A 144,179-nucleotide genomic window follows, 5' to 3' on the forward strand; every position below is an offset into this window, starting at 1 on the left:
TGAAATTTTTTAGAAATGCTGTTTAGTTAACGATTCCTCTACCAATTTCGAATTGCCGAATGCTTTTGGATTTTCGAAATTCGAAAAAATGAAGGAGTTACAGCGTTTTCGACCTTGAAAATTATGTTAACTCAGATAAATTTTATTTTGGATTTTTTGGATAACAATTATGCGATTTTGAGCTTGTTTTTAAAGAAAAAAACGCAGGAATTGCGGCAGTCGCAATTTTTGGGCATAAACTTCATTACTGTATACTCAACTCAAAAATTTTTTTCGCATCAAAAATTGAAAATTTCAGAAGGTTACCTACCCCCTTTGCTCGAAAAATGCAAAAAAATCAAAAGTGAAATTTTTTAGAAATGCTGTTTAGTTAACGATTCCTCTACCAATTTCGAATTGCCGAATGCTTTTGGATTTTCGAAATTCGAAAAAATGAAAGAGTTACAGCGTTTTCGACCTTGAAAATTACGTTGACTCAGATAAATTTTATTTTGGATTTTTTGGATAACAATTGTGCGATTTTGAGCTTGTTTTTAAAGAAACAAACGCAGGAATTGCGGCAGTCGCAATTTTTGGGCATAAACGTCATTACTGTATACTCAACTGAAAAATTTTTTTCGCATCAAAAATTGAATATTTCATAAGGTTACCCCCTTTGCTCGAAAAATGCAAAAAAATCAAAAGTGAAATTTTTTAGAAATGCTGTTTAGTTAACGATTCCTCTACCAATTTCGAATTGCCGAATGCTTTTGGATTTTCGAAATTCGAAAAAATGAAGGAGTTACAGCGTTTTCGACCTTGAAAATTATGTTAACTCAGATAAATTTTATTTTGGATTTTTTGGATAACAATTATGCGATTTTGAGCTTGTTTTTAAAGAAAAAAAAAACGCAGGAATTGCGGCAGTCGCAATTTTTGGGCATAAACTTCATTACTGTATACTCAACTCAAAAATTTTTTCGCATCAAAAATTGAAAATTTCATAAGGTTACCCCCTTTGCTCGAAAAATGCAAAAAAATCAAAAGTGAAATTTTTTAGAAATGCTGTTTAGTTAACGATTCCTCTACCAATTTCGAATTGCCGAATGCTTTTGGATTTTCGAAATTCGAAAAAATGAAGGAGTTACAGCGTTTTCGACCTTGAATATTATGTTAACTCAGATAAATTTTATTTTGGATTTTTTGGATAACAATTATGCGATTTTGAGCTTGTTTTTAAAGAAACAAACGCAGGAATTGCGGCAGTCGCAATTTTTGGGCATAAACTTCATTACTGTATACTCAACTCAAAAATTTTTTCGCATCAAAAATTGAAAATTTCATAAGGTTACCCCCTTTGCTCGAAAAATGCAAAAAAATCAAAAGTGAAATTTTTTAGAAATGCTGTTTAGTTAACGATTCCTCTACCAATTTCGAATTGCCGAATGCTTTTGGATTTTCGAAATTCGAAAAAATGAAGGAGTTACAGCGTTTTCGACCTTGAATATTATGTTAACTCAGATAAATTTTATTTTGGATTTTTTGGATAACAATTATGCGATTTTGAGCTTGTTTTTAAAGAAACAAACGCAGGAATTGCGGCAGTCGCAATTTTTGGGCATAAACTTCATTACTGTATACTCAACTCAAAAATTTTTTCGCATCAAAAATTGAAAATTTCATAAGGTTACCCCCTTTGCTCGAAAAATGCAAAAAAATCAAAAGTGAACTTTTTTAGAAATGCTGTTTAGTTAACGATTCCTCTACCAATTTCGAATTGCCGAATGCTTTTGGATTTTCGAAATTCGAAAAAATGAAGGAGTTACAGCGTTTTCGACCTTGAAAATTATGTTAACTCAGATAAATTTTATTTTGGATTTTTTGGATAACAATTATGCGATTTTGAGCTTGTTTTTAAAGAAAAAAACGCAGGAATTGCGGCAGTCGCAATTTTTGGGCATAAACTTCATTACTGTATACTCAACTCAAAAATTTTTTTCGCATCAAAAATTGAAAATTTCAGAAGGTTACCTACCCCCTTTGCTCGAAAAATGCAAAAAAATCAAAAGTGAAATTTTTTAGAAATGCTGTTTAGTTAACGATTCCTCTACCAATTTCGAATTGCCGAATGCTTTTGGATTTTCGAAATTCGAAAAAATGAAGGAGTTACAGCGTTTTCGACCTTGAAAATTATGTTAACTCAGATAAATTTTATTTTGAATTTTTTGGATACCAATTGTGCGATTTTGAGCTTGTTTTTAAAGAAAAAAACGCAGGAATTGCGGCAGTCGCAATTTTTGGGCATAAACTTCATTACTGTATACTCAACTCAAAAATTTTTTTCGCATCAAAAATTGAAAATTTCATAAGGTTACCACATTTGCTCGAAAAATGCAAAAAAATCAAAAGTGAAATTTTTTAGAAATGCTGTTTAGTTAACGATTCCTCTACCAATTTCGAATTGCCGAATGCTTTTGGATTTTCGAAATTCGAAAAAATGAAGGAGTTACAGCGTTTTCGACCTTGAAAATTATGTTAACTCAGATAAATTTTATTTTGGATTTTTTGGATAACAATTATGCGATTTTGAGCATGTTTTTAAAGAAACGAACGCAGGAATTGCGGCAGTCGCAATTTTTGGGCATAAACTTCATTACTGTATACTCAACTGAAAAATTTTTTTCGCATCAAAAATTGAAAATTTCATAAGGTTACCCCCTTTGCTCGAAAAATGCAAAAAAATCAAAAGTGAAATTTTTTAGAAATGCTGTTTAGTTAACGATTCCTCTACCAATTTCGAATTGCCGAATGCTTTTGGATTTTCGAAATTCGAAAAAATGAAGGAGTTACAGCGTTTTCGACCTTGAAAATTACGTTGACTCAGATAAATTTTATTTTGGATTTTTTGGATAACAATTGTGCGATTTTGAGCTTGTTTTTAAAGAAACAAACGCAGGAATTGCGGCAGTCGCAATTTTTGGGCATAAACGTCATTACTGTATACTCAACTGAAAAATTTTTTTCGCATCAAAAATTGAAAATTTCATAAGGTTACCCCCTTTGCTCGAAAAATGCAAAAAAATCAAAAGTGAAATTTTTTAGAAATGCTGTTTAGTTAACGATTCCTCTACCAATTTCGAATTGCCGAATGCTTTTGGATTTTCGAAATTCGAAAAAATGAAGGAGTTACAGCGTTTTCGACCTTGAAAATTATGTTAACTCAGATAAATTTTATTTTGGATTTTTTGGATAACAATTATGCGATTTTGAGCTTGTTTTTAAAGAAAAAAAAAACGCAGGAATTGCGGCAGTCGCAATTTTTGGGCATAAACTTCATTACTGTATACTCAACTCAAAAATTTTTTCGCATCAAAAATTGAAAATTTCATAAGGTTACCCCCTTTGCTCGAAAAATGCAAAAAAATCAAAAGTGAAATTTTTTAGAAATGCTGTTTAGTTAACGATTCCTCTACCAATTTCGAATTGCCGAATGCTTTTGGATTTTCGAAATTCGAAAAAATGAAGGAGTTACAGCGTTTTCGACCTTGAATATTATGTTAACTCAGATAAATTTTATTTTGGATTTTTTGGATAACAATTATGCGATTTTGAGCTTGTTTTTAAAGAAACAAACGCAGGAATTGCGGCAGTCGCAATTTTTGGGCATAAACTTCATTACTGTATACTCAACTCAAAAATTTTTTCGCATCAAAAATTGAAAATTTCATAAGGTTACCCCCTTTGCTCGAAAAATGCAAAAAAATCAAAAGTGAAATTTTTTAGAAATGCTGTTTAGTTAACGATTCCTCTACCAATTTCGAATTGCCGAATGCCTTTGGATTTTCGAAATTCGAAAAAATGAAGGAGTTACAGCGTTTTCGACCTTGAAAATTATGTTAACTCAGATAAATTTTATTTTGGATTTTTTGGATAACAATTATGCGATTTTGAGCATGTTTTTAAAGAAACAAACGCAGGAATTGCGGCAGTCGCAATTTTTGGGCATAAACTTCATTACTGTATACTCAACTCAAAAATTTTTTTTCGCATCAAAAATTGAAAATTTCATAAGGTTACCCCCTTTGCTCGAAAAATGTAAAAAAATCAAAAGTGAAATTTTTTATTAATGTTGTTTAGTTAACGATTCCTCTACCAATTTCGAATTGCCGAATGCTTTTGGATTTTCGAAATTCGAAAAAATGAAGGAGTTACAGCGTTTTCGACCTTGAAAATTACGTTGACTCAGATAAATTTTATTTTGGATTTTTTGGATAACAATTGTGCGATTTTGAGCTTGTTTTTAAAGAAACAAACGCAGGAATTGCGGCAGTCGCAATTTTTGGGCATAAACGTCATTACTGTATACTCAACTGAAAAATTTTTTTCGCATCAAAAATTGAAAATTTCATAAGGTTACCCCCTTTGCTCGAAAAATGCAAAAAAATCAAAAGTGAAATTTTTTAGAAATGCTGTTTAGTTAACGATTCCTCTACCAATTTCGAATTGCCGAATGCTTTTGGATTTTCGAAATTCGAAAAAATGAAGGAGTTACAGCGTTTTCGACCTTGAAAATTATGTTAACTCAGATAAATTTTATTTTGGATTTTTTGGATAACAATTATGCGATTTTGAGCTTGTTTTTAAAGAAAAAAAAAACGCAGGAATTGCGGCAGTCGCAATTTTTGGGCATAAACTTCATTACTGTATACTCAACTCAAAAATTTTTTCGCATCAAAAATTGAAAATTTCATAAGGTTACCCCCTTTGCTCGAAAAATGCAAAAAAATCAAAAGTGAAATTTTTTAGAAATGCTGTTTAGTTAACGATTCCTCTACCAATTTCGAATTGCCGAATGCTTTTGGATTTTCGAAATTCGAAAAAATGAAGGAGTTACAGCGTTTTCGACCTTGAATATTATGTTAACTCAGATAAATTTTATTTTGGATTTTTTGGATAACAATTATGCGATTTTGAGCTTGTTTTTAAAGAAACAAACGCAGGAATTGCGGCAGTCGCAATTTTTGGGCATAAACTTCATTACTGTATACTCAACTGAAAAATTTTTTCGCATCAAAAATTGAAAATTTCATAAGGTTACCCCCTTTGCTCGAAAAATGCAAAAAAATCAAAAGTGAAATTTTTTAGAAATGCTGTTTAGTTAACGATTCCTCTACCAATTTCGAATTGCCGAATGCCTTTGGATTTTCGAAATTCGAAAAAATGAAGGAGTTACAGCGTTTTCGACCTTGAAAATTATGTTAACTCAGATAAATTTTATTTTGGATTTTTTGGATAACAATTATGCGATTTTGAGCATGTTTTTAAAGAAACAAACGCAGGAATTGCGGCAGTCGCAATTTTTGGGCATAAACTTCATTACTGTATACTCAACTCAAAAATTTTTTTTCGCATCAAAAATTGAAAATTTCATAAGGTTACCCCCTTTGCTCGAAAAATGTAAAAAAATCAAAAGTGAAATTTTTTATTAATGTTGTTTAGTTAACGATTCCTCTACCAATTTCGAATTGCCGAATGCTTTTGGATTTTCGAAATTCGAAAAAATGAAGGAGTTACAGCGTTTTCGACCTTGAAAATTACGTTGACTCAGATAAATTTTATTTTGGATTTTTTGGATAACAATTGTGCGATTTTGAGCTTGTTTTTAAAGAAACAAACGCAGGAATTGCGGCAGTCGCAATTTTTGGGCATAAACGTCATTACTGTATACTCAACTGAAAAATTTTTTTCGCATCAAAAATTGAAAATTTCATATGGTTACCCCCTTTGCTCGAAAAATGCAAAAAAATCAAAAGTGAAATTTTTTAGAAATGCTGTTTAGTTAACGATTCCTCTACCAATTTCGAATTGCCGAATGCTTTTGGATTTTCGAAATTCGAAAAAATAAAGGAGTTACAGCGTTTTCGACCTTGAAAATTATGTTAACTCAGATAAATTTTATTTTGGATTTTTTGGATAACAATTATGAGATTTTGAGCTTGTTTTTAAAGAAAAAAAAAACGCAGGAATTGCGGCAGTCGCAATTTTTGGGCATAAACTTCATTACTGTATACTCAACTCAAAAATTTTTTCGCATCAAAAATTGAAAATTTCATGAGGTTACCCCCTTTGCTCGAAAAATGCAAAAAAATCAAAAGTGAAATTTTTTAGAAATGCTGTTTAGTTAACGATTCCTCTACCAATTTCGAATTGCCGAATGCTTTTGGATTTTCGAAATTCGAAAAAATGAAGGAGTTACAGCGTTTTCGACCTTGAAAATTACGTTGACTCAGATAAATTTTATTTTGGATTTTTTGGATAACAATTATGCGATTTTGAGCTTGTTTTTAAAGAAACAAACGCAGGAATTGCGGCAGTCGCAATTTTTGGGCATAAACGTCATTACTGTATACTCAACTGAAAAATTTTTTCGCATCAAAAATTGAAAATTTCATAAGGTTACCCCCTTTGCTCGAAAAATTTAAAAAAATCAAAAGTGAAATTTTTTACAAATGTTGTTTAGTTAACGATTCCTCTACCAATTTCGAATTGCCGAATGCTTTTGGATTTTCGAAATTCGAAAAAATGAAGGAGTTACAGCGTTTTCGACCTTGAAAATTACGTTGACTCAGATAAATTTTATTTTGGATTTTTTGGATAACAATTGTGCGATTTTGAGCTTGTTTTTAAAGAAACAAACGCAGGAATTGCGGCAGTCGCAATTTTTGGGCATAAACTTCATTACTGTATACTCAACTCAAAAATTTTTTCGCATCAAAAATTGAAAATTTCATAAGGTTACCCCCTTTGCTCGAAAAATGCAAAAAAATCAAAAGTGAAATTTTTTAGAAATGCTGTTTAGTTAACGATTCCTCTACCAATTTCGAATTGCCGAATGCTTTTGGATTTTCGAAATTCGAAAAAATGAGGGAGTTACAGCGTTTTCGACCTTGAAAATTATGTTAACTCAGATAAATTTTATTTTGGATTTTTTGGATACCAATTGTGCGATTTTGAGCTTGTTTTTAAAGAAAAAAACGCAGGAATTGCGGCAGTCGCAATTTTTGGGCATAAACTTCATTACTGTATACTCAACTCAAAAATTTTTTTCCCATCAAAAATTGAAAATTTCATAAGGTTACCCCCTTTGCTCGAAAAATGCAAAAAAATCAAAAGTGAAATTTTTTAGAAATGCTGTTTAGTTAACGATTCCTTTACCAATTTCGAATTGCCGAATGCTTTTGGATTTTCGAAAAAATTGCGACTGCCGCAATTCCTACGTTTTTTTCTTTAAAAACAAGCTCAAAATCGCATAATTGTTATCCAAAAAATCCAAAATAAAATTTATCTCAGTTAACATAATTTTCAAGGTCGAAAACGCTGTAACTCCTTCATTTTTTCGAATTTCGAAAATCCAAAAGCATTCGGCAATTCGAAATTGGTAGAAGAATCGTTAACTAAACAGCATTTCTAAAAAATTTCACTTTTGATTTTTTTGCATTTTTCGAGCAAAGGGGGTAACCTTATGAAATTTTCAATTTTTGATGCGAAAAAAATTTTTGAGTTGAGTATACAGTAATGAAGTTTATGCCCAAAAATTGCGACTGCCGCAATTCCTGCGTTTTTTTCTTTAAAAACAAGCTCAAAATCGCACAATTGTTATCCAAAAAATCCAAAATAAAATTTATCTGAGTTAACATAATTTTCAAGGTCGAAAACGCTGTAACTCCTTTATTTTTTCGAATTTCGAAAATCCAAAAGCATTCGGCAATTCGAAATTGGTAGAAGAATCGTTAACTAAACAGCATTTCTAAAAAATTTCACTTTTGATTTTTTTGCATTTTTCGAGCAAAGGGGGTAACCTTATGAAATTTTCAATTTTTGATGGGAAAAAAATTTTTGAGTTGAGTATACAGTAATGAAGTTTATGCCCAAAAATTGCGACTGCCGCAATTCCTGCGTTTTTTTCTTTAAAAACAAGCTCAAAATCGCATAATTGTTATCCAAAAAATCCAAAATAAAATTTATCTGAGTTAACATAATTTTCAAGGTCGAAAACGCTGTAACTCCTTTATTTTTTCGAATTTCGAAAATCCAAAAGCATTCGGCAATTCGAAATTGGTAGAGGAATCGTTACCTAAACAGCATTTCTAAAAAATTTCACTTTTGATTTTTTTGCATTTTTCGAGCAAAGGGGGTTTATGAAATTTTCAATTTTTGATGCGAAAAAAATTTTTGAGTTGAGTATACAGTAATGAAGTTTATGCCCAAAAATTGCGACTGCCGCAATTCCTGCGTTTTTTTCTTTAAAAACAAGCTCAAAATCGCACAATTGTTATCCAAAAATCCAAAATAAAATTTATCTGAGTTAACATAATTTTCAAGGTCGAAAACGCTGTAACTCCTTTATTTTTTCGAATTTCGAAAATCCAAAAGCATTCGGCAATTCGAAATTGGTAGAGGAATCGTTAACTAAACAGCATTTCTAAAAAATTTCACTTTTGATTTTTTTGCATTTTTCGAGCAAAGGGGGTAACCTTATGAAATTTTCAATATTTGATGCGAAAAAAATTTTTGAGTTGAGTATACAGTAATGAAGTTTATGCCCAAAAATTGCGACTGCCGCAATTCCTGCGTTTTTTTCTTTAAAAACAAGCTCAAAATCGCATAATTGTTATCCAAAAAATCCAAAATAAAATATATCTGAGTTAACATAATTTTCAAGGTCGAAAACGCTGTAACTCCTTTATTTTTTCGAATTTCGAAAATCCAAAAGCATTCGGCAATTCGAAATTGGTAGAGGAATCGTTAACTAAACAGCATTTCTAAAAAATTTCACTTTTGATTTTTTTGCATTTTTCGAGCAAAGGGGGTAACCTTATGAAATTTTCAATTTTTGATGCGAAAAAAATTTTTGAGTTGAGTATACAGTAATGAAGTTTATGCCCAAAAATTGCGACTGCCGCAATTCCTGCGTTTTTTTCTTTAAAAACAAGCTCAAAATCGCACAATTGTTATCCAAAAAATCCAAAATAAAATATATCTGAGTTAACATAATTTTCAAGGTCGAAAACGCTGTAACTCCTTTATTTTTTCGAATTTCGAAAATCCAAAAGCATTCGGCAATTCGAAATTGGTAGAGGAATCGTTAACTAAACAGCATTTCTAAAAAATTTCACTTTTGATTTTTTTGCATTTTTCGAGCAAAGGGGGTAACCTTATGAAATTTTCAATTTTTGATGCAAAAAAAATTTTTGAGTTGAGTATACAGTAATGAAGTTTATGCCCAAAAATTGCGACTGCCGCAATTCCTGCGTTTTTTCTTTAAAAACAAGCTCAAAATCGCATAATTGTTATCCAAAAAATCCAAAATAAAATTTATCTGAGTTAACATAATTTTCAAGGTCGAAAACGCTGTAACTCCTTTATTTTTTCGAATTTCGAAAATCCAAAAGCATTCGGCAATTCGAAATTGGTAGAGGAATCGTTAACTAAACAGCATTTCTAAAAAATTTCACTTTTGATTTTTTTGCATTTTTCGAGCAAAGGGGGTAACCTTATGAAATTTTCAATTTTTGATGCAAAAAAAATTTTTGAGTTGAGTATACAGTAATGAAGTTTATGCCCAAAAATTGCGACTGCCGCAACTCCTGCGTTTTTTTTCTTTAAAAACAAGCTCAAAATCGCATAATTGTTATCCAAAAAATCCAAAATAAAATTTATCTGAGTTAACATAATTTTCAAGGTCGAAAACGCTGTAACTCCTTTATTTTTTCGAATTTCGAAAATCCAAAAGCATTCGGCAATTCGAAATTGGTAGAGGAATCGTTAACTAAACAGCATTTCTAAAAAATTTCACTTTTGATTTTTTTGCATTTTTCGAGCAAAGGGGGTAACCTTATGAAATTTTCAATTTTTGATGCAAAAAAAATTTTTGAGTTGAGTATACAGTAATGAAGTTTATGCCCAAAAATTGCGACTGCCGCAATTCCTGCGTTTTTTCTTTAAAAACAAGCTCAAAATCGCATAATTGTTATCCAAAAAATCCAAAATAAAATTTATCTGAGTTAACATAATTTTCAAGGTCGAAAACGCTGTAACTCCTTTATTTTTTCGAATTTCGAAAATCCAAAAGCATTCGGCAATTCGAAATTGGTAGAGGAATCGTTAACTAAACAGCATTTCTAAAAAATTTCACTTTTGATTTTTTTGCATTTTTCGAGCAAAGGGGGTAACCTTATGAAATTTTCAATTTTTGATGCAAAAAAAATTTTTGAGTTGAGTATACAGTAATGAAGTTTATGCCCAAAAATTGCGACTGCCGCAACTCCTGCGTTTTTTTTCTTTAAAAACAAGCTCAAAATCGCATAATTGTTATCCAAAAAATCCAAAATAAAATTTATCTGAGTTAACATAATTTTCAAGGTCGAAAACGCTGTAACTCCTTTATTTTTTCGAATTTCGAAAATCCAAAAGCATTCGGCAATTCGAAATTGGTAGAGGAATCGTTAACTAAACAGCATTTCTAAAAAATTTCACTTTTGATTTTTTTGCATTTTTCGAGCAAAGGGGGTAACCTTATGAAATTTTCAATTTTTGATGCAAAAAAAATTTTTGAGTTGAGTATACAGTAATGAAGTTTATGCCCAAAAATTGCGACTGCCGCAATTCCTGCGTTTTTTCTTTAAAAACAAGCTCAAAATCGCATAATTGTTATCCAAAAAATCCAAAATAAAATTTATCTGAGTTAACATAATTTTCAAGGTCGAAAACGCTGTAACTCCTTTATTTTTTCGAATTTCGAAAATCCAAAAGCATTCGGCAATTCGAAATTGGTAGAGGAATCGTTAACTAAACAGCATTTCTAAAAAATTTCACTTTTGATTTTTTTGCATTTTTCGAGCAAAGGGGGTAACCTTATGAAATTTTCAATATTTGATGCGAAAAAAATTTTTGAGTTGAGTATACAGTAATGAAGTTTATGCCCAAAAATTGCGACTGCCGCAATTCCTGCGTTTTTTTCTTTAAAAACAAGCTCAAAATCGCATAATTGTTATCCAAAAAATCCAAAATAAAATTTATCTGAGTTAACATAATTTTCAAGGTCGAAAACGCTGTAACTCCTTCATTTTTTCGAATTTCGAAAATCCAAAAGCATTCGGCAATTCGAAATTGGTAGAGGAATCGTTAACTAAACAGCATTTCTAAAAATTTCACTTTTGATTTTTTTGCTTTTTTCGAGCAAAGGGGGTAACCTTATGAAATTTTCAATTTTTGATGCGAAAAAAATTTTTGAGTTGAGTATACAGTAATGAAGTTTATGCTCAAAAATTGCGACTGCCGCAATTCCTGCGTTTTTTTCTTTAAAAACAAGCTCAAAATCGCATAATTGTTATCCAAAATAAAATTTATCTGAGTTAACATAATTTTCAAGGTCGAAAACGCTGTAACTCCTTCATTTTTTCGAATTTCGAAAATCCAAAAGCATTCGGCAATTCGAAATTGGTAGAGGAATCGTTAACTAAACAGCATTTCTAAAAAATTTCACTTTTGATTTTTTTGCATTTTTCGAGCAAAGGGGGTAACCTTATGAAATTTTCAATTTTTGATGCGAAAAAAATTTTTGAGTTTTTTTGCATTTTTCGAGCAAAGGGGGTAACCTTATGAAATTTTCAATTTTTGATGGGAAAAAAATTTTTGAGTTGAGTATACAGTAATGAAGTTTATGCCCAAAAATTGCGACTGCCGCAATTCCTGCGTTTTTTTCTTTAAAAACAAGCTCAAAATCGCATAATTGTTATCCAAAAAATCCAAAATAAAATTTATCTGAGTTAACATAATTTTCAAGGTCGAAAACGCTGTAACTCCTTTATTTTTTCGAATTTCGAAAATCCAAAAGCATTCGGCAATTCGAAATTGGTAGAGGAATCGTTAACTAAACAGCATTTCTAAAAAATTTCACTTTTGATTTTTTTGCATTTTTCGAGCAAAGGGGGTAACCTTATGAAATTTAAAATTTTTGATGCGAAAAAAATTTTTGAGTTGAGTATACAGTAATGAAGTTTATGCCCAAAAATTGCGACTGCCGCAATTCCTGCGTTTTTTCTTTAAAAACAAGCTCAAAATCGCATAATTGTTATCCAAAAAATCCAAAATAAAATTTATCTGAGTTAACATAATTTTCAAGGTCGAAAACGCTGTAACTCCTTCATTTTTTCGAATTTCGAAAATCCAAAAGCATTCGGCAATTCGCAATTGGTAGAGGAATCGTTAACTAAACAGCATTTCTAAAAAATTTCACTTTTGATTTTTTTGCATTTTTCGAGCAAAGGGGGTAACCTTATGAAATTTTCAATTTTTGATGCGAAAAAAATTTTTGAGTTGAGTATACAGTAATGAAGTTTATGCCCAAAAATTGCGACTGCCGCAATTCCTGCGTTTTTTCTTTCAAAACAAGCTCAAAATCGCATAATTGTTATCCAAAAAATCCAAAATAAAATTTATCTGAGTTAACATAATTTTCAAGGTCGAAAACGCTGTAACTCCTTCATTTTTTCGAATTTCGAAAATCCAAAAGCATTCGGCAATTCGAAATTGGTAGAGGAATCGTTAACTAAACAGCATTTCAAAAAAATTTCACTTTTGATTTTTTTGCATTTTTCGAGCAAAGGGGTAACCTTAGGAAATTTTCAATTTTTGATGCAAAAAAAATTTTTGAGTTGAGTATACAGTAATGAAGTTTATGCCCAAAAATTGCGACTGCCGCAATTCCTGCGTTTTTTCTTTAAAAACAAGCTCAAAATCGCATAATTGTTATCCAAAAAATCCAAAATAAAATTTATCTGAGTTAACATAATTTTCAAGGTCGAAAACGCTGTAACTCCTTCATTTTTTCGAATTTCGAAAATCCAAAAGCATTCGGCAAGTCGAAATTGGTAGAGGAATCGTTAACTAAACAGCATTTCAAAAAAATTTCACTTTTGATTTTTTTGCATTTTTCTAGCAAAGGGGGTAACCTTATGAAATTTTCAATTTTTGATGCGAAAAAAAATTTTTGAGTTGAGTATACAGTAATGAAGTTTATGCCCAAAAATTGCGACTGCCGCAATTCATGCGTTTTTTTCTTTAAAAACAAGCTCAAAATCGCATAATTGTTATCCAAAATAAAATTTATCTGAGTTAACATAATTTTCAAGGTCGAAAACGCTGTAACTCCTTCATTTTTTCGAATTTCGAAAATCCAAAAGCATTCGGCAATTCGAAATTGGTAGAGGAATCGTTAACTAAACAGCATTTCTAAAAAATTTCACTTTTGATTTTTTTTGCATTTTTCTAGCAAAGGGGGTAACCTTATGAAATTTTAAATTTTTGATGCGAAAAAAATTTTTGAGTTGAGTATACAGTAATGAAGTTTATGCCCAAAAATTGCGACTGCCGCAATTCCTGCGTTTTTTTCTTTAAAAACAAGCTGAAAATCGCATAATTGTTATCCAAAAAATCCAAAATAAAATTTATCTGAGTTAACATAATTTTCAAGGTCGAAAACGCTGTAACTCCTTCATTTTTTCGAATTTCGAAAATCCAAAAGCATTCGGCAATTCGAAATTGGTAGAGGAATCGTTAACTAAACAGCATTTCTAAAAAATTTCACTTTTGATTTTTTTGCATTTTTCGAGCAAAGGGAGTAGTAACCTTATGAAATTTTCAATTTTTGATGGGAAAAAAATTTTTGAGTTGAGTATACAGTAATGAAGTTTATGCCCAAAAATTGCGACTGCCGCAATTCCTGCGTTTTTTTCTTTAAAAACAAGCTCAAAATCGCACAATTGTTATCCAAAAAATCCAAAATAAAATTTATCTGAGTCAACGTAATTTTCAAGGTCGAAAACGCTGTAACTCCTTCATTTTTTCGAATTTCGAAAATCCAAAAGCATTCGGCAATTCGAAATTGGTAGAGGAATCGTTAACTAAACAGCATTTTTAAAAAATTTCACTTTTGATTTTTTTTGCATTTTTCGAGCAAAGGGGGTAATGAAGGAGTTACAGCGTTTTTGACCTTGAAAATTATATTGACTCAGATAAATTTTATTTTAGATTTTTTGGATAACAATTGTGCGATTTTGAGCTTGTTTTTAAAGAAAAAAACGCAAGAATTGCGGCAGTCGCAATTTTTGGGCATAAACTTCACTACTGTATACTGAACTCAAAAATTTTTTTCGCATAGAAAATTGAAAATTTCATAAGGTTACCCCCTTTGCTCGAAAAATGCACAAAAAATCAAAGGTGAAATTTAAATGCTGTATAGTTAACGAATCCTCTACGAATTTGGAATTGCCGAGTGCTTTTGGATTTTCGAAATTCAAAAAATGAAGGAGTTACAGCGTTTTCGACCTTGAAAATTAGGTTGACTCAGATAGATTTTATTTTGCATTTTTTGGATAAGAATTATGTGATTTTAAGCTTGTTTTTAAAGAAAAAATCAGGAATTGCGGCAGTCGTAATTTTTGGGCATAAACTTCACCACTGTATACTCAACTCAAAAATTTTTTTCGCATCAAAAATTGAAAATTTCATAAGGTTACCCCCTTTGCTAGAAAAATGAAAAAAAAATCAAAACTGAAATTTTTTAGAAATGCTGTTTAGTTAACGATTCCTCTATGAATTTCGAATTGCCGAATTCTTTTGAATTTTCGAAATTTGAAAAAAAAGGAGTTAAGCGTTTTTGACCTTGAAAATTTCGTTGACTCAGATAGATTTTATTTTGGATTTTTTCGATACCAATTATGCGATTTTAAGCTTGTTTTTATAGAAAAAACGCAGTCGAAATTTTTGGGGATAAACTTCATTACTGAACATTTTAAAATTACCCAAAGCTTTACAAAGAAATGAACCATTTTTTTATTTTATTTTGAAACATATAAGTATAGTTTTATTGCAATTAATTATAATTTATAGTATTTCTTTCGTTTATTTTTGTTTAACTACTACGAATATGTATTAAGAATGTTATTTTTTTCATTTTCCTGTTTTTGGGATATTTTGTTTTTGCTTTAAGTCTGTTTCCTACTACGTTACAGTATGTGCTTAAATTAAAAAAGTTTTACATTTCATTGTTACATTTGTATGTGTGTGTGGTTTTTATAATAATACAAATTAAAAATTATGTATTTATATATGGTAATATATATGTATACATACATTTGAGGGTTACATTTGTTATTATATTAAATCAAGGGTTAGTTTCCGAAATACATAAAAATAGGAATTTTCTATGGATTCTTAAAAATATTTTTGTTATTTTTTGTTTTCTAAGTTTACTTGTGGTGGTGTTTGTATAATGTTTTACATAAAGTCAAATGAACGTTTCTTATACATATATTAAATGTTTATATTGATTGTTTGTTATTTTAATTTCTTAAAGAAAAATTTGCAAAAATACTGCGAGTAGTAAGGAAAATATAGAAAAAATTTACATAGGCCGTGGTTAATCAAAAAGTTCGTTTAATCATAACTAACTAGAAAAAATATACATTATTTATATGTTTAAACAAACATAAATAAAATAACATAGCATAAGTTAAAATTTTGGTAAATTAAAAAATTGTATTTCATACGTTTATATATATTTTTGTTTTTATATTCATAATCAAAATTGGAGATTTTTCTCCAACACAATAGTATATCAAGTTAAAGAATTTTTTAATTTTTTAAATGTTTTGTCATTATTTAAAAAAAAAAAACTACAAATGAATTTAATTAGAAAGATATTGGGTATAAAAGTTTGCTTATGGGTTTGTAATGATTCTGTTTATTGAAATAGGTCTAAAATTGCTTTTAGTCCCTTTTCTCTAGTTAAAGAAATTTCCAGAAAAAGTTTTAAAATATTCAAAATTTTTATTTCATATTTTTTTGAATTAGGCTTTTATTTATTTCCTCATAAACTAAAATATTTCGCTTGAAATAATAATTGAATACAAAGGCCTACGAATCTTACAGCCCTAACGTGGGAGAAGAGTTTTGTTTTAATAGATATTATTTAACGGAATGCGGAAGGCGCATATCTTATAAGAAATCAGTAAGCTAGTATAGACAACCAACTTGTTTGGGTGTACGCTTTCTATGATAACCGCGCGAATGAAATATGAGCGGGTGCTGTGGGTTGCAGGCTGGCGACGTGCAAAACTGGTAAAACAGGACATTGCTTATCCTAGAGCTGAGTAAGCCTGATTTTGGACTGCTGGCTGGACATTGTACCATTAGGTTACACAGATATCTGCAGAATGTTCGATGAAAAGGAGGAGTTGGAGACAGTCCAGCAGCTTTTGTATCGCTATCCCACAATTGCGAGAAAATAATAATTGGTGAGTAAACTTTTCCGTGCTAAGAGTCTCTCAAGACACTTAGTCCTTTTGTCATATTGTAGAGGCTTGGTTTTGCTGTCTGGACCATATGCTCATCGGGAGAATTGTTCTCCGGCCTGCTTGGTTGCGTACTTTTTATATTATTCGTTGGTTTTCTCCTTTTCTGTCGTTTCTGTTACTTCTGCCTCCTTTAGAGCGAGCACAGTCGACCTAAGTTCTCCGATTGTAGTGGCTAGCCCCTCCATCTAACCATTCACTCCAACATAACATAGGATAGACAATAGGGACCGCCCATTGTGTTAACTTCAGCTTAAGTGTAAATCGATGCCCTATATTTCTCCAAGCAGAAGAAAAGCAAACAAAAGCCTTCTTCCAAGGCGAACACAACGTTCCTATGGTCCTTGAATGAAGCGGCTAGCAACACCACCTAACCGTGCATTCTATGCCCTATATATCTCCGGTCAGAAGAAAAGCAAACAAAAGCCTTCTTCCAAGGCATTGGTGCATTGTGTTAACTCAGTCGTATTTTTTTTTGTAGATATAGACCCAAGCTTAAACGAAAATGGAGTCTACAATACCGCATTACCAACTCACCTAAAGGAATGAACTAGTAAACACACACGTTAGGCTGGACAGAAGTGTCTTGGCTTTCCTTTGATATATATCTCATCGCAGAAGAAAATTTTTCTCCTTACGTTATGTTAATTTATACTGGCATTACTCTGGGGTTCAGTGAACCCACCCCTGTGCACGCTCCTTGGTAAGATAGATGCTTTCTATAATAACTTTATAACTTGTGGGCTGAGGAAGCACGACCTCGGATTACAACTAAGGGTCTTGACTGCAGTGTTTGTAGGGATAAGGAGGAGTTAAAGACGGTTGTTTTTATTGGATTCCTTTCCGACTCATAGTTCTCTAGTCATTTTGTTCTGTATGATCCCTATCCGGTCTGCTTGGCTCCCTTTCTTTACTGTTGCACTTTGATTGGATTGTTGTTTTTTTGATTGGATTCTTTTCCGACAAATGATTCTCTAGTCATTATATTCTGTAGAGCATGAAATGACCCCTATCCGGTCTGCTTGGCTCCCATTCTTTATTGCTGTACTAGCCACGCAATGTATGTGGCAGGAGTTAAGGATTCCTGACCAGCCTCTGGCAAGACTGGATTCCTCTGGTACAAAAAGACAATCGCAGCGTAACACATTCTTCATTCTCATGGACGCTGATATCTTTGCCTTATCATTTTCATTTTACTGTCTGTGCTTTACTATTTTCCAGGGCGAATGCAATAGACCTAAAGTGTTCGAGAGAAGCGTCTGGCAGAAGGTTGTTAAACGAGCACCCCTTTTAGTCTAACCTAAGACCATAAATAATAAAAAGAGGGGATCCAATAGCAGCCTTAATTCAAAATCATCTTATATAAGGGCCATTTTCTCAGAGTTCGGTTATAATTGATTCTATCGATAAACTGTCAACGGTTGTCATGCACGGTTTTTTTTGTTAAATTTAGAGAAAAAATCACCCGTTTTGACAAAAAAAATCGGCAATATCGGCACTCTGATTTTAAAAAATCGGAACATTTTTTAAACAATAGAACGCCTAGTTTTAAGAGAAAAAAAAAATAAAACGCCTTAATTAAAGCCGAACTTTAGATACACTCCACCATGAAAATTGTTAGAATATGGGTAAAAAATACTCCTTAAATGAGCTCAAGATATCTCATCGCGAGGTCGTCTTTATGGCAACTATGCTTAAATACGGTCACGATTTGACCCTATTTAGCGTGGACTCTAAACTAAAAGGTTAGTTTTATCCAGACATAATCTAACGTAACCTGTCTATTGTAAAAACACTATCTGCTTCAAATTTTGAACTTAATACATTACATTTTAAGGACTGCAGTATGATTGAGGCTAGCATGTCCGCCTTCAACGCTGAACGCCTGGGTTCAAATCCCGGCGTGAGCATCAACAAAATTTTCAGCGGTGGTTATCCCCTTAATAAAGCTGGCTACATTTGTAAGGTATCCTGTCATGTTCAAATTTCTCTACCAAGTGGTTTCGCTATGCGGCCGTTCGGACTCGCTATAAAAAAGCTTTAATCGGACTGCACTCATATATAGAAGTATCCCCTGTTCCTTAATGGAATGTTCTTGGGAAATTTAGTAGTAGTTAGTTAGTATGATTGACACATAGACATGGCACGGACAGATATTCTTTGAGTTTTACGACGATCAAGAATAAACATACAGAGGTAGACAAACAGAATATGTTCTTTGTTACGGTTTGGTTTAGTATTTGATTAAAAAAAATTAAATTTTAAAACAATTTAAATAATCGTTATTTAATTGGCACTCTGTTATTTTTGAAGCAAAAAATCGGCAAATATGGCAGCCCTATTGTAGTGGTACATTACTTAGAACATGTGTGGAATACTGAATAAACATTGGGTAATCACATCTAATTGTAATTGTAAGGAATAAGGCATGACATAATTACCAGGTAGTGTACCGTACAGCTGAGTACAATTATTTCTCGCATGTGCACCATCTGTCAACGAGTTTTGGTTGAGTGTATTTGTATTATAGTTAATAGCATACACAAGCAATGAAAAATGGGACGAGGTAGTAACATACACAAAATCAGAGTTGCACTAAGCACTGATTTTGACAGATAGTGCACTCAATATTTTGTTGTTGGACAACTGCCACTTCCTGGAAATGAATATATCTTGAAATAAGGGGAGCAAACTGTCTGCCAACTTCTAAAGCCTCTTTATTGATATCGAAAAAGGAACCCAGCTAGTGGAAGACTGTCCCTCTGATTCTGATTCATCTACCTTGACGGTTTTTGGTGGTAAGCCCTTTTTCATTGACGAATCCATGTATATACATACTGAAATATTTTATTTTCCACTAGAATTGCCGTTCAAGCAAACTCTTGAGTTGCACAAAAGTTTTGTTTAGTATTTTACACATTTTCTAAAATAAAATCCATTGGAAATCTGAGAATTAGATAATTGAAACTACTCTATAACCCTTGGCTTGTGCGAAACAACCAAAAAAGATTTTGCGATAGGCTTTTAAAAGAGCGAACTATCAAATTAATCATAAATTAACTTTTATAAATTTGTTATACATTTTTTGGCAATAAATCATGCTTCGCATATCATGATGGATGGCATTGATTTTCATTCTACACCCATTTTCCAAAAACGTTACATATTTTTTTACAAAGTCCCATTGATACGCTGCCATGACATGACCCATTTCGTTATTATGAAGTTATCAAATGTTTCTAGTGCGTTAAGTTTTTGTTTCCTTTTTTTTTTGGTTTTTGTTTGTGTTTCTAATTATAATGGAAGCATTTTCACAATAATTTTACAAAGTGTCCTAATAGTTCAATGCCTTAAGATTGGATTTGCCAATAACAAATAACCTACAATTTTATTTCGATTTTTTTTATAAATTCTGTTGACTCTAGAAAATATGTGAATATATAGCATATGTGTGTGGGCCTTATTTATGGCATTTTATAAGAGATCTATCCAAAAATAATATCTACATATATTTCTCATAAATGAATACAAACAAGGCCTATAATGGGGCTTATTACGTTACAAGATTATTTGTAAAATTTTTCAAAAATCACAATCCATCAAAATTACTTAAATAATGTACAAATAATCTTTAAGTGTAAACACCCAATTGATTTTTTCCATTTCCAATTAGGATTTGCGACTAAAAATGATTTTGATCAGTGTTGTTTTACTTATCAAATGTGATATTTGAATTTTGCTTTGTAATATATGCTGTGTTTTATTTCAGTACTTTATAGTGCAAATCAAGATTATTCAGTTTTTATTTTTTGTTATTGCATAATATTGATACCTTAGGGTTGATATTCTATTATGCTTTCGGAATAGCCGCTGAAATTCAGCAATACAATGTTTTTGATTCCATAATAAAACACGTTTCTTTATCTTCACTTATTGTGTTCTCTATTTTATATACTTTTTCTCACATAAATAAAGAAAAACGAACCACTAAAACCAATAAAACAAACAAAAATGATGCCGACAATAGTTTTAAGTGTTGCCACTATAGTAGTTTTTTTTGCCATTTTCCGCGCTATAAGCAGAGTACTACTTTTCCGCCAATTTTTAGCCAACGTTTCGCCTACGTTTTTTTATATGAAGTTTGACAGCATTGCGTCTGAAAAGCTGAACAGAATACTCAGCTTTAAAAGGGAATTTTGCACTGAAATTCTATCCAGAACATCTAACTTGCACTGGGTAGGGCTAAAATAAAACACAGCAATAATAATTTCAAAGTATTTGGGCTTTTCTTTCTGCAACCCATTATTCTTAGCCAGGATTTTGCGATCTCAGTATAGTAGCTTCTCATTAATCTCTTTATTTAGAAATAATTAAAATTCTCCTACTAAATATTTCCTGAAATACATTTGCTTACATTAGACATTCATCAATGAATCATTTCTTTATGTTGTTATTTCAAAGTGGCATACTTTTTGTATTGACATTGACATCACTTGAACTTGTTGAGATAACGGTGTTGCCAAACTGGTATTGTGTACAAATTTGTCAAAACATAACGTTTTCTCGTTTTTCTCATATCAGTGCTATTTCAATATCTACGTCTTTATTCAATATTTAAATAATGAATCAAATTAATTGTTAACGAAACTTTGTTATTTTTTTTTAGATAAAGAAGACATTATGTAAGAGTATCTAGTATACCAAAAAAGAAGAAACAATTTGTAACGGCACATTGTTGAGGGGGATTTTACACAACTTACAGTGATGCCAAAGGATTCAAAATGTTGATAATTTTGTAAGTAAAAAGTTGTTTATCTCGGTAGCTTGCTTCTCAGTTAGTTTTTTCATGTTGTATTTCAATGGCTTATGCGTCTGCGTCCGTGATGTCAGATCGACCACCTTCTTGGTTTTAAATGTTATTGTTTTACATCTTGTTTCTTGGTAATGGAGAGCATTATAGCTGCTTCTTACTTTTTTAGTTTTTGCAAAAAAACTATCTAAACAAGATTTTGATTACAGTGAGGTATATATTTTTCCCTGTTAACAAAGTCCTTGTATGCTTGATGTTTTTACACCTTATAGTTTTGCAATGTCATATACGATTTGTAACACACTATGGATGGAGTAATAGAGGTGTATGTGGGTGCATGAGTAGAAACAGTTTTAGCAGTTGTAGCAGAGACATAAGAAAAACCATAACTTTGCCTGTTGTCTATTATAAAAAATAAATAAAAATTAACACAAAACAAGTAATCCTCATTCGTTTTGCTTCAAGAGAGTAGAGCGAGAGAGAGATCATCAAGTTCATCCTTGTTTTTTTTTTTTTTGTTTTGTTAAAAATTATATGTAAGGTTTTATTTTTCAAAATCTTAAGTTTTAAAAATTATGCTTAAGTCTTAATTATAATATTAAAAAAATCTGGGGTTATTAATGATTTCATTATTGGTTTTCAGTTGTTTTGTTTTTTTTATCACATTGGCATGATTTCACTCTTAAGTTGGTTTACTTTAAACAGTGGTTTTATGTGGGGAGGAGGGCCGAAGAGGAGGGTATTTCCATTTGTATGCACTGCGGTCATCTGTAGGTTGTTATAAGCTCAGCTTATGTAGAGACATATACGCTATGGGAGGGGGGCCTTATAACCTTTTGACATTCTCTCTTGTGGGTTTGTTGTGGCAGGGGTTGTGCTTTATTCAACAAAATGACAGAAAATCAATGATTTGTCAATTCATTTCTTTTCCAAAGAAACAAAAACCATTTCTAAGGTTTTTTTCGAAAGGAAATCATTTTTTAGCTTGTACTTTTTATTTTATTGGTTTTGAACTTTTCATGAGAAAGTTTTTTGTGGTGTGGTTTGGGTGTGTGTGTGTTTGTTTAGTTGTAGTAGTAGTACTTTGATTCCTGTTTCCTTGTTTCTTTTATCTTTGTTGTCTTACATAAAGCTTTCGTTTAATACCTCTTTGAGATGTGTTGGTTCATTCCTAACACATAACTTCCTCGTTTAGAATTTCGTTTAGTAAACGATTCAAACTGTCTAGCCCAGTGAGGAAACCATTGTCGGGTCCATGGTGTATGGTTGTTGGTGGTGTGGGGAACAGAGCCGAACCATTGCGTGGCACAAATGCAGTGTGGGCAAAATCTATGAGTCGAACATCCACTACACAATGCATATCATCGCAGGCTGTGTTTGTGTCGATGTCTAGGGACTTTGAAATGTGCTGCATGAATTTTCGGTGCATTGATTTCTTGGGTAGTTGTTGTTTTGTTGCGGACTCCTTTTGCTGTGGTGCCGGCAGCACGGGTGGTAGTTTTGGCCCCGTTGTTGTTGTTGTGGGTGTTGTTGCTGGTGTCATGGAAGCATCTGATGCTGATGCTGTTGGCGTTGTGTCCGCAGACACCGAACTTGTGTCCACACGATGCAAAGCATTTAGTAGAAATTGTTTAATTTGTGCACTTTCCTTTGCCATAGAGGCAGGTGGTGGTGGCGTTGGTATTTGTTGTTGGCTCTTTGATGGTGAATTCATAATGGACACGGGTGTCGATGATGACAGTGAAGTGGATGTTTTAGTGGACTTTTTAGCCTGTGACGAGTTGTTGTGAGCTTCCTTTCTTTCGTGACCTTCAGAGCGATTGATGGCATCATCTTCATCGTCATCCTTGCAACGCAAACGTTTGACAGCACCTTTGACAGATTTAAGCGATGATGTTGTAGAGGATGCTGGCGATGCATTTACGGTAGAGGATGAATTTAGCGAGGAATTCTTGTGTTTCTTGCGACTCAAAGGTTTGGGTGTGGGAGGAGGTGTGGCCGTCGCTGCTGCAGCGGCCTCAAATGCATCCTGTTGCGATTTGTAGCGTTTCAGCATCACTTCCGTTTGGCTTATAATGCTGCTGTCATAGTCCGAAGAAGCTTCGTCTGAACTATTATTGCCAGTCTGGCGGCCGCTTGTCACAGCTTTGATTTGCTCGGATAGACCGGAGAAGTCATCGCTGCTGTTGCTGCTGTAGTTCATCCAGGAATCGCCGGAGTGTGGCGAAGATGTGGCTATACTGGGCATGGGTGGTTCAGGATCTAAGAATACTGTTTCTTCGGAAATGGGAATGAATGGTGCAGGTGTGGTGGAGGGGGTCGATGAGGCTGATGGCCGTGTTAACTCTGAGGATTTGCTGAGGCCCACATTAGAACCGGCTAATGGAGGTGGTGGTGGCATAGATCTACTATCACTTTCAGTCATCACAACATTGTTGGCATCCTCTTCTGCCTCCGCTTCCGACGACGAGGACAAATTGTGTTTGTCAAAGCCAGGATTTGTAGCATCCAAGGCAGATGCTGCCACCGTTGAGACTGAGGACAACACTGCCGCCGATGTGCCGCGTGTAGTATTATGCAAATGTCTAATGCGGGTTCTGAGATTCATATCGTTGGTAGAATCGTTCGAAGCATCTGCATCATAGCAGCACTGCTCGCCACCGGTGCTGCTGTTAGTGGCAGAGGCATTTCCACTATCTGCCGCCACCAAATGTAAGTCTTCGTCGGTATCATGTAGTTCTAATTCGTCGCCACCTTCATTGCCCTCCTCCTCTTCATCATGGTCGACTTCATCCTCAATGTCATCGTCATCGTCAATACTATTATCTGGATGATAGTCAAAGGTGCTTGATTTCTTAGTGGACTTCTTAGGTGTGGAGGGTGTGACCCAATCATCAAAGTCCATAGGTTGTACCATGGGATTGTCCTCAAAACCTTCGTAAACTATTAAAAGTGAGCTGGGGATGAAAAAAAAAAAAATAAAATTATAATTAAAAGAAAAAAACCTAGTTTTAACCACAGTCTTTACTTACCAGGAGTAAAATCTATAACTGGATTGTTTCTCAATCACTCGGCGCAATTGTAGCAAACGCTGTACAATTTTGCGTATGACACGTGTGCGCAAACGATATCCGTTATAGAAGAAATCATGCAGTGCCTGCTTGAAGCCCATCTCATTCAACTCACGGCCCCAATATTTATCACGCTTGGCGTACTGATCCAGATGTACTTGGTATGTTTGCATGCCACACAGGCGCACTCCCAACGATGCCGATGTGCTGGCAGCACACTTGGCCATTTGCTTAGAACGTTTCTCCGCCGATGCATCGTCTCCATGTTGGCGTGTGCCCATCTTTAAATCCAATATACAGGGATTACGAAACTGAGATGTGATATTTTCCAACATAAGGAAATCTGCAAAATAGAAAAAAATATAAAATTTTCATATAGGAATATCGCAGAGCAAAGCTATCGCTTTCTTACATTGCTTGTTGGAATTGTCCAATTGTGAGATACTCTTGATGACATCAGCCGCATTGCCGTTCTTGTGTACTTTCATTCTGTAAAGGTTTAGGGGAGAAAAAGAAGATTCTTAGTCAACTCATTCTTGGGGGGTGCTAATCTGATTGGCATAAAAACCCGTCGTCAAGTGGTTCTCCAAAAACTCTATGGTTTGGAAATTATTTTCATATATATACGTGGGTCTGTCACATGGTAGTGTGGTAGTATATTTTGCGATTTGTTTGGCCATTTTTAGTTTATGAACCAGCAATTGTTGGTACGGCCTAACGGAGCCTAAAATAAGTAGCAGAGTAATTTTGTTTTGCATGAAACACCCGCCCTACATCCATGTTTGCCAAAAATTACAAGTTTTGTTTAGGAGTATTCAAATTGACTTGTTCGAAGATTGACTTTCTTTAACTCCTATTTTAAAAAGCGTTGAAAATTTTAAATTAAAAATAATAATACTCCGCAATAAATTCTTATTTTAAAAATGTTTAACCAAAATAAAATTGCGCAGAAAATCCTATAAGAAACAGGGGATACCTTCCTTATATAAAAGCGTCCCATTCGAAATGTCGTGCCGTAGTATAACTCTTTTTGATAAATTATACGGTACGGTATTTATGTTCACAAATGTGTACAACATTAGCGAGGTCATAAACACCCGACCTTGAAGATGTGTCCTCCCTGATTTCACCATAGCCATTGAAGCGGCTCAGTGAATATTGCTGAAACAACATATAAATTTGTTTTCGCACGGAACCAGTCGCAGTTCGTTTAGCACCGTGATACTATTCCATTGCTTGGTGCACGACTGGCCAGTCTACAATGGCGCTGCATGATTATATTTTCTTTAACTGTGTTCGTGTACTCAAAGATTTGTTGCTGGAAGTCATTAGAGAGCAGCAAAAGAGAGGGGAGAGAGTGCGTGAGATCGAGATAAATGTTGAGAGTTTGGTAATATTTTTCCAGCAGAAATATGCAGCATCGAACAGCTGTTTTACGAAAACCAGCTGCTTCTTACTGTCCTGCAAGTTTTTACTGAAAAAGAACGCGAACAATTTGAGGAACTCTCTTTCTACTCCTGACTTTGTCTTAAATTGCAACAGCATGCACGGAGAACTTGTATTTTGGGATATTTGGTGGTCAGAATACTTGTATTTTGGGATATTTGGTGGTCAGAATAGTTACACCATTGAAATTTATAGCATGTATGTCGATGTCGAACGATTGCTTTGCGTTCGTCTAGTTTTTCAAACTAAAAGTCGAAATGTCGAACTGCCAGCGGTTTCTTCAAATTGTATGAAATTTGATAAGAAACGAAATATAACCGTTTCGGGCAGAAAATGAATAATGATCATTCACAATTGTAGGTCGAGAATATTAGCTTAGTATTTCCGGCAATTCACAATAGGAGGGCGAGAATATTAACTTCGTATTTCCTGCATGTTTCTTATTAAAGATTTTAAATGACGTACCGAGAATTTTTTTTTTAATTCTATGAAATTTTTGGACCCTATTACATTTCTTGCCATATTTAACTCAAACTTGGAGATAATGAAGAGCTTATATGACCATGAGAATATTATTAGTATAAACATAATAGCACGATTCTGATTTGATCCAAATCTTTCTCAGTACTATTGTTTCTGTCTGTTTCTTGATACATCTTCTATAATTTCCACAAAAACTACTTATAAATTTTAAAAGTGATCTGTTTTGTTTTAAAAAATTGTTTAATATTATTTTTATAATATTAATCTTTTGAGCAACTTTTCAATAATCAAATCTTCCTTCCTAATATAATTATCATTGTCATTAGCTCGACTCACTCCACTTTGGAAAAAAATAACTTAAATACATGACCGGATGTAATAAGCAAATTTTTTAATTAATATTTAAAGAAATACTAAAATAAAGAATTCTTAAAATCTCAAAGAGTTGCAAATTAAAGCTTTTAAATATTATTTTCAAGTTTTTTTTCGGATGTAGGGCGTGCGTTTTCTCGAATATATGTAATATTTAAACCACATATATATGTATGTACAAATCAATTAAATATACAAAATATTATTATTATTATTATTTGGTTTCATACCCATCATTAATATTTTTTCAATTACTCTCTCACAAACACAACCACAAAATATCTAAAAAATTGAAAATATTTTAATGATCCTCACAAAAAGATCGAAATATATATTGTATGTATATGGAAAGTAAAGAGATATATAAAATATTTTGATTTGATATAAACACCTACCTCAAGATCTCATCCCGTTTTCGTTTGGAGGCACTCATCTTGCGTTGGGGCTCTTCGCGGAAGCTGGGCGAATAACGTTTCTCTAGTTTACAACCTCCCATTGTAGTGGCTTGCATAACACCTGCAAGTAAATTGCGAATCATGCAACATATTAGTAAAGAGAGTGACATTTTGCAACGCGTTTCTTTTCTTGTTTTATTTAGAATGTATATGAATTCATAAAGATCTTTCTTTTTTCGGATCGATGGCACTAAATCACACATTGTGAGATGAGTGAAATAGAAGCAAAGTGATCTAACGAATTATTTAAATGAGAATTGTAAAGGACGATTTGGCGCTGTTATGCACTGAGTTACATCACAGTGAATTGAATGAAGGACAAATTCAAAAATATGCACGATCTGTTATCTGCACACAAATATTGAATTTACATACAAATGAATATGGTGAGATCAAAAAAACAAAATCAGGTAAAAAGAACTCGAGCGAATTAGTCTTATGAAAATAGCACTGTCGTTAATAAATAAATATTAGTGTTATGCTATTAAATTGCTATTCAAAAGTTTTGTAGGCCAATTTTCAAAAGAAGTGACAATTGTGTATTCAACTGAACATACATAGCGATGATAATTGAAAAGAAATTTATAGTTATTTTGATATTTGAATTATAATTTATAGCTGGCGGGAGTGAAGTAATTAGGCTTTTCGAAGCGATCTGGATGGTTCAACGGTAGGAACTAGAAGGCATCTTCCTTCTTCTGTTCCTGTGGTATCACAATGGACGAAAACGTCTAAGTGAGTCTAATGGCAGACTGCCACTTTAACCTAACCTAACCTATAGTTTCAATCATGGTAGAATCAAATAAAAGGTGGTGTCAAACAACAAAAAATTGTGATACAACTCTGTTCCACTAACTTTAAACTAACAGTGATATTAACAAAACTTAATGTATATTTTAAATATGTTTATTTGGCCGATTTCCTTTATAGAACTGTCAAATAAACCTCTTAAAAGGCTTCATTAAGTTTAGTGAATAATGCTGTAAATGTATATGTGGATGATATGCGTCCGTGTATCACAGTCTGTGTTTTAAATATAGCTAGAGTTTATATCATAAACAATTTTATATCATAAAATACTTGGTGGTGGATATACTAGAATAGCGAACTTGGTATTTCATAAAAAGAGTTTAATTAAGTTATTCATGAATATTTATTTTCTCTGGGAGGGACAGCGGGTTGCCCCAATCAACTTGGTCATTGCGAAACTCTTTAATAGAAAAAAAATAAAGGTTTGATTAAGAAATCTGTGTTTTCAATTAAAAAATTTGCTGAAAACGGTCCTATAAAGAAATTTGTATTACTAATAAACGACTTTGCAATTTTAATTTATGACAATCTGAATAATTCAATAACAGCGGCTATCTACTCAATAAACCAATTAATTTGAAAATATTTTATTTCCTCAAAATATATTTAACTGACTTAATTCAAGTAAATAATAATAATTTTACATAAATTAAATTTTTTTCATTTTTAACTTTTTTTGCCTGTTAAGGTGAAGATCATTAAATTTAAAAATTTTTCAATCATATTAATTGTAATCGTATCATAGAGGCGTTTTCGCAATTAATACGATTCAAATAGAACATACCAACGTACGGCCATTGAAGCCATCACACCTAATATGGTTGAAAAGTCTTCTAACCAAAGACGAAACGCGTCCCATAGTGGTTGGTGTGTGTTGCTATCTCTGGCTTCCCTTTTCCATTTGCAAAGAAAATCTCCGATCATTGAGCTAGTCTCGAAAGAGCAACAAACAAAAAAATTGCAGAAACGCATGTCCCACTGTGAATCAAAAATCCTCTAGGGAGAATCGGATCGTTACAAAACAAGAGAGTGTAAAAGTTAAGGAACAAAGATTTCAGCACAACTATGGGACACATAGCACTACGGGCACACTAATACAAAATAGGTGCTGCAAGTGACAGCGAAAGTGAAGAAGGCGTAAGATGCTGAAGCATTTCCTATACAAACGACGGGCTTTCGTGGAAATGCACCAACTTAGAGCCAGCTAGGTCAGCCTGTCTTATCTAAATTAAAAACAAATGGTACCACAATATTTTTTTTTTTAATTCTTCAAATGTCTTCAATTTTAATTTTAAATTTAAAGTTACGGTTTGTCATTAAGATGTCATTTATTTGAAACGACTACGACAATTCAGTAAAACGATGCAATTGCTTAGATCAGCTGGGCTAGTGACGCTACCATGTATTTAAGTCAACCATGATTTCAATATTACTGAAAAATTTAGCATTCGGGTTTAATAAAATGGACACTCCTGTTTAATTTGTTTTTCTTTTGTCGTATACCCTCCACACTTGGTCTGGGGAATGTCCATTTCTTCGTTTTTTTTTCGAACACCTTGAAATAGTGTTCAAGGCCCTTTAAGTATAAACCAATGTATGTTATTGATTCGTATTACATTTTTAGTTGATCGAACGAATAAAGTCAGCCGCTTAAATTATTGCATACTTCTTATTGATGGAGCTCGCTTGGGATTGTAAATGGATGAAATCGGCCCAAGCTTAGATATACCTCTCCTATATACCGATCTTCCGAAGTGATGTGATTGTGACCTTCAACTTTCATACCAAATATTGTCCGAATCGATTCTAACGTCTTGACATTTTAAATCGATCTAGCCATGTCCCTCTGTCAGAATTACGATAGCGGTCGAACGAATAAAGATAATTGCTTAATGATGAATTTGCACAGAAACATTTTATTGATGGGCCACATCGATTGATGTAGTTCCCATAAAAAGTGGTTCTTTGATTTGACTTCTTGGGCCTCTGGAAGCCTCAACTTTCAGCCTTATATATGATTTTAAACAACTAGGCTGAAATTTTATATATGATGTACGTTTATATCTTCCAACATACACACTATTGCGGACTTATGCTCTCTAACCACCAAGTAAATATCGCCCTCGTAAAACTCAATCACACAATATGATGTCTTGAGAACCTAGAAAATTCTGTCATTACCCGATTTGATATCTTCAAACTAATCCACATATAAACTAATGAGTCGACTATGGTTTGCAACTCGACTACAGTTGCGTTGCCAGGAGACAAAACCACGAAGCAAAAAATAGTAGAAAGTTGAAAATTTTTTCCAATTTCATTCAATATCAGTGTTTTTAAAGTTCAGCTAAGAAATTTGTAAAAAGTACGAATTCAATATAAAAATTAAAAATTTTGGAACAAAATTGGCCGTTGGCAATGCAGCTGAAGTTGGGTTGCCATCCATAATCGAGCCATAATTTAATACGTGTAAATTTTTTCCAGAGTCCATTGTGGTGAGTACCCAAGATCAGTCTGGCCGAAATTCACACATTTTACTTGTTTATTGTTTAATACAATATTTAATTTTTTTTTTAAATTAATATTTAAAATGGTTTATGTTAAAAACTTTAAATAAAAATTAATTTTTATTAGTTTTATATGTGTTTTTTTTTGATCGTCTTATTATAAAATTTAGTTATTTATTTTGATTTATCATGGTTGATTAAAAAAAAACAAACCCTATGAATGTTCAGTTGGAAGTACGACTATGTCTTTAACAATTTGAACAAAAATTAATTAAAGTTCCCATAATTTCTGTAAATTCCGAAACAAATCTGACCTGATAAAACTGTTCGATGTTTTTCGTATAAATATAATTTTTTATAATTAAAATATTAATAAAAAAATTAATAAATATAAAGGTATTTAGATATATATAATAAATATGAAAGTAATTTTGTTGATTAATGGATATAAATAAACAATTTTAGTAAATTCAAATATTATACAAACCCGTTGTACTCGTTTAACGTTTTAGGTTATTTTTTCTCGGTTTCACTCATTTAGCGGATGAGCAGGAGAGCATTGTGAGTTTTGGTTATGGTTCGTGACGGGGCTGTAGAGTAGTAGTAGTAGTAGTAGTGGTAGTAAGAGGTCCCTAAGAGGCACGGACACGACACACTCACTCACTCACACCACACACTCGCAAACACAAAACTTTTTTAAAGAGTCCTCGCAGAACAGTTTTGTGTACGAACGAACGAACGCTTACAAGCAAGGAAGACTACACACGAATGAGTTCTTGACGGACGATGGATGTGCATTCTTCTGTTTTGTGAATACAACGAGACAATAATAGATACATAGAGGTTTGTGTAGCGTTTAACAAAAAAAATAGTAGATAGTAGTGCTTTTTTTTAAATAACAAATTACTCTTTTATGGAGCTTCGAGAGTCTTCAATGTAAAAGCCTCCGCGTGCTAGATAGACACAGACATTAGGGTCCGCCGCGTTCCTTCGCGTGTTTTGGGCTTCTCCTCCTCATTCAATGACTTAAGAGAGAGAGTCTTATACAGAGCACGCTTCGTTTTCTCAATGTTCTCTCAGCACCGAGTAAGTTTGTGGATGGAGCCGTCTTTTTTCCGGCAATTTGGCTGTTTCGGAATAGTACGATTATTTAAATGTACATAAAGAACTACATGGTATATATGTATGTAATAGTCCTGGCTTAAGGGGTTCTAAATAAGATTCGTCTTTTTGTTCTGTTCTGTTCAGTTTTTGTGGTTTGATTGAGTTTGGTTGTTGCATTAACGTTTATGACACTTACCCCAATATCATTAAGGCGTTTTGGCAAAGAAGATTTTAAGTTTAGGAGGCACACTTTGTTTGGAACACACTTTATCAGCTTTTGTTTTTTTTTCGTTTTTTGCATTTCTCAACAACAACTTTTACATACAGTTCAATTAAAACAAGCTGTAAAATCAAAGAAATTCCATTTTAATTGCCTCGCATTATTTCAAACATTTGAAAGCAACTCAAATAGATATTTGCTATTAATTAGAAATCACAGTTTATTTTAATTGCCTTGAACAAGCGCAACGTAATTGAGATACTAAAAGGGTGGAGTGTACACAGTTATAACTAATAAAAGTCTGCAAGCAAATTAAAGAGAATTATGTCTTTTTTATACTGTCTTCCGCGGGAATTACTTCTGCCTGCCTTCACAATCCCTGCACACGTTAGTCTATATGATAAGACTTCTGTTCTAGCCAACGACGACAAAGCCATATGCCAATCATGTTTAAATTCGGCCATATAATCTTGAAGGATTAGCTTGCATATAGCTGGAGGCATACCCACAGATTCCAGTTCCCAAGGTATGTGTATATATATAGTTTCTAGCTTGTTTGCTTTGCAACAGAGACATAGCTGCTTTTAAAAACGATCCTCCGATTTGGCTTTTTGCGTCCCGCGTGATCCGTGAAATAGTCTTATGTCCAAACTGATAAAACCAAAATAAAACCATTCATAGACCGATTTTCTTTCGGTAAAATAAGCAATATTAGCAGAGGCTTTGGTATTGGGTACTCAAAGTTCGGCTCAGTCAAACCTTGTAAATTTGCCCACGAACATTCCATTAAGGATAATTCTGTCATATAAATGGGTGCTATCCTATAAAAGTTTAAGCTCAATGATAAGGAACCTACTTTTTATTGCCGAGTGAAAAAGGCTTTCCGCACAGTTGATATTTACTTATTTATTTTATTTGCAGTATAGTACAAGTTTTACAACTTATATGTGTGGTACTACCTAAGGCAAATACCTCACAAATGTCGCCAGTATAACGAGGGCCCGTTCTTACCGGATTTTGAACCCAGGCGTTCAGTGTCAAAGGCTGACAGAGCTAAGGTGGCCTTAAAATGTCGGCCAAACTTAGAACGCTTCTTATTGTTTTCTTCTTGGTCACACTTGAGGGGATATTGTGATTGTGATTAGCATTTGTAACTGTGATTGAATAAAAATTACAGCTGTGGAGTTCCCTCGTGTACTTGTACAGAATAGTTAAATTATGTATAGATAAAGAATTTGAACTTCGCACTTAGACTGGTTGGTGGCGTTTGTGAATATAGATACGAGTACATGAGAATCATCTAGGAACATGCCGCAAGCAGAATTCTGCTCTCAATGGCATGCAGTTTGCATCTTTTGCATTTTTTAATGCACGTATATATGGTTTGGGCAGTCGTAGCTTTCAATGTGTGTAGAATGAAAGCATTCTTTTATTTCTTTTCGCTGATTGATTTAGATTTTTTTAATTTTTTTGGCAGAGCTGCCGATCATTTTACAATGAAAGAGTATAGAAGTTGAATGAAAATGACTGCTAGAGGGAACTACCTCTAGTACTTGTACAGCAAATTTTATGATTGCCATCCGGAGAAATTTTAAAAAACAACATCTTATTGTGAATGGTGGCGTTAATAATGGGGAATAAACGGATGTTTAGATGAATTATTTTGCAATTGCCTGCAAAAATAGAAGTCATTGTTAATATAGGAAAACACATGGCAGGATATTCTCGTTTGCGACAAGAATGCCATTCAACAAAAGGCATTTTCGGGACCAACCAGTTTTTTTGCTGACAAAAAATATAACTGGCTCTTCTTATATGGGAATTTAATTTTGAAATATACATTGGTTCACAAAAAATTCGTTCATCATTGGCTACACAATAAATTTGGTACGATTTTGCAATTCACATCCAGAGATATTACCAATCGAAATGCTCAAATGCTATATAAAATATTAAATGCTGTGTACACTCCCCCTGCTTTTCACTTAAACCGTCAGAGATTAGTAGCAGTTTTCGCTGTATAATAATAATCGCAAAGCAATGATTTGACTCGAAGTGTTAAGATGCTGTTTGGTGGCTTTTTTTTGATTTAGATTTTATTTGTCTAAAGATATATTTGAAATAATTTATGAATAATTATTTAGGGTAAATTATAAAAATTGTATGTATCTTTCATTTTTTTTAAACTATCTAAATCTTGATTTTTTCAATTTCATTTTTTTTTCTATTTTATTCAAAAATATCACAGTTTTACTTAATGTATATAATTTTTGGTATTGTATAAATTTTAATGCATTCGTGTTTGTATCTAAGAAGTTATACTAAATTGTTTGGCTAAAAGTAAATGAAAGAAAGAATAAAAAAATATACATATAAGATATACACTTGGTTTTTTTTTGGTATCAAGATTTGTCTGATTTTTTTCTCAAAAGAGGCGTTGAAATGTTGTTTTCTTTTATCACAGTTTTATTTTTATTTTTCGTTTTTCTTTTCGTTTTCGTTTTGTTTTGGCAATTCTTTACAATTTTTTTAAACGTTCTATCTTTTGTTTGCTTAAGAGGAATGATGTGTTTTTTCTACTTCAAATACATTTTACATAAAATGTAATGGGTTTTTTGGAAACAATAATGGTTGGTTGTTTGATTGAAATGTTTTACTACAAGTGTGAAAAGTGTTAACAATAGTGTTGAAATATTTAAAAAAAAAATTTTTTTTTTGCTTTATATATTCTTCTTGAATTTGTTTGGGCTTTTTTATTTACAAATGAATTAGTTTGAGACAAAAACATAAGACAAGGCATCAACATCAGCAGATAGATGATATACAAGTATACATCATACTATATATAATTAAAAATTATGTAAAATTTTTTGTTATATTTTTTTTAAGTTTTAAGCTGTTGTTTTTTTTTCATTCAATTAATGCATGAATGTTGATGAAACGAAGAAACGAGATGGGTTTTGTACGGAAACGTAAGACGGTGAAAATTTTTTAAACTCTTACCTTTATATTTGGGAACAAACTTCTGTATATCCTGCGGAATGTTTTGATAAAAATCCAATTCACGCAAATTAAGCGGCTTTATAACAGTCGATTGATTAAGCAACAATAGGCGGGTGTGTCCTCCGACCTGGAATATACGAGAGGGATAGTTGAGTACAAAACAACAATAACAAAAAATAATAGCAATTAACAATCCAATGAAACAAAAAAAAATTGCAATAAAGAAAGCGTTTATAATATCGATGGCTTAATATAAAAAGGGCCTAACTAGATTTATTTTCAAAATAACGTTTTTTGTGTGTTTATTTTGAAAGACAAATGTCAGAGGCAAGCCACCTTAAAAATAAGTGTGCATGGTAGACTCAGACCTTTTACCAGCAATCGTTGTTGATGGTTACGACTCTCAACATAATTAATTCGTTGAGCTATTGTAAGTGTTTTTGGTGATGAGCATAAAATTATTGCTGGCCGTATTTTACATTTTGAGCAATACTCAAGAGGGTCCACATTGACCATAACTGAATAAAAGACACACAGACAACTACCGTTCAAAGTTATGAGAGCTGAAATTAATTTGCGCGATTTGTAATGGCTAGGGTAAAGAAAAAAATTAAAGTAAGTCTGTCACTTTTGAACAGACGGAGACAGAAAGCACGTGCGTCACTGATAAAAGCAATTCTGATCCAAAAATAAAAAAGCAAGTGAAAAAAAACACACTCAACAAAACTTGATCTCATATTCCTTTGCTTGCTTTGGCTTTAAATGGCACTCATCTAAATGGTGCTCATTTGCCAACAACACACGATGTCCGTCGACCAAATTGAAAGTCAAAGCCACTGCACGATTACTAAAACATTCTAACATCTTTATTGTTTTCGTGCGTGTGTTTCTAGCTAATTTTGATTTTATGTTGCATGGGATACAGACTATTGATTTGGCCAAAGTGGCTATTGAGTGCCAAATTTTAGGTCTTATGCAGTTCTCTCATCGTTTTCAGCTAATTATCGGTAAGCATATCGGTTGTAGACCATGGACGTAACAACCAGACTGGGCACAAAGCACGTGTAAACCAAGAACGGCTAATCATGTTCGGCGCTTTATTTCGTCCACACAGTTGCTGCCTAATTCGCCGGATTTGAATCTGATGAATCTATTTTGTTAATTTTTAGGGCAAAGTAGGGACATAAAATTTGCGCTGTAAAAAGCCATAGTGGGGGAACGGGCCAAAATAACAGCAGATTACTATCGTGCAGCTTGAAACTAGTGTTTTGACCGACTTCGAACAATTATCAAAATAATAAGTGGCCACATCGAACAAAAGTGAATGATTTCTGAAATTAAGATTATTTCAGCACACTTTTCTCATTTTAAGAAATTAAAATTATTTTCATACAAAAAATGCGGTCTTTCTTTCTTGATTCGGCTGCATATGCTATTGCTAAAGAGCATACATTTGCCACATAATTTTCAACTTTAATAAAATATCTATCAAATTTTTCACCTAGTCATAACTTTTTTTAGGACTGCCACTTATTTTGGCTATATTATGATTAATTCGATAGGTTAGGAAATTAATCCGCCCTATGACACTATGGGCATACACCTTTCTTTGTTTTTTTTTTTATTTTTCCAAACTTTTCTTCTTTTTTTATAACTTTATTTTGGACAGAACGTGTTTCTCAATACTTGTTAAGTTATAATAACACATTTTTGTGTAAACGGTAATCGTTAGACATCAAAAAAATCAAATGATTTTAATTCTTCAGTCATGACTGATGGTTATGTGTACATGTGACGCATACACCCTATTTTCACCAATCCTATTACAATGACCATGCATCATGATGTGCCATGTAAAGTCCCTTTACGAGCCATGCTAAATGGCAAATGACCTTTTGGGTTTGCTTTTCCACGTTTGTAGGTTGGTAGAGCATTGTTCTCATATACCAGGGCTAGATTCAGCTTATAATGCAATTACCGGTTGACAATAAAATCTGATATTTCACTAAAAAAAAAAGTGGTGACTAATCATTTTGCCCATTTAAGGAGCCTTAACACCCTTGGATTCATTTGTTAGCCGTTGAGATAATTTTTTAGCTTTTTTTTAAATATTTTTACCTAGTAAGATAATGTATATTTACCTGGTTAGATAAAGGCTGTAATGCAACTTCATCTTCACTTTCCAAATGATCCTTGCTCAACTGGGTCTGAAAGTGTTGTTTTAGTGTTTGCTGTTGTTGTGTAGCTAAAACACCCAAATGATTTGTTGTTGCTGCTGTTGCTGATGCTGCTACATTGAGATTAAAATTGCCACTACCACTAGTTTTGCCCACATTGTTGGTTGATGAGGATTCAGAAACTGCATGTTTGCCTCGAACAAAGTCAATAGCACCGGTGTTTGTCGCCAAGCCTGCACACGATTCTGAACGTTGACGCTGATGTCCTAAATACTGATGTAGGGCAGAAGCGGCATTGGCTAAGGGATGGGCTTGCGGTGGTTGTTGCTGCTGCTGCTGATTGTTGTTGGACTGCTGCTGCAGTGGATGCAAAACTGAATTGTTGGCAACAGTTGAGCTAGCCAACGATTTCAAATTATTGCTGCTTACAGACAATTGCTGCAAATTGGCAGTGACCAAAGTGCTTGTGGCAACATGTTGGGGCTGTTGGGTGGTGGCGGCGACGGCGGCGGCAAAGTCGACAACTGCGGCGTTGCTTAAAGCTGTTGCTGCCAATGACGGTGTGGCCGATGATGATGACGACGAAGTTGCACTATGACTGCCAAATTGTAGTGGCGACAATTGGTTTAGATTAGGAGCAACTTGGCCAACATGTTGCTGATGCTGTTGTTGCAGCTGTTGCTCATGCTGATGATGATGGAATTGTTGGTTTTGGTGATGTTGTTGTATAGTATTTGGAACATGTTGATGATATGACGCACAGTCAGAATCTCCCATGCCCCAGTCCCCCAGAAAATATACCATACCCTTCCACGTAAAACAGTTTAAACAATTGTCCGACGTCTCGGTTTAAATAAATTGCAATGGTTTTCCTTAGAATCCACTCAAGCAAAACCACCAAGGGGAATTATTTTTGAGTTTCAGTTGAGTTGAGTTCAATAGGATTCCTAAAACTACCTTCTGGGTATAGAATTTAATTTAGATAGTGGTATTCTTCACCACTGAAATAGAAAAAATCTGCAAAGAAAGTAAAAACGAGGAAAAAAATTAATAACTTAATAATTTGACTTTTATCGTACATATGGAATAGAATTCAACTAGGAGTGTGTTGGTCTCATCATGACCTTGTAAAGACAGTTGTTTGCATTTAGAACAGGTGTGTATTTTAATATTTGTTTTGTAATAAATTTTCCGCAAACATTCTATAACAAAAACTGGGTCAAATATGTGGCGTGTTGCTTTTGATCATCACAGGCGCAGCCACAGTGTAGGATGGGTGATGGTGATGTGGTTGTGGTGGTGGTGGTTAACTTCAATTTAGGTCAAAACCATATTAAAATTTACTATTATGTTATGATTGTTAACATGCCCAACAGCGGTAAAAATGTACGTTGTACTACAAAATGGGGTTGGAGGTTACGAGGACAATAACGATGGTTGTTATTGTTATCGCTGAAATTGTTTCATTAGCTTATTAATAGACGATAGACATATCACATCTACTATAGACGACAAATATAAAATTCAATTTGTGTTTGTTTGTATGTTTGTTCCGTATAGACTCAAAAACGATTGAACCGATTACATTGAAATTTTCACAGATTGCGTAGTTTGGTCTGGAAGGAAACATAGGCTATATAATTTTTTGATATCGGGAGGGGGCGACCCTCCCCCTTACCCCAAAAGTACTATCCAAAAATAAAAGTAGACCGATCGGGACAGTATAGAATTCAAATGAAAGGTATTTAAGAGTAAAGTACGAGTTTCATATTAAAAGTTGGGTGTAAATACCTGGGGGGCCGCCCCAGCCCCAAAATCCCTTAAAATAGGTTTATTTGGCGATCATGACAATATGGGACTCAAATGGAAGGTATTCGGGAGTAGATTACGAATATGACCAAACGGTTCATATTTACCGGCCATGGCAATATGGGGTTCAACTTAAAGGGATTTGGAAGTGCAGCACGAATTTGATATTCATATTTGAGTCGAAATGTCTGAGGTGCCATCCCTCCCCTAATGAGAACATTACCGTAAGGAAGAACATTACCACCAGGAACCGAGAAGGGGCAAATTCTCACACATCAATGAGTGCTTTCCGATTCAAGTTTTAGCTCAATGATACGGGATCTTTTTTATAGCCGAGTCCGAACTGCGTCCCACAGTGCGACACCTCTTTGGGGAACATTTTTTAAATGATCATGCATGGCATTGTACAATATCTCGCAAATGTCGTCAACATTAAGAGTGAATAAACACCGCTTTGTGCGATGTTTTCGCCAGAATTCGAATGCGTTCAGCGTCATAGGCTACAATGGCACGAATTCGATATTCGCATTCAGGACGAAGTGTCCCCACCCTAAAAAGATATTAGAGAGTTAAAGAAGGCGCAGCGGAGCGGGCCCGGTTCGGCTAGTATGTTATATTTATCAAAGAAAATAAATGGTCATAAAAATGTTTAAGTAAAGAAGGTTATGTGTTTAAACGTTAAAACCAAACAGTGAAAAATAGAGAATAAACCATAACCATTGCGTAAAATACAAACTTTGTCAATAGTTGATTTTTATAAAAAAAATTATTATTATTTTTTTTTTATTTCGTCGAAGTTTAACTTAAAGAAAATTTAAAAGAAATAAGATTTTCATATTGTATTGTAGAAATTTTGTTTCAATTTTTACATTTTTTTTTTGTAAACAAAACCTATGCGCTAATTAGAAGCCATGATTACTTGCGTGTGTCGAGGCGAAGTAATGCCAAGCACTTGGTATTACCGGTAATTGATTTCTATTAATTTCTTTCGATACAATTGTCTACAGAAAATACTCGATTTTCCAAATCAATCAACAAAGGTTGCGTGTTCTGATGAATTCAATATTTATAACATTTCACTACAATCTATGACTCGTAGTCATTTCAATAATTCCATTTAACAACGTTTTCGCGTTTTCAAAAGCAATTACTACTTTAACAAATATAGCATACAACATATATCACATAGATCTTCATATATATGAAAAACAGAGTATTCAAGGTCATTTCCAAACAACAAAAGATATAATAAATTGATGAATGAATTTGAAACAAATAGCCTGTAATTGTCGTTTCTACGAAAACAAACATTAATTTGGTGATAAAATTGAATTAAATGAAAGTTAAATGAATAATTAGACATTTCTTTTAATTTCTTAAATTGCATTTAATTCTCTTTTAATTTGGCAATTGATGAAAAAACATAAAATGCTGTTTCATATAAAGAAAAAATCATTAAGATTATTTATACATATTAGCTCAGTTTTATTTTAGTATTATACAGTGCAGCGAAAATTGTATGGAAATGACATCTACAAGTATCTAGTACAACGAAGTTGTACTCAACTAAAGAGTCAACGTCAAGTTGTTTTACATACATTTTATTTGGGAAAGCAAGAAACCGCTGCAGCTAGAGTCAGAGTCATGACGCTGAAATAGATTCTATTCTATTTTGGGAGCGTTGCTCTCAATATTCTCTTCTCTTACCACATTTCTCTCCGAAAATGTTGCCACATTTTCATGAAAGGTCGTTACGTTGCCAAAAAGGTTCAGAGCATTTTACTAAAAATATGGTAACCTTACATGAAAAGAATTACATATGTAAAAAATTGATAAATTTCCAAAAAATATACAAATATTAAGTGATGAAATTGCAATTCAGTTCAAATGCATTTTCGTGTACTTCTAAGTTATTAAAAAGTGTAAAAACTATAATATTTAAATAACTTCTTTAACACCAGCTTCGCTGTTTCTCTTTGATTCATCAACATTTGACTCCAGACTCCGCTTCTATCATCTGGTTTCACCGCCAGCGATTTTTTTCGACTCTGACTCTTTTGTTTGGTTTAAACAGTTAAGTGCAGTTTGCACCTCCGATAAAATTCTCGTTACAATAAGAAATGCATTAACATATCCTAAACGAAATTTTCGTTACCATTACCGAAAATTTCGCGCAGGTACGCAGCCTAAATGAAATTTTCGTTATCTGCACTTATTGTTTTCTCTATTTTATATATATATATATATATATATATATATATATATATATATATATATATATATATATATATATATATATATATATATACATATATAAATATATATATATATATACAATATAGTACTAAAATAAAACAGGGCTAATAAGTCATCTCTCTTTATTTTTTCTATATCTATTCTTCTTTTATATTTTGATATGCCAGTGAAAAGAATATATTTCAAAAGGTAGTGAATTTGATCGCGATAATCTAGCAGGGACTGATAATAACCTTAAATCCACTGACGATGATTATCCATGCTTATTCAAAGCATGGACATGAAAAAAAGGTTCTTAAATTATATTTTCTTTATAAAGTGACAATTTTTTCCTTTAAGGTAGGTATTAAGATTGTTCACTGTGGAAAATTTTCACAAAACATTGTTTTTCTTGTTGTAGAAATCCACATAAAAGCGTTTTTTGCAATAAAGACATATAGGCAACTCTATCATCATATGTTTTACCACCAGCATTATTTAGGTAAACTGTGTAGTTTGCACAAAAAAGTAAAAGTAGGAAAGCTATATTTACGACACAGTTGTTAATTATTTAAAAGACAATGAACAAAAATGCAACGATAATCTTCTTCATCATGTTTGTCCAAGTTTATAAACGTTTCGTCACGCTTTTGAGTAAACGTCAAATTTCCACAAAATGAAGAACTTAGTACAGCAAATGAAAATGTTTTCACAGATTTTTTTTCACTATTTTTTTGTATGGAGTTTCACTGTGAAAACTAAACTTTATACCCACCTTTAGGTGAAACTTATGGACATTTTTTATGAGTGTATATCTTTCATTAAAAAGTACAATTAAATTTTTTTTCTCATTATTGACAAAATTGTTCTGCGAATTTGTCTCTTAAGTAATACTTAGTGGTTTTTGTGCGCACTTTGAATATTCTTTAATTGCCTGCTGCTTTATTTTGGAAGCTAATTAAGCAGACAGGAGTGACAGTCCATTAAACAAATAATAAATCAAATTTGATTTATTTTTGTGTATAACACTTAAAATAAGCGTAGTATTTTATTTTGCAAAAATTTACGAAACAATGGGAATGTTTCATATAATGTTTAATAAAGAAACCGATGAACCAATTCAGACAGTATTTGAATATTAATCCTTGTCGGTTCAATGTTATCTTTAAAATCCAATATTGTGTAATCAATACTGTACCTATATTCCTTATAGATGCTATTGGAACTACAAAATCTCTCGTACTAGAAGGTATGCAGAATGGTCCAAAACTAGATGAGTGCGCGTACTCAAAAGAAATAAGACTGGAAAAATCAAAAAGGCAACCTTATAGTGTGCATCACCTTCTCTTTAAACCCAAAATTAACGTGTCCTGAACTACTTTGGTAGATGTTACAGAACACTTGATTCTTTAGCTAATCATTAAAAATCTTTACATTTGCTTTGATCAGGTTAGAAATGCATGTCTTTATTCATTCAATCTTCTTAGCAAAAATGCTCTCGGGTGAAGAGGACTGATTTATTAGCCATTGGATCAATAAATAAGCTCATTGTTAATAGTGACCCGAGGCTTTTCTTCCATAGGAATCAGGTTAGTTTATTTCAGTCTGTTCATGAAAAAAGCAACAATACCCATTCTAGTTGGCTAAGGCTGTGAATTATGCTTTATGTGGCTGGTTGGCTTAGACTGTGAATTTCAAACGCTTTATATAGCTGATTTGTTATGCTATTTTTTTGTTTTTGGTAACAGGTATTTTTGTGATTTAATGCCGCTTCCCAGTGGGTTTTCAATTTCAAGCATTGAAGAATGGTAAGTTTTCAATGTATGCCTTTTTTTAGAAATTAAGTATGTTAATAGTGCTAACTCAAAAAATATTAATTAAAATTATTGCATACACATGTACAACCAGTAGGCCTAAATAGAATTGTTGTTCCATTTTTGCCCGCTCCTTTTCTTTTTTTTTTTGGGAACTCCCATATGAGTTTGTGTTTTGTTGTTTCTGTATTTATCTCTGGCCGAGTAGTTTTTGTCTGTTGACCCAGTTTCTATGAAAACAAAAAAAAAATGATATACGCCCAAACATCAAATGGTCTACAATGAAAGTTCTATTTTGGTAAATATGGCTTTAATAGGAATTTTTTACATGGTAATGTGTGTGTAACCAATGTAATTTTTGAAATATGAGGTCGGTTAAATATAAATGCCCTTCATACATTTTCTGTGATCATAAAACTATAATGGTCTTGTTGTTTTGAAGAAAAAAACATTTTTGGGGTAATTTTAAGGGAAATGTAAAGGGCATGTCTTTTGTTAAAAATTTGTATCCATGTTGTGCATATTGTTAATTGAAACCGAATACCACCTAATGGAGTAGTCAATACAACTTCATGGTCGTTCAGGATTTTTTGAAATTATTAATGTTTTCCATATATGTAGGTAGCTCTTCCTTAAGATCTTTATCAGATATACAACAAAATTATAACTTTATTTATCATTTCAATCTTGTTCTTAACCCCTTTTGAAACCTTATACACCATATTATAAATTAAAAAATTTTTAATACTTCCCTCTCCTCCATTCGAGTTACATAAAAAAAGCGACATAGCGTATCCAAAACAAATATTCATACAATTGATATATATATATATATATATATATATATATATATATATATATATATATATATATATATATATATATATATATATATATATATATATATATGCCGAAGATATTCATATTCTTAAGAATGAACATTCGATATGTATAATGTATGACGTCATTTTCGAATAATCCTCAATATTGATAGCCATTATAATGGCCAATAGAAAAATGTTGCCACAACAATTGGTCTTCCCAAGCCACTTGAGACTTATCATTTAAGTGGCTTTATTTAAATACAAGCAAAAAAAATCTAAATAACTTTGCACAATAAAAAAATATATAAACTGGTCATAAGACAAATTTCTGCCTAACCTTTGGAATTTCTGATAATGCCAAATTTTGAAGTGTGGAATTCTTATCTAATAAATTGATAAAAAAAAATTAAGAGAATCAATACAAGTTGTTGTGGGAATTAGTAGTTAGAGAAACAATCATATTGTATATGTATGCATAAAGTTGGGCCGACCTGAAACGTATATACCCTTCAACAAGGATTCCGTAAGCTATTTTCAATTTATTTATATGAACATTTACCGACAAGTTTTCTACAAATTACAACATTCTAGCGGTTAAGAAGTCAAATCTAAAGATCAGGTTAAGAATCGGTTTTTATCATTTTTGACATGGATGTTGAAGTCCTAACAGAGCTTTACATGCTAAATTTGAGTCAAATTGATCCAATATGGCATAGATACCATATTAAAAAACATACATTTCCTTCCCATTCACAATAAGCTTATCATGGCAATCCTGAACACATGTGTACTACATGAGCTTAAATTGGATATTTATAAAAACAGTTTACTGGATAAATATCATTTTGAAAAGCATGGCATGGCATGGCATTAGCATATCATTTTACTCATTATTACTACAATAAAATATAGCTACTGTTAGTACGTCATATCTGAATGTGCGAAGTACCTATAAATTACACAAAAGTTTTTTGGTTTGAGTATACAAGTTTGGTTCTCACTGATTGTGAATATAATTTCAAGGGGATTTTTTATTTGTTTATATAGGTAAAGGGTGATTTTTTTGAGGTTAGGATTTTCATGCATTAGTATTTGACAGATCTCGTGGGATTTCAGACATGGTGTCAAAGAGAAAGATGCTCAGTATGCTTTGACATTTCATCATGAATAGACTTACTAACGAGCAACGCTTGCAAATCATTGAATTTTATTACCAAAATCAGTGTTCGGTTCGAAATGTGTTCAAATTTTGACAAATTTTGTTCAGCGACGAGGCTCATTTCTGGTTGAATGGCTACGTAAATAAGCAAAATTGCCGCATTTGGAGTGAAGAGCAACCAGAAGCCGTTCAAGAACTGCCCATGCATCCCGAAAAATGCACTGTTTGGTGTGGTTTGTACGCTGGTGGAATCATTGGACCGTATTTTTTCAAAGATGCTGTTGGACGCAACGTTACGGTGAATGAACACATTTCGAACCGAACACTGATTTTGGTAATAAAATTCAATGATTTGCAAGCGTTGCTCGTTAGTAAGTCTATTCATGATGAAATGTCAAAGCATACTGAGCATCTTTCTCTTTGACACCATGTCTGAAATCCCAAGTGATCTGTCAAATACTAATGCATGAAAATCCTAACCTCAAAAAAATCACCCTTTATAAGGTTCGTTCACTGCCAAAAGTTTTCACAAAACATTGTTTCCTTAAAGGATGGTACCATATTCACTTTTCGCGATATTTTTCGCCGATTTCTTTTTTAGATAATAGATTTTAAAGCAAATAACGTGCTGATTTCATTCAGTAGGACATCAACTCATTACTTATGGCAATATTTTAATAAAATATTTATTTTATCATTGATATTTGGGTAGTGTTTAGAAAAAGTAATCGTGAAAATATGTATTTTCAACGGTGAAAAACGAGCATACTACCAGCCATTATTGTAGAAATCGTCAAAAAATCGTTATTTTCCAATAACAAGACATACTCGAATAGGCAACACTCCCATCATATGTTTTACCACCAGTAGTATTTTGGTAGAATGATTTTTTGCTTATTTTCACATATATGGGTATTATATCTGTCATATCATATTGGCTTTGGTAATGTTATTTGACAGTGGAAGTCTATCATACATTCACTAACACATTTTGTAATCCATTGTGATACCACTTTAGCGACAGATCAAAGCCTTTGGTGGAAAACGAACCCACGACCCCCGGATCGGTCGATACAGGAGCGCTCAACTTTTTCTTTTTTTGTAACAAAACCATTTTGGAAGTAAAAACCTTGGTAAAACAAATTTTAATGTGTTTCTCAGGATTTGCACTCAGTTCTGTAAGCTTATCTATACACCTATAGGCTGGTATACGCTTTCCGCGATATATTTCGCCCATTAATTTTTTAGATAATAGATTTTAAACCAAAAAAATTGCTGATTTCATTCAGTAGGGCATTGCCTCTATGCTTATGGTAAATTTTTAATAAAATTAATATTTTATCATTGTTCTTTGTGTAGTGTTTCAAAAAAGTAATTGCCAAAAACGAACATAGTACCAGCCTTAACATCACAGAAGTGGCAAGGGGACAAGCGATGTTCCACAGAGTTTCGAATCTATAAAATAACATAAGGTGTCGGTGACTGTCAAAAATTGCAAAAAGCAAGGGAAACGAACACCTTAAAATATAAATGACCCAAATAAAATTTGGAGATTAAGTCAATGGCCGATTAACATTTAGAATATTAAACCCATATACGATAAATGCTAACAAATTATTTGCTAATCGGTAGGTATTATTTTGGCTGCACTAGACATATGCTCATTTTATTTATATAGGGCAAAGGATTTGAACAATATAGAAAAAATAGTAACAGCAGATATTGTACACAATTATGTGACTATTTCTATTTATTATTTTAAAAAAGGTTCATGAACTTAACGTGTGATTTTGCGTTTTATAATATAACACATACAAAATTTCATGTTTATTTTGTTGTTAAATATTTGTATATATGTTTATGTTAAATCCGTAATCGAGAAAATCAAGTACTTCACTCGATATTTTACTTGAGTGTAGCATTCAATGATTCATAAAGCATTGATTATTAAAAAAAATCCCCTCTAATAGAATAGATAATGATGTGGGTTAGCAAAGATAATAAATATACATTTTATATTTCTAAGAATCGTTTAAACTTTATCGATTAACGACTTTTAATGTATTTTAAACGAGTAATTATAACTTGTTCAAATTTGAAAAGAAAAGAAAAATAATAACAAGAAATATAATGCTTTTTTTCCTATTGCTTTTTATAATTACACGTATTAGTTGCAATAAATCACCTAAACAAGGAATATAGGAGATATCTGTTCTAGCCAATGACAACAAAGCAGTAGACCTCTTTAAGTCTAGATTAGGCCACATAGTTTTGGAATGCCCCAACCCCCTCTTTGTGACCATCTATCATTCGTTGTCCTTTGGACCTGGTTCTGAAAACTTAGCTTACATGTCGCTAGAGTCGCTTCCAGTGTCCCTGGAATGTGTAGGGTAGTTCCCAGTCTCGCAAGCTCATCCGATTTACAATTTCCTAGGATATCTATGTGGCCCGGCACCCAGAACAGGTGAAAAAGAGCTAAAGCAAAAAATCCTTTGACAGAAGGTTATAAAACTACCCTTTTGTCAGACAAAAGGTACTAAAACTAAAATTTGGTCAGACCGAAGTAACTAAATCTACGCTTTTGTTACATAATATGTATTAAAACTACCAGCTTTTGTTAAAAAAAAGGGTGTCATAGCAAAGGGATTTCAAGGTTGGCGAAGCACACTATGGCCAACCAGTGTGATGACGCACATATTTTGTTTGTTAGTTAAATATTTTATTATTTTTTTAAACATTTCCTCTGTTTTCATTTATTTTTACCGGTTGGAAGACAAAGGTGCCGATAAAATGTCTTGCTCTGCACAATATTCTGGCGTTTTCTTTTTTTTCACGAGTTTCGAATCCAGACAGGTTGTCTTCTATTCTAAGTATTTAGTCAAGTGCAATTTGCCATAATAACAATTTCTTGTTTTCATTTTTTTTCTTCTGAAAAATCTCAAAACTCTTTAAACAAAACAGAAAACATCACAAACGAAAATCATACCTCATATATTTTCTAATCTCACGGGAAATAATCAAGTGTTTTCTAAAAGAGAAAAAACAATTATAAAAAACTTGTTATGACCTGCTAATGCCAATCTAAACCGATTGTTACGAGACGCCTTTGTTTTTTGGGGCGAATAAAAAAACGAAGGGGGTAAACAAGTAACGCATCGTGCTACAAATAGCGTCATATTCTTCAGGTTTGTTGGCATACTTCTTGCTGCCGGGCGTTTTAGTGACGTTATCGTTGTTTTTATTATTATTATTTGGTCTACGATTATTTTCAAGTGCAAAATGGCTACGGAAAGTGACAACAGCATGGTGTATAAATAAACCACCTGCCATATAAAATTAATTATTATGATGATCAATAAAACAAAAATATTTTATCTAAAAAAACAGAAATAAAATGCCATATTCTCTGCTTTTTACATTTCTAAGCGGGTATGGTTAACTTTTTAAGATTTCTCTTCAGTTTGGTAAGCAATAATCTTCAACAAAGTTTAATTCCCATATTTTTTTTGAATACGTTAATAAGAATGCATATGTATTAAGCCGTTTTATTTCCGCATTTGTAATAAATATATGATTAATAACCTTATATTCTTTGTATTATCACTTGTTTTTTTTTTTATAAGGAACTATATATTGACACTGTATATGGGGTTTTTTATAAACGCTCAAAATTGATCTGACTGGGTGGGGGGAGGTAATTACATTTTCCTTATGCTTATTATTTTAACCGTTGAAGTATTCAAAAGCTTATTTTATAGTTTTTCCAATAATGATATATAATCAGAAATATGAGTTGTCGGCTGCTAAACACCACAGTGCGTGAAGAAATGTCCCTTTGACTCAAATTGTGATATACTCATTTTAATTAATAGAAGTTTTAATCTGCTTTAAAAAATAAAAAAAATAGTTAATGCTGCCTTTAGGCCTCGCCAATGAATAATTTGGTTAAGCATTGTCTTTGAAATAAACTGGAGCTCAACATGATTTTTTATGAACTGTTTACCTGTTTGTATTTTTTCGTTGAACTTATCATATCTGAATACGCAACATATGCTTAAACAGCAGCTTTGGCCACACTGAATAGGGCGGTTCACCATTGTGAATGATTATCAAACAGCTGTAGGGTAAGGTGATAATATTTATGTCATTATCAAAGTTCTTGCCGTAAAACAAACTCATTTGAAAGCAAATAAAGTCATTATTTTGAAGAAATGTTTTCTTTTATTTGGAATACGGGTGCCCTAATAAAATTGCAGCACCATCATGCTTTACAATACAGAGACATGATGAATCACAGACGAAAGCAGGAAAGGTTATACAGTCCACAAACATTAACGCTCAAGGTTTTTCGAGATTGCTTTAAAAAGTTCAATAGTGTAAATTGCTCTCACAAATAGTTGCTTTCTTTTATTATTACCAATCAACTTTCACTGTTGTCGCAAAGACTAAAGTTGAGCATCAAAGGAAAACATGCAGTATTTACACTAAAAATAAAATGTCCACATAAAATAATGTTATAGTATTAAATATTTTCCAAACATGGAATAAATTTAAAAGTTATAAACAACAATAACTCTGCTACCAGCTCATCATCCAACTTATTGTTTTGCTCATTGACTTCCTTTTGTTAGCATTTATTTATCTCATATCATTTTAACATTCATAATCTGGAGCAAATGATGACATCACATCACAACACATCTGGACTAAACATACAACAATGGCAGCATGTGTTCAGTCCATGTGCATCGCTGCATTTACTTGAGTTTATTTTTATATATCTCTGTATCCGCTTGAATCACTCGAATGTTTTCGGTTTATTTCTGTAAACATTGTCATCTATTTCTATTTTAATAGAAAGCATTTTAACACTATTGCTTACAAGTAGCAACTGAAGAGACTTTAAATATAGAATAGTACACAACAAGTAGCCATTTTTTACGTCTAGCTGCAAAAGATAACAAATTTGCTAGAAACGTAAGATATTCCCATACAATTATGAGCGCGGGTATTCCCATGATTGTGTTTTTTTTCTGCAGTTGTAATTATTCAAGTAGGCAATTATTTGTTAGAATCAGACATTTAATTGTTCTATTGCAATGAATATTGAAAAAGAAAAATTAAACCATAAAATGTTGGCAAAAATTTACTACCGTCATAAAATGTTGAAGCAATTCAAGGTATTAACAAAACAAACAAATTTAATAAAGTTCTAAACATATTTGTCATAAAATTTTCTATCTTAATATTAAAATTAAGATTTTTTATTGCCTAAAATAAAAATTCTTAAGATACAGTATTTGAAAAATAAAATGTTGAAAATAGTTAGTAACTATAAAATGTTAAAGATTTTTAATTATAATTAAAAAAAAAGGTAGAAATCGGTAAGGATAATATGTTGACAAAAATACGATAACGAAGACTCTTGAAACAATCTTTATGACGATACAATTCCTAAACAAAACATTTTTTTTAATAAAATTTTTGAGGGATCTCCACAACAATAACAAAAAAAATCGATAACAATAAAATGTTAAAAAAAATCGATAACTATAACGATTTTTGACGTAATTTCCCATAACTGATATTTTGGCAAATGTTTTTTAAAACTATAAAAGTTGGACATTTTTGTAGCAAAATATTAATAAAACATGTTTCATATCGATCATTTTTAAAGAATTTCGTAGCACGATTACATTTTTAAGAACTGTTCTAAAAAGATAACTAACTTTTCTTAACTATAAAATTTTCTGAAACGATTGAATTTTGACAACATTTTCTAAAACGATAAAATTGACAGAATATTAAATAACGATATTTAAAAAAAAAAATTCGATACGATAAAATTTTTACATAATTTTCTACAATGATAAAATTTGACACATGTTTTGATAACGATACAATTTCGATAAAATTTTCGATAACGATAACATAAATCGATAAAAATTTTGCCAAATTTTCGGTAACCATAAAATATATGACAAATTTTTCAATAGGGATAAAATTGCGACATTAACATAGCATTTAAAAAGTTCTATAACAGTTAAAGTATTGTCTGCGATGTTAAAGATTTGGAGGCCACCGTAGCGCAGAGGTTAGCATGTCCGCTTATGACGCTGAACGCCTGGGTTCAAATCCTGGCGAGACCATCAGAAAAAATTTTCACCGGTGGTTTTTGCCTCCTAATGCTGGCAACATTTGTGAGCTACTATGCCATGTAAAACTTCTCTCCAAAGAGGTGTCGCACTGTGGCACGCCGTTCGGATTTGGCCTGTACTCATTGATATGTTAGAATTTTGCCCCTGTTTCTTAGTGATATGTTCATGGGCAACATTTGCAATTTGATAAAGATTTGAAGAAAGTTGGAAATATTTGAAAGTTTTTCAAGAATTGTGACTATATTTTAGATAACGTGTTTTTCAAAATACTCATCAAACCAGAAATGTTGAAAAAAAAAAATTTATAGTATTAAAATTTTCAATATTTAATAAGGACGATATTTTAAGAAACATTTAATTGACTTAGGGCCGGTTTAAGAAACATTTAATTGACTTAGGGCCGGTTTAAAGTTTGTGATAGCTAACCGGTTCATTCATTTATCGAGGGGATAAACCTTCTGTTACCAAATTTGATTTTCTCGCATATCAAGCGAGCAATTTAGAGGATATGATAAAATTACGAAGTAATTAGCAAATAGGGGGCCAAAATGGGGCAGAGGATAGCATGTCCGCCCATGACGCCGAACGTGAAGATCATAAAAATTTTTGGCGATGGTATGTCGCCTTGTAAAACCTTCTCTACCGAGTGGTGTCGCTATGCAGCACGCCGTTCGGATTCGGCATAAAAAGGAGCCCCCTTTTTATGAGCTTTAACTTCAATCGGACTGCACTCATGGATATGAGAGAAGTATCCCCTGTTCTTAGATGGAAATTTCATTGGAAATTTTGTAGTCAAATAATGAACAATAAAAGTGTAGACAAAAAGTCGTTCGTTTGTCAGTAATAGAGAGTGTGATAGCGAAAAACATTGTAAAAGTTTTAAAAATTTAAGTTGCAAATTTCTGCTGGAGATTTTTTCGACAGCAGAAATCTCTTACTGTACTGCAAATTTTTACTGGCAAATTATTACTGGAAATATACACGAACACACCAAAATTACGCAGTAATCGATTGTATATAAACATTTGTTTGAATTTATCGGATCCATAAGTCATTAACCGGCACTCATATGCCGGTTTAAGTTTATCGATAGGATAAGAAATAACCATTATGGCCATTTTAGACGGTACATCATGATCGTATTCATCGCGTGTACGTGTTGATTACAGATTTTGCCAAAAACGGTACATCGATTATTTCTTTTCTTTGATTTTATTTTTTTTTTTTTTTCATACTCTATATCTTATTTTATAACTTTATTTGGCACAAAACGTGTTTTTCAATATCTGTCGATTGAAAACTACACATTTCTTTGTAAACGGTAATCGATAGACGCCATTTATCGAAAAAATCAAATGATTTAGATTTTTCAGCCACGACTGATGGTTATGTGTACGTGTGACGCATACACCTTCGTTTTCACCAATACTATTACAATGACCAAGTATCAGACGTGCCATGTAAACTCTGCATTAGAACTGCCAACTATCGATAATCCCAATAATCGATAGTATCGATACTGTTGTTAATTTCCCAATCACCTATATTTCAACCGAAAATGAGAAGTAAAAATCATTAGATCGATTTATATAAAAGCAATATCAATGCACAAGCCGAATAAAACCAAATGTAATAGTCAGTTGAAAGTCAGGGGAGAAATCATTGTACAAAATTTTAGCCTGATCGGATGAAAATTGCGCCCTCTATAGGCGCAATATATCTTATAGGATTAGGGATATAGGTTCAGTGCGGATAGTATCGACAGGAAAAAAATAAAATTTCGATAGTGTTGATAGTGCCATTGATATTTTGCCAGCTCTTATAATCTTTTTTTCAGAAAAACATACCCGTTAACAAGAAGAATATCGAAAGGATAAACTGTAACTGCAAAATGAGAAACCTGTTTTTACAATAGCTTCGTTTTATTGTCCACACGACCTTTCCTATCCTATTCCTCTCTCCTGTTATTTCAAATCCAGTTTACCTACATAAAGAAATAAAAAGTTAATCCACAAAAATGCCTTAAAGCCGTAAAGTTGGCAAATTAGCACCAATTATTTTGTTATTGTTTATTTGAATTGTAGGCAATTTCAACAGCGTGACAGTTTATTCAATAAAATTCTTTCAAACAGTAACGAAAATGAAGTCACCTTTCCATTTGTTCAAATAAAATACAAAAAAAGGTAAACAACATTGCTCTATTAAATGTAACAACAAATATTATATATCAGGGCGGGGGTACTTTACTTGGATAGCAACAATTCAAGAAAAATCTTTCATTGTTTGCTAGAAAACGAATGCACAGTCGCAATGTTCTTGTGATGCATTGAAGAGTTCACGATGGGTCGTTGTTTGACTGGTTGTCTTTATTTTAGATGTTATGGAAAATTTTGCTCATACAGCAGAACGAACATGAGTAATGTGTATGGCTGCCATTAAACAATTGCTGTCTTTATGACACCCAGTCGTGTGGGTTTTATTGCTGTTATAATTCCTTCGTGTTTGTCGCCTTTTAATTGGCAAATGCATTACAATAAGTTTTATTATTATCATTTATTTATTTTTTTTTTGCAGTACTGTCTTATCACCAAAGACGTTTGTTTTGCTTTTTAAAATTTCTTTAATATACTTATAGGGTCATAAAACATCACCAGTCCTGGATTTTTTACGTCAATTCAAAAGGTTTATGGTCAACAAAAAGATATTCGTAATAAGAAACTAGATTTATTTAGACGTATAAATTTTCTTAGAAATGTTATTGAACTGTGTGTAATATCGATGGATATTCTTAAAAGAATTAATTTTTTAAAAACGAACTTTAACTATGTTATATCAAGCATACAATCTTAGTGTGGTGTTAATTTTTGCTTGTTCGTATTCTTTTCGTTGCTGTTGGATAGTATTTCAGGAAGTTCTATACATATTACAGAGTTGTATTGGTTTCATGTCAGAACAGCTGTCTTTTTGAAAGCACAAAGAGAACTCACACAATCAAACCATATGTTATTGTTTGCAATTCCTCTGCTCTGTGTTAGACTAAGGTGATCAAGTATCCCAAAATATAGTCACCATAAAAAAATTACGCTTAACTACCTCAATTGTTATGAATTGATCGGGTTTCAAGATTTTCAATATAAGTACTAAGGCCACTCTAAACATTTCTTGTATTGAGCATTTATATCAATAAAGTCCATTTACATCAATAACGCATACAACACAATGAATTTGAATGCTTTCCTTATTGTTTGCCTTTTACACATACCATAAAGTTTACAAATTCTTTTCCATTTCTCAATTCAATTTGAGATTTTTAAACTTCGGAACGTGTTGGTTTTTTGAAAATGTTTGCCTTTGTCTTTGTAATGTGATATTAAGCCCGTGTCCAATTGAAAATTGCTTGTGTAAGGTTTTTGTTTTATTTACATATATACATAGTATTGATTTGTATAGTTAACAGTTGGTTTTACTTGATATTCACACCATGGGAAGTGACGTTTAAAGAAGAACATGTAAATTGACAGGGTTGCCAACAGCAAATGATTAGGCAAGGCTTTATTTTTAAATATATAAAAAAATCGTTTGCAAATTATGAATGAAGTTTACTTTACCGTGACGCAGAGGTTAGCTTTCCGCCTATGACTTTGAACGCCTAGAGTCGAAACCAGAACATAAAAAAATCAGCGGTGGTTACCCCATCTCTAATGCTGACTGTTAAAGCGAGTCTAGCTTAAACAGATGACAGGATGTACTTATAAGGTGAGGTCATGCGAACAGCTTAGTAAAATTTTTTTATTTTTGTTTTGATTTTGTAGTAAATCTAAGTGTCAACGGCTTGATAACACTGCTGTGATTTTTATCTAAAATTTCGAGGGGATGTTCTATTTGATCCGACATTCCACACATAAGCCACAAAACAGTGTTATAATGATGAAAATAAATCACATTTGAAGAAGATAAGATGTAAAACAAAGTTTATTTCTAAAACCACGTTGACATTTCAATTTGTGGCATTTGCCACTCAAGGTAGTTTCTTTGGGGGTAGCGTTTTGTTGTTGTGCTAATGAGCCTAACTCTTAATTGTACCATAAACAGATGATAAGCATATGCATACAAAACATGGCTCGGATTTATAAAACAATAGCCCTGTTTTATTTTAGTACTATACAGTGCAGTGCAACGAAAATTATATGGAAATGACATAAATACAATACAACGAAGTTAGGTACAACATTTGTTTTCAGGATGGTTATATGTTTTTCGCAATTAAATTTGGCCACCTGCAAAAATACCTCTATTGTGTATGACAGAATAACATTTAAACCAATTACTTATAAAATTGCGTGCACAAACATAAAAAATCAGGGCCACCCTATCTAATACTTAGTTTTTAAGCGAATCTTGCTTAAACAGATGATAAGCATATGCATACAAAACGTAGCCCTGTTTTATATTAGAACTATACAGTACAGTGTAGTGAAAAATGTATGGAAATGACATCAATACAGTACAACGAAGTTAGGTAGAAAATCTGTCTTCAGGATTGTTACATGTTTTTCGCAATTAAATTTGGCCACCTGCAGAAATACATCTATTGTGAATGGCAGAATAAAATTGAAACCAATTATTTACAAAAATTGCGTGCTCAAATATTAATTAACTTGATTTAACTCCTATGATTTCTTTGACCAACTATTGTGAATGATTATGGTCAGATGTTCAGTATCATAGTACACATTCTTTTGAGTGGATTGTTTCGTTCACTCGTATTTGTAACTTTGAAAGCGACCTTTTTTACGAAAACTGTTTTTTGTGTTCGCTACTCTTTAAGGGGAGCAAAATTTGCATATTTAATAACATTGTACCTATAATTATATTTCAGTCATCTACAATCCGTAACAAGCTTAATCACTGACATTTGAACATTTCCATTCGAATCCTGACCGTATGAAGAATTCAGCGGTTGGTTGTCGTACGCCACGCCGTTCGACTTGGAAATATGAAAAAGGTCCTTTATCATAAAGTTAAAACTTGGACTGCAATCTTTGATATGAGAGAAATATTGACCATGTTCCCTAATGGAATATTTGTAGGCGAGGGTGCATTCTGTGAAAATAATTAAAAAAGCGCGGAAAACATCACAAGTTTCAAATTCATTACATTCATTTTAGGGAGGTCTCATGGCGAAGAAACACATTCTGACTTAAGTTGATAAAAATTCTAGAAGAATTTTGTTTTTGGTGGAGATATTTACCGCCGACCGAATCGAACAAAAATTTATATAAAAATGTAGAAACTAAATTTCTAGAACTTTGAGACCAATTTGTAATTCTGGCAAATTTTGTCAATTCAATTTTCACTGAATATACACACATATGTTAAAACTTTTATAAAATACTTTCGTTTCCCTTCACTTGCTTAAACCCAAAAACAAATACCTGCTGTTTCAAACCACATGGTAACATGTTGTTCATCACGTAGCACTTAGTGGCATCGCTGTTCGGTCTTCGAAACCTCGAAAAGCGCAGCTTCAAGGCAAACTCGTTTTTTGGCTTTTGTGTGTACAAAGAGCGATAAGAATTGCTTTGAATGAACAGTTTGCAAAGACGAAGGAAGATTTTTGTGGTTCAAATTGAAATTAAAAGTTGTTCTACAACCTAGCGAGAACTTAAACATATAACATATGCTTTAGATGAAGCAGACAGTAAATAAACAGCTGTTGCTGATTAACACTGAGCTATTGCAAAAGAAGCTGAGCGCCACCTAGATGTGACAGTGAGTTGTGGTGGTATATACTTTTGAGACAGAAAATGGAAACATATCTTAAAGAGTTAAATTATGCCTTTAAAGTTAAAAAATGTATAATAAATAACGCCCAAGGACCACAACAAATTGACTCAAACTAAAACATTTATGCTTTTTTCAAAAAGTTATAAGGTAAAAAATCTAAACTTTTTAATTTTGTGTATCACATACCCATATAAAATCATTAATATTGAAATTTAAACTTTGCATGCCTAAAAGAAGTTATAATTGTTTTAAGAAGCAACTCTGCCATTCACAATAAATTAATTTCTTCAATTTGCATTACCTTTTTATGATGTCATAGAAGATATACATGCATATTCATAAAGATATACATACATGGTGAGCCTAATGAAGATATACATTTGCATACAAGTTTTTATCGAATCGGGCCAAAAAAAAAAAAATATTATAAATTAATAAACTTGCAAAATATGGGTTTCTCGGCAATTGAATGAAATAAATAAAGAGGCGAGAACAGGATTCACTGAATTCACTTGTGAAAAACATAAAGTGGACAAGCTCCATGGACATCAATAAGATTTTCAAAATTTGTCTATTGTGAATGCTAACAAAATTTTTCTTTGACAAAATGTGGCATGTTCCACATTCACGAATTATTATTTCGTCTTATTTCACATCTTTTTAAAATACGGCTTGAAATGTTTCAATTATGTATATTTTATTAATTCAATTGAAATTTGAATGTAAATAAACGCACATTGCAAACAAGTAAGAAAAACGTAAACATAAAAGTTTGACAAGCTAACTCAATACTAAAGGTGCGGGTATGTAGTTGTATAACAATAATCTGCCATTCGGCAACTCTGCAGAAAGATATGCCATAAAGCATGCATAGCATATATATCCAGAAGATTGTTCTACTGAATAAATAACATTTTTATACAATTTTCACTGCACTGTTCTGCATAGTTTGTCCCTGTTCCTTAAGGGAATCCGCATCCGCAAATTTGCATTTGCTGTTCTGCATGGTACTAAGCTAAAACAGGGCTATTGGCCTGTAATTAAGGTAGTTAATTTTTTTGGTCGGTTGATCTTTAGCTATTTTTTCATTTAAAATCTTTCTTCTTTAACGCCAATTGTCCCTTGGCGCCTCTTCAATTTTTTCTAATCTATCTATCTATTTTAACATCAGCTACCTGTGCACAAATTTCAGAAGTAGTATTTTCACTTCCAACTGGGATTTCTATTTTTTTACTGGTTTCCTTATTAAATCTTCTGCCTTAATGTAAAGATTAAGAATACCTACCTGAGGGTTTTTAAGCAACATAGGTAAAACTACCTTTTTGTACTCATATTGAATTTTGAACTATGGAAGACCGTAGCCTCCCTTATTTTACATTAAGGCCTTCTTAAAAACCTTCCAACATCATGAAAAACATGACTTTTTTGCCAATAGAAACTGCTTCAATTATCTCCTCAAGTTGGTTAACTTCAATCGAAAAGTAATTTTTGTTGAGCGGACAATTTTGTATAGAACTTATCCGAAACAATAATCTGAATTTGTTTGTAAACACTATTTGAGAGTTTTGAAACTCTATCCAGTAAAGAAAATATTTTGCAAATCATTCCTTAACTGCGGCTTTAGCGAGCAGTACAAAACTTTGCACACCCAAGTTGACCAACTCCGATAATGGGTCAGTTTCTGGACATTTGTACACACCTATGGGAAAATGTCTCAGCATTAACTCACAAAATATTTTAAAGATATCAATCATTTGAAAGGTACAAAGTTATTTCCACCATTATTTCGAATTATGACACTATGAGGTAGATAGATATATTCTTGAGCATTTCGACATTGCAAGTCGATCTATTATTTTCCGTCCGTCAGCTTGTTACAGTCACAATAGAGGTCACAATTACAGTAACGACATCTGCTCAACATTTTGCAAATGCAAATTTTGGCTATGAACATTCCACTAAGGAACAGGGGCAAAATTTTCACATAGCAATGAGTGCAGTCCGATTCAAGATTAAGCTCAATGATAAGGGTCCTCCGTTTAATAGCCGACTCTGAACGACGTGCCGCAGTGTGACACCTCTTTGGAGAGAAGTTTTATATGGCATAGTACCTCACAAATGTTGCTAGCACTAGGATGGGAAAACTACCGCTGAAAATTTTTTCTGATGGTCTCGCCAGGATTCGAACCCGGGCGTTGAGCGTCATAGACACGCTAACCTCTGCACTACGGTGGCCTCCACTCAAAATTTTGCAAAGATACTTTTTATTGATTCGGGATTTAGGGGATTGCAAATTGTGTATTGATGATCAAATTTACACATCCTTTTTCTTGATTTTTTAGGCTCAAGTTTTGCCCTTTCTTTTTTCACGTTACGCTACAAGTTTGGACTTTGATAGAAATACAATTTTGCTGGCATAAAATCACTACTTCAGGGCTACTTCATGTGAACATAGTGATCCACTTACATACATAAATATTAAGTGCGTATTAAAGACTTTGAGACTTGCCAAACGGAATTAACATCAAAAGTTTCCGATATGTAATTTTTCTCATTTACTACACGATCATATACATATACAACGCTGACACATGAAGACAGCTAGAAGGCAAAACTAAGTCCCCGACAATTTCAACAAATAGATAAATAAATTAAATAAAAAGGCACCCGGAGACAACAATAAGAGACATTTGCAAAATTTCATATAGGAAAACAACACAACTCGAAATACGCGACGTATCTACGTACCGCCAACGACTGGAAATATACGCCGACATATGAGAAAACAAATGATTGATTACACTCAAGAAAAAAACAACACATTTCCGTTTAATGGTCATTGGGAGCTTTTTTAACTTGACATGAATTGCTTTTGGCACATTTGCTACATGTGTTTATATCTCACGCTCGCTCTCTCTGTCACTCATGCTCGTAGTCTCTTGGTGTTAAGGAAAATAAGAAAAACGCACAAATTGAAATTAATTGAAGCCAGCCTAACAATTGAGAACATACATACGTGTTCGTTTGTTTATAAACACAATGAAAAAAAAAAAGAAAAAACAAACATAACAAGCCCCTCATGACGTGTTTGAAAAAAAAACATAAAACACAGTGACGACGCCGAGCGGCGTTAAAAGAGGGTATGAAATATCTTTGAGATACGTTATGAATACGATTACCCACAATGGCAGCACAACAAACCAGCGCACACGCACACCTACTAGCTAGCACTCTTAAAAAAACGACGGCGGCGGACGACCATTTGGGGACTCAGCAGTAAACTGGCTAAATAATGGTCTGGTTTTTGTTGTTTCAACACATTTTGTTATGACTATCACTTCTTTCTATGGTTTGTGTGTGCACTTTAATGTTATTTTGTCTCAACTTCTCGACTTATGACGTTGGTCGAACGAACGAACGGACAGACGGACGGACAAGCCAACAGACGACCTCTTAACTATTTTCGTAGACATCACTGACGACGACGACGGCAAAGGCAGCCAGGCAGGCAGCCCTCACAAATCTAGCAGCTAGTCAGCATTTGCAACCGACAACACTGACGATTAAGCGCTCATACACGCACTGCCACACTCACTCTGCTCTCACAGTTTTGCTCTTTATTTGAACACGTATACACTTATATTAAAACACGCAAATACACTGCCATACTCTTTGTGTTGTAGCTCTAAAAACATGCATTTGAGTAGGTTTTTTCAGTCATTTTTATTTTTTTCATTCCTTCTCGAAAGACACCTCACGACACACCACACAACCACAAAGACGAGATGACGACAACGTTTTAAAAGCGAATAAAAATTGAAAAAAAACTTGTTTGCAATTTTTTATATTTTCGATTTTTTTCTTAATCATTTTTGTGGGAATTATTTTTTGTTACCTTTTTTTCTCTGGCCCAACAACACCACAATCTTGAAGATACACTTCACAGACGATTTGAGTTGAGAAATTTATCGAATTTTGAATGGAAATTTTTTGGTCTTGTATTTTTTCACTTTTCTTCTTCTTTTTTTTTTTTTGGTATGTAATTGCCTTTCAATGGAATTTTGCTTATCACTTTTTTTTGTTATTTAAATTGGGGGGTGATATTACAAAACTACGTAATTTATTTCCTTTGTGTATTCACATCACTTTGTTCTGTATTTTTCAAAATGATTTTGTGAATTTGGGTTTAAAATTAAAATAAAAATTTTTCACCAGAGCTTTTTTCTTTCCTCTGTTTTCTCTATGTTATACATATAATTTTTGCTACTTCTTCTCTGTGTGTTAACTTTAGTATATATAGAAAAAAAATTTTTCTCACTAGCGTTTAAAAAAATCACACATGTACGAAAGAGAAGTTATTAGTTTTCCGTTTCAGACGTCTATTTGAAACGAGTTGCCAGGCTAGACTGAGCAAAATGAGTGTTAAATTCGGTTTAACAGAAAAATCCATGACATGACAATCCAACTCACACTCACTCACGCTCTCGATGATTCTACTTCTCTCCGAGTAAAAAGAGAGAAACATATTTTTTCATTTTCTACCAGTGTTGCCACTGCAGAAATATTTTTTTTTCCAATAAACATAAAGAATCCCCAAATAGGGGATCAAAATTTTCAATTTCTTAAAAATCATATGTAAGTACTTCGCTTCCAAAAATAGTTTGCCACTCTTTTTGTGCCAGCAAAAGCCAAATTCGCACATATACTACTTGTCAAAAAATTGTCTCTTAAGAATAGTATACAGTCAGGGCGCACCGGTGGCCGAGTTGGTAGCGTGCTTTGACTACCAGTGCAGTGGTCGTGGGTTCGATTCCCGCCAGAAGCCTTGGTCTGTCGCTACTGTTGTATCGCAAAAAATTGTCTACGTGAGCCTGTAAAGGACTGTCAATTTTACCTAACCTAACCGCAGTATACAGTCACACCTTTCTTCATTTTTTGAGAATGTATGAGTAAGAAAACAATTTGTCTTCTATTCAGCACAAAATAGTACAGCGTGTATTTGGATTTGTCAACTGTCGCAAAAAAAAAAAAATTAAAAAATGGTGATCTCATTCCAAATATTGTTGGCCGTTAAATAAAAACTTAAAGCATTGGCCGTTAAAATAATATTTTGTATAGAAAATTGGTAAGAAATTAATTTTTTTTCGGTTTTTGACGATTGGCAGCTAAATCAAACCTACTATACCATAACGCATTACTATAAATCGTGCATACACAGGAAGAAAAATTAATACCAAATGTGAAAATATCACTACCATGTGGTATTGAAATCGCTTATAAAAACATTGACATTGAATAAAGTAATACCGAAAGGTATTAATGACGTAAACCGAAAGGAAAATTTATACTGTATGGTATCAATGGTATTGATAGTAAAGCAATGTCGTATGGTATTTACAATGCTTAACATCATTCTACCATACGGTATTATTGTAGTATTCCTTTACTATCAATACTGTTGATATTAATTTTTCATTCGATGTACCGATAAAAAACATCAATAAAATAAAATAAAAAACTTTAACGCAAAATTTCGAGCAGCTATCTTTACTCATTTTAAAGGCTGAAGGACGGTCAGAGTCGACTTGAAAATGCCATAAGGAACATTTTCGAGCAGTTACAAACATAATGATGAAAATGATAAACCCCATCCTATTGAGGAGGGTTAAAGAGATAAGGACTCTATTCTGATGTGAGTGGAAGTCGTTTACACATGAAAATAGTAGATATAAACTACGGGAATTGCTACTTTGGCGAAAAAAGTAATTTTCAGTAGTTTCGTCTACTTAACAGTGGTTCTATGTACCTATCTTCCGTTTGGATTTTACGAACAAATTAACTCAGTATATATAAAAGGTGACGAAACTAATTTTTGGCTCAATGGGTACGTAAAAAAACATTATTGTCGATTTTGGAGTGAAGATTGACCAGAAGCATTGCAAGAGCTACCAACGCATCCAGAAAGTCACAGTTTTGAGCGGTTTAGGGGCTGGTGGCATCATTGGACCGTACTTCTTCCAAGATGATGCGTATCGTAACATAACAGTGAATGGTGGGCGCTTGCGTGAGATGATATCCAACTTTTTTTTTTGCCCAAAATGAAAGAGTTTGACTTGCATGACATATGGTTTCACAAGACGGTCCCACATGCCACACAGCACGCCTAACAATGGACTTATTGAGAAGCGAGTTCGGTGAACATTTGATTTCATGTTCGGGACCAGACAATTGGCCGCCTAGATCGGCGGGAAGGGTTGTTTTAATCATACAGGGAAATTTATTGTCTATTTTTTCTTGAATGAAGTATCAGTTTTATGTAGTTGACGAATTTTATACCTTAAGATAGGAACATATAACATATATTAGGAAATTTAATCACTTCTTTTTAGAGAAATCAACTATATTATGAGTAGATGTTAGTAAGATAACGCAATTTTTTATTAAAAGGCGTTTTCAATATAATTTATTACGTTTCTAACGATTAAAATCTATTTGGGGCGACTTTCCGACCAAATCCTATAATTTTTCAATCCATCCGACCAAATGCTGTAGAAAAAAGAGAAAACGGCAACACTGTTTTTCACTTTGATTTGTGAGATACGAGATTTTCATGCAATCGGTTGCTGCTTCTTGAACCTCATCACATACATCCATGTGTGTATATTGAAAATCAGCTGTTTATTGAACAAAGAGAGCACTGAACTTTTTATTTCACATGTTTTTCACAGGGGTTAATTTGTATTTTGTCAATGAATTTTACTCTCTTTTTTTCAATAGCACTCAAATGGGCAAATGTCAGCGCACTTCTAGGGAAAAACCCACTCAAGAGGTGAGTATATTTTTGGCAATTATATCGTAATATGGTCTTGGTTGTTTGAAAGGGCCATACGGCAATATAAAGTACTTTGGGTAAAAAATTTTTTATACTGTGCTCGGATTTCTTAGATGAAATTTAAGATGTATGTTCATATTTTCCTTGGGTGTTGATTTTTGGCCAAAGGACAATAGGAAAAGACATATGAAAATGTTGGGCTACTAATAAAGGGTGATTTTTTTGAGGTTAGGATTTTCATGCATTAGTATTTGACAGATCACGTGGGATTTCAGACATGGTGTCAAAGAGAAAGATGCTCAGAATGCTTTGACATTTCATCATGAATAGACTTACTAACGAGCAACGCTTGCAAATCATTGAATTTTATTACCAAAATCAGTGTTCGGTTCGAAATGTGTTCATTCACCGTAACGTTGCGTCCAACAGCATCTTTGAAAAAATACGGTCCAATGATTCCACCAGCGTACAAACCACACCAAACAGTGCATTTTTCGGGATGCATGGGCAGTTCTTGAACGGCTTCTGGTTGCTCTTCACTTCAAATGCGGCAATTTTGCTTATTTACGTAGCCATTCAACCAGAAATGAGCCTCATCGCTGAACAAAATTTGTCAAAATTTGAACACATTTCGAACCGAACACTGATTTTGGTAATAAAATTCAATGATTTGCAAGCGTTGCTCGTTAGTAAGTCTATTCATGATGAAATGTCAAAGCATACTGAGCATCTTTCTCTTTGACGCCATGTCTGAAATCCCACGTGATCTGTCAAATACTAATGCATGAAAATCCTAACCTCAAAAAAATCACCCTTTACAAGTGTAAGCATCCCATAGAATGGTCAACACTGGCAGTCTTCATTTTTATACTCTACGAAGAATCGTCAAGGGATGTCAGGGCAAGTTGATCATCTAAAGGGTGATTTTTTAGGAGCTAGGAAATTTTAAAAACTATATATACATAATTCAGAAAAATACATGAAATCTTTATTTGAATCGATAGTACGGTCGATATAATTTAATGTTTGAAGAATATTTCATGCAAATGTAGACCGTGACTGCGCCTCAAATGGTCCATCCGCTTAATCATTTTTGGGCATACTCTTTCCAACATTTTGGCCGGTATGTCACGAATTAATGCGCAAATTGAAGCATGGTTGTCTGTATAGACATGAGTTTTAACATAGCCCCACAAAAAAGTCTAAAGGCGGCAAATCGCACGATCTAGGCGGCCTATTGACCTTTCCCGAACGTGAAATAATATGTTCACCAACTCGCCTCTCAATAAGTCCATTCTTATGCGTGCTGTATGACATGTGGCACCGTCTTGTAGAAACCACATGTCATGGAAGTCAAGCAAACAAAAGCTGGATATCATCTCACGGTAGTTCTCACCTTTCACAGTTACGATTCGCATCATCTTTGAAGAAGTACGGTCCAAAGATGCCACCAGCCCATAAACCGCACCAAAACTGTGACTTTTTCTGGATGCATTGGTAGCTCTTGCAATGCTTCTGGTTTATCTTCACTCCAAAATCGAAAATTCTGCTTATTTACATACTGATTTAGCCAAAAATGAGCTTGGTGGCTCAATGGAATAACGCGCGATGAAATTTCTTAATAGAGCCCGCATTTTGATAATCAAATTCAATATTTTGCAAGCGTTGTTCGTTTGTAAGACGATTCATGGTTAATTTATAGACAAACTGAAGATGTTTGACAGTGAAATAAAACACAAAAAGTGCGAGAGCTATTTCAATCAGTGTTGTCAAAAAGATAATAGCTAAAAAATCACCCTTTACATGTGGACTATTTCTTTAGGACACAGAGTTTTTGTTTGGGAAATTGAACACTGATGGCGAACGATTGTTCACCACCGCCTAATCCTAAAAAAACATTTTTATTCCTTTTTTAAATCATTTTTGCAAAATTATTTTTTTTTTTAATTTCATTCTTCATTTTTTAAAATTAAAATAATAAATAAACTTCCTACTTGTAAAAACAAACATTATTAATTTAGTTAATATAGCTTCAATTCTCCGGTTACAGTTTATCGTATCGATATTCTTCTGGTTAAAGGAATTTGGTTTTCTGAATATATGCTTATTGTTTATCCTAACAATAAACTTTAATCGACTGATGGGTGCCGGTTAGTGACTTATCGTCCCGATAAATACAGCTGTGTTTTGTTTACCGATTGCTGCATTATATAACGGTGTGTTATACTTGTACTTATCCAGTAACAATTTGCAAAAAAAATTGCAAAAGTGTAAGAAACTTCTGCGGGTGAAAAAAAACATCCAACAGAAATTTGCAACCTCTTATTTACAAAACTCTCCAAATGGTTTTCCATCTCACACACTCTCTTACTAAAAACCGAACGACTTTCCGTACAAGTTTGTGTACATTTTTGAGTACGAGAACACTCTATTTGCTGATTGCCGCGTAATGTTGCCATATCTTCTACCGTATCTAATTACCTTAAAAGTGTACGAGAAACCCAAATTTGTTAACAGGAGGTTTATTCCCACGACAAACGAACTGCACCTATTCTACGAGAAACCCACCCTAAGTCGATTTAGCCCTGTCCGTCCGTCTAGCGAAAGCACGCTAACTTTCGAAGAAATATAGCCAGGCGTTTGAAAATTGGCACGGATTCTTCCTATAAGCGTAGGTTGGTTGGGATTGTAAATGGAACATCTCGATCTCGGATCTTGACTTCTTGAGACGCAATTCCCATCCGATTTGTCTCCAAATTTGCATGAGGAGTTTCGTAATGCCTTCCAATAATTGTGCTGAGTACGATCCAAATCGTTTCATAATCTGATATAGCTCCCATTTATACCGATTTTGGATCTTAATTTCTTGAGCCTCAAGAGGGCTCAATGTGTCTGAAATTTTGCATGAGCTGCTTCGTAATAACTTCCAATTACTGTACTAAGTATGGTCCGAATCGGTTCATAACCTGATACACCTCCCACATAAACCGATTTTGGATCTTAACTTTTAACCCCCTATAGGGCGTAATTCTTATTCGATTTGACTGAAAATTTGTACAACAATTTCTTTTATGGCCTTAAACAAACGTACGACGTATGGTCTGAATCGGTCCATAACCTGATATAGCTCCCATATAAACCGATCTCAGATCTTGACTCTTTGAGCTTCAGGCCCAATTATTATCCGATTTGTCTGAAATTATGCATGAGGTATTTCGTAATGACTTCCAATAACTGTGCTAAGTATGGTCCAAATCGGTCAATAATCTGGTATTGCTCCCAAATAAACCGATCTCTTGAGCCCCTAGAAGGCGCAATTTTTATTCGATTTGACTGAAATCGGTCAATAATCTGATATTGCTCCCAATAAACCGATCTCTTGAGCCCTTAGAGGGCGCAATTTTTATTCGATTTAACTGAAATTTTGTACATGGGGCCAAGGCTTCAAATCGAGAGATCGGTCTATATGGCAGCTATATCCAAATCTGGACCGATTTGGGCCAAATTGCAGATATATGTCGAGGGGCTTAACTTAACTCACTGTTCCAAATTTCGGCGACATCGGACAATAAATACTCAACACCTTAAATCGGGAGATCGGTCTATATGGCAGCTATATGCAAATTTTGATCGATCTAGGCCAAATTGCAGAAATATTTCGAGAGGCTAAACTTAACTTAACTCAAATTTCGGCGACATTGGACAATAAATGTACCTTTTATGGGCCCAAAACCTTAAATCGGGAGATCGGTCTTTATGGCAGATATATCCAAATCTGGACCGATCTGGGCCAAATTGAAAAAGGATGTCGAAGGGCCTAACACAACTCACTGACCGAAATCTTGGCAAAATCGGAAAATAAATGTAGCTTTTATGGGCCTAAGACCCTAAATCAGCGGATCGGTATATATGGCAGCTATATCCAAATCTGGACCGATTTGGTCTATATTGAAGAAGGATGTCGAAGGGCCTAACACAACTCACTGTTCTAAATTTCAGCAAAATCGGAAAGTAAATGTGGCTTTTATGGGCCTAAAACCCTAAATCGGCGGATCGGTCTATATGGGGGCTATATCAAGATATAGTCCGATATGGCCCATCTTCGAACTTAACCTGCTTATGGACAAAAAAAAGAATCTGTGCAAAGTATTCAGCTCAATATCTCTATTTTCAAAGACTGATAGACGGACGGACGGACATGGCTAGATCGTCATAGATTTTTACGCTGATCAAGAATATATATACTTTATGGGGTCGGACGTGGATATTTCGATGTGTTGCAAACGGAATGACAAAATGAATGCACCCCCATCCTTCGGTGGTGGGTATAAAAACATGCATCTTGATGTGAGCAGACCGTTTTAACGGATATCAGCATATTTCTCTGAGTGTACTAAGTGTAAAACACATTTCCTGTTAAACGAAATTTGCCATGTAAGAAATATTTCAATATTGCGTGAAATGATAGTCATTTTGTGATTGATTTTTAAAATAAAACTCAATTTTTAATTGAGACATCTCTTGATGCATGAAATTTAAAGATAACAAACACAAAACATAGCAATTAAAAACAGCTTAGTAAATATCTCTCACTTTAATATATCCAAACTTCCAGCCTTTTCAACTCTACTAACTAAAGATTCGTTGAGCGACTTACAATCCTTCAATAACTATCATTAAAATGTTGTGTAAACTTTTTGTTGCTCTATTGGCACTTTGTTTGTTAACTTTAACGCTGGTGAGTGAAATATTTATCTCCCGGTTCCAGATGTATGTAATTTATAATTTTTTTTTTCTATCTTTATTATATAGAGTGCCAATCGTCGTTATGACTTGAAACTGTATGGCTTCAACTGCAAGAATCTTACAAGTCGCATTTCGGTGCTTGAATGCAGTTCACGGAATTTAAAAACGCCAAATTACTATGCACTGCAAGGAAAAATCATGTTTGATCGCAAATTAAGCGAAAATTTTGAGATGCGAATATGGATATACATTCGACCATCCAAATCTAAGAATGGTGTGCAATTTTTAGATTTAAAATTTAAAACATGCGATATTCTGGAGAATGCTTTTCAAAATCCAATGCTTAGTAAACTATTTGCAGAATTTCGCAGAACCAGCAATATACCCCATACATGTCCCATCAATTCGGTAAGTCGGGAAGTTTTTTTTTTCAATAAAATGGGTATTTCCTTATTTCATTCCATTTTTAGAACTTTTTATACCGCATGGATAATTTTACGGTAAACGAAAAATATGCACCCACTTATGCACCGCTTTTAAACTTTACGTTTGGCTTAGATTTCTATGAGAAAACTACACTACTTTGGACTGCAAAAGTTACAGGTTCGCTTGTTCCCAAAACTTCGCAGGGAGGTAGCATATGAGAACATGTAAACAATGAAAAATTAAAATTTAACTAAAACTTATCTGTATATATGTATTATAGGCAATATCTTTTTTTCCTTGGTGTTTTAATAAAATTACATGAAACAAGTAAGAGCGTGCTAAGTTCGGCCGGGCCGAATCTTATATTCCCTCCATCATGGATCGAGCTTATCGAGTTCTTTGCGCGGTATCTCTTTTCAGGCAAACAAAGAATAATTAATAAAAACTGTTATGCTATTCGAGCCAAATCAAATTTCAATCCAATTCGAACCATAAATGAATTGAATGCTGAACATTGTAGAAGTCATTGTGTAATATTTCGGGTGCATTCAGATAAGAATGTAAGGACTCAAGAAGCAAAATCGAGCGATCGGTTTATATGGGAGCTGTATCATCGATCGATTCGATTCTGACCATATTGAGCACGCATGGGAGAAGCCATTGTACAAAATTTCTGCCAAATCGGATTAGAATTTCGCCCTCTAGAGGCTCAAGAAGTCAATATCCCAGATCGGTTTATATGGCAGCTATATTAGGTTATGAACCGATTTGCGCCATACCTAACACAGTTGTTGGAAATCATAACAAAACACATCATGCAAAATTTCAGCCAAATCGGATGAGAACTGCGCCCTCTAGCGGCTCAAGAACTCAAGATCCAAGATCGGTTTATATGGCAGCTATACCAGATTATGAATCGATATGAACCATACTTAGCACAGTTGTTGGAAGTGATACCAAAACAACACATGCAAAATTACAGCCAAATCGGATAAAAATAGCGCCCTCTAATAGCTAAAGAAGTCAAGACTCAAGATCGGTTTATATGGCAGCACCAGGTTATGGACCGATTTTAACCATACTTAGCACAGTTGTTGGAAGTGATACCAAAACACCAGGAGCAAAATTTCAAATCGAACGAGAATTGCGCCCTCTAGAAGCTCAAGAAGTCAAGACCCAAGATCGGTTTATATGGCAGCTATATCGAAACAAGGACCCATTTGGCCCATTTACAATCCCAAACGACCTACACTAATAAAAAGTATTCGTGCAAAATTTCAAACACCTAGCTTTACTCCTTCGAAAGTTAGCGTGCTTTCGACAGACAGACGGACGGACAGACGGGCGGACATGGCTAGATCGACTTAAAATGACATGACGATCGGGAATTTATGCTTTATGGGGTCTTAGACGCATATTTCGAGGTGTTACAAATGGAATGACGAAATTAGTATGCCCCATCCTCAAAAGTTAAAAAATTTGACCCAGTAGCCAACGCAATTTTTTCTACCTACTGATCTTAGATTTAAACCCTACACCACTACTGTGGTACAGGGTATTATAGCTTAGTGAATTTGTTTGTAATACCCAAAACGGAAGAGAGATAGACTGATTAATAAGTACATCGATCTAGGTTAGGTTAGGTTTAAGTGGCAGTCTGCCATCAGATTCACTTAGACGTTTTCGTCCATTGTAATACCACAGGAACTGAAGAAGGAAGATGCCTTCTAGTTCCACTCGTTGAACCATCCAGAACGCTTCAAAAAGCCCAATAACTTGGGAATGTTCACATCCGCTAAATCAGACAGTTTCTCAAAGTAATGAGAACCTAAAGTGGAACTCCTTCTGACTGCTAGTGCGGGACACACACACAAAAGGTGTTCTATAGTCTCTTCTTCTTCGATGTCCTCACAGCTTCTGCAAAAGTACATGGAACTATGAGAAGATAATGGAGATTGTTAACATGAATTAATGTATGAAAGGATTTAAATATCCAAGATGCTCGAACGTTGAGGAGAACCGTAAAGAATTTGGATCAAATAATACAGAAGTGGATTTCAAATTTTTAAAAGGGTACGGTAACTACCTTAAAGCCCAATAACTTGCGAATGTTCACATCGTCTAAATCAGACAGGTTCTCAAAGAAATGAGAACCTAAAGTGGAACTCCTTCTGACTGCTAGTGTGGGACACACACACAGAAGGTGTTCTATAGTCTCTCCTTCTTCGATGTTCTCACAGCTTCTGCAAAAGTGGTTACTGGCAACCTTCAGTCTGTCAGCAAGTTTTCCGATTAAACAGTGACCTGTCATGACGCGCACTGAAACGTCTGTTCTAGCCAATGACAGCAAAGCAGTAGACTTCTTCAAGTCTAGATTAGGCCTCATAGTTTTGGAATGCTCACAGCCCCCTCTTTGTGACCATCTATCATTCGTTGTCCTTCGGGCCTGGTCTTGAAAACTAAGCTTACATGTCGCTAGAGACATATTCACAGATTCCAGTATCCCTGGAATGTGTAGGGTAGTTCCTAGATTCGCAAGCTCGTCCGCTTTACAGCTTCCTGGAATATCTCTGTGGCCCGGCACTCAGAATAGATGAATTTTGAACTGTTGAGCCATCTCGTTGAGAGATCTGTCCACTCTATCAGACACAGCTTGTAATTCAACTTATAGGTTTCGTCCGATCATCTTAAAATTTAGCACAAGGATTTACTTGGGTCTAGAGACGAATCCTATTGAAATTAGAAGAAATCAGTTTAAATTTAGATATATCTCCCATATATAGTTCGTTCGATTTGGCCTAAAATTGCAATGACATCGTCATTTTTAAACCAACTCTCACGAAATTTAGCACGAAGGTTTTCTTATAAGTCTAAGTTTTCTATAAGTCGACATTATTGGAGAATTTCATAGAAATCGGTTCAGATTTAGATATAGCTCCCATATATAGTTCGTTCGATTTGGCCTAAAATTGCAATGATATCGTCATTTGTAAACCAATTCTCACGAAATTTTGTACGAAGGGGTTTCTTAAAAGTCTCGACATTATTGGAGAATTTCGTAGATATCGGCGCAGATTTAGATATAGCTCCCATGTATATGTTCGTCCGATTTGGACTAAAATTGCAATTATATCGTCATTTGTAAACCGATTCTCACCAAATGTTGCACAAAGGGTTCTCTTATAAGTCTCGACAATTTCATAGAAATCGGTTCAGATTTAAATATAGCTCTCATTTATATATTTTCGTCCGATTTTTAATAATACTCAATAATTAATTAATTTGTTTACAGATCTTCACAAAATTTGACACGAAAGTTTCTCTTATAACTCTACTGATGATTGATGAATTTCATAGAAATTGGCTCAGAATTAGATATAGCTCCCATGTATATGTTCCACCGATTTGGTCTAAAATTGCAGTTATATCGTCATTTCTAAATCGATTCTCATGAAATTTTGCACAAAGGGTTCTCTTATTAGTCTCGACATTATTACTGAATTTCACAGAAATCGGCCCAGATTTAAATATAGCTCCCATGTAAATATTCGTCCGATTTGGACTAGTATTGCAATAATTTGATGATTTGTTAGCCGATTCACACGAAAATTGTTACAAAGGATTCCCTTATAATTCCCGGTATTGCTATTGAATTCAATAGAAATCGGTTTAGATTTAGATCCAGCTCCCATACACATTGTTTCGTCCGATTTTGAATAATACTCAATAATATAGTAATTCATAGATCTTCACAAAATTTGGCACGAAGGTTTCTCTTATAACTCTCTGATGACTGATGAATTTCATAGAAATTTATTCAGTTTTAGATTTAGCTTCAACATATATGCATCTCCCGATTTTCACTTATAAGGCCTTTGCTAACCCATTTATCAATCGATCTTCTCAAAAAATCAAAATTAAGCAAATTTTAAATTCGACGAGTTAGCCTGCACATCCATTGTGGTGTAAAATGCAAATTTGACCATGAACACTCCATTAAGGAACAGGGGCAAACTTCTCACATATCAATCAATGCAGTCCGATTCAGGTTTAAGCTCAATTATAGCCGAGTCCGAACGGCGTGCCGCAGTGCGACACCTCTTTTGAGGAGTTTTTACATGGCATAGTACCTGACAAATGTCGCCAGCATTAGGAGCCGATAACCACCGCTGAAAATTTTCTGATGGTCTCGCCAGGATTCGAACCCACGCGTTCAGCGTCATATGCGGACATGCTTACCTTTGCGCAACGGTGGCCTCCAATGTGGAGTAGGGTATCAAAAGGTCGGCTTCGCCCGACTTTATCCCGTCCTTACATGTTTTCTATAAGTCTAGTATAATTATAAAAAATAAAAACATACAATAATTTTTTTTGTTCTTTATCTTTGGTTAAAATCTTTGAAATTAGGGATTTTTTTGTTTTTATTCGACTTGGGAACGTTTTATTTTTATACCCCACAAAGCATTTTCTGTCTTGGAAAGCTTCCTTCATTAACGGTGTATATATTCATGGTTGATGGTTATAAACCTCTCAAAATAGACGCTTAAGGCAATAACCTTTCCACCTTATTAGCAATGCCCTGAAATATCAGCGATTATACTGGGCAAATATTAAAAAAACAAATTTTCCCTTAATCTGAATCATCAGTGTCTCCACGGCCTGCTTTGAGGTAAACAAAAGGTCAAAGAATTGACTAAGAATAACAATGTGAAATAATTACAAAAAATTCAAAGTAAGGGTGAAGATATTGGTAATGAAAATGGATCATATCGTCTTATGCTGGTACCTCACATTTTTGAACTGATTTGCACGTAATCTCGCATTTTGGGTTTTCAGTAGGTACAAAACTTTCTTATAACAAATTTTCAACAACGGTCGACTTTAAGGGATTTTGTAGCTACTAGCGACGAAGATATTGAATTGTGAAGGGCCATATTCCCGGGCACTTAAGACAATGAATAAGGATCTGGACAACATAATCGAGGCGGATGACATACTTTGTCAGGGAGTCTTTTTTCAGGTCATTGAATGGGGGGTTAATGTTCATGGGAAACCAATGAAAATGGTCGAAAAGGTCGAGTTACTAAATTCACTATCGAAGTGACTTATGAGCAAATGTTGAAGTTATTCTCAAGAATGATGCTCAGAATTCATCAAGGAAGAATAATGGAATTGGATTGCTAAAACCAGATGTTATGGGCTCGATGTTGCAGTGGTTGAAATCGTGTTGCGTGTATTGAAGAGTAGCGGGGCAATGGAATTCACGACTATGTCTCGATTAAAATGGATAGAGGATTTGGAAACATCTGACTGTGAACATTAACCACTACCTTTGTTTGGAATTATCCCAAGACATGGAAGTCATCGTAGGCCGTTCCCGGTGAGAGCAGGAAAGAACCCCATAAGTCCGATAAGTTTCAGATACTATCAATCTTGAAAAGATCAGTTCTAAGTCCTGAAGGATTTCCAAGCCTTGATTGCATCCATTCGGAAGATATTGTTCGACTTACGACTCCTATAAACGCACCTTAGCAGTCAACCTTGATTTTAAAAAAGGATTTTGATAGTGATGGTATTCCCCACTATGTTTTGAGAAAGATGGAATGGAGACATTTAACTGTGGTCTTTAACCAATGATTTGTTTTAGAATATAACTCCAGGACAAAGAAAATGGAAAAGCACTCCACACAACTCTCAATAAGTTCTAGATTTTTCTTACTATTTTCGATCGTAGATAAGCGTTGTTGGAAATTTTCACTCTCAAAAGGATCAATGAATATATTGAGTAGGCAGATATTTGGAAGATGGTATCAAGAGAGTCATTTCGGTGGCGGTCACAAGGAACATTAGGTTTGGCTTGAACGTAGCCTTACAATAGAGCTGGGTCCTGCTTTTTAGAAGGCCAACGATATCTTAGGGCTAGAAGACATATTTATGAAGATTCAGACCTATGGTCTTAGGAGCCTAGAAATCCATATAGCTAAGGGAAGATCTTTAATAGTTACCATAAAGATTAGTACTAATCCGCGAATGATGATTGCCGGAGCGCAATTGGGCTGCGTCCTCTATTGCCAATTTTTGGCGGACATACAAAAAATGGTTTGAAGAACAGAAAGTTGCAAAGGATACGCCAAAGGGGGCAATTTATCGCCAACCCTTTGAGTGATTAACATAAATAACCTAATATCAGTGCTGACCGAGAAGGGATTGTCTGCTATGCAGACGATGTTATGGTAAGTCCTAGGGGTCCCAATTTTAACCCAAAGAGAGTGAAATCTGCAGCACCACGTTTCTTCAACAGAACGTTATTGATACATGGCAAGATCAACTACTTAGGAGTGATCTTGGACGAGAAACTGAATTGGAAGTGTCACATTCAGCAGCGTATCGAGAAGGCTCACAGATGTTGGGCACTATGTAGATGTGTAGATGGTGCGAAAACTTAAAATGGGGCCTGAATCCAATCCAAGGATTGTCCACTGACTCTACAGAAGCGTGGCTAAGTCAATGCATACTTACGTCTGAATAAGTGTGAGGCAGCCGCTGCGGCTATGAGACTTAACGCGATGGGGGAATGTATTCAGGATGGGAGCAGCTCATACCATCGCGGTAAAATCGAAAAAAAGGAAACTTGGAAGGGAAGAGGTTTCTGTTCGGATACCTGAGATGAACCTTGAAGTCGAGCGCGAGGCACTGCTGCCTTCGGCACAGTTATGTATTGACGGAACCCTAGTATTGCCATCTGGAAGATCATTTTACAAGGCTAGAGAACAGAGTGGGCCTGGGGGGTTTACATTGAGAACCCAGGGACTGAGATCTGTTTTATACCGCCTGACCATAATACGGTCCTGCAGGCGGAGATCCGGGCGATCACGGAATGCGTGAAGTGGTGTGGTGTTAACGCGAGGACGTCGAGTGTGAACAGATTTATGGGCAGTAAGGTCCGAAGTCTTTCGGTTAGACGCAGCACGAGCATGTAACACTGGGGATAAGCGAAAGGGTCGGTAAGACGACGAAAATCCTATGTGGATATCCGGATCATGAGAAGACGAGACTATTTCTGAAAGGAAGTAGGAAGGAGGTCAGTGTGGCTTTCGGTATCCTGAAGAGATATATAGGACTATAAGCTTACTTAAGGAAAATAGGTGTGGCAAGTGATAAAATGTATAAGGCATGCGCGGAAGTTGATAAGACATTGGAGCATTTAAAATGTCGATTCGGGGCAGCGACACTTTGGTGGGGAAACACTACCAGACATAAACCAATTATTGGCGTGATATGAAAACAATTGGGGATTCTTTAAGTATGGGTTGCCCAAAAAGTAATTGCGGATTTTTTAAAAGAAAGTAAATGCATTTTTAATAAAACTTAGAATGAACTTTAATCGAATATACTTTTTTACACTTTTTTTCTAAAGCAAGATTAAAGTAACAGCTGATAACTGACAGAAGAAAGAATGCAATTACAGAGTCACAAGCTGTGAAAAAATTTATCAACGCCGACTATATGAAAAATCCGCAATTACTTTTTGGGCAACCCAATAGAACGGAATTCCTGACATAGATTTGCTTTTTCGTGGTTACTTTTTATACCCACCATCATAGGATGGGAGTATATTAATCTAGTAATTCCCTTTGTGCAAATGCAAATTTTGCCCATGAACAGGGAAAGAACAGGGAAAACTTTTCACATATCAATGACTGCAGTCCGATTCAAGTTTAAGCTCAATGATAAGGGGCCTCCTTTTAATAGCGGAGTCCGGAAGGCGTGCCGCAGTGCGACACCTCTTTGGAAAGAAGTTTTACATGGCATAGTAACTCACGAATGTTGCCAGCATGAGGAGGGGAAAGCCACCGCTGAAAATTTTTTCTGATGGTCTCGCCAGAATTCAAAACCAGGCGTTTAGCGTCATAGGCGAACATGCTAACCTCTGGGCTACGGTGGCCTTCAATTCCGTTTGTAACACCTCGAAATATTCGTGTAAGACCCCATAAAGTTGATGTAGCCATGTCTGCCGTCCGTCTGTCGAAATCACGATAGAAGTCGAACGCGTAAAGCTAGCCGCTTGAAATTTTGCACATATACTTAGTATTGATGTAGGTTATTGGGGATTGCAAATGGGCCATATCGGTTCATATCCTGGAAGCCTTAATTTTTGTCCTATTTGGCTAAAATTTTGCACATACTGTTCTGTTATGACTTACAACAACTGTGACAAGTGCGGCAAAAGTCGGTTTATAACCTGATATAGCTCCCATATAAACCGATCTCTCGATTTGACTTCTTGAGCCCCTGGAAGCCGCAATTTTTGTCCAATTTGGCTAAAATTTTGCATGTGGTGTTCTGTTATGACTTACAACAACTGTGTTTAGTACGGTTCAAATTGGTGAAGAACCTGATATAGCTCCCATATAAACTGGTCTCCCGATTTGACTTCTTGAGCCCCTGTTTTTAGTACGGTCCAAATTGGTGAGGAACCTGATATAGCTCCCATATAAACTGATCTCCCGATTTGCCTTCTTGAACCCGTTGAAGGCGCAATTTTTGTCCGATTAGGCTAAAATTTTGCATGCGTCGTTCTTTTATGACTTACAACAACAGTGTTTAGTACGGTCCAAATCGGTGAAGAACCTGATATAGCTCCCATATAAACTAACCTCCCGATTTGACTTCTTGAGCCCCTGGAAGCCGCAATTTTTGTCCGATTTGGCTGAAATTTTGCATGCGGTGTTCTTTTATGACTTACAACAGCTGTTTTTAGTACGGTCCAAATCGGTCTATAGCCTGATATAGCTCCAATATAAACTAATCTCCCGATTTGACTTCTTGAGCCCCTGGAAGCCGCAATTTTTGTCCAATTTGGCTGAAATTTCGCATGTGGTGTTCTTTAATGACTTTCAACAACTGTGTTTAGTACGGTTCAAATCGGTGAAGATCCTGATATAGCTCCCATATAAACTGATCTCCCGATTTGACTTATTGAGCCCCTGGAAGCCGCAATTTTTGTTCAATTTGGCTGAAATTTTGCACATACTGTTCTGTTATGACTTTCAACAGCTGTGCCAAGTGCAGTCCAAATCGGTCTATAACCTGATATAGCTTCAATATAAACCGATCTCCCGATTTGACTTCTTGAGCCCCTGGAAGCCTCAATTTTTGTCCGATTTGGCTGAAATTTTGCATGCGGTGTTCTTTTATGACTTACAACAACTGTTTTTAGTACGGTCCAAATCGGTGAAGAACCTGATATAGCTCCCATATAAACTGATCTCCCGATTTGACTTCTTGAGCCCCTGGAAGCCTCAATTTTTGTCCGATTTGGCTGAAATTTTGCATGCGGTGTTCTTTTATGACTTACAACAACTGTTTTTAGTACGGTCCAAATCGGTGAAGAACCTGATATAGCTCCCATATAAACCGATCTCCCGATTTGACTTCTTGAGCCCCTTGAAGGCGCAATTTTTGTCCGATTAGGCTCAAATTTCGCATGCGTTGTTCTTTTATGACTTACAACAACAGTGTTTAGTACGGTCCAAATCGGTCTATAACCTGATATAGCTCCCATATAAACTAATCTCCCGATTTGACTTCTTGAGCCCCTGGAAGCCGCAATTTTTATACGATTTGGCTGAAATTTAGCATGTAGTGTTTTGTTACTACTTCCAACAACTTCGCCAAGTACGGTCTAAATCTGTCTATAACCTGATATAGCTCCCATATAAATTGATCTTCCGATTTGACTTCTTGAACCCCTTGAAGCCGCAATTTTTATCCGATTTGGCTGAAATTTAGCTTGTAGTGATAAGTTACTACCTCCAACAACTGTGCCAAGTACGATCTAAATCTGTCTATAACCTGATATAGCTGCCATATAAACCGATCTCCCTATTTGACTTCTTGAGTCCTCACAAGACACAATTTTTGCACATTCGTTCTGTTATGACTTCCAACAACAACCAAGTATGGTCCATAAAACCATAAAATTATGCCCTTCAACTAAACTTATTTTGTATAAAATTTTAGCAGAATCCATGGAATCCATCCATAGCACGCTTTTTGTTGTTTTCAATAACATTTTTAATTATTATTGCTTTTAATACTATAAAATTTTATCACAATCGGACAATGCCATCAGCGGGGCCAGGCATTAATGGGTTAAATTTACTCTAAAATGTTAGTTTGCCACAAACTTCTAATTATTGCTTGAGTGTAAGGGATGGCAAATTTCCTTAAAGTCCTCTTCTCAGCTTGTCATAGTCATTGAATTCTTGGCAAAATGCCATTTGATAATTGTATATGTTGTAAACACTTTAATTTAAGTAATAAATCAAAACTATTGACGTCACAGCAGCTACGTGGCTGTGAATTTCCTATGATAAATGTAGGGAGGGGAAACAACAAAAATTGTTATCTATTTTTTAAAGAAATTTACACTTAGGCTGGCAAACAAAGAAGACAAATATTTTTTGCACCGAATTCTTATCACGCGATATCGCCTTCATCTATTTTTCTCAATTTCTTTGTTGTCAAATGTCATTTTGTCAGCTCCAGCAGCGATATCGCCACTGAGGTATGTTAGAGCTTGTCAATACTTCAGTTATTGAAAATAGAAATTGAAGTACTTTCGGGGTATTTTTAGAATCCTCCTAACTGGTTTTTAATATCGAGCTATTTTTATAGCTATATGGGCTATGTTGTTCTTGTAAACGAGTAGAAATTTCCGCAGATTAGAATCGAAGCATCAATCAAATTAACCAAATGATTTGATTGATTGATAGTTCGATTGGAATCATGTGAAATGTGTACTGGTTTAAATTTTTTTCCACACATTCCTTTTTTTTGAAGTGCCAATAATATAAAGCAATTAGGCAGGGTTGTGTGTTTGCAATGGAAACATTTGCAATTTATGTTTTTTTTTTTTTTTTTTTGGTTTGTTTACCAATTTTCAATTGTATAATTTTTTAAAGTGACAAACGGTGATTGATATGAGTTAATGTTTGTATGCATGCTGATGATGATTCATTGAAATTTAAAGCAACCAGTTGATAATGGGCCGTGAAAATCATATTCTGTAGACGTGTTATTCTTGTGGGTTTAATAGGGTGGGATATGTTAAGAATGTTTGTAAAGAAAAGAGAAAAAATGTTAAACAAATTAGAAGCAAGCCACCGTAGCGCAGAGGTTAGCATGTCCGCCTATGATGCTGAACGTCTGAATTCGAATCCTGGTGAGACCATCAGAAAGAAATTTTCAGCGGTGGTTTTCCCCTCCTAATGCTGGCAACATTTGTGAGGTACTATGCCATGTAAAACTTCTCTCCAAAGAGGTGTCGCAATGCGGCACGCGGTTCGGACTCGGCTATAAAAAGGAGGCCCCTTATCATTGAGCTTAAACTTGAATCGGACTGCAGTCATTGATATGTGAGAAGTTTGTCCCTGATCCTTAGTGGAATGTTCATTGGCAAAATTTGCATTTGCAATTTTACAGTTTCGGCTTAACTGAATTCGTTACACGCAAGACTAATCAGACTTGGAAGTGGAACCACCAGTGCCGGACACGGGTGTTCTATAGTCTCTTCTTCCTTGATGTCCCTACAGCTTCTGCAAAAGTCGTTGCTGGCAACCTTCAGCAACGACTTGCCTACAGTAGAACCTCTCTCCTTGAGTGGAGAGAATGTTCCATTTACAGAAAGCGCAAAATACCTGGGTGTTTTGCTGGACAGGAAATTGAACTTCAAATCCAACATTTAGGAAAGGGCAAGAAAGCCAACTCTTGCCTTATACATCTGCAAGAGAGCCATTGGCAAAAGTTGGGGATTTAGACCGCTTGCCATGCATTGGGTATATACTGAAGTTGTCAGACCTATTATGCTATATGGTGTTGTGGTGGACGGCGCTTCAAAAGTCCAACTACTGCTCGATACTTAACCGGATCCAAAGAATGGCTTGTTTGTGCATCACAGCCGCACTGAGGACGACACCATCTGATGCACTGAATTTAATGCTATACCTTATGCCTCTGGACATTATGACTACCCAAATTGCAGCGACCACTGCCGTGAGGTTAAGGGAACTTTCGCATTGGTCATGTGGCGGCTAAGGACACTGTGTTATACTTGATACAATATCCGATGTTCCAGGCAGAGTGGATTAACCCTACCTAAGCCGCTTTTTGTTAAAATTTAATGTACCACTATTCCTGATAGAACCGACTGGAACTACGATATCCCTGGTAACAGAAGTTACATAGACTTCTATACGGAGGGTTTCAACTAAACAACCAGGTGGGCCTTGGGGTGTACTCTAAAGATCTAGAACTGGTCATATCGAAGAGGTTACCCGACCCGACTGCAGTGTGTATCCAGTAGAGAACCTTGCAATTAAGGAAGTGGTGGAATGGCTAAGATATAACGTCATTACGATGATTGGCATAAATATCTTTTCAAACAGCCAGGCAGCCATTAAATCCCTGGAGAACGTATTTCTAAACACAAAAACCGCCCCCGACTGTCATAGGTCTCTCAACGAGATGGCTGAACAGTTCAAAATTTACCTGTTCTGGGTGCCGTGCCATAGAGATATCCCAAAGAATTCTAAAGCAGACGAGCTTGCGAGACTAGGACACACTCCAGGGACACTGGAATCTGTGGGTATGCCTATAGCGTCATGTAAGGCCCAAAGGGCAACGAATGATAGATGGTGACAAAGAGAGGGCTGTAAACATTCCAAAACTATGTGGCCTCATCTAGACTTGAAGAGGTCTACTGCTTTGCTGTCATTGGCTAACACAGACGTCTCAGTCATTGGGTCCATCATGACAGGTCACTGTCGAATCGGAAAACATGCTGACAGACTAAAGGTTTTTTACGTCCTAGTTTATGTACAATTTTTTTAAAAATCGGTCTGGATTTCGATATAGCTTCCATATATATCTTTCATCTGATATGGGCTTTTAAGGCTGTAGAAGCCATAAATTTGGTCCGATCTTTACAAAATTTGGCATGAAATGCTTTATTTGAGGTTTTCATATGAGTGGGAAATTTCATAAAAATCGATTAAGATTTAGATATACCTCCCATATATACCTTTCATCCGATTTGGACTCTTAGGGCTGTAGAAGCCACCGCTTATTACAAAAGTTAGTATGTGATGGTTGATGTAACGTCCCAATACGTGTGCAAAATTTCCTTAAAATCGGTTAAATTTTAGATATAGCTCCCACATATATCTTTCATCCGATATGGCCTTTTAAGGCTGTGGTTCTATTCAATATTTCAATAGGTATGCCCCGCCGACTTTTGCCTTTCCTCACGGGTTTTTAACTGCCATAATTTCGCTCCACTCTTATGTTGTCTTAAACGACAGAGAACATGAGAGCCCTTAAAGAATTTTTTTGAAAATTGAGTAGCACAAGAAATAAATAAAATTTTATCGCTTATTTAGCGGTGTTGAAAGAGAAAGGCGAAAAACGGAAATGAAGACGCAATCGAACAAAATAATATTTGCTTATATTATAAATTCATTTAAGCACTATTCAAATAGCAAATATTTTGCTAGATCATATTTGTCTTCTGGAAAAGTTCTAATTATTGGCAAATAAGACAATTGAAATTCTTTAGATAAAATAAAGAGTTTTTTAAATTCATGTGAATTATGATAGCAGAGCAAATATTTTGCAAACGGTGCGGAATTTACATATGGCTAAGAAAATGTAGTGCAAATTTAAGAATTAATCGTGTACACAAGATTAATAAGATAAGAAAAAAATTATTAAAAAAAAAAAAATATTTGGAAACAAGAAAAAACTTGCTAAGTTCGACCAGGTCAATTCTTGGAAACCCACCACTATGGATTCTGCAAAAAATTTACACAAATGAAGGGCAAAAGTGTACTTTATATACAAAATTTGTGCTAAATCAGTCAAAAGAGAAGATATTTCTGCCAATCGTCGTTATGACATTATATCTTATCCACTAATTCCTTAATTGCAAGAGGATCTCTGCTTGATACACACTGAAGTGGTCGGGAACCTTTTCGATATGACCAATTTGAAACCATTCATATAGAAGTTTATGTAACTTCTATTACCAGGGATATCGTAGTTCCATTCAGTTCTATCAGGAATAGTGGTACAGTACACGACTAGTTCGTGAAAGGCTGTTTCATTGGATTTGCTTTAACCCTAAGCATGCTGCTGCCGCGACAGGCGACCTCCAAGAATTTTTGCCCTAAAATATGTTTCTCTTAACCTCTCAAGAGTCTTCAGCATAAAGGATGACATATTAACAGGACTTTTCGCCTTCATGTGGTAAGGTTTCCTGCTTTCGGAATTAAAATGACCTTCGTGTCCCTCCATTCCACATGATGATACAAACAGAGTATATCTCCCTAAGCCAAGGAACACAGCTTGTAATTCAACCGGTAACACATCATCAAGAACTGGCGACTTAAAGCAGTCGAAACTTCTTATCGCCTAAAGGATTTTCGCCTACTACACAATTTCCCTTACAACCTCCGACGAATGCATACCAGTGACAACCTCTTGTGGCGCCACGTTATCCGTTGGAGAATTTTCCGGGTAATGTGTATCAACGAGTAGTTCTAGTGTGTTCTCAGTAGACATTGTCCATACATTCTTTGACTTCTGAATATACCCCACCGCAGATGTATCCCCCACGGAGCTGCAGAATTCCACCCAGGATTTGTCCTGAGCCTTTCTCAACTCGCCCTTATATTTTCTTAGCTCATCCTTATAGATGCCCCAATCGTTTGGTGCTCTTGTGACTTTCGCCCTGTTGAAGAGTTTTGTGCAGTCCTTCCTAAGACCAACCAGCTCTAGTGTACGTGTACACCATGGTGCTCGTTGTTTGCCCCTTGGCTAGGCACTGGGACTTGCTGACACAGGCGAGTCATTCATTCAAGGCCTCCGTGATCCGCTTGACCATTATGTCTATATCCTCCGCAGTTTCCACTTCCTTTTCTGCTCTAGAAGGGATAGACGTGCACAATTAGTGTCGAAATTTATGCCAATCCGCCTTTCTTCCGTTTAGCCAGGGGACCACTTTTTCTCCAAGGCTGAAACTAATATAACGATGATTAGAGAAGCTGTGTTCATCCAACACTTCCTAGTCGCATATTTTTGCGCTTATGACTTCCCATACAAAGGTAATATCTACTACCTCCTGCATGTTCCTGGTAATAAAGGTCGGTTTATCTCCTTTATTACAAATCGCAAGATTGCAACTTATAATACAATATTATATTTAATAAGCAGCTCACCCCTTTCGTTGACATCCAAACTTCCCCATATCTGGTGATGTGCTTAGCATCACTTCCTACAATGAGGCTCTTCTTCCGCACAGAAGCGGTTTCAACCAGTGACTTAAGGTTTGAAGGCGGCATCTCTGAATCGTGTGCCATATATAGAGAAGCCAGCCAGTAATGAGACTTGCTTATTTTAAGGCTGGCTAATACTTAATCTTCAGTGCTTAGCGACGGAAGAAGAAAAACATTTAGACTAGCCTTTGCAAGCATACAGGCTGTGTCTCCCATTTCTCGTACCTACCTGTGTCTTCCCATTCCTCGTACTTGAGTACGTTTATATCCGGAATTCTTAGTCCACGTACCATTCCTCCACACACCCATGATTCCTGGATAAAAACCACATCAAATCCCCCAGCCATCAGGAGGACCTTTAGTGCCGCCGAAGCGGCCTTACAATGGTGGAGATTTATCTGTGGAAACCGGACCATGGTCAGAATTCAGAACTTCCATCACTGTTGTGTTAGCCTCGTCTTCTAACTCCACCAGGAGTTCATCCTCACAAGATTCTTTACAACTTGTCATGATGAGCTTCCGTACACATCCAGGGGCAGGTGAGAAAGTTGTGAAACCACTCTTCCTCAGGACACTGGGCACTTCCGGTGTGGATGATTTCTCCTTAGATTCTTCACTAACTGCTGCTGTCGAAGTACTTTCTGAGTTCCGTGTCCAGTCCAACTTTGTCGGGTCCCACCATACAGGGTTTGTCGGGTCCCGTTTCGATGCCATCCCCTCCTGTCTCGATTGTGGCAGGGGATTTTCAGTCTCCCGCAATCCGCCAGACTTTATCGATGTGGTCGATAGTTCCTCAGACAAGCCTCAGCCTCATTCAATTTATCAATCTTCCAGTCGGTGGTTGAAAGATTGGGATTACATTCCCTTAGTCTTCCAAGTATCGCTTCAGGATCTGAGGGAATCCTTGGTATCCAAACATGCGCCATTGGTCGAGAAGTAATATCTTCCTTCTTGACTTAATCTAGTGCTCCACCTGGCCAGATCTCACCAATCTCTTTTAGCGCACAACGATACATTTCAATTGAGCGTTGATCGACGAAAGCAAATAGTTTGTGTCGGCCTCGATACCAGCCTGCATCATCACAAACTGGAGGAGACCCAGGAAATTCCGCAAGGACATCGGAGTATGCTGATGACAGTCCATTGACTATCCCACTCCAATTATTCCTAGGTATGCAGCCCTGTTCTTCTCCCTTGTCGACAACTGCCATAACCTTATATAGCTCCCATATAAACCTCTCTTCCGATTGTACTTCTTGAGTCCCTAGAGGGAGAATTCTTTCTGATTTGTCTAAAATTTAGCTAAATAACTTCTATAGTGACCATGCCATGATCTGAATCTATAGATAACCGCATATACATATGTATTGGGTTGCCCAAAAAGTAATTGCGGATTTTTCATATAGTCGGCGTTGAAAAATTTTTTCACAGCTTATGACTCTGTAGTTGCATTTTTTCTTCTGTCAGTTATCAGCTGTTACTTTTAGCTTGCTTTAGAGAAAAGTGTAAAAAAAGTATATTTGATTAAAGTTCATTCTAAGTTTTATTAAAAATGCATTTACTTTCTTTTAAAAAATCCGTAATTACTTTTTGGGCAACCCAATAGCTCCCATGGAAACCTATCTCTTTAATTACCTACTGGAGCACCTTCAGGAAGCAATTCTTAATCATTTATAGCTTAATCTCGCATTACCCCTTTTTTAGTTTCCGCCTATAAAGAGAATCCTTGCAAATAACTAGTTATAGTGGAAAACCAAGCACGTGTTTTTCTTTTTTTTTGTTTCCTTAACTAAGGTTCTTCATTACACTCTACTTAAGTTAAAAATTCCTTAATATGAAGCAACAAATCTTTCACGAGAGTAAAATTTTTCTTTTAAAGTTAAAAAATCAGACATCTTTAAATGTAGTTATATATCTATGATTCAATACTATTAGGAAACCTCATTCCTTAATTAAGGTACAACATTATACTCTACTTAAGTTAAAAATTCCTTAATATGAAGCAACAATTCTTTCACGAGAGTAAACTTTTTCTTTTAAGTTAAAAAATCAGACATCTTTAAATGTGGTATTTTTCTATGATTCAATACTATAAGGTTACCTCATTACTTTATTAAGGTACTCCATGATACTCTACTTTAGTTAAAAATTCCTTAATATGAAGCAACAAATCTTTCTGACATCTTTAAATGTGGTTATTTTTCTATGATTCAACAGTATAAGGATACCCCATTACTTAACTAAGGTACCCCATGATACTCTAGTTTAGTTAAAAATTGCTTAATATGAAACAAGAAGTCTTTCACGAGAGTAAAATTTTTCTTTTTAAGTTAAAAAATCATACATCTTTAAATGTATTTATTTATCTATGATTCAATACTATTGTCATTGAATATTTTGTTTGTGATTTTATTTGAACATTTAAATAAAACAGTTAAAGTGCATTATACATTTATATAGATGTGTAGTTCAAATTTTAATTGGTCAAATGTTATTTCTGTTCGACCCTATATGCATTACTACAAAGTTTTAGCGATAAGCTCTCCAATTACTTTTGCAGTCCAAACTAGCTGATTTTTTTCGTAGAAATCAAAACCAACTGTAAAGTTCATAGGCGGTGCATAGGTGGGGGCATACTTATCGTTTATAGTATAATTCTCCATACGGTATAAAAAGTTCTAAAAATAGATTGAAGATAAGAAAAATATCCTTCTTATTGACAAACTTCCCCACTAACCGCTTTGAAGGGACAAACGTGTGGTATATTGCTGGTTCTACGCAATTCTTCAAAATATTTTTTCAGCAAAGGATTTTGAAAAGCATTATTCAGAATATCGCATGTTTTAAACCTCAAGTCTAAGAATTGCACACCAGTCTTAGAGTTCCATGGCCTGGAGTAAATCCATACCCGCACCTCAAAATTATCACTCATATCGCGATCAAGCATGAGTTTACCTTGAATTTTATAGTAATTTGGGGTATTCAACTTCTGGGAAGAGCAATCAAGCAGCGTAACTCGACTTGTAAGATTCTTGCAATTAAATTCGTAAATACGCATGTCATAACGACGATTGGCGCCCTAGGAAACGCGAATATATTATAATGAATACTACTTCTAGAAAAAGGTTTACATTTTACTCACCATAGTTAGGGTGAACAGACGAAGTGCCAGTAAGGTCAGAATCACTTTACACAGCATATCGATTTTTGGATTTGAACGGTAGCAAATCGGTCAAAGGTTTTGTATGGACTAAAGTACATAATCGTAAGTTCTAGATTTTATAGCGAAGAGACATCTGCTAAGCTGTTTTTAATTATTGAAAATTTGAATTTAACTATATATAACTGTTATATATAGATCACTTTTATACATTAAATTAAAATTATACAAACAGAGGCTATTAATTTGTACCAATATAATATTTTCTTCTACACAATTTTTGTGGTTGAAAGGTTTTTTTTCAAAACATTACAATATCCATTAAAACACATTAATTAAATATAGTTTTGTCTAATACATTTTTAATGAGTTTTCGCAACATTTAGTTTGGCCTGGCCAAATCCTATATGTTTTCCATCATAATTGATTGTAGGTGTATCACTAGAAAAGATTATAATGATGATGGCATTATGGAGCAGATAAGCACCAGAGAACTGCATAAAATCCAATATTTGACACTCATAAGTGTCTACGAGGGTTGCCTTTTATATTTCGGGATCGGGCAGCCCTTGTGTTGCAATCTGCCAACTGACAGCTCTATCGTAAAGTTTGACATTTTTGAGGTTATACGTACTTAGAAAGTTTTGACATACGAGCGCAATTTGTGTTGTTTACAGTAACTGAAAAGATAGATCTCGCCTAAAAATTTGAATTAAATCGTGAACATTTTCGTGCGATTATTTTATTATTTACAACTTTCGACAACAGTGCATCGATGAAATTAATTCAGTTTTTGGCGGTGAGGCTCCATCAAGGACCAGTGTTTATCGATGGTATGGTGAATTCAACCGAGGTCGTAGTTCACTCCAAGACAAATTACGTAAAGGTCGTCCAAAATCAGTTGTTGGTCCAAAAACCATTGATGTTGTGCGCCAACGGATATTAAAAGATCGTGATGTAATCTATCGTGAGATTGAGACAACCTTAGGCAATAGTGGGACCAGCATACATTCTGTATTGCATGACCATTTTACCTCAAACATTTTTTTTCGCGTTGGATCCCACACAATTTGTCAATCGTTAAAAAAATGCTCGTGACGATTGGTCGATAGAAATGCTCCAAAAATACGATCGCGATGCTTCGAAACACGTCTATGACATCGTGATAGGTGATGGATGGGTGATTTACGCGTATGAGCCCGAAAGTAAATAGCAGTGGACTGTACGGGTGTTTCAAGATGAGCCAAATCCAACAAAAGTTGCTCGCGCACAAAGCATTTCCATGAAAATTATCACTTGTTTTTTCGGAAAAACTTACAATCGTTACTCTAGAACAACACAGAACAGTCAATTCTGTGTGGTACACTACCATTTGTTTGCCAGTTGTCTTCTAAGAAATCAGGAAAACCAACCGCCGAAGACGGATCGCTCTCCACCACGACAATGCGAGCACTCACACATTTTTGAGCACCCAAAACATCGATTCGATGAGTCATCATGACTTGGCATTTAATGACTTCTTTTTATTCCCGTACGTAAAAAATTAAATGAGAGGTCAACGTTTTTCGAAATCTGAAAAAGCGGTTTATGCGTTCAGAATGCATGGTTTGGAGATACCTCAATTAGACTGGCGAAAGTGATTCCACAATTGGTTCAAACTCATGCAAAAGTGTATAGATTTTAATGGGGAGTATTTTCAAAAACACTAAAGCGATTTTCGATAATTAATATTTGTTTTTGTTCTCTAATCCCGAAATATAAAAGGCAACCCTCGTATGAATGTTTTTCATATAGACACTTATGAGTGCCGAATATTAAGTCTTATGCGGTTCTCTGATAAGCACATAGTCGACCTTAACTGACCGGGTATAGTTTTTGTGCTGCAAACAAAACAAAAACAATACTCAACGAACTTTGTTATACAAAATACCAAAAATGTTTGCTATTACAATAGATTTTGTCTGCTGAAAATGAGAAATCAGAAAAAATGACTGCTGCTTCAGCAAATATGGGGCTACTGTTTTAGAAAACATTTCCGTCTGCTTTTTGCACAATACAAATAGTAAAGCGTGCTGTTGTACAAATAGTAAAATCGTGCTAAGTTCGGCCGGGCCGAATCTTGGAAACCCACCACCATGGATTTTTCTAAAAATGTATACAAACTAAATTTAGTTGAAGGACTTAATTTTATTCTACATACCAAACTTCTGTCAAAACAGCAAAATTAAAACTTCTAGGCACCGAACAAGGATAATCGAGTGATCGGTTTATATGGGAGCCAATCAGGTTATAGACTGATTTGTACCGTATTTGGCACAGTTGTTGGAAGGCTCAACAGAACTCCGCATTGTACCTAAATCGGACACAAATTGCGGCTTCCAGGGCCATAAGATATCAAATCGGGAGATCGGTTTATATGGGAGCTATATAAGGTTATAGACCGATTTGGACCATGCTTGGTACAGCTGTTTTAAGTCTTAACAGAACACCTCGTGCACAATTTCAGCCAAATCGGACAAAAATTTCGGCTTTCAGGGGCCCAGAAGTAAAATCGGGAGATCGGTTTATATGGGATCTATATCAGGTTATGTACCTAATTGGACCGTACTTAACACAATTGTTGGAAGTCATAAGAGAACACCACGTGCAAAATTTAAACCAAATCGGACAAAAATTTCGGCTTCCAGGGGCTCAAGAAATCAAATCGGTAGATCGGTTTATATGGGAGCTATATGAGGTTATAGACCGATTTGGACCGTACTTGGTACAACAAATTTAAGGCAAATCTGACAAAAATTGTGGTTTCCAGGAGCTCAAGAATTCAAATCGGGATATCGGTTTATATGGGAGCTATATCAGGTTACAATCCGATTTGAACCGCTCTTAGCACAATTGTTCGAAATCAACACAGAACACCATGTGAAAATTTTAAGCCAAATCGGACAAAAATTGTGGCTTCCAGAGGCTTAAGAAATCCAATCGGTAGATCGGTTTATATGGGAGCTATATGCAAATCTGAACCGATATTGCCCATTTGCAATCTCCAATGATCTACATCGATATAAAGTATCTGTGCATATTTTCAAGCAGATAGGTTTACGCGTTCGACCGCTATCGTGATTCCCACAGATGGACGGACGGGCATGGCTAGATCGAATCAGAATGTCGAGACGATCCGGAATATACTTTATGTGGTCGCAGATCCATATTTCGAGGTGCTACAAATGGAATGACTAGATAAGTATGCCCACATCCTATGGTGGTGGGTATAAAAATCGTCTAAAATATTGAAGACGTATGCTGCTGAACTTACAAATAAATTTTAGCTTTTTATTTTATTTTATGCCATAATTTAATTTTTTTTTTGATGGTCTCGCCAGGATTCGAACCCATGCGTTCAGCGTCATAGGCGGACATGCTTACCTCTGCGCTACGGTGGCCTCTCAGTCCATTCAACATTAAAACCTAATTAGATTTTGCTTTGGAAGAGTCTGGGCCTTTGTTTATAGCCATAAAATATTGAATGGCTGCGTTTCAACGTGGGTTCGTGACCTAGCTAAGATCACAGGCATTTGAGAAAGTGCTGACCATCGCTTATTGATGGAAAATTATAAGATGAGAAAGCTAAGCGCAAGTTGGGTGCCGCATGTGCTTTCAATTATAGCAGAAACAGCGCCGTTCACAAATCCACCAACGCGATGGCAAACTACTATGAATTAAAGTTTGAATTGCTTCAGAACGCAACTTAATCACCATATTTAGTGACCTAAGATTATTTTTCGTTTCCAAACTTAAAAACTGGCTCAGCGGAAAATGATTTGTTAGTAAAGTAAAGTAATCGAAGCTATTGAAAACCTCTGGAAAAAAATTAACGACCTAAAAGGAGATTATGTTGAGAAATCAATGAGAATTTTGCCAAATTTGTTATGGGGTCGCCCAAAAATTAATTGCGAATTTTTCATATAGTCGGCGTTGACAAATTTTTTCACAGCTTGTGACTCTGTGATTGCATTCTTTCTTCTGTCAGTTATCAGCTGTTACTTTTAGCTTGCTTTAGAAAAAAAGTGTAAAAAATGTATATTTGATTAAAGTTCATTCTAAGTTTTATTAAAAATGCATTTACTTTCTTTTAAAAAATCCGCAATTACTTTTTGGGCAACCCAATACATTTTATTTGTTAGGTCGACTACTTTTGGTCCTTGGAAGACGGTCCTCATAAGAATATGCTTGTTTTTATTGAGATTTCATTTAAACATAAAGAGACATATATTTACTTCATATTAAGACAATTATAGAAAATAAACATAAATATTCGACATTCTCTTTCTGAAAAGCCTTAATGTGCTTTCCTACGAAGTTTTGGCTATAAGTGCACCGATTGTTTTAACTGTTGCAAAGAGCTGAGTTTTCTCATAGAGATCATAGCCAACCGTAAAGTTCAAAAGCGGTGCATACGTGGGTGCATATTTATCATTTACCGTAAAGTTATTCATTTGGTATAAAAAGTTCAAAAAAACAAGATTCTAATAAAAAAAAATTCGTTTTTACTTACAAAAACCCCTACTCCACTTACCGCCTTGAAAGGACACATAGCGGGTATATTGCTGGTTCTACGAAATTCAGCAAATATTTTTTTTGCCAATGGATTTTGCAAAGCATTCTCCAGAATGTCACACATCTTCAAACGTATGTCCAAGAATTGAATGCCGTTTTTAGAGTTCGCTAGCTTTATGTAGACCCATACTCGTACTTCTAATGTATCGCTCATATCGCGATCAAACATAAATTTACTTTGAAGGCTGTAGTAATTTGTGGTTTCAAAATTCTGAAAACTGCATTCAAGCAACAAAAGGCGATTGGTAATACTCTTGCAGGTAAATTCATAAAGACGCAAGTCATAACGACGATTGGCACTCTAAGGAATTGTCCAAGAAAAAGTTGTATTTTATACCCTGTATTCTTAAACGGGGGGCCTTATTCACAAAATTTAAAGTAGATTTTAAGTAGGGGTTTTTTTGACATATTGCCTTTATAAATAGAACTGTCATATAAACCTATTTGAAAAGCTTTATAAAGTTTTGTGAATAAGGCCTATAGTATATAACAAAAATATTTGGCTTCAAACTCACCCTGATTAAAGTTAACCAACAAAGTATCGATAAGACGGCAAAAATTTTATACAACATTTCGATGAAAGTTATTTGAACACTAATAAGGTTGCTAAAGGTCTTGTACTCAAAATTCTCTCTACTAAGCAGTTTATAATTGTTGCAAATTTGAGGTTACCTTAATATATAGATTTCATGCAGTATGGCTTAATTGGTTCAAATATAATAACTCAAAAAAGAGACTTGATGGCGAAGACAATTGTATTTTCTGTATGGCAATTTTCATCGAAGAACTGTTTGTTTTTTTTTAAGTCGCGACATATTTAGATATCGAGTTACTAAAAAAAAGCCTCCGTTTCTTTATACCCACTACCACAGGATGGGGGTATACTAATTTCAACATTGCGCTTGTAACACATCCAGATTTTGATCTGAGACCTAACAAGGTATATATTGGGTTGCCCAAAAAGTAATTGCGGATTTTTTAAAAGAAAGTAAATGCATTTTTAATAAAATTTAGAATGAACTTTAATCAAATATACTTTTTTTACACTTTTTTTCTAAAACAAGCTAAAAGTAACAACTGATAACTGACAAAAGAAAGAATGCAATTACAGAGTCACAAGCTGTGAAAAAATTTGTCAACGCTGACTTTATGAAAAATCCGCAATTACTCTTTGGGCAACCCACTATATTCTTTATCGTCTTGACATTCTAAGTCGATTTACCCATGTTCGCCCTTATGTCTATCTGTTGACAGCACTCTAACTTTTGGAGAAAAAAAGCTTGGTACTTGAAAATTTTCAAAAATACTTCCTATTAACGTAGGTCAATTTGAATAGTCAATTGGCCATATCGGTCCATGTTTTGATATAAGTAGCTGCCATATAAACCGATCTGGGATCTTGACTTCTTGGGGCTCTAGAGGGTACAATTAAAGTATTTTGTTTTGCCTTCCAACAACTATGCCAAGTATGGTCCAAATCGGTTTATAACCTTATATAGCTTCCATATAAATCGCACTCCCGATTATATGAAATTGTGCATAAAGTGTTTTGCTTTACCTTCCAACAACTATGCCAAGTATTGTCCCAATCGGTTCATAACCAGATATAGCTGCTGTATAAACCGATCTGGGATTTTGACTTCTTGAGCCTCTAGAGGGCGCAATTATTATCCGATTTGGCTGAAATTTTGAGGGAAGTGTTTTGGTTTGCCTTTCAACAACTGTACTTAGTATGGTCCAAATCGGTTCATAACCAGATATCGCTCCCCTAAAAACTGAGCTGGGATCTTGACTTCTTGAGCCTCTAGAGGGCGCAATTATTATCCGATTTGGTTGAAATTTTGCATGAAGTGTTTCGGTTTGCCTTCCAAAAGCTATGGCAAGTATGGTCCTAATCGGTTCATAAACTGATGTAGCTCCGACATAAACCGAACTTGGTTAATGACTTCTTCAGCCTCTAAAGGCCACAATTATTATCTGATTTGGCTGCAATAGTGCAAGAAGTGTTTTGGTTTTCCTTCCAACAACTGTGCTAAGTATGGTCCTATTCGGTACACAACCTGATATCGCTCCCCTATAAACTGATCTGGGATCTTGACTTCCTGAGCCTCTAGAGGGCGCAATTATTATCCGATTTGGTTGAAATTTTGCATGAAGTGTTTCGCTTTGCCTTTCAACAACTATGTCAAGTATGACCCAAATCGGTCCACAACCAAATATAGCCGCCATAGAAACCGATCTGGAATCTTGACTTCTTGAGCCTCAAAAGGGCGCAATTATTATCCGAATATGTTGAAATTAAGCATGAAGTGTTTTGGTTTGCCTTCCAAAAGCTTTGGAAAGTATGATCCCAATCGGTTCATAAACTGATACAGCTCCCATATAAACCAATCTGGGTTATTGACTTCTTCAGCCTCTAGAGGGCGAAATTATTATCTGATTTGGCTGAATTTGTGCATGAAGTGTTTTGGTTCGCCTTTCAACAACTATGGCAATCGGTTCCCAATCGGGTTCAAAGCCAGATAAAGCTGTCATATAAACCGATCTGGGATCTAGACTTCTTGAGCCTCAAGAGGGCGCAATTATTATCCGAGTTCGGTGAAATTTTGCATGAAGTGTTATGGTTTGACATCTAACACTAAGCCAAATATGGTCCTAGTCGGTTCATACCTGTGTCATAAACTGTGCTAAGTATGGTCTAAATTGGTTCATAACCTGATATAGCTGCCATATAAATCGATCTGCCTTTCCGATTTTCCTGAAATTTTGTATAACAACTTTTCCTATGACCTTCAACATTCGTGCAAAACTATGAATCGGTGTATAACCGTATATACCTTCCATATAAAACGTTCTTCCGACTATACTACCTAAACCTCTAGAGGGCGCAATTCTTTTCCGATTTACAATTTTGTACAACGACTTCTACTATGAACTCCAACATCCAAACAAGTATGGTAACAATCGGTGAGATGAGATGAACCCTGAAGTCGAGTGCGAGGCACTGCTGCCATCGGCACAGTCTTGGATTGACGAAACCCTAGTATCGTCATCTGGAAGATCATGTTACACGGATGGATCAAAGCTAGAGGACAGAGTGGGCCTGGGGGTTTACATTGAGAACCCAGAGACTGAGATCTGTTTTAGACTGCCTGACCATAATACGGTCCTGCAGGCGGAGATCCGGCGATCACGGAAAACGTGAAGTGGTGTAGTGCTAACTCGAGGACGTCGAGTATGAACATATTTACCGACAGTAAAATTGCCATAAGGGCAATAACAACCAGGACGGTAAGGTCACGAACAGTCTTGCAGTGTAAGAAGGAGATCAAAGCCTTCTCTGAGAATGGTAAAATCCGCATCGTTTGGATGCCAGGCCATAACGGAGTAAGGGGAAATGTAAAGGCAGACGATTTGGCCGTGAAGGTCAGAGGACTGTAGTCAATAAATTTGGTTAACCCGAAGCCTTTCGGGTCGTCACAGTCCGAGTTAAGGGAGTGGGCGACGAATGCGCACGCAACATTGTGGAACAACGAAACGGTCGGTAGGACGGCGAAAATCCTATGGGGGATCCAGATCGTGAGAATACGAGATTATTCGTGAAAGGAAGCAAGAAGTAGGTCAGTATAGCTATTGGTATCATGAGGGGATACATAGGACTACGAGCTCACTTATGTAAAATCGGTGCGGCAAGCATGTGTAGGGCATGCAGGGAAGATGATGAGACCTTGAGCATTTCCTATGTCATTGCATGGCTTTCGTGTCTAAGACACCGGCACTTAGGGGGGACACAATACCAGACATGAACCAACTTAGGGGCATGGCATGGAAAACAATTAAGGATTTTGTAAGTAGCTCGGAATTTTGAACTTAGATTTTCTTTTTCGTTGTAACTTTTTTTTATTATTTGGAGTAAACAACAAGCCGATTACTGGAATATTGATAAATAACCAACCATTGAAAATATTGATAAATAACCATTTTCAGTTGTTGATGGCAAATCAAAATCTGGAAACTCCATTTTCACCGTAGACGTATAGTCCTGTGGACTTTTTTGCTCAGCATATTCCCAAGAATCAGAAACGCGAAGGACCCGCGAATTGTCCCACCGTAATGTAGAAGCATTATATTTATCTGAAGTTAAGAGCCCAGTAGCTCAGATCATATTGATAGCTGCTCGTCTAAAACACATCTAGGACTATATCTGATGAACAATAAGTCATTTTCGTAATGGTAGAAAAGTTATATTCAAACTTGTATTTCATCAAAGTTGGTTGATACATGTGAAGAAGTTATTGCCATTGTCTGTGCATGGTTTTTGAAAAGCGACCAGTGATCGTTAATGGCAGCAGGCTTTTTAGTTAGATTTTTTTATACTTAAAAAAATATTTTCAGTTCTTTTATAATTTTATTTTATTATAGCCAATAATAATTTTTGATAATTATAAACAAGTATACACATATCCGTTAATCTTGTCTTGTGATGCATGACCCGCTGCAATGCCTAGTTCTTCTTAGGCACTGTGGCTCCAATTATTTTCAAAACTCCAATTAGTTGGGTTTTTTCGTAGTATTCTACGCCAAAGGTGAAATTCAATATTGGCATATAGTTGGGCACCAGTTTGGTGTTGGCGGTATAATTTTCTGTTTTGTACAAAAAATTCTATAAGGACAATATATATATATAGAAAACACCATTATTTTTTTGTTTCTTTTTAACTGTCCTCTTTAGACTCACCGCCTTGAATGGACACATATGGGGCAAGTTGGCGGTTCTTTGCAACTCAAAAAATATTTTTTTAAGCAATGGATTTTCGAGATAATTGTCAAGGACATCACAGGCTTTGATTTTTAAATCTATAAAACGCATACCAGTTTTGGAACTCGACGGTCTTATATGAACCCAAAATCGCACTTCAAAATTTTCACCCATATCCTTGTTAAACATTAAGTATTGCCGAAACACATAGTGATTTGGCAATTCCAATTTTTTAAAACTGCACTCAAATACTAAGATGCGATTTGCAATATTCTTGCAAATAAACTCATAAAACTCCAAGTCGAAACGACGATTTGCAGTCTAAAAAAATGAAATAAAATATGTAAGAGTATTAAAAAAATTTCAAAACTGGGCAATTTCTTACCTCGGTTGAAGTCAAGCAACGGAGACCTAAAATGGTCACAATAAGTGTGGACAACAACATAGCGCTGTTTGGTATTGAACGTGAAGAACCTTAGGTTAAGCGCTTTTATACCATATATACAGCAAATTTTTTTAATTGTATTTTAATACTGGAAATTTTAAGAGAATGTTTCTAAAGCTAGAAAACATTTTTCTTTTCACCAAATGATCTATGGCAAAATGTTTAATGGAGTGTGACTATAAAATTGTTTTCAATCGCAAAATATCCATTTTTTCTTTGGTATTTAAAAATAAATTTCTAAAGTTTGTCATTTGCGAGGTCACAAAATTTTATGATTCTTTTTTATTCCAAGTATGAAAACAGTTTCTTAATGTTTAAAACAGTTCAAATCACCAAAATTAATTGGTGATGACTTAAGTTTAACTTAACTGTGATTCCTTTTAGCGTTTCACAAAAACAACTGAAAGGATGGATACAGAAGATTCCTGAACACCTTAACGAACCTTTAAATACTTAAGAACCATAACAAGTTTCTGAAATAATATATAAAATTTCTTTGGTCTTAATAGCACTGCGCTGTTTTAATGTAACTGAGGTGAGTTTAATGCAAAATTTTTAGTATTCACCTCACTTATAAATAGAATATATAACCCCAAAACTGCTAGTCGTCGTTATGATTTGGATCTGAATGAATGTTCTTCCAAGAATTTTACAAATCGCATAATGGTTAGGATTGCTGTTTTTTAGAATTTCAAGTTGGAAAATCATCATGGAAGCAGGACATTAAAAAGCTGCAAACACAACATATGGCAATGACAGAACTTCACTTGACGGACCCAACTGCTTGATGATCTTCCGATGATATAATGGCGCAGTGGCAAACCATTGCCCACACCACGGAAAATGGCGCGAAATCTGTACATGGGTACCGAAAGCCTCCCCCAAGAAACCCATGGTAGTGGGCTGAGAATATGGAAAGAACATTTTACGCAAGTGTGCGACGTTGTCGGTAAAGAGTATACCGCAAAACCAATCCCTGATGTTGGTATAGAATGTTTACCTCCTAGTCAGAATGAGGTCCAAGTAGCAGTGACGCGACAGAAGAAAAACAAGGCAGCAAGAGCTGACGGGTTACCGACTGAACTATTTAAGACCGGAGGCGACACGCTGATAAGGCGTATGCATCAGCTATGTCCTTGAAGTTAACTTCAACTAGCAGAGACACAAACCCCTTCAATTAGCAGCACCCTGTTACGAGCTTAGCAGAGCTATGCTAACAATTTAACAGAAAAGTTCTAAAAATAAAATCAAGAACAAGTAAGAGCGTGCTAAGTTCGGCCGGGCCGAATCTTATATACCCTCCACTATGGATCGCATTTGTCAAGTTCTATGCGCGGTATCTCCTTTTTAGACAAACAAGGAGTTTCGAATAAGAACTGTTATGCTATTAGAGCTATATTAAGTTGTACTCCGATTCGGACCTTAAATGAATGCCGAACATTGTAGAAGTCATTGTGTAATATTTCAGTTCATTCGGATAAGAATTGCTTTTTGTAGGGGCTCAAGAAGCTAAACCGGGAGATGGGATGGGAGAGGTTTATATGGGAGCTGTATCAAGCTATTGATCGATTCAGACCATATTAGAAACGTAAGTCATGGGAAAGGCCATTGTAAAGGGTGATTTTTTTGAGGTTAGGATTTTCATGCATTAGTATTTGACAGATCACGTGGGATTTCAGACATGGTGTCAAAGAGAAAGATGCTCAGTATGCTTTGACATTTCATCATGAATAGACTTACTAACGAGCAACGCTTGCAAATCATTGAATTTTATTACCAAAATCAGTGTTCGGTTCGAAATGTGTTCATTCACCGTTCAGCGATGAGGCTCATTTCTGGTTGAATGGCTACGTAAATAAGCAAAATTGCCGCATTTGGAGTGAAGAGCAACCAGAAGCCGTTCAAGAACTGCCCATGCATCCCGAAAATGCACTGTTTGGTGTGGTTTGTACGCTGGTGGAATCATTGGACCGTATTTTTTCAAAGATGCTGTTGGACGCAACGTTACGGTGAATGAACACATTTCGAACCGAACACTGATTTTGGTAATAAAATTCAATGATTTGCAAGCGTTGCTCGTTAGTAAGTCTATTCATGATGAAATGTCAAAGCATACTGAGCATCTTTCTCTTTGACACCATGTCTGAAATCCCACGTGATCTGTCAAATACTAATGCATGAAAATCCTAACCTCAAAAAAATCACCCTTTACAAAATTTCTGCCAAATCGGATGAGAATTGCGTCCTCTGGAGGCTCAAGAAGTCATGCCCCAAGATCGATGTATATGGCAGCTATATCAGGTTATGTACCGATTTTCGCCATACTTAGCACATTTATTCGAAGTCATAACAAAACACTTGATGCAAAATTTCAGCCAAATCGGATGAGATATGGCAGCTATATCAAAACAAAGACCGATTTGGCCCATTTGCAATCCCAAACGACCTACACTAATAAAAGGTATTTGTGCAAATTTTCAAACGGTTAGCTTTACTCCTTCGAAAGTTAGCATGCTTTCGACAGACAGACGGACGGACAGGCGACTTAAAATGACATGACGATCAAGAATATATATACTTTATGGGGTCTCAGACGCATATTTCGATGTTTGTAACAACAGAATGGCGAAATTAGTATACCCCCATACTATGGTGGAGGGTATAAAAATAATGAAAAAAATTCTGAAGAAACGACAACAAGAGCACTAAAAGGGCCACAAACATTGAATTTCGTAAAAAATTATCTAACCAAGTAAAAAATGCACAAGGGACAACTCTACAACACCAAAAAGTCCAAATCGAAAGTGGAAAAACTAAGGGGGGTGCTGGGTACCCTCTTGATGCGGATCTAAAACAAAATGACCCACTGTACAAAAACTAAGAGGGGTGCTGCATACCCACTTATAGTGAAGGAAGCTCTTGATGCCTTGGATTTAAATCAAAAAGCAAAATATCCAAAAAGTCCACAGTATTTGAGATAATAGGCATTTAAAGTTAGAATTAACAGATAAGCCGGTTAACATTAGGCCACCGTAGCACAAAGGTTAGGATGTCCGTCTATGACAAACGATTGGGTTTGAATCCTGGCGAGAAAATCAAAAATTTTTAGGTTTTTCCCTTCTTATGGTGGCGACATTCATGAGGAACTATGCCATTTGAAAGAATGGTATGACAGCCATGCAAAAACTTCTCCCAAAAGAGGTGTCACATTACAGGACCGCGTTTGGACTCGGCTGTAAAAAGTATCCCCCTTATAACAGATCTTAAACTTGTATTGGGTTTTCCCTCCTTATGCTGGCGACATTTGTGAGGAACTATGCCATTTGAAAGAATGGTATGACAGCCATGCAAAAACTTCTCCCAAAAGAGGTGTCGCATTGCAGGACCGCGTTCGGACTTGGCTATAAAAAGTATGCCACTTATCATTGAGCTTAAACTTGAATCGGTCAGCACTCATTGATGTGAAAAGTTTACCCCTGTTCCTTAATGGAATATTCATGGGCAAATTTGCAATGCACTAGTCTAATGCATAAAACATTTTCCTATTGTGATGATTTGGCCGTTCCCTTATACACCTTTTCTAATGACAGCAATTTTTTTGCAAAAATGCCAAATGCAGAAAAAATAAAAATCAATTTGTCACCCCTCATTTACTCAACATGAGGTGAGGTGGGTTAAAAATAAAGAAGATATTAAGTTTTGATGACCTTGTGACAAAATAGAATATTTAACAATTAAAAACAAATTAGTAAAATCATTTTTTGAAATTGCATTGGAAATTTTCTGATTTTTGTATTTAGTTCCCTCAGCGATCATGTTACATAAGATCCTTATGGCACTATTGCCTTTACTCTTTCTAAAAGTAACCGAGGCAAGTAGATTTCTTAAATCTACTCAAGCCTTTCTAATCATTTCTTTTATTATAAGTAGAGTGCCAAAAGAGGTTATGATTTGATTATTTACGATTTTAATTGTAAAAGCTTTACACCCCGCCTTCTGGTGTACGAATGCCTTTTTGAAAAACTGGGCTTGCCAAGTCACTACAAGCTTAGCCAAAAATTAATGATCGATCAAGATTGGGGCAATGATGTAGAGGTGCGAATATGGATTCATGCGCCACCTTTCAACGCTCGCAAAGGTATGCGTTTTTTGGATTTAAAGTTAAAGGCTTGTGATACCCTAATCGATATCATTGAAAATACCTTGATTAAAAACATTTTCTTGGAATGGCGTCGCACCACCAATTTACCCCTAATGTGTCCTTTCAAGGGGGTAAGTAGAAACTATAAGGGCACAAAAAACTAACACTAGTTGCTATAATATTGGGTTGCCCAAAAAGTAATTGGGGATTTTTTAAAAGACAGTAAATGCATTTTTAATAAAACTTAGAATGAACTTTAATCAAACATACTTTTTTTTACACTTATTTTCTAAAGCAAGCTAAAAGTAACAGCTGATAACTGACAGAAGAAAGAATGCAATTACTTTTTGGGCAACCCAATAGTACCAATTACTACGAGTCATATACATAAATTCCCCTACAGCTATTATAGTCGCAGACTTTCCACCTTATATGAATGCTTTACATTTTTTAATACCTTATAAAATTATTATAATTATGTTTTTGTTTTTAGAATTTTTTATACAAAATGGATAATTTCACTTTGAACGATAAATATTTTCCTGTTTATACGCCCATAATGAACTTTACCTACGGCTTAGATATTTATGAGAAAAATCAATTACTTGCTGTATCAAAGTTGATAGGCGCTACATTGCCAAAAAAATCTTAAGAGAATCCGTGAAAGTATGTGAACGATTCGAAATTTTCTTGGAGGTGTGTGCAATATATGATTAATGTAACAATGTATGTATCTGTGGAATAAAATATATTTCGATTGATGTTAAAACTGGGTGTTCAATAAAATCTATATTTAAATTAGAAAAGAAATCCAATATTCTAAAAAAAAATTACATAATTTTAAGAAAGTTTTCCATAATTAATAATAATTTTAAGAAAATTTTCCAAAATGCAAGGAAAATTTTCTATAATTTTAGAAAAAATTCTAATCTGTTAGGAGAATTTTCGAAAATTTTAGGAAATTTTTAAGAATTTAAGTAAGTTTTTTAAAATGTAACGATTTTTCAAAATTTCTATATTTATAGGAAAATTTTAAATTTTTTTTTATATTTATAGAAAGATTTTCAAAATTCCCAAATTTATAGGAAAATTTTCACAATTTTCATATTTCAATATTTACAGGAAAATTTCCTAAATTTTTTGGCAATATTCTTTTTTTGTAAAATTTTTCAACAATTTCATATTTTTGTCGATTTGTCTCTTTCATTCTGTAGTCGCTTTTTTCCTTTTGCTCAAAACTTTTGTTGTAGAAAATAAATAAATTAAATAAAATGGTGTTTCCATGCGGGTATATCAAAAGCAAACAATGAATAATACTTTCGTTTGAAGAAACATTTGAAAATTCATTTGTGATCCACTCAACTGCAACACTTCAGTTCAAGAGGTCATTGTATTACGTTACGAAGAGAAAAAATTCTTTTAAGCCTTCAACAAATGCAGTAGAAACGATTTCTATCTACATATACTAATACAGAAATGGTGAAGGTCAGGGACAGAAATTGTTTCCAGCTGGAAACAAAGCTATTGAGCACGAACCCAATTGGAAAGTTCATTTAAGAGAAAACAAGTTAAAGCACGCTAAGTTCAACGGGACCGAATCTTATATACCCTCCCACCATGGCTAGCATTTGTCAAGTTCTTTGCCGCTATCCCTTTATAGGCAAATGAAGGATAGTAGATATGGAAAGATTCGGGCCATACCAGGTTTTGATGATGGAAACCAAAGCAGAAGTCATGGTGCGGTTTATATGAGAGCTATATCAGTTAATGGACCAAGTCAGACCATATATTATATGGAACGTAGGTTAAAGGTGTTTGAAGAAGTCGTAAAATTTCAGCTAAATTAGAATTGCGCCCTCTAGAGGCTGAAGGAGTATTAATTATTCTATTTACAAACGGATCGCCGATGTTAGTATACCCCATCCTATGGTGGAGGGTATACCAACGTCAAAAGGCTATTATTAATAATTTTTGAAATTTGGCACAGACTCGTATTTCTTCTATACGCAGTTTAAGTTCTTGAATGTCATATAGACCGATCTGGCGATTTTGGGTCTTAAGCCTATAACAGGCGCATTTATTACCCGATTTAGCTAAAATTTGGCATAGTGAGTTTCATTAGGCCCGCCAATATTCGAACCAGATCCAGATCGGAACATATTTGGGTATAGATGCCATATAGACCGATCTGCCGTTTTTGCGTCTCAGGCCTATAACAGGCGCATTTATTACCCGACTTCGCTGAAATTTGGAATAGTGAGTTGTATCAAGACTCCCAACATTTGTCCCGAATATAGTCCAGATCGGGCTATATTTAGATGTAGCAGCCATAGAGAACGATCTTCAGCTTTAGGGTCTAAAGACCTTAAAAGGTACATTTATTCTCCGATTTTGCTAAAATTTTAAATTTGAAAATTTAAAACAGTAGGTAGCCTGGGAGCCTCGATATCCGATCCGAGTATGGTGTATATCGGACCATATGTACATATAGCTGTCATATAGACCGATATGCCGATTTGGGGTCTTAAGCCTATAACAGGCGCATTTATTACGCGATTTTGCTGAAATTCAGAACAGTGAGTCTTATCAGGCCCATCGCTATCGGAACCAAATATGATACAGATCGGAAAATATTTGGATATAGCTGCCATATAGACCGATCTGCCGATTTTGGGTCTTGAGCTGAAATTTTCAATAGTGAGTTGTATCAAGACTTCCAACATCTGTCCCGAATATGGTTCAGATCGGGCTATATTTAGATATAGTCTAAAGTCTTAAGCCTATAACATGCGCATTTATTTTACGATTTTGACGAAACTCAGAACGGTGGGTTTTATCAGACCCGTCGATATCCGAACCAAAAAAATGGGATAGATCGGATCGGATCGGATAGACCGATCTGCCCATTTTGGGTCTTGAGCTGAAATTTTCAATAGTGAGTTGTAGCAAGACTTCCAACATCTGTCCCGAATATGGTTCAGATCGGGCTATATTTAGATATAGTCTAAAGTCTTAAGTCTATAACATGCGCATTTATTATCCGATTTTGACGAAACTCAGAACGGTGGGTTTTATCAGACCCGTCGATATCCGAACCAAAAAAATGGGATAGATCGGAATATTTTTGGATATAGCTGTTTATACCGACCTGTCGATTTTGCATCTTGTCCCAACTTCGCGGACAATTGAAATAGTGAGTTGTATTAAGTCTCCCAACATCTGTCCCGAAAATGGTCCAGACTGGGCTGGACCATTTGGAATTTCTCCGTCAAAGATCTTTGAACCTTTATATATGCAATGCTCTTGCTTTGCTATTAGTTAATACAATTTATTTTTCCAAATATTTTTATGTTCATATTCACATATTTAACTCGTAAATTTTATAAATATATAATCGAATGGTTTATATATAAAAAATTATTGAAAATTTAATATAATGTGAAATATTTTTGCCATGACTCATTTAAAGGAAACCAGATGATACTTATTAAGAACCAGAGAGAAAAATTTTCACTGATTCACTCACGATTCGCCAGAAAAATTTATGAAGAATTTATTGTCGTTGGGATGCTTTTGGGATTTTTTTTTTTGAATTTCCATTTTTCTGAAAATTCCAAAAACCAAACACCATATTTGGTTATTAGCCACTGTTACAAACTAAAAATTATTTTTGATTTCAAATTAAATGAAATGTGTTCAAAAAATTCCATTTAATTCAAAATTTTCCCAATTAACATTCTTTGCACTTAATTGGAAGTTATATTTTATTAAAAATTGTTGTGTTTTGTTGAAGGTATGCCAAAGATTTCCGATTTCATTTAATCACCTGCTGAAGATTTTTCAAAGTCATATGATAATTTTTTTCTGGCTCATCGATTGCCACAGAATTCCCATTTTAAATGATATTTGGGTCATCAAGTCATGGTATCACATGGGAGAGGACGGACATGGAACGGGAGGTGTCACACCAAACCATATGAATAATTGCCAATGAAAATGCCAATGAGGCAGTTTGGCATGATGAAAGCTTTATTAGTTTAACACACAACGCTATAGAAATTCCCAAATCTAAGACACATCATCTTGTGTATATTGTACACCGCAACGGTCCATAAATGGTTAAAAGACTGGCAAATGCAAGACGTAGACATGTATGACGTTCGCCATGTTCAGTCTAAACAAAATTTCTTCAACATTTACGTATTGTTTTCGAAAATTTTATACAAAAATAAACGCAATATGAATATTATTTTCGATATTTCACCTAAAACGACGACTATGTCAAGAACAATGAATGATGTATCGTATTTGTGCATTATTTTGATTTAATTTTAGATTCTCTTTTCTTTAAAAATAAACAACATTTTGGGCAATGTTGTGAAAATCATCTGCCATTTAGAAGATAATCATTTCCGTTTTTTCTTTGAAAGTGAATTGGAAAACAATTATTTTCTACTACGTAGCAATAAAGTACTTACGAGTTAAATGATTCATGGTTAGCCAAAGAGAACATTTTACCTGGAAAAGAGGGAATATTATAAAAGGCGAATAGAAAATATTCTTAAAGAGTAATTACGATATGTTGAAAATATAACAAAATGAAACAATATTTTACTTGAGAAACGTCTCAATTTATCAAATAATAAGTATAGAAGGCGCACCTATTTGTAGTGCTGTTCTATATTTTCTACGACATTATCTGATGACCACAAAGTACTTCTAGCACATTATATTCTAGCTTTTATTTCATATAAACCTAATCCCGGCACGGGTTAGCTGTGCGCATTGTGGGGCATTGGCACAGCAGATGGCATGACCGTCTTCAATTCCTTCTCTCAGACCCTGCAGAAATCGCCATCGCCGTGTCAGTGATCAGACATTGCAGAACTCCTACCAACAATCCAAAATCATGTTTCTCCAGCTCGAGAACAATCGACGTCCTCGCCGCGGAGAACCTAGGCCACAGGGCCATGGCAACCTTGCAGCCCACGCCGAGTCTGCGCATTCGTCATAGTAGGAATCCACCACCCAAACATAAACTGTAGAGTTCGACGTCAGTTCGGTTCAGCTCGTCTGCTGCTTCGTTCCTTTCCCCGCCACCCCATAAAGGCCAGCACAATCTGACAACACCCAAAATTCCAAAACGCTCCTTGAATCTCCCGACAAGACTAGACCTCACGTGACCCACAACCGGGGCCTTCCGCGCTGTCCGACTGTCCACATAAATTGTGACAGTTTGAGAAGACCGTCGCTTCTTACTCAGGATCACATTCAAGGCCCTGAGGATCGCAAAACCTCAGCCTGAAAAACTCAGGCAACCGCTTAGAAGTAATTTGACTCCCTTGTTCCTAGGAATTGAAAAACAACCCTTGCCCAGGTGGCCCAATCCAGCTTCGACCCATCCGTGTAAACAGAGGGACCTAAGAATGGTGGGACGCCCCCAGCGCAAAGTACCCTCTTCGGGAAGACAACCTCCAGGTCACCATCAGAGAAAGATCCACCCGGCACATAGTCCGCCACGTAGCCACGTAGTTGATCGATGCCAGTGTCCCTTCACAGAACAAACGAATGGCCAAAATCCAAAGAGAGCCATGTCCCTGATTCTCTCAGTCTGAAGGCAGTCTTCAACGCGGAGCATTCAGTGCTGCTCTCGAGAGCGAGTAGGAGGCTCTCGATATCAGCACCACCAAATACCCTGTACCTTCCCAAGGGAAGGGATAGCTGTAAGCACCACACAGGCTCGAACATTGAGGTCCCATCTGTGTGGTGTTTATAGCTGTCACGAGAAGCTTAGTTGCGAGCTACCGGGCGCGTCCACTGGTTTCGGATAGTGAAATGCTCCATACGGAGTAACTGCAACGACAATGACTCTCGCTCCGTGTGCCCAGGTTCGAATCCTGGCCTGTATAATACGGAAGAAGTGTAATTTGTCACAGAAAGAATGTCTGTCATTACACAAAAATACATGCATTGGGAAAAGTACAGCTAATGGACAGGGTTGTCGAAAAAAACAATTTTTTTTGTTTGTTTCTCTTTCGAGACGAGCTCAATGATCGGAGTTGCAAATGGAAAAGGAAAGCCAAAGATAGCAGCACACACCAACCACTATGGGAAGCGTTTTGTCTTTGGTTAGAAGACTTTTCAACCATATTAGGGGTGATGGTATTAACGGCCGTGCGTTGGTATGTTGTATTTGAAAACACATCTATGATACAACTACCACATTAGCCACGCTCGACAACCCTGTCTATTAGTTGTACTTCTACCAAAGCATGTATTTTGTGTAATGACTGACATTCATTCTGTGACAAATTACACTTCTTCCGTACTACACAGGCCAGGATTCGAACCTGGGCACACGGAGCAACCGCGAGAGCCATTGTAGTTGTCTTAGCGTTCGAAGCCATCAATACATCTTCCAACAGATGCACAAAATCATGTGTAGTACGAAAGAAGTGTAATTTGTCACAGAAATAATGTCTGTCATTACACAAAAATACATGCATTGGGAAAAGCACAGCTAATAGACAGGGTTGTCGAGCGTGGTTAATTACAACAATATGGGACTCAAATGAAAGGTATTTAGGATTAGAAAACGTATCTGATATCCGATTGTGGGATCAAGTGTTTGGGGGATTACCCCAACCCCCCTAAAACACCCCTAAATCGGACATATTTACCGACCATGGCAATATGTGCCTTAAATGAAAGGTTTTTGGGAGTAGAGCACGAAATTGATACCCACTTGCGGGACTAAGCTTCTGGCGATCCTGTATATGTATATACTTTTTTTAAAAAACCTCTCATACTTTATAAAAAAATTCCTATACATATGAAATTTTTGAAAAATTTCCTATAAATATGAGATTCTTGAAAAATCTTCTACATACGAGTATATGGAATTTTTAAAAAAGTTCCTATAAATATGAAATTTAAAGAAAACTTTATACTTTTAATAAGAAATTTTCGAAAAATTTCTCGTAAATACAGCGGTCAAAAAAAGTATTCATCATTAGCAAAATTGATAATAAATTCACTTATTTTGGGTAATTGAAGAAAATTTAAAGTAAACAAATAATGCAGTTTTATGCAATAGTTTATTTTTCGTAATATGTTTTAAAATAAATTCAAAAAATAAATTTAATTAGCGCAAAAAATGCAATTTTATATAATAACACCAAAAACAGAACAAAAAAAGTATTCATCATTGATGTGCTATCATCAAAGTCAAATTCAAATATTATTTGGGAATCCCCCTTTTCTGTTTTATTTAGTAAAGGAGGCTTTGCCCTTGACAGCAAATATTTAATTTCATTGAAAATATAGTTTTTGTCAAAATGGGTCGTAAGCAAAACGAGGTTTCTGATGAGGTAAAAGTTTTGATAATAAAACACCACAGGAATGGATTAACTCAAAAAACTATCAGTGAAATATTAAATAGACCACGATCTACTATACAATCTATCATCAGAAAGTGGACTGAAACGAAAACTGTTGACAATAAACCAAGATCTGGTCGACCAAAAGCACTTTCAGTTGGAGATGTGCGTTGGCTAGTGCGGCAAGTTCAGAAAACTTCGAAGACAAATGCGACCAAACTTCGTAAAAACACTATGGAATATTTAGGGAAGGAAGTTACTACACAAACAATTCGAAATACACTCAAAAGGCATAGTTACAGAGGAAGAACTGCACGTAAGAAGCCCTTTATAAATAAAATAAACCGAGTGAAAAGGCTAAACTTCGCAAAAATGTATGTAAAACAGCCCGAATCATTTTGGAAAACAGTAATTTTTGCAGACGAGAGCAAGTTTAATCTTTTTGGGTGCGATGGAAAGGTCATAGTGTACAGAAAACCAAATACAGAGCTTGAAGAACGAAACACAGTTGCTACTGTAAAACATGGTGGAGGTGGTTTAATGGTTTGGGGGTGTATGGCGGCTTCAGGAGCGGGAAATCTTGAAATTATTAATGGAGTAATGGATCATAAGTATTACATTGACATTTTAAAGAGGAATTTAAAAGATAGTGCTGTAAAACTTGGGCTTGGTAATAACTTTCAATATTATCAAGATAATGACCCCAAACATTCTGCTTTAAATACCAAGATGTGGATGCTGTATAACTGCCCCAAAGTCATTAAAACTCCTCCTCAAAGTCCCGACTTGAACCCAATTGAACATCTTTGGGAACATCTCGAACGCAAATTGAGAACGCGCAATTTTTCGAGCAAGAGTCAAATGCAACAGGTGATAATGGAGGAATGGACTAATATAGACCAAAATATAACCGCTAAATTAGTCCAATCGATGTCAAACCGTTTAAAAGAAGTTATAAGACGCGGTGGTCGAATAACAAAGTATTAATTTTTTTAAATTATGTTATTTATTTTTTTGTTTTTTTGCAATGATGAATACTTTTTTTGTTTAATTTTTTGTGTTCAGCTGTAAAATGGCCCTTTTTGTTCCAATAAATACTATTTTTTTCTTTAAAAACAATGAAATTGTGTACATATATATCACACAAGCACTACTGCATCATTAGTTTAATATGTTTTTATTCCAATTGTCTTTTGTAGACTTATTAAAAAAAAAAACATTGAATGATGAATACTTTTTTTGACCGCTGTATAAGTTTTTGAAAAATTTCACATACACATGAACATTTTTGAAAAATTCATACTTTTCATATGAAGTTTTTGAAAAATTTCTGTTAATTTCAATTTATAGAAAATTTTTTAGTTTCGATATATATTTCCAAGTCTGCTTAACCTTTTCCAAAAAAAAAAATTACTGTACGTGCCCATTTCAACCAACAACGAATATGAAGATGAGCAATAGGGGATCCCAATTTAAAGACGCATTTAAATAAAAGAGCGCAAAAAAAAACTAACCGTCGTGTCATGATGTGCAAATTGACATTTCCTGAAATGTCCTTAGCCGACGATAAAAGCATTGGAGACTGATGACAAGTGATGCCCATGGAGAGTGGCGATGACTGGCATATTCAAGGACTTCTTAAATTACTGCATTGACGAGAGCACAGCACAGTGAATAGGACACAAGACATGAACATGCCAGGATGTCTGTTTGTCATGTGAACTGAAGGTGGATATGTTTGCGTGTGTGTGTGTTTGTGTGTGTGTGTGTGTGTGTGTGTGTGTGTGTGTGTGTGTGTGTGTGTGTGTGTAGATAGGTTAGCCGACAGCATGGCGTTTACAGTTCTGAATATTGTGTGTTGCAACCAATATCTAGGGAATTTTAAACTCTTTTATGACTTATTTAGTCTTTAATGGAAATATTTTGAAAAATTTTAATATTATAGATACATTTTTTTAAAAATTTTATATTAATTTGAAATTTTTCAAAAATTAATTTTTATAGAAATTTTTCCAAGAATTTCAATTTGTAGGTGCTGGTAATCCCCATCTCCACATTGACGTGTCGCACTGCGGGGCGCCGTTGGGAGTCGGCTCTAAAAAGGAGGTCCTTTATTATTGAGCTTAAACTTGAATCGCACATGACTCATTATATGTGAGAAGTTTGCCCCTGTTTTTTAATGAAATGTTCAAGGGCAAATTTTTGGTCTATTCCCTTATACCTTTCTTTGGACTTCTATTGGGTTGCCCAAAAAGTAATTGCGGATTTTTCATATAGCGGCGTTGACAAATTTTTTCACAGCTTGTGACTCTGTAATTGCATTCTTTCTTCTGTCAGTTATCAGCTGTTACTTTTAGCTTGCTTTAGAAAAAAGTGTAAAAAAATATATTTGATTAAAGTTCATTCTAAGTTTTATTAAAAATGCATTTACTTTCTTTTAAAAAATCCGCAATTACTTTTTGGGCAACCCAATATATTGTAGTGGGTAAATATGTCTGATTTGGCGTGTATTTTGGGAGTGATGTGGTCACCCAGACACTTGGCCCCTAAAGTAATTATAAGCTTCGTGCTATACTCTCAAATACTTTTTATATGAGACCCATATTTAAGCCCAAAATTTCAATGGTCGAGGGCGTCTTGGGGCTGGTGCCAGCACTTCGCCACTTTTCACTAAAATAGGTATCTGATTAGTTTTTTACTTTCAAAAACCTTTCATTTGAGCCCCATATAGATATGTTCGGGAAATAAAATCAGTTTAGGGGGTGCTTTAGGGCTTACCCCTAAACACTTGGCCTCAAAACTGTATTCCTTTTCTACTCTCAAATACCTTTCATTTGACGCCCATATTGTCATGATGGGTCAAATAACCTATTTGACTTGATTTAAGGAGGTTAAGCGCCACCTAGATAACTTAAGACAAATTTTATTGTCACTATTATACTCCCAAATTGATTTCATTTAAGTCCCATATAGCCACGTTCGTCTAATAAGCCAATTTGGATGTTTTTTTGGGGTGGGAAAACCACTCATTACATGGACTTTATTTTTTTCGTTAACTACTCCCGAATACCTTTTATTTGAGTCTCATATTGACATGAACATCCAATATGTCTGTCTGGGGGAGTTTTGGGGTTGGGGCAGCCCTCTGGGTACTTAGACTCAAATTTTATTACTATATTCATATTCTACTCTCCAATACCTTCCATTTGATACCCATTTTGTTCCGATCGGTCCACTTTTAATTTTGGGTGATGTTTTTGGGGTAAGGGGGAGGGTGCGCCCTCTTTCCGATATCGAAAAATTAAATGGTCTATGTTTCCTAACAGACCAACCTACACAATCTTTGAAAATTTCTAGAAAATCGGTTCCACCGTTTTTGAGTCTATACGGATAAAACAAACAAACCGAGTCCCATATAGTTGATCGAATCCCACTTTTGACTTTGGTTGGTGTTTTTGGGCTAACGGGGGAGGATCCGGCACCTTCCGATATCAACAAATTATAAAGCATTTTCTTCTTCCTGCCCATATTCGTAATCAACTCGCAAATACCTTTCATTTGATTCCCATATTGTCATGATCGTCCAATAAACCTATTTTAGGGAGTTTTGGGATTGGGCCCCAGTTACTTGGACCCATTTTTATACCCACCACCAAAGGATGGAGGTATATTATTTTGACAATCCATTTGCAACACATCGAAATATCCATTTCCGATCCCATAAAGTATATATATTCTTGATCGTCTTAAAAATCAAAGACGATCTAGCCGTGTCCGTCCGTCTGTCTATTGAAATCACGCTACAGTCTTTAAACATAAAGATATTGAGCTGAAACTTTGCATATATTATTTTTTGGTCCATAAGTAGGTTAAGTTCGAAGATGGGCTATATCGGACTATATCTTGATATAGCCCCCATATTGACCGATCTCTCATAAAACGCGCATTTATTGTCCAATTTTGGCAGAAATATGAGACAGTGAGTTGCGTTAAGCCACTCGACATTCTTCTTCAATTTGGCCCAGATCGGTCCAGATTTGGATATAGCTGCCATATAGACCGATCACTTGATTTAAAGTCTTGGGTCCATAAAAACCACATATATTGGCCAATTTTGTTGAAATTTAGGGCAGTGAGTTATGCAAGGCCACTCGATATTCTTCATCAATTTGGCCCAGATCGGTCCAGATTTGGATATAGCTACCATATAGACCGACCTCTCGATAAAAGGTCTTGGGATCATAAAAAGCGCATTTATTGTGCGAGTTCGCTGAAATTTGGGAGTGTGAGTTGTGTTAAGCCCTTCGAGATCCCAGATCGCTACAGATTTGGATATAGCTGCCAAAAAGACCAACGTTTTGTTCAACTAAATTGAACATTGACTCAATGTCCGTGTCGAATTTGGTCTAAATCGGACCATATGTCCATAAAGCTGCTGTGGCGAATTTTGAGACGAAAGGTGGTTTATGTATTGAGTTGCCCAAAAAGTAATTGCGGATTTTTCATATAGTCGGCGTTGACAAATTTTTTCACAGCGTATGACTCTGTAATTGCATTCTTTCTTCTGTCAGTTATCAGCTGTTACTTTTAGCTTGCTTTAGAAAAAAAGTGTAAGAAAATTATATTTGATTAAAGTTCATTCTAAGTTTTATTAAAAATGCATTTACTTTCTTTTAAAAAATCCGCAATTACTTTTTGGGCAACCCAATATATATACCCGAGGTGGTGAGAAGTATTTCGAGAGAATGTAGAAGCATTTCCCTTTTCGTGGCCTGCGGTTATCATCTCAAAATGACGTGTTTGCCGTAAGTGAATTGATGGAAATTAAATATTTAACGTTAAGTGATAATGGTTGGCGAATTTCGCTTAATGGACAAAGTTATGAAATGTATTAAAAATATTTATTAGCCTTGAATTTCTTTTCTTCGAGGATTATTCTGTTTGTTCTATGTGTGTGTTTTATATGCTCAAGAAATTTCGAAAAGTTTCTTCAGGTACTTTGATAATTGAAGCATTTCCATATCATTGCCTGGGCAAAGAAAAACAAAAACATGGTTCTGGGAAACAAAAACCACTCACTAAGAAAACCATCATCATGTGGCCTTGAGCTTTAAAGGATGGGCATTACTTATGGATGCATCATTTAAGCAACGATGTACGTTGCTTAAATCGAGTAAAATATTAAACATTAATTTTTTTTATTTATTCAAAAATAAAATAGGATTTTTATATTTCAAAAATTTAATTTTAATTTTTAGTACCAATTTTTTTTACTTTTTTTTTAATTTTCAGAAACTTTTTGCCTACACCTCGCTATATACTTTTACTATTTTTTTCTCACATTATAAATACAATTTTACATTAAGTACAAGTACACGTCATACATTTGTCTTGTCAGATGAGCACCTTTGTTCTATCATCGATTTCAAGTGAAAGCTTTTTTTTTGTAAATCCCACAAATATTTAAATCCATCTATTTGTGGAAAAAAGAGATTATCTTTGCGGTTAATGCCATCAATTACATAGACTATAAGAAATATAAACATCATGGTAAATATTTTGAGTTGAGCGAACCGTCTTGTGTTTATTTTCTTAAACAGAATAAAAAATAAAAATGAATAAATAAATTACATTTAATATTATAGAAAATTTTTTTAAAAGGGCGACGGGCTACCGTACGCGGCTGTTGCTCTTCACGCGTAGATATAAGATACCGAAAGTCAGATTCCCGTCCTTGGACGGGGTCACCCTGTGGCTGTTGAAGGAGACCAAGTACTTAGTACCTTGATTTGAAGCTGTCCTCAAAGAGGAACACCGAGTAAAAAATCCGTAAGACACTGTGGGCTTTTTACTCCTGCAGGAGGATGATCAGTAGGAGGTGGAGGGTGACTCCTAAGAAGATTTATTCGATGTATATGGAACACTTGTATGGTGGAATGACGTAGAGAAGAGAACGCGTGCGAGGGAGTTCGAGAAGGTCCAGAGACTGGCCTGCGTCAGGGTCGCAGGGGTACTGAGATCCGCACCGCAAGCAGGCCTGGAGGCTATGCTGAATATGCAGCCCATTGAGGCCTATATTTGGAACTGCGCTGCCAGGGTCGCGCTAAGGCTGAGGGAGCTCGCCATACTGAAGGAGGATGGTTGCGGCTACAGTTCGATTCTGGTTGTTATGGATGCGGAGGGTAGACCGAGGAGGATCACCGACTAACGGGCACCAGTGCCGACTGGTATTCGGCATGCGCTCTTCGATTTCCTGAGCCGGATGAATGGAGAGCGAATGCTGTACTTGCGGAGGATGATACCTCGATCTACACAAATGGCTCCAAGATGGAGTCAGGAACTGGATTGGGGGTCTACTCTGAAGCACTTTATGTCAGTATGTGTCTGAGACAGCTTGACTGTACGGTCTTTCAAGCAGAGGTCTGTGTCATTGCAGTGGCCGCAAGAGAAATTCTGGTAAGGGATTAACCGCCCTCGAAACTCAGAATTTATGTGGACAGTATGGGTCGAGGATGGTGAGGTCAAGATGCGTGGCGGATTGTTTGGAGTCCCGGGATAGGCTCCGGACCCACGATGTGACGCTGACATGGGTTCCTGGGCATGAGGGGATTCCATGGAATGAGAAGACGGATGTTTGCGCTAGAAGACGTTCGTCTGCGCCGGGCGGACCAGTCAACAGTCTTGCCAAAGTGTAATTTTTCGAGCTACTGAACACAGTAGAGGGGATGGCCAGGGCGGCGTTGGTGATTGCCGAATTGCAAAGGCGCTATGGCCGGTCATCGACCGGAGGTGGACGAGAGAGTTGCTGGCGTTCATTAAAAGGTCGATGGGTACCTTGACATGGGTCATAAGCGGACACTGTGCCATAGGCCGCATGGCGGCGCGTATGGGAATACCGTACAATGACTTCTGTAGGAGTTCCGTCGATGAGGATGAAAAGGAGACTATTAAGCACTTGCTGTCTTCATGTCTGGGTCTGCAGGGACGTAAGCTCTCCTTTCTGCGGAGCCGTTTCTTCTGTGATCTGAGTGGACTTGCGAACGTACCTCTGGTATGTCTCCTGAGATTTGTTGAACGAACAGGATGTTTCCGACGGGGGGTGCCATAAACTCCGGCGTAGCCCCACGCAAGTGCATCCGTGCTTGCATGGCTATGGGCGTTTCTTCACACCCCGCTTGGGTTCTTCATTTCTCCTGTCTTTCTTTTATTCGTGTATAACCTGTAGTACGAGGTCTCACATCTTCTTTCTCTTCCCTTTCTTTCTAGGGTACCACACCCCGCTCGGGTTCTTCATTCCTCCTGTCTTTATTTTATTCGTGTATAACCTGTAGTACGAGGTCTCACATCTTCTTTCTCTTCCCTTCCTTTCTAGGGTACCACAATGGGCCAGATTGGCCTCCGAGTGAACTCAGCTTGGGTGGGCAACCCACTCAACCTAAACTTACCTTGTCAAAATTAAATAATCGCAAAAAAATTTTATTAAAATTTAATTTTCAGAAGAAAAATGTTCAAAGCAAGCATTGCAGTAGTCCACCAAACATTGTGTCCAGAGCGACGTTAAAGTTCTGCTATTGCAATGAACTGTCAGGACTCATACTGGGCACAAGGGGTCATGTTTTTGGCCACTGACATGGCGATGGGCTCGGGACGATGGGGATTTCTGCAGGATCTGTGAGGATGAGAAGGAATTGAAGACAGTCGTGCATCTACTCTGCCAATGTCTCGCGATGGTGCAAGACGGCACAGGACTATGAGTAAATACCTCTTCTCTTCACTGAGCTTTCTACAGTCTTTCGACACCCAAGTCATTCTGGACTTCTGTAAAGGCCTGAGATGCCTGAAGGGGTGGCTCTCTTGTCGGTGAGACTTCTTTCGGTCTCTATGACGGCTTTTCGTTTATCTTCTTTTTCTTACCGTGTTTTTTTTTTCTTTTCTCTTTTATTTCATTTCTTTCTAGGGCGAACACAATGGACCAGGGGTCTCCGATTGGCAACTGCGATCGGCAACTGTCTCTAAACCTAACCTAACATATTCACTTAAGGAAATCCTTCTTTGAAAAGCAAAAAAATTGTTTAGCTTTTTTTAACAAATCTTTAAAGCAAAGTCAAAATTTTTTTTCTGTGTCAAAATTCCGTTCCCATGGAATATTGAGTCAAATTTAGAATTTTATAGAAATTTTATAAAAAATGTTGAATCGGTTTTCGGTTTTGTAATTTTTTTTTAATATTTGATTCTTTAATAATAAGATTTATTGTACTACCATGTAAAATAAAAAAATTTCTTAATATGAAGAAAAAAATCTTTGATCGAAGTAAATTTTTCTTTACAAAAATTTTTTATTGTTTGAAAAAAAATTTAAATTTAAGTAATCTTTAAAGCAAGGACAAAAATTTCACCGAAAAAAACTTTTTTAAGAAATAGAACAAAAATTTTTATTTAGTTTAAGAAATCTTTTTCGGCATCAAAATTTTGTTGTCATGGAGAATTAGGTAAAATTTTTAATTTTAAAGAAATTTATAGAAAATGTTGATCCGAAGTTATATTTTCTAAAATTTTCTTTTAATTCTTGATTCTTTAATAATAATACTTGTTGTACTATTATTAAAGATACAAATTCCTTAATATGATGTAAAAATTCATTGACCGAAGTAAGTTTTTCCTTAATAATTGGAAAGTTGTTTTAAAAAAAAATTGTTATTTAGTTTAAAACTTTAAAGCAAGGAGAACATTTTTAGCGAAGTAAATCCTAAAAATGTTTCCTTCACAATTGGAAAATTGCTATGTTATTTAGTTAAACATGTCAGATTTTTTTTTAGTTTTAAAGTTATTGCCATGGAAAACTGGTTCAAATTAATTATAGAAATTTTATGAAAAATGTGGAATTAAATTTGATTTATCTTTTTTTTTATTTTTTTACCAATTTTTTGTTTGATATTTTTAAAATTTTATTTTCAAAGAATACTTTTAAATTTCACTAGGTTCTACGTTTCTAGTAGGTTTCAAGTACCCGTATTTGAAGTACGTAATTCGAAACTGTGCTTTCTGAATTTTTTCACACTTTAAAGATAGACATGTAAGTTCATTGCCATTCAGCCATGATGTTTTGCCATTTACCAGTCAGACGTTTCTAAATGAGCTGCCCTCACAGCTTTTCTCAACTGATTTGTTATCAGTTATATTACAATGGTGGGAAGTCTTTGATAAAGTGCTGAGTTAACTTTCAATGGCAGTTATCACTTTCATTTCGTTTGCGATGTATGAACATCGATAATACTATTTTTTTTGAACGAACGAAGAGCTGTACATAAATATGATGATGATTATAAATATTCATTTCATAAACTCAAAAATTGCGTTTAAAATTGCTTCCGCCATGACTTGAGAGAAAACGCCTATCTATGAAACCCTTGAAATGTTTATTTTTTTATGAAATTGGATTCTTAATTTTAAGTAATTTTTGCCTTATGATTTGATTTTGTTTATGCCTGCTTATGTTTGTGAAGCAGTCGCAGCAGCATTTCAATTAGTTTGAATATACAATATTTTGTAAGCTGCGAAGCACTTGAATTTTAGTACCCAAAGAACGTTTCATGTAACGAAAAAATCTAACCTTGGTTCATCACGAGCCTGTTTCTATTGTTGTTTTTATTCTCTTCTACAAATTATCAAATTTACAAGCGCGCGTGACAATAGCAATCAGCTTAGGCATGAACACCCTAAGTGTGTCTGTTACAAAGAGGCATATATTTCGCATACTTAATACAGTGGAATGGTTTTGTGATCATAAAGAATAAAAACTGAAAGTAGAATGAACGTTTTTTTTTTGCGCCTAAATTAAATTTTAGAACAATAAACAAGCAAAAGTGTGCCAAGTTCGGCCGGGCCGAATCTTGGGAACTCACCACCATGTATTCTGCTAACAATTCTGAAAGGCATAATTATATTCTTCATACCAAATTTCTGTCAAACCAGCAAAAACTAAAGCTTCTAGGAACCGAACATGGGACCTATATCAGGTTCTTGACCAATTTGCATCGTACCGATTTGGACCGTACATTGCACATAACAGAACTCTTTGTGCAAAATTTCATCCAAATCGGACAAAAATTGCGGCTTCCAGGGATTCAAGAAATCAAATCGGGAGATCGGTTTATATGGGAACTATATCAGGCTATTAACCGATTTAGACCGTACTTGGCACTATTGTTGAGAATAATAACGAAGCACTTTGTGCATAATTTCATCCAAAACGGACAAAATTTGCGGCTTCCAGTGGCTCAAGAAGTCAAATCGGGAGATCGGTTTATATGGGAGCTATATCAGGTTCTCCACCGATTTAGACCGTACTTGGCACTATTGTTGAGAATAATAACGAAGCACTTTGTGCAAAATTTCATCCAAAACGGACAAAATTTGCGGCTTCCAGGGGCTCAAGAAGTCAAATCGGGAGATCGGTTTATATGGGAGCTATATCAGGTTCTCCACCGATTTAGACCGTACTTGGCACTGTTGTTGAGGGTACTAACGAAACTCTTTGTGCAAAATTTCATCCAAATCGGACAAAAATTGCGGCTTCCAGTGACTCAAGAAATCAAATCGACAGATCGGTTTATATGACAGCTATATCAGGTTCTCCACCGATATAGACCGTACTTGGCACTATTGTTGAGAATAATAACGGAACTCTTTGTGCAAAATTTCATCCAAAACGGACAAAATTTGCGGCTTCCAGGGGCTCAAGAAGTCAAATCGGGAGATCGGTTTATATGGGAGCTATATCAGGTTCTCGACCGATTTAGACCGTACTTCGCACAGTTATTGGCAGTCATAACGGAAGACTGTGTGCAAAATTTTAGCTAAATTACGGCTAAAGGTTAGTATACCACACGCTGGAAAAAGATTACAGTGTAAAGAAGCAAAAAACAAAATTTGGCCGGTCCCAGCTAACCCATCGCAAAAGTTTTTCTAAACGTTTGCACTGAATAGCTCAGATCATATTTGTGTGTTGGGGGCTCGTTTCCTTGTTTCGCACCATTTACTACCATTTCCCTTGGGTAATTTTACTACCATTGCCAAGGGAAAAGAAAAAAAATACTTTTCCCTTGAGGAGGGGTACTTTTTTACCTTTCCCTTCGAGAAGGGTACTCTTTTAACCCTTTCCCTTGGAGAAGGGTACTCAGTGAACTCTTTCCCTTGGGTGTATTTTCATTACCCTTTCCCTTGGGGAAGAGTACTTTAATTACCATTTTGTTTGGGAAAGGCTACCTTTATTACCCTATCACTTAGGGAGGGGTACTTTTATTATCCTTTCATTTGGGGAAGGGTACTTTCATTACCCTTTCATTTGGGGAAGGGTACTTTTATTACCCTTTCCTTTGGGAAAAGGGACTTTTATTACCCTTTTCCCTAGGGAAGAGCACTTTAATAATATTTTCCTTGGGAACGGGTAATTTTACTACCCTTTGCCTTGGGGAAGGGTACTTTTATTGCCCATTGCCTTGGAGAAGGGTACTTTATTACTATTTCCCTTGGAGGAGAGTCATTTTATTATCCTTTCCCTTGGGTAAGGTTACTTTCATTGCCACATTCCTTGGGGAAGGGTACTTTTGTTACCAAATTCCTTGGGAAAGGGTACTTTTATTACCCTTTCCCTTGAGGCAGGTTACATTTATTACCCTTTCCCTTAGGAAAGGGTACATTTATAAGCCTTTCCCTTGGGAAATGTATTTTTATTACCTTTTCCCTTGGGAAATTCACTTTTATTACCCTTTCCCTTGGGGAAGGGTACTTTTGTTATCCATTCTTTTGGGTAAGGGTTCTTTTATTATTCTTTGCCTTTGGAAAAGGCACTTTTATTATCCTTTCCCTTGGGGAAGTGTACGTTTACTACCATATTCCTTGGGCAAGGGTAATTTTATTACTCTTTCCCTTGAGGAAGGGTACTTTTATTACCCCTTTCATTTTGGAAGGGTACTTTTATTACCCTTTCCTTCGGGCAAAGTTACTTATATTATCCTTTCCCTTAGGAAAAGGTACTTAGATTATCCTTTTCCTTGGGGAAGGGTACTTTTATCACCATATTCCTTGGGGAAGGGTATTTTTCTTATCCTTTCTGTTGAGGAAGGGTAATTTTATTACCTTTTCCCTTGAAGAAGGGTACTTTTCCCGTCCCGCTCGGGAACGGTACTTTTTTAACCCTTTCCTTGAGGAAAGGTAATTTTATTACGCTTTCCTTTGGAAAAGGATACCTTTATTAACATTTGCCATGGGAAAGGGTACATTTTTTACCCTTTCATTTAGGGACGGGAACTTTCATTGCCCCTTTCCCTGGCAAATGTGTTTTTATTGTCCTTTCCAATGTTGAAGATACTTTTATTTCCCTTTCCCTTGAGGAAGGGTACTTTTATTACCCTTTCCTTTGGAAAAGGGTACCTTTATTACCTTTTGCGTTGGGAAAGGGTATATTTATTACCCTTTGCCTTGGGAAAGATTACATTAATTACTCTTTCCTTTAGAGATGGGAACATTCATTGCCTCTTTCCCTGGGGAATGTGCTTTTATTGTCCTTTCCATTGTTGAAGGTACTTTTATTACCCTTTCCCTTGGAGAAGGGTACATTTATTACTCATTCCCTTAGGGAAGGGTACTTTTATTACCCTTTATCTTGGGAAAGTGTAGTTTAATTACTTTTTCCCTTGGGAAAGTGTAGTTTTATTACCCTTTCCTTTGAGGAAGGGTAGTTTTATTACTCTTTCCTTTGAGGAAGGGTAGTTTTATTACCCTTTCCCTTGGAGAATGGTACTATTATTACCCTTGCCCTTGGAGAAAGGTTTTTTATTGCCCTTAGCCTTGGGAAAGGGTACCTTTATTATCCTTTGCCTTGGAAAGGGTACATTTATTACCCTTTCCTTTAGGTACGGGAACTTTCATTGTCCCTTTCCCTGGGGAATATGCTTTTATTGTCCTTTCCATTGTTGAAGATATTTTTATTTCCCTTTCCCTTGGGGAAGGGTACTTTTATTTCCCTTTCCTTTGGAAAAGGGTACCTTTATTACCTTTTGCGTCGGGAAAGGGTATATTTATTACCCTTTGCCTTGGGAAAGATTACATTAATTACTCTTTCCTTTAGAGATGGGAACATTCATTGCCTCTTTCCCTGGGGAATGTGATTTTATTGTCCTTTCCATTGTTGAAGGTACTTTTATTACCCTTTCCCTTGGAGAAGGGTACATTTAATACTCATTCCCTTAGGGAAGGGTACTTTTATTACCCTTTTTCTTGGGGAAGTGTAGTTTAATTACTTTTTCCCTTGGGAAAGGGTAGTTTTATTACCATTTCCTTTGAGGAAGGGTAGTTTTATTACTCTTTCCTTTGAGGAAGGGTAGTTTTATTACCCTTTCCCTTGGAGAATGGTACTATTATTACCCTTGCCCTTGGAGAAAGGTTTTTTATTGCCCTTAGCCTTGGGAAAGGGTACCTTTATTACCCTTTGCCTTGGGAAATGGTACATTTATTACCCTTTCCTTTAGGGACGGGAACTTTCATTGTCCCTTTCCCTGAGGAATGTGCTTTTATTGTCCTTTCCATTGTTGAAAGTACTTTTATTTCCCTTTCCCTTGGGAAAGGGTACATTTATTACCTTTTCCCTTGGAGAAGTGTACTTATATTACTCATTCCCTTAGGGAAAGGTACTTTTATTACCCTTTATCTTGGGGAAGTGTAGTTTAATTACTCTTTCCCTTGGTAAAGGGTAGTTTTATTACCCTTTCCTTTGAGGAAGGGTAGTTTTATTACCCTTTCCATTGGGGAAGGGTAGTTTTATTACCCTTTCCCTTGGAGAATGGTACTTTTATTACCCTTGCCCTTGGAGAAAGGTTTTGTATTGCCCTTAGCCTTGGGAAAGGGTACTTTTATTACCCTGTCCCTTGGCGAAAGGTACGTTTTTTACCCTTTCCCTTGGGGAAAGTACTTTTCTCACCCTTTCCCTTGGGGAAGGGTACTTTTATTACACTTTCCCTTGGGGAGGGGTACTTTTTTTATCCATTCCCTTAGGAAATGTTAAGGTTGTATTTTTAAAAGTTTTTGAAATTAATTCATATTTACCAATAAAAAAAAATCTGAATAGAAAAAGCCAAAATTGATTTTCTTTTTGAATTGAAAAATCATTAAGTGGCAGCCCGCCATCAATAGCCTTGAAATACTTTCAAAGCATTAAAAGCAAAACAGGCACGTGTGGATTCAGTCTGTTTTCAATGTAAACAAAACAATCATAAAGTGTTATTTTTTGTTTTTGCTAATCATCACAAAAATTTAGCCGGGAAAAAAAGGAACATAGAAAAATAGTGATTTACTGCCGCATTGTGGAAGTCCATAATTTATGGCATTGGTAATATAGTGGCTGCTTGATACCCATTCTGCCATGTAGTTCTCTGGGGAGGGAGCTTTATTGACATTATGGTGGATTTTAGTATCAGTTGCTAGCCATGATGTAAACAAAACTAAAAATGCAAATTTTCCCAATTGGCGGAACACCACAAGTTTTCGCTCTCACGCTATTATAAATTTTATTTTCCATGAAATAGTGCCGTTTGAGTAGAACGAGAGATTACATGGGGAATTTTTTTCCTCAAAATATGGGTTTGGAAGAGGAATTAGTCAACAGAAATTGTATTTCCATTGATATGCAAAACTAAAATAATAATGTTATGGTATATAAGTGATAAAAAGGTGCCATAAACCAGGTAAAATGGGAATTGTCCAACCAAAAAAACATTGCTAACTTTGCATATCAGAGATAGGCAAAAACGCAATGTTTTTGTTTTTTGCGTACATAAGGGCCATTAAAGGGTATTGTTATTCAAAATTGTTGGCCTATATTAAAAAAATTACAAAGTATTTTCAAGTGAAAGAGGATATTAAAAAGTAAAAAAAATAATTGAATATGTGGTGGTCAAGTCCAAAATACCCTAGTGTGGGATATATTTCCTTGCAAAATAGAGATGGTCCATTGAAAAGACAATATCTGTAAGACAGGATAACAGGTGGGGTACATCCATATCCTAACATCAAAGGCCATAAGATCCTTAGGAGTCCAGGAACTAAAGACCATCCATCTTTTACCAAGAGAAACCTCCTATTTCGTTTCCAGAATGACTGTGAGTGGGGCTACGAGCATTGAAGGGTCAATAAATAGGGCTTTTAATCCGGCTAACACCTCAGCCATAACCATTCCAAAATTTTCGTAAAGATATCTCTAACCGATCAACAATGGACGACTTTTTCTAGCTCAATGTTAGACGGGCGGACGAGAATATTAAATAATATTGGTCAAATACGTTCAAAATGTACATTAAAGACAAATTTAGAATTTTTTTATATGAAATTTTATTATTGCTTAAATGAAAAAAAAAAACTTTTATTTTTAATTTATTTTGTTTATATTTCTTAAGCAACGGTCAGCCACCCCAAGCAAAGAAATCTCAAAAATAACGATAAAATACATTCACCTCTCAATATCAAGGTAAAAATTTTAGTATATGCGGTAATATTTTGTCTAACCTTTACCCACATTTCATGGTGTTGGCAACGCATGAACAGCTTAAAAAGGAAATCACACACAGCGATAGAAGAAAAAATCACTACTTTTAGCTACAAAAAAACCTATCAAAAACAAAGAGAGAAAGCAGAGTGTAAGAACTAAAACGAGAGAAAATTTGTGTGAGACATTAAAAGATTGAGGGTGACATAGAGAGAGAGAGCGGGAGTGAGAAGGAAGGAGCATCAAAAACATTCACTTATTGACCGTGACAATGGCATTTGTATGATGCCTGCTTTTCAGCACCATGCCGCCATATAGAAACGTACATATACATATGTATTTATTTGTAAATGCTTATTCCTATGTGACACGGTTGTGCTTTGGTGAATATTCAAGCTTATGGTGTATGTGTGTGTGTGATCTTTAATTAGTATTTAAATACATTGCAAAGGAACACAAAACATCGAATGGTCTTGAGCCAAAATATACTTAGCAAAGAAATTAAATTTCCCCAAAAATAAACTAAAAAAAAATTAAATTTTTTGAAGCATGATGCAATAAATTAGACAACTTCAAGCATTACATTTAAATTAAATGCAAATGCAAAAGTGGTCTCAACGCAATTGACGTAGAGGTTTCGTAATTAATTGTTAATCTCTGGTACATATTAGTTGAGTTTTTTTTTCTCTCTCATAACGAAAGTTGATGAGAGAGAGAAAGAAAGTTTCAGAATATATGTTTGAATGTCTATTAACACATACAGGCGGCTATGACTACAAAAATACTGAGGTAGATATCGTAAATATTTTTTAAGCTTTAAAAAATGCAAAATAAACACTTCAAAAGAGATTTATTCAAAATCGGTCATAGCTTGAAGACGTCACAAACTTGATGACAAATGCCCACCACTGCGTATGACGCATTTTAATTGAGATGGACAAGAAAATAATGATCATACGCCAAGAGGGCCTAATGAAGGAATACATAAAAGATTTAAGGAAATGTAAAAGTTCTCAACAAAAAATAGGAAAATTACAAAACATATTCCAAAAAATCTGATCTTTAAATATATTTTAAAAAATATTAGAAATAATATTTATACAAAATTATCTGTAGAATAGAAATTTTTATTAAACTTTCCTATAAAAATAAAATTTTTTACAAAATTTCCTATAAAAACAAAATTATTTACAAAATTTCCTATAAAGATAAAATTTTCTACAAAAATAAAATTTTCTATAAAAATTAAATTTTGACAAAATTTTCTATAAAAATAAGATTTTGACAAAATTTTCTATAAAAATAAAATGTTGACAAAATTTTCTATAAAACATAAAATTTTAACAAAATTTTCTATAAAAATAAAATTTTGACAAAATTTTCGAAAAAAATAAAATTTAAACAAAATTTTTTATATAAATAAAATTTTGACAAAACTTTCTATAAAAATAAAATTTTGACAAAAATTTCTATTAAAATAAAATTTTGACAAAATTTTCTATATAAATGAAATTTTGATAAAATTTTTTATACAAATGAAATTTTGATAAAATTTTTTATATAAATGAAATTTTGACAAAATTTTGACAAAATTTTCTATAAAAATAAAATTTTGACAAAATTTTCTATACATATAAAATTTTAACAAAATTTTCTATATGAGTAAAGTTTTGACAAACTTTTTGATAAAAATAAAATATTAAAAGTTTCTTTAAAACAAAATTTGGACACAAATTTTGAAAAAATCTTCTACAAAAATAAAATTTTGACAAAATTTTCTATAAAAATAAAATTTTGACAAAATTTTCTATAAAAATAAAATCTAGACAAAATTTTCTATTAAAAAAAAATGACAAAATTTTCTATATAAGTAAAGTTTTGACAAACTTTTTGATAAAAATAAAATGTAGACAAAAGTTTCTTTAAAACAAAATTTGGACACAAATTTAAAAAAAAAAAAATCTTCTACAAAAATAAAATTTTGACAAAAATTTTTATATAAATAAAATGTTGACCAAATTCTTTGCAAGAAAAAATTTAGCATAATTTTCTATAGAAATAAAATTTTGAGAAAATAAAATTTTGAGTAAATTTTCCATGGAAATAAAGTATTGACAAAATTATCTAAAAAAATATACGAAATTTTCTATCAAAAATACATTTTTTTTTCTGTAAAAATAAAATTGCGAAAAAATTTCTACAAAAATAAAATTTCTACAAAATTATCCTGCAATGGAATCTCAATAAGATTTTAATACCAAAAAAAAAAAATCGCGAACAGACAAAACAAGTAAAAGCTTGCTAAGTTCAGCCGGGCCGAATCTTGGGAACCCACCAGCAAGGGTTCTGCTAAAATATTATACAAAATAAAGAAATCAAATCGGGAGATCGGTTTACATGGCAACTATATCAGGTTATAGACCGATTTGGACCGTAATTGGCACAGCTGTTGGAAGTCGTAACAGAGATCCTTTGATTTAGGGTCTTTGGCCCATAAAAGCCACATTTATTATCCGATTTTGCTGAAATTTGGGACAGTGAGTTATGTTAGGCTTCTCGACATCCTTCGTCAATTTTGTCCAGATCGGTCCAGATTTGAATGTAGCTGCCATATAGACCGATCCCTCGATTTAGGGTCTTAGGCCCATAAAAGCCGCATTTATCGTCCGATGTCGCCGAAATTTGGGACAGTGAGTTAAGTTAAACCCCTTGACACACTTCTGCAATATGGCCCAAATCGGTCCACATTTGGATATAGCTGCCATGTAGACCGATATCTCCATTTAAAGTCTTGGCCCCATAAAAGACGCATTTATAACCCGATGTCAAAAATTTTACACAGTGACTTACGTTAGGCTCTTCGACGTCGTTGTAGCTACTAAAAAGTCGTTAGTTGTAGCTACTAAAAAGACTAATATTTTGTTATACACAATTGAACAATGACTCGTTATTATTAGTATTTGGTCTACACCGGAACCTATTTCGATATAACTGTTATGGGACATAAGGTATGCAATTTTCACAGGATTTTTATGAAATGTGGTTTACATATATACCCAAGGTGGTGGGTGTCCAACTTAACGCCTTTTTGCTTGTTTAGTTTAATTTCTATTTTCTTAATATTTTTCTTTAATTTTTTGTTATTTTTTCAAATATTTTTTTAGTTATCAATATGAGTTTTCTATGCTATTGAATTTGTTGCAATAAACCATATGCCCTTCTGTATTGTATTTCTTTGAATTGACATTTTTGACAATGCTTTAATAAGATCTACCATATTGCTATGTATTTAGATTATCCTAAAAATAACATGATATTAAAAAAAATCTATTAATGCCTCTTTTTGTGCTACCCAAAAATAGACACCTTTAACACAATACTCTGACTTATGTCAAGTAAAATCACTCATATCTAATATCGCGCGACCACATAGCACATTGACGGAAAATGTGGACAGCCACTCCCAAAACAGCTCAGCTATTCATTCGCACCATTTCGTACATGTGATCTAGGGAAAATTTTAATGCCAGATGAGGAAATGTTTGTCTATTAATGGCTTGTTTACAAAATTAAACATTAAACTACCTTGACCCCTTGGGAGACTATCGGCAGACCAGACCATCAACCGTTGAAACCGCTCATTTTAAATTGCTTAGAAAGAAACTAGATGGCAGAAACCAGAAAAAGCGAAATTACAATGTAATTTAAAGGCTTATTTCTATTGGCTTAAAGCAAAAACGTTTTTATAAAGCAAACACGTTTTTCTTAAACGTTTTCTCAAGTCTTCACTTCTTGTTCGTAGAACACATGAACAATTTTTCTTGCCTAATCTTATTAACAATTTCGGTTTTTTTGCATACAAATCATTGTTTGATAGCAAATGCCTTGAAGCACGTGTATGTTAATTTTTCTGAGCTTTCCACGTGGCCCAACTGAATAGCTTGTTTGCCCAAAAAATTACTATCTGCCGTTTGTGTTTTTTATGGCCACTATAAACTGTTAACAATTTACATGTTTTGCCAATAAACAAAAAATAGCTGCTTGCTGCCAATTCTATCGATTTATGGGAGACAGACAAAACTGGTATGCCCTATCATTGGTTTTATACCCACCACCGAAGGATGGGGGGTATATTAATTTTGTCATTCCATTTGCAACACATCGAAATAACCGTTTCACCCTATTAAAAATCTAAGAGGATCTAGCCATGTCCGTCCGTCTGTTCGTCCGTCTGTCCGTCCATCTGTCTGTTGAAATCACGCTACAGTCTTTAAAAATAGAGATATTGAGCTGAACTTTGCACTGATTCTTTTTTTTTTTTTTTTGACCATAAGCAGGTTAAGTTCGAAGATGGGCTATATCGGACTATATCTTGATATAACCCCCATATAGACCGATCTGCCGATTTAAGGTCTTAGGCCCATAAAAGCCACATTTATTATCCGACTTTGTTGAAATTTGGAACAGTGAGTTGTTTTAGGCCACTCGATATTCCTCATCAATTTGACCCAATTCGGTCAAGATTTGGATATAGCTGCCATATAGACTGCTCTCTTGATTTAAGGTATTGGGCCCATGAAAGGCGCATTTATTGGCAGATTTCGCCGAAATTTATGAAAGTAAGTTTTGTTAGGCCTTTCGATATTCTTCTTCAATTTGGCCCAGATTGGTCCAGATTTGGATATATATGCCATATCGACCGATCTCTCGATTTAAGGTCTTGGGCCCATTAACGGCACATTTATTATCCGATGTCGCCTTCGACATTCTCCTTCAATCTGGCCCAGATCGGTCCAGATTTGAAAATAGTTGCCTTATAAGCCTTGGGCCCATAAAGGGCGCATTTATTGCCCGATTTCGCCGAAATTTGGGACAGTGAGTTGTGTTAGGCCACTCGACATACTTCTTCAACTTGGCCTAGATCGGTTCAGATTTGGATATAGCTGCCATATAGACCGATCTCCCGATTTAAGGTCTTGGGCCCATAAAAGGCGCATTTATTGTCCAATTTCGCCGAAATTTGGGAAAATGAGTTGTGTTAGGCCCTACGGAATTCTTCTTCAATTTGGCCCAGATCGGTTCAAATTTGGATATAGCTGTCATATAGACCGATCTCTCGATTTAAGGTATTGGACGCATAAAAGGCGCATTTTTTGTCCGATTTCGCCGAAATTTAGGCAAGTAAGTTCTGTTAGTCTCTTCGACATCCTTCTTCAATTTGGCACAGATCTGTCCAGATTTGTATATAGCTGCCATATAAACCGAACTCTCGATTTCAGGTCTTAGCTCCATAAAGGGCGCATTTGCTATCCGATTTCGCCGAAATTTGAGACAGTGAGTTGTGTTAGGCCACTCGACATACTTCTTCAATATGGGCCAGACCGAACCAGATTTGGATATAGCTGCCATATAGACCGATCTCTCGATTTAAGGTCTTGGGACAATGAAGGGCGCATTTAGTGTCCGATTTTGCCGAAATTTGAGATAATTTGGCCCAGATCGGTCAAGATTTGGTTATAGCTCCCATATAGACCGATCTCTTGATTTAATGTCTTGAGCCCATAAAAGGCGCATTTATTTTCCGATTTCACCAAAATTTGGTGAAATCGGACATATAGACCGATCTCTTAATTTAGGGTATTGGGCCCATAAAAGACGCATTTATTGTCCGGTTTCGCCGAAATTTGGGACAGTAAGTTAAGTTAAGCCACTCGACATACATTTTAATTTGGCTTAGATCGGTCCAGATTTTGGATATAGTTGCCATATAGACCTATCTCTTGATAAAAGGTCTTGGGCCATATTGGGTGCATTTATTGTCCGATTTCGCCAAAATGTAGGAAAGTCAGTTCTATTTGGCCATTCGACATCCTTCTTCAATTTGGCTCAGATCGATCCAGATTTGGATATAGCTGCCATATATACCGAACTGCCGATTTAAGATCTTGGGCCCATAAATGGCGCATTTGATGTCCGATTTCGCTGAAATTTGACACAGTAACTTAGGTAAGGCTTTTCGACATCCGTGTCCTACATGGTTGAGATCAATGTATACTTAGATATAGCTGCCAAAAAGACCAATATTTTGTTCTACAAAATTGAACAATGACCACTCTATGTCCGTGCCGAATTTGGTCCAAATCGGACCAAATTTCGATATAGCTGCTATTGGTACATAAGTTAGAAAGATAGATAGTTAACCTATAAGTACCCGAAGTAGTGGGTATCCAAAGTTCGGCACGGCCGAACTTAATACCTTTTTACTTGTTTTATTTTTCATATAGTATTGGAGGTAATCAATTTCACTGTCTGCTAAATACCAAACAATTACTGCGACATATACACTCAGTGCGTAGAAATTTATAAACCAGAATACCAGTTCTGTTCTGTGTCTAGAACATGTCATCTTTTATGAAGTGGATTATGGTAAGGTTTAAGATTTTGAGTGTGGTCTATCGGCAGAGATTTCAAAGAAGCATTATTTGGAGAAAAAATAACCGAAATAAGCTTTATGTAGAAAAAATTCTGTATTCCAAGAAAAATCATATGGAAATATTTCGTCTTGTTATATGTTAATGATGTATGGGTTTGTGCCAAGGGTGCTATTTTGACTGCTTATACAATTTTCTTTTTATAAAGAGATCTAAAGAGTTTTTTTTCATCCGCACACGTGTCCATAAATTCTTCATAGCATATAGTATACATACATAATAGTGAGTAATGTATAATAATAACCGCAATTACCTGCATTGATATCAATGGTTGGGCTTATCTTTCCTGAATACCTTTGACAGTACAATGGAAAATAGCACTTGTTACGGCCACTGAATTTTTCATCACCATACAAATTGGATTTTAGCAGGAAATGTTAAACCAATATATCAGTATGTTAAAAACTTTTTACTTATTTGATATGTTTGATTGAAGAAGGGGGTAGAGTTATCATTTAACTTCCTGATTTTTCACAGAAACAATTCACAATTTCATTTTTAAATGGTGTGAAATTTTTAAATTGCCAAAGGTTTTAAGCTAGGAAGTAATAATGACCGGGGATCGTTTCACATAACGAATAATTGATTGTTTTTTGTATTTTTTGCTTCAATAATTTATTGAATTTCTTCAAAAGTGTTTTGTTTAATCACAATAAAGTAATATTTTTTTTCTTATAAAGAGCTTTCATAAAAGCTTTCAAACAATTATATTTTATCGTTAAGGATTCACAAAATTTCAAATGCTATAGTAATGACAAAACGCATCAGGGAAGCTTTTTGAGCTTTTAAACTTTACAATTTCCGCATGTAATCGCACTATAAATAAAACGAGCTTTTGAAGCTTTACATTTCATGCCTTCTATCGTGCCACAAATAATTTTCAATTAATATTTTTTGTCTTTTGAAAGTTTTTTTTTTAAATTTGAGCTTTTAAGCTTTACAATTTTCGCATGTTATCGCACCATAAATAAAACGAGCTTCTGAAGCTTTACAATTCATGCCTTCTTTCGTGCCACAAATAATTTTTAATTGATATCTTTTGTCTTTAAAAAATGTTTTTTAATTTTGTCGCAACTTTTTAAAGAAGCTTTTAGAGCTTTTCCAGTTTAACAGCTTTCGCTATAAAACGTGTCTAAATTGTATCACAATTAAAACGGCTACTAGTTGTTTGTTATTGGTTTTGTCTTAAAAACTGTAAAAGCATTTAAGAGAATTTTTGAGCTTTGAGCTTTTGTTTCACAACTTTTGCACTTTTCTACGCATAAAACACTATTACATTCTTCATGCATAAAACACTATTACATTCTTCAATTATTGCTTTTGCTTTAAAAGCTTTTAAAAATGTTTGCTCAACTTTATAACAAAGCTTTTGGAGCTTTTGCGCACTTAGCCACACCACGTTCAAAACGAGCTTTAGAGCAACTCATGCACTTTTATCGCGAAACAATTACAACGACTATTATTTTACACGTAGATCTTTTGTATTAAAAGCTTTTGAAAATCTTTGCGTGTTCGCTCAATTTTTTAAGATAGCTTTTAAAGTTTTTGGTTTATAATCGCGCCACACATAAAACGACCTTTAGAGATTGTTTTAGCCTTTGAAGATATTCAATTTACGCGAGAAAACAGCAAAATTGAGCTTTTATAGCTTTTGAAGCTGTTCAGCGTCCTTTCGAGATTTTATAGCTTTGAAACCGTTCAATTTACAGAAAAAAATGCAACCTTTGAGCTTTCATAGCTTTTGAAGCTGTTCAATTTAAACACTTTATTGAGCCACATTTAAAACTATTATATTTCTTAATAAAAGGTTTTGTTGTAAAAGCTTTACAAAATTTTTGAATTTTAATGCTACTATTTAGGGAAGCTTTTGAAACTTTTTCAACTGTCCCGCTTAAGCGCGATTGCATATACAACGAGATTTTAGATTTGCTAAAGCTTGCTGAGCTTTCCAATTTGCTCACTTAATTAAGCCACAATAAAAGCGTCTTTAATTTTTTCGATTAAAGCTTTGTTCCTTGAACTTTCAAAAGCTTTTTATAGGCCACGGTTTTAGTTTTATGAATATTCTTCTTATGTTTGAGTTTTTGATTTTCTTTATTTTTTCAATTTATTTTATATTGCCACGAAACGTGGTTATACTGAAAAAAGCTTTTCGTTGGTTTGGTAGTTTGTTTTTTGGCTTTGTGTTTTTTTAAATATTCTATTATTTTTGGTGTAATGTAAAATCTTTATATGGTTTTAATAGGTTTTTTTTCCAAAGTTTTTTATATAACTTTAAGCTTTTGATGGAGCTTTACAAGGTTTTAAGTTTTAAGTGTTTTTTTAAGTTGTGTGTCATATATTTTATTTGTTCTTTCTCTTTAATCAAAAAATTGCAATGCTTTTATTAACTCACTCGATATTTTTTTTTTTTTTAACTTATTTTCGAAAATCATAAGAAATGTTTGTAAAAGCTTTTTGATTGTAGAATTACAAAGGTTTTTGTATTTTCTTTAATAAATCTTTAAGCTGCATCCATTAAATTGTTCTTCTTTTTGCAAAGCTTTAAACTTTTAAGCTGTATCCGTTGAATTCGTCTTCTTCTTGCATTCGAGACTTAACTTTTAACATTTTCATATTTGTTTTTTTATTTCGTTTATATAAGGCTTAAGCTTTCAAGCTGTACATACTCAAATTTCTTTTTTCACTATTGAAATTTTTTTTATTTAAAACGATTCTCAAGATTTTGATTAAGCTTTTAATAGATTTTTTTAATAGCTTTAAGCTGTTTTCGGCAAATCATTGAATTTTTCTCCTCTTGTAATCAAGACTCAACTTTTTTTAGCTTTAGGCTTCAAGTAATTTGCACTCAAGCTTTTTTTGTAACATTGACACTTTACACACAAAATTCAAAAGCTTTTGTAAACACACTTGCTGATTTTGGTGAAAAGCTTATGAAAGCTTTTAAAAAGCTTTTATTGGTAAATATTTTCTGCTTAAAAGTACTTTACGGTATGATTTTTAATTTTCTACAGAGATGTTCACAACAAAAATGCTTACTAAAGCTTTTATGCAGCTTTAAATCTTTATCTTATATGATTTTCTTCCGTTTAAGAGCTTTTAGATGATTCTTTTTAATTCTCACAGATATTTTTGCTGCGATATTTGGCTACAGTTTAAGCCTTCATTTCCACTCTCAAGTTTGGTTAAGTTTCAGCATTCACAACGTGAAGGCTTTTCTTAAAGCTTTTTCGAGCACATAATTCAAAAGCTTTTATAAACTCACTGTCACTTTTATATTTCAAGTTGTATGTTTATATTTTAGCACTAATAATTTTCGATATTTTTCGGCTGCTGTTTTGTAGTTTTTTACTATATCACAAACTTTTCGGTAGTTTCGAAACTTTCGTTTAAACTCTTTTCCGCATTATTATTTCACGAACGTCCAGTTTCAAGGCGAATTTTGTTGCTATCACACAATTTGGGGAAAATCACAACTACGCACTGCATATGCTGTTCGCAAACTAATTGAAAATTCCAAAAAAATATTACAAGGCATTTGTGATTTTTTGATTTTTGGTGTTGTTGTTATAAACGCCTCTACAAAAAAAAATAAAGTACAATATTTTGTAGCTTTGCTGCAGCTAACTATGCATTCAAATTAATTGTCCGATAAATGAAATTTTTATTAATTATGAGTGCGTTCTTTTCTCTTTGGCTTTGTTTGTGGATCATTTCATCAAAATATTTCCGTTAGAATTTTTTTTTGCTAAAAAATTTTCTGTTGCGAAATATTTTCTTTTCTGTGTTTTTTTTTTATTTAACCTTTACATTCACGACTATCCACAATGAATAAACTGCAATGATTAATGCGGGAGAAATGCGGGAGAAATGCATTTCATGGCATGCAATTCACTCTCTAGACCATGATGCCTTCTCTTTTGGTGATCGAGATGTAATGGTCATCTGTTCACTTTCAACATTTGTTTGATATTGAAATGAAATGAATAAAGACGCCCCTCTTCTACGTTAGCCACAAATTTGTATTTTTGTAAAAATAAATTAGCCGCATACAATGGCAACATGATGTTTAAAGTGATTGAAGAAAATTTGCCAAAATTTTAAGCGAAAAAAGAATTAGAAATTAAAATAAATCTTTACAATTAAAAGAACATTTGCAGCTGTTCCTTGTATAAGGCGAACATTTGAAATTCTTGATAAAATTTTGGTATTTTCACAAAAAGGAAAAAACAATGCAGATTTATAGAATTGCAATCTTGACCTATATCTAAATATATCTAGGTGTTGCGGGTTGCAAAACCAAAATGTTGTTAGGTACTACTAAATGCTAAATTTTCCATGAACATTCCAGGTTGTTGCTGAAGTACATATTTGCCAGTCTTATCAGATTGATTTCTTTAATACTTTGTAGTCTATTGTGAATGCACAAGTCGAATAAATAAAAGTGGGATTTTAAAGCCGGGCGCAACCTATCAAAATAATAGATTTTGACAACATTTTCTATGCAAAAAAAAAAATTATATATATATAAGAAATATTGAAAATATTTATACCCTACACCACTAATGTGGTACAGGGTATTATAACTTAGTGCAATTATTTGTAACACCCAGAAAGAACAAAAATAGACCCATTCATAAGTATATCGATCGATGTAGAATCACTTTCTGATTGAATTTAGCTATGTCAGTCTGTCTGGTTATCTGTCTGTCTATCTGTCACTCTATCTATCTGTCTGTCTGTCTGTCTATCTATCTGTCTCTCTATCTATCTGTCTGTCCGTCTGTCTATCTGTCTGTCTATCTATCTGTCTACGTGTCCCCGACCCCCTAAAACACCACCCAACAGGAAATTTTTACCGCTTTGGTCAATATGGGTATCAAATGAAATGTATTTAAATGTAGAGTATACACCTGACATAAAAATGTATTCCTTTATGTCTAAGGGGCCTCCCCACCCCCAAAAGCATCCAGCAGGTTTTCGGGAGTAGAATGCGAATATGGTATCGAAAATTGGATCCAAGTACCTAAGACGTCGCCCTGAGAGTACCGCTCAAAATAAAAAGTGGACCGATCGGGACAATATAGAACTTCAATGAAAGGTATTTGGGAGTAGACTAGGAATGTGATTTTAAAAATCAGGTTCAAGTGATAGGAGGTTGCCTTACCCTCAAAACACCTCCCAAAATGTGAAGGTGTAGATAAACAAATTGTACTGTGGAGATATATATGGTAGTAAGTAAAAAACTTATTTTTAGCGTGGTGCTAATGAAGGCGCAGCTGAGCGAGCGGAATATAGCTAGTGTTCTAAAAAAAAGGAATTTTTACACATCTGAGTATTTTAGTTGAGCTGAATCACCAATCGAGTGTTACACACAATTGATTGTTACAAAAAAAAATCCACGACTTCAGTGGTAATTCACAAAATTTTCTATAAACAATTTCTATTTTTTTTTTCATAATGTAAGAATTTTGAATAGATCATTTAGTCATCCATACTATATCCCAAATTTCGGACCTCTAGCTCCATCTACAAAGAAAGTACCAAATAGTACCAATTTTGGTACCAACATATTAGAATTGTAAAAAGATCATAGTAACCATCATATTTTTCCTAGTTGGGCCGGGATGTCAAATGTCAGGCCTCCAACTCCATCTGTAATGAAAGTACTAAATGGTACCAATTTTGGTACCAAAATGTACGAATTTTGAATAGATCATTTTCTCATCCATCATATAGTTCCTAGTTGTACCTAAATGCCATATTTTAGACCTCTAGTTCCATCTGTAATAAAAGTACTAAATGGTACCAATTGCGGTACTAAATGTGCGTTTCCTCCCGTTACCAATCCTATGTTTTCATACTATCTTTTCACGCTCATCCTTTTTCACCAGTTGTCTATGAAGTCAAAGTACCTACCAATTGCGGTACTATGCGTACTATTTCTCCCACTTCCGGTACAATTTTCAAAAAGTTTATACACCATACTTTTTTTCGAGACGCTTTTTATTTTGAGCTCAAGTACATAATTCTAGCCCCATTTGTTCGCGTCATAACATTTCGTACCTTAACGTACGCATATAACCAAATCCAGCCTTAGCCCGTGGCTATGACCAACATTCGTGCAAAATTTCATGATTCTAGCTTTAGCCGTGAAGCCTTAGATCAAGTAAAAAAATCTCTAAGTTTGAGTCAGCCCCTATGCAATTCCCAAAATGCTTTCTTCACACATATAGTATATACAGAGTGAATCTTCTTACTGAGGTATAATATAATGTATACTTTTATGTTTGTTACCTAGTGTAGAGACTCCTTAAGCATACTATAACACATCAGTATTCTGGCCAACTCAATGAAAACATTTGTATGCTCGACTGAGTTGTGGGAAAATTCAGTTTTGCTTTGATGCCTTATTTGCAGAAATGTTTTGAATGCCTTGAAGGCAATACAGGAACGAATAAAAATCGGGCTATTCATAAAATCAAACACACTCATACTAACCCAACAATGCTTACAAAAGTTACACACAATGGTGACCAGAGAAAATATTAGATAATGAGAACAAAGGAGAGAGCAAAAGAGGTTTGGGTAGAGACATTGCGGGCAACACTATGCAGTGTGCCCCACTGCAATGTAACTCTGACAACTGACATACACTGATTTGCCTTTTTGTTGTGTTCATAGTTGCCATGGCCCGTCTTTGTATTCGTATATACAGTTTTAAACGGCCCGCCCCAAAAGTCAAATGGCATAATACTGTTGTTGTTGATGCTGTTATGATGCTATTGTTCACATTGTTGCATTTTTGCTAGTATCGTTATAAGAGAACGCAGCGGTGAATGAATAATGGCAGGCCTTTAAAGGCCTTTTATGTGTTTCAAAGAGAGATTTTTATGAGATATATTTCCTTTTTTGTTTTAACATATTATAGAAACTTTATAATTTGATAAAAAATAAATAAACAAAAAGTAAATTTCTTAGAATTATATGGGTGGTATAGGTGGTAATTTAAAAAAAGATTATGTTAGAATTTATATATATATATATATTAAAGAAAATTGATTTAATGTTGAAAAAAGGCCTTACGTAGGCCTTCGCTCTTTGTACCTTTGCTTCATTTTGTTTTTCAAACTGTAGACACTCATGGTATTGTCCATATCATCACCTCAAAGTGCAACGTTAACAAGATACCAATTGTTGCAAATAACAATTTTTGTTGCAATTGCTGAAGGTTTGTTACATAATTATTAGTTTCTCTGGTGATATTTTTACCAAAAAAAAAATATATATATATAAAGGGTGATTTTTTTGAGGTTAGGATTTTCATGCATTAGTATTTGACAGATCACGTAGGATTTCAGACATGGTGTCAAAGAGAAAGATGCTCAGTATGCTTTGACATTTCATCATGAATAGACTTACTAACGAGCAACGCTTGCAAATCATTGAATTTTATTACCAAAATCAGTGTTCGGTTCGAAAAGTGTTCAAATTTTGACAAATTTTGTTCAGCGATGAGGCTCATAACCTCAAAAAAATCACCCTTTATATATAAAAATAAAAGCTTTACAAATTCAAAAACATCAGTTTATGGTGACGTAGCGTAAAATCTCAAATGTTCAATCCCAAAGTGATTGTTTTAAACATAGGCTCCAGTTGGCATCCCTTGCCAATTCTCTATAGCTTGGGTTGCAAATATGAAAGGAATTCGGAAATGGTTTTCACCACCACCTGTTTAGTTCATCACAGCAGAGACATTATGAAAAATGTTTGCATTAAATGTGTTTTAGCATCAAAGTGACTTTTCTAAAGCACATATATATGGGAATATTAAAGCAAACTAAAATCCTGTTGTTTATTATTTTGAATAAAGGAGTGTTTTGGAAAACTTTTAGACAAAATGTTTAAAAAGGTTCCTTATGTGGTAAAGTGTTGACAAAATTTTTTTTAGAAATAAAATTGTGACAAATTTTTCTAAAAAATGACAAAACTTTCGCAAAATTTTTTAGAGATAAAATTTTGACAAAATTAATGTAGAAAAAGTTACAAAGTTTCATTAAATTTGTATAAAAATTAAATTTAAGAAAAAAATTTTGAAAATTTTTCTAAATAAAATTTTACAAAATTTCCAAAAAAATTTAGACAAAATTTTCTATAAAACACAGATTTTAAATTAATTTAATTTATATATTTTCGTTTACAAAATTTCTACAGAAATAATATTTTGACGAAATTTTCTAAAAAACCACAATTTTTCTTCCATATTTTCTATAGGAAAAAAGTTGACAAAATATCTATAAAAATTTCTTTTTTTTTTCAAGTTTTATGCCTGTAAGGCATAAAAGCTCAATGATTGGTGATTTTCTTTGCAAATGGAAAAGGAAAAGACGAAACACGTCTTTGGCTAGAAGACTTATAAACCATATCAGGTGTGATGGTTTCAAGGGCCGTGCGTTGGTATGTTGCATATGAAGCGTATTAATGACGAAAACGAATGACAGACTTTTTTCTGTGACAATTCCACTACTTCATGGTGTACATGATTCTGTGCATCTGTTGGAGGTTACCCCATTTTCAAAAACGGAGATGGGTGCCCCGATTTAAGGGAAATTTTGTACGGCACCTTATGGTACCCCAATAACGTGAAATTGGTGTAAAACTTTGAGGTCAAATAACCTGAGGGGACGCCCCATCCCAAATCCCACGCGAACGGACATGTTTACCGATTGGGACAATATGGGTATCAAATGAAAGATATTAAAGAGTAGAGTGCGAACTTGGCATAAAAATGGAACCCTAAGTGTCAGGGGTCCCCAACCTCCAAAAACACCGCCCAAAATAACAAGAGGACCGATTGGGGCAATATGGGTATCAAATGAAAGGTATTTAAAATTAGAGTACACATCTGACACAAAAATTTACTCCTTGGTGTCTGATAGGCCAACACACTATCCAAAAGCCCCCAGCAGGACATATTTACCGATTGGGACAATATGCATCTCAAATGAAAGATATTTGGAAGTTACATGCGAATATGGTATTAAACATTGGGTCCAAGTACCTATGAGGCCGCCCCAGGCCCAAAACCACACAAAGGTAGTGCCAAAAATCAAAAATGGACCGATCGGGACAATATGGGACTCAAATTAAATATATTTAAGAGAAAAGTATGAATATGGTATTTTTAATAAGATTCAAGTACGTAGGGAGCCGCCCCAAAAGTATTACCAAAAATCAAAATGCACCGATCGGAACAATATGGGACTCAAATGAAAGGTTTTTAGGAGTAGACTAGGGAGTAGAGTAGATATGGTACTAAAAATCAGTTTCAAGTGATAGGGGTTGCCTACCCCTCAAAACAGCTTCCAAACTGTGAATATTTGTCAATCATGGCTATATGGGGTTCAATAAAAAAGGTATTTGTGTAGGTTGTTCTGGAAGCAAACACAGGCTATATAATTTGTTGATATGGGGGGCCGCACCCTCCCACTTACCCCAAAAACACCACCCAAAATCAAAAGTGGAACGATCGGATCGGATGGGGCTCAAATGAAAGGTATTGGAGAGTAGAATACGAATATGGTATTTAAATGTGAGTCTAAACACTCAGTGGGCTGCTCTTACCCCAAAACTCCTCCAAAAAGACATATCGGACGTTCATCTCAATATGGTACTCAAATGAAAGGTACTCGAGAGTAGATTACGAATATGGCAAACAAATTAAATCAATGTAATGGGAGGTGTACCCTCCCCCAAAATCCCCCAAATGGGCATACTAGCCGACAATGAGACCCACATGAAAGCAATTTGGGAGTATTTTAGGAAAATGACTTTAAAATTAGTGTTTAAGTATCTAGGTGGCGCTTAACCTCCTTAAAACACCTCAAACTGGTAACTTGACCCATCATGGCAATATGGGACTCAAATGAAAGGTATTTGAGAGTAGAAAAGGAATCCTGCCAATCCCCGAAGCACTTATTTTCCTAACATATCAATAGGGGGGTCAAATGAAAAGTTTTCGGGAGTACAGAACGAATTTGTTATCTATTTTTAGGGTAAGAGGCGGTGTGCCAGCCCCAGCCCCAAAATGTCCTCAAACCATACATATTTATCGACCATGGTAATTAGGGGGTTAAATGAAAGGTATTTGGGAGTAGAGAACGAATTTGGCATCCATATTTGGGCGCAATGTCTGAGGTACCATCCCGCCCCCAAAAAGCACTCCACGTCAAATGAATATATAGACCAATCATGAATTATTTACCGACTGTGGTTGTTATTGATTTGTTGTAGCCACATTTTCATTTCAAGCTCCTGTAGGTGAGTATGCTCGTTTTGGTTCAAAGGACCGAACGCCACGGAAACAGGGCAGCCATTGGTTATTTAAAGACGCCAATAACTCGCCTTGTCATATCGAGTATCATATGCACTCAGTATTTGTTCAGGAGCCAGTGCCGCCCGGCCTCTCACTGAGACTCTTCGCTCGATTCCGCCGATGGTCCGCGACTGTCATTGCATCTACTCCATAAGGAGCATTCCACTATTCGCAATCTGTGCACGCGCCCGGTAGCTCGCAGATAAGCTTCTCCTGACAGCGAAGAACACCACACAGACCGTAACTCCAAGTTTTAGCCTGTGTGGTGCTCTCACCTATCCCGTGTCGGGCTATGGTAATATGAGGCTCATATAACAAGTATTTAAGAGTACAACACGAAGCTTATATTTACTTTAAGGGCCAAGTATCTGGGTGCCCACCTCTGTCCCATAATACACCCCAAACTGGACATATTTATCCACTTTAATATAAGAGTCCACAGAGAAGTATAAATAGTAAGGCAAACATTTGCTCTCGACGGGGTCAAACTTCTCACATATCAATGAGCATTGTCCGATACAAGTTTAAGCTCAATGTTAAAAGACCTTCTTTTTATAGCCGAGTCCCAACGGAGTCCCGCAGTACGACACTTCTAAGGGAAGAAATTTTTGCACGACTTCTATGCATGGCATAGTACCTCACAAATGTCGCCAACATTAGGAGGGAATAACCACCAGTGAAAAATTTTCCAACGCTCTTGCCAGGATTTGAACCCACTCGTTTAGCATCATTGGCGGACTTGCTTACCTCTGCGCTTCAATGACACGAATTCGATATACACATTCGGGGCGAAATGATTTGTCGGTATGTTTGTTTGTTCCAAATACGGCTCAACCGATTACCTTGAAATGTTCACAGATTGTGTAGATTGATCTGGAAGGAAACATAGACTATATAATTTTTTGGTATTGGGAGGGGGGGCGGACCCTCCCTCTTACAACAAAAGTACCACCCAAAAATAAAAGTGGACCGATCGGAATTAATATGGGATTCAAATGAAAGGTATTCAAGAGTAGAGTACGAATAATAAAAGTGGGGTTCAATTACCTGGGGTGCCGCCCCAGCCCCAAAACCTCTTCAAATAGATTTATTTCATGATCATGACAATATGCGACTCAAATGAAAGGTATTCGGGAGTAGATAACGAATATGGTCAGGAAGCAGGAATAAGATTTATAATTTATTGATAACGAAAGGGGCGGACCCTCCACCGTTATCCCAAAAACGCCACCCAAAATGAAAAGTGGACCGATAAGGACAATATGGGTATCAAATGAAAAGTATGCGGGAGCAGATTCAACAAATTCATGTCGAAGTATAGGGGGTCACCCCACCCCCACAACAACGCCCAAAATGGGCATATTAGCCAATCACGGATATATGGGACTCGATTTGTTTGTTCCGTATAGACTGAAAAACGGCAGAACCGATTTTTTCGAAATGTTCGCATATGTGTAGATTGGTCTGGATAGAAACATAGGCTATATAATTTTTCGGTATCGGAAGGGGGATGGACCCTCCCCCTTATGCCAAAAAAAAACAACGCAAAATCAGAAGTAGACCGATCGGGACAATATAGGTATCAAATGAAAGGTATTGGAGAGTAGAATACGAATATGGTATTTAAATTTGAGTCTAAGTACCCATCGGGCCTGATTAAAGCTCAAGCTCGAGGCTTCTATCACACACACGCCGAAAAACAGACAACTAACATCTATATTTAAATTTTTCATATTTTTGTAATACAAATTCCTTTTTTTTTTGTAGGAAAAACTTTCTAAGAAAATTTCTGCACAAATAGAAATTTTGAGTAATTGTCTTAAAAAACACACCATATATTTTACCATATCGTTTGGTAGAAAACCCCTTGCTTAACTCATGTTTTCTTTTGTTGGCCCATTTAAAATGTCACAGCAAAAAATGTATCCCACAAAGTGTTGTGTCTTTTTTTCATAAATGCCAACTTTGGCACTAGTCTGGGTGGAATATAATATTTATAAATAGTAAATATATATATATATACATATGTATATGTATACATATACACAAGCACAAACGTATTTATTGAAATATACAATTCTTATTAATGGCTAAAACAGAGCATGCAAATGGATGATATATATCAATAATCCCAAAATATTAATCAAACACACATCAGTTTAGCTGAAAAGGAATAATCCACAAAACAGATTATCGTCGGTCACCAGCTTTATGATGTTTGTTTTTTTATATTCTATAGGGGAAATTAAGAACATATTGTTGGCAGATCCAAGAAATTGTACAAAAAATAAGAAAGAGCATTGTTTTTTGTTAAAATATTTAAAGTTCTAGGAATATCATATTTTAATGGAAGCAGGTTATTAGACTTTTCTAAATGAATCGGAATGACATAACGGTAGTAATGAAAGGCATTTTGCATCTCTTGCAAACTGTAACAGTTACCCAGCTGAAGAATAACAAGGCAGCAGGAGTCTATGGGTAGCCAGCCGTAGAGTTAAAAATTTTAGGAATCCCCTATATTAACAGATAAGAACAATCGCAAGGCTTCTATAAACGATCAGAATGGTTCATTGGTAGTAATTAAAAGACATCTTGCTTCTCTTGCTAACAGAAGCAGTATCCCAGCTGAAGAATAACAAGGCAGCAGGAGCCTATGGGTTATAATAACGGTTTTTGGTATATGAGCAAAATCTCTACAACTTGTCAGCAAGATCTTTACTGAGACTTGAACCTCGGTTTGACTTGGAATGAAGCTGATTATGCAAATCCCAGTAAAATAGCAAAAAAGCTGCTAACAGCCGACAGTATTAAACTATAATTCAAACGATACAAAAAATTTACAACATTCAAATATATGAAAAATGCGGCTTTTCTTATGTCTGTTAGGAATTTGGACACAAACAAGTGAATTGGAGAATGACAAAACCTTATGAAAATAAAATGCAATAGCTCCCAAATCTCGATTAGGCTCCTTATGAAGAGCGTATAAATGAAATATGAACTATAAGATAAGTCACTTTTTGAATTTTTCGCCTTTATTTCTTTGTTTTCGATTCTGGAACACTGTGCAACGTTGAAGTGGTTTTGTTGATTTTCCTGGAATACTTCTGTTAATATTGCTGAAATTTTATGCTTTATGAAAGACTCAGTGATTACTTGTTTTAGTGCAAAAACTAGTCGGCAAGAACCTTAACAAATTTCTAAATTTGTTTTCGATTATATATATATATATAGAGAGAGACAAAACCGAAATATTCTTCGGCCACAGTTCACAGTAGTATTTTCCTATATCTATTCGAA

The 144,179-nt window shown here is 34.9% G+C and overlaps 3 protein-coding genes and 2 long non-coding RNA genes across 5 annotated transcripts in view; 2 read left to right on the top strand and 3 right to left on the bottom strand.

Annotated features, from left to right (window-relative positions):
- Positions 1-20,720: 20,720 nt before the first annotated feature.
- LOC106091752 (uncharacterized) lies at positions 20,721-37,771 on the bottom strand. The gene is made up of 6 exons (XM_059369785.1): positions 36,817-37,771; positions 34,676-34,802; positions 26,972-27,092; positions 24,688-24,764; positions 24,237-24,618; positions 20,721-24,161 (listed from the first exon to the last, which is right to left on the bottom strand). The coding sequence occupies exons 1-6, from the start codon at positions 37,654-37,656 to the stop codon at positions 22,376-22,378; spliced, it is 3,333 nt and encodes a 1,110-aa protein (XP_059225768.1). The 5' UTR covers positions 37,657-37,771; the 3' UTR covers positions 20,721-22,375.
- Positions 37,772-37,776: 5 nt separating this feature from the next.
- On the bottom strand, positions 37,777-61,035 carry LOC131997915 (uncharacterized). The gene is made up of 2 exons (XR_009398476.1): positions 60,534-61,035; positions 37,777-37,869 (listed from the first exon to the last, which is right to left on the bottom strand). It is a non-coding gene; the product is annotated as an uncharacterized LOC131997915 (long non-coding RNA).
- Positions 61,036-61,645: 610 nt separating this feature from the next.
- On the top strand, positions 61,646-68,969 carry LOC106091754 (uncharacterized). The gene is made up of 4 exons (XM_013258398.2): positions 61,646-61,763; positions 68,086-68,208; positions 68,283-68,624; positions 68,687-68,969. The coding sequence occupies exons 2-4, from the start codon at positions 68,152-68,154 to the stop codon at positions 68,858-68,860; spliced, it is 573 nt and encodes a 190-aa protein (XP_013113852.2). The 5' UTR covers positions 61,646-61,763; positions 68,086-68,151; the 3' UTR covers positions 68,861-68,969.
- Positions 68,970-123,080: 54,111 nt separating this feature from the next.
- On the top strand, positions 123,081-125,020 carry LOC106091757 (uncharacterized). Its single transcript, XR_001222048.1, has 3 exons — positions 123,081-123,216; positions 123,925-123,995; positions 124,073-125,020. It is a non-coding gene; the product is annotated as an uncharacterized LOC106091757 (long non-coding RNA).
- An 8,898-nt stretch (positions 125,021-133,918) lies between these two features.
- Positions 133,919-144,179, bottom strand: part of LOC131997678 (uncharacterized) — a 14,400-nt gene continuing 4,139 nt past the window's right edge. Inside the window, exon 2 of the mRNA XM_059368901.1 lies at positions 133,919-134,007. Coding sequence (XP_059224884.1) covers positions 133,919-134,007 — 89 coding nt within the window. The remainder of the gene's footprint in view (positions 134,008-144,179) is intronic.

Source organism: Stomoxys calcitrans, chromosome 5 (assembly GCF_963082655.1).
Source record: "Stomoxys calcitrans chromosome 5, idStoCalc2.1, whole genome shotgun sequence".
Taxonomy (NCBI): Eukaryota; Metazoa; Arthropoda; class Insecta; order Diptera; family Muscidae; genus Stomoxys; species Stomoxys calcitrans.

Bases quoted from the DNA above. Each gene is read 5' to 3' on its own strand.
- LOC106091752 (XM_059369785.1), bottom strand. From the start codon at position 37,656: ATGGTATATTTTCTGGGGGACTGGGGCATGGGAGATTCTGACTGTGCG. The intron at 24,765-26,971 runs GTAGGTGTTTAT...AAACCTTTACAG, and splicing joins AAACGGGATGAGATCTTGAG to AATGAAAGTACACAAGAACG. The intron at 24,619-24,687 runs GTAAGAAAGCGA...TCTATTTTGCAG, and splicing joins GGACAATTCCAACAAGCAAT to ATTTCCTTATGTTGGAAAAT.
- LOC106091754 (XM_013258398.2), top strand. From the start codon at position 68,152: ATGTTGTGTAAACTTTTTGTTGCTCTATTGGCACTTTGTTTGTTAACT. The intron at 68,209-68,282 runs GTGAGTGAAATA...TTTATTATATAG, and splicing joins GTTTGTTAACTTTAACGCTG to AGTGCCAATCGTCGTTATGA. The intron at 68,625-68,686 runs GTAAGTCGGGAA...TTCCATTTTTAG, and splicing joins ATACATGTCCCATCAATTCG to AACTTTTTATACCGCATGGA.